A 144,179-nucleotide genomic window follows, 5' to 3' on the forward strand; every position below is an offset into this window, starting at 1 on the left:
CAATTTGCCAAGAGGTGTTAAAAATGTGTTCTTGCAAATCACACGTGAAATTGCAAGTAAATTGGTGTGCATAATGCCAAAAACAAGCCAGTTTTATGGCCTCTTTCAATTTTTTCATTTCACTTTTATCACTATTGTGAGTTTTTCCTCATCTCAGTCCTAACTGGCCAACCCCTTATTCTTCAACTGTGACCCCTGGTTCTGGACTCCCCCAACATCGGGAACATTTTTCCTGCATCTAGCCTGTCCAGTCCTTTAAGAATTTTATATGCTTCTTTAAGATCCCCTCTCATACTTCTAAATTCCAGTGACTACAAGCCCAGTCGACCCATTCTTTCATCATATGTCAGTCCTGCCATCCCGGGAATTAACCTGGTGAACCTATGCTGCACTCCCTCAATAGCAATAATGTCCTTCAAATTACGAGACCAAAATCAGATTTCAAAATTTCTGAAAAAGATCAAAATTGCAGCTCCACGTAATAATACAGGGAATAATTTACTTTATTTACAAATGAATTGCAATGTTCTTCAGAGATCGTAATTATAAATATTAGTTTTAACATAATAACGTCTAACTATATTTTTGTCCCATACGGACTTGAATTTAAAACTTTTTAATAAATAAATATGAGTTAAAACTACTGTATTTAATAGCATTTTATACGTCCATTCATGAAACAGTCTAAATGTACCACTAATTGACGTTTAAGTTTTTAACATTTTATGCAAATCTTTGGAACCACCTTCTCTATTAAACACTTCATAATATGGTGTCAATAGCTTCTTTATAATAAATTCCAACGTAAAGCTCAAGAAATGCCAAATAATTATTTGCACTTTAAGAGGAAAGTATTTTTCAAGAGTTGGGACCTGTGGCCAGGGAGATCCAGTATCTTAAAATGTTATTTGTTCAGCGTTATAAAATGGTAAACTTGGGTTAAACTTCGTCCAGTATTTAAATTTGTTGCTCCGCAATTAAAGACTGCTATCATCCAAGGCAACAGTTCAATGTGTGATCATCCTTACGTACATGAAGAATGCTTAAACTATTTACATCATGCTTGAAACAAGTGGTGAAGTCCATAGGAAGGACTTTCAAAATATGTCTGCATAAACATGTTATAAAAATATTGTATTGAAATATAGTTCATAATGATTTCTGTTATATTATTGAATGATATTCACATGGCAAATAAATACTCACCCCCTTAATCCAAGTTTTGAAACAGCCATGTTCCTGAATCCCATGCAGAAGATAAAGCAATCACTCATGCTTTTGGGCAATAACGTAGCTTCCCACAAAACCTTTCTCTGTAATGCTACAGTCACAAACTAAAGTAGCACCAGTGTTTATAATACTGGAGTATTGCATTACAAGGTGGAGCAAATTGTTGTTTCCAGAACCTTAAAGCATCAATTATTAATTCCGATATGCAGGAGCTAAACAAGGGGGCTTGACAATTACACCCCAAAGTAGCATCCTCTCGCAAAGCCACATATTTAATAATTTTATTTTACAGTTTACAACTGCCAATTGTATAGTTTGGTGCCTTCCTGAGCACATTCTAAAATTGAATATGTAATACTTATAAACGTGTTGTCATTTATTTAAGATACCCGTTTAAATAATAGATAGGCAGACTGAGCTCTGTGTCCTGCCACATTTATTAAAGATCAATTATTTATTACAGACCATCTATTGGATCATTGTTAATTGTAAAAGAAAAAGCCACAGAATTTCACAATGCAGAAGCCTTCTCTGAAAACTATCAGATTACATGGTGAAATGTATCTGACAAACCTCACTGTAATTTGATGAAAGGAAATAAATACAGTGCATATTAAAGATCAACATGTCCAGTGTGTTCCACATTTTTATTGCAATGATTGCAGTCTCGGTGTAAACGGCAGGCAAAATGTGTAATAAATGATTGAAAATGTATAATTTAGAAATGTTTATAAATAAAGACATTCGTCATTAAAAGATTATAAAGATGTTTGTCAAAACATGCATCAGAATCCATGCCCACCCCAAACTGGGTTAGAACTGCACATTTTATTTTTGCTTATTACAGCCTTAAAGCCAGAAGACAAGTACAATTCATCAACCTGCACTAAGCTGCCGGAGCTAATACAGCAGTGATTAAACTATGTACGTATTCAGTCCCAAAATATATACATTCAATTAATTTTGCATCCTAACTTTTCAAAATCAGATCACTCCAATTCATGAAATCTAAATGGATACATGTGTTTTTCTTTGCTGTTTTTTCAGATTATATTTGTAGGTAAAAATGCAAAGATTTTGAATAAAACATCAAAACATTGATCATCCACTGATGCATTATCAGTGCAGGCTGGGTTTTGATTCATGTCGAGGAAGCTAAGTGTTTGAAGGTGAGTCTATTCAATCGTTAACAGAACTTAATGGACCAATTTACACTATTGTAATATACAACTGTCAAATCAAGTTTATTGTCATATGCAGAAGGTGCGGGTAACAAGGAAAATCTTGTTTGAACAACATCACAGAAACATGGACTCGGACAACACAGAAACATATTATACATAAATTACACAAGTTCTAGTTTAGTTTATTGTCACATGTACGGAGGTTGTGTGCCATCCAGTCAGCGGAGAGACAATACATGATTACAATCGAGGCATTTGCAGTGTATAGATACATGATAAGGGAATAACATTTAATGCAAGGTAAAGCCAGCAAAGTCCAATCAAGGATTGTCCGAGGGTCACCAATAAGATCGATAGTAGTTCAGCACTGCTCTCTGATTGTGGTAGGATGATTCAGTTGCCTGATAACAGCTGGGAAGAAGTAGTCCCTGAATCTGGTGGTGTGCATTTTCACACTTCTATGCCTTTTGCCTGATGGGAGTGGGAGAAGAATTCTACAGGACAATGTAAAGAAAAAGATTGTGCAAAACAAAACATCATGCAAAAATGTGCAATTAGAAAAAGTCCGTAGCTGCTGAAGAGGTGGTCTGCAGTGTTCTGTTCTTAAGGCAGGATTATGCCTCTGCAGGTTGGTTCAAGAACCTGATAGTTGGAGAATAACTGTTCCTGAGAAGATGGCATGGTGGGTATATTTAATGTTAGATATCACTGCCTTGATGCAGCTCCTTATGTTGATGCTTTTGATGGTGGGGAGGACTGAATCCACCACTCTCTGCATCCTGTGTTGGAAAGAACTGCAGATGCTTGTTGAAATCGAAGGTAGACACAAATTGCAGGACTCAGAAGTAGGGTCTCGACCCGAAACATCACCCATTCCTTCTCTCCAGAGATGCTGCCTGTCCCGCTGAGTTACTCCAGCATTTTGTGTCCACTCACTCCATCTTCTTGCATTCCTGTGCATTTGGAATTGACATACCAGGCCACAATGCAACCAGGTAGGATGCTTTCTACAGGGTATCTATAGCAGTTTATTGGAGTATTCGGTGACATACCGAATCTCTAAACTTCTATGAAATTAGAGGCACTGGAGTGCCTTCTTGATCTCACCTATGTGTTGGGCCCATAGACAGATCATCTGAAATGTGACACTTTCTCAGACCCACAGAGGGGAAGTAGCTAGAGAGGGTCTCATAAAACTGTGCCTGATGATACTTCTGGAGTCTGAAGAAGGATCTCGACCTGAAACATCATTTATCCATGTTCTCCAGAGATACTGCTTGACCTGCTGAGTTACTCCAACACTTTGTGAACCCTTATTTTGAGATGGAAACTCCTATGTTTTGACACAGGTTATAAGGGAAACAATACATCTGTGAATGCCATGAAGAAAAATCTCCTATGTTAAAACTGTCCTGAAAACTGCTTTCAACCAAAATTTGTCAGTACTCCTAACTTTTAGATTGTGGTTTTCCTCTTTCAAAAAAAAGAATCTGTTCTATAAAACAGATTATTTTCTAAACGATCTGACAAGGACATCTGAGATGTTAATGTTGTTTCTATTTCCCATGATTCTGTCTGACCTACTTAATGTTTCAGCATTTTCTGGTCAGCAACTCTAGCCAAACTATTTAATCTCTCCTCATCGGCCAATCCTCCAACCCAAGAATCAATGAAGTGAACTTGCATTGCATTCCTTCTTTCACAAATATTCCTTTCTTTAGGTGGGGAGACTGTGCCTGCATAAAATAGTAGTGCAGCCTCATCAGGGGCCTATATTTGGTCCTGTCCTCCTACTTAAATCCTCTTACAGTAAAATGCAAAAGTCCTAAAAGGTAAAAGTCTTTCTAATTGTTTGCTTTTAGAAGACAGGACAAAGACATCCAGGTCCCTTTAAACACCAACATTTCAATCTGTATTAAAAAACATTTTCCAACCACGGTGGATAATTTGACATTTTTTTACATTGTATTGTGCCTCCCATATCCTTGTCTGTTCATTTATCCTGTCTCTATCCTTTTGAAGCCACTCTCATATCATATCATATCATATATATACAGCCGGAAACAGGCCTTTTCGGCCCTCCAAGTCCGTGCCGCCCAGCGATCCCCGTATATTAACACTATCCTACACCCACTAGGGACAATTTTTACATTTACCCAGCCAATTAACCTACATACTTCTCCATCCTTCTCACAACTGTCGCCGTACAGATACAAGGAACTACAGATATTGGTTTACAAAAAAAGGACATAGAGTACCGGAGTAACTCAACGGGTCAGGCAGCAAGCAGGCAGCATGCTTCCTGACCCACTTAGTTACCCCAGCGCACCATAGCCAAACATATTTGGGTGAACAGATTTTGATTTATTAACCTGATCAACCAAATTAGATGAATAGATTGTGTCATCTGGCAATGCAATATTCACTGTATCCCAATCTGAAAATGACCTGTTTATTCACTGTTCACTCATTGCTTTCTGTCCATTAATCAATCCACACCAGTGTATCAGCCTCAATCCTGCCTGTTCTAATGTTTGTGGCATCTTATCAAAGTCCAAATAAACCACTTTCACTGGTTGTCCCTTTTCTATTCCACAATTTGTAACCTCTAAAAATTGGAAGAGGCTTGGCCAAACTTGTTTTTCCATTCATAAATCCATGTTGATTCTGGCCAATCCTATTATTATTTTAAAGGTGCTCTGTCACCACTTCCTTTATAGATTGAGGTTTTCTCCCTTCTACTGACTGCACTCCCCTTTTCCTTTCTCTTTGCCTTCCTAAACAGTGGGGTGATACACCAATGAGCCAAAACATTATGACTTGGTGAGCCAAAACATTATGACCACCTGCCTAATAGGCTGTTGGTCCTCTGTGTGCAGCCCCATATGCAGCCAGGTGCGATGCACTGTGTATTGTGACACATTCCTCCCGTGACCACCATTAACATTTTCTGTGACTTGTGCCACAGTAGACCTGTCAGTTCGAACCAGACGGGATAGCCTTTGTTGCCCCCGCGCATCGATGAGCCTTGGGTGCCCAACACCTTGTCGCCGATTTGTGGTTTGTCCCTCCTCGGACCACTGTCGGTAGGTACTCACCACTGCTGACCGGGAGCACCCCACAAGCCTTGCTGTTTCGGAGATGCTCTGAACTAGTCGTCAGGCCAGAACAATTTGGCCCTTGTCAAAGTCGCTCAGGTCTTTGCTCAGGTCTTTGCTCAGGTCTTTGCTCAGGTCTTTGCTCAGGTCTTTGCTCAGGTCTTTGCTCAGGTCTTTGCTCAGGTCTTTGCTCAGGTCTTTGCTCAGGTCTTTGCTCAGGTCTTTGCTCCTGCCCATTTCTCCTGCATCCAACACATCAACTTCAAGAACTGACTGTTCACTTGCTGCCTAATATATCCCACCCCTTGACAGGTGCCATTGTAACAAGATAATCAATGTTATTCACTTCACCTGTCAATGGTCATAATGTTTTGGTTCATCGGTGTATAATCTCTATTTCCAAATCTGTGGAAACCATTCTAGAATCTATAGGGGATATATCAATTTGAAATGCCACTTTCTCCATAGCCAACTCTTCCAAAACCTTGGGATGCATGTTATTAAGTCATGGGTAACAGCCAAAAAATCCACATGTACACATCATCATAATATGGACATGAATATCACTCCATCATCACAGGAACAAATACCAGGAATTCCTTGTGTAAAACCACGGAGAGCACAGTCACCACATACTCAACGGGTAGTGAACAAGGCATGAGGGATATGGGCCATACGCCTTTCCAGGCGTGCGAAATCCTGATGAATACAAGAGAAAAATAGAGTGTAAGAAAATATCTGCAGATGCTGGTACAAATCGAAGGTATTTATTTCACAAAATGCTGGAGTAACTCAGCAGGTCAGGCAGCATCTCAGGAGAGAAGGAATGGGTGACGTTGCGGGTCGAGACCCTTCGTCAGCATTTTGTAAAATAAATACCCTAGAGAAAAATAGAGATGTGTATTCCAGTCGATAATGCATGCACAGTGAAGGCAAGCATAAATAAATGATGATTCCAAGTGTCTAAAATTGCAAGTATAAAGATAATTAATTTCCAAAGAGAGAGGGTTGCTAAGAGCACAATATAATCATGCGGATTGAAGAAATAAAACGGAGAGATTTAATGGTGAGGGAACAATGTCACTAACAATCCATAATTTGTACAAACCAATACTTAATCCATCAAATATATTGTCAGTGTTTACACGTTAAACGACTGGCCTAAGATAGACATAAAAAGCTGGAGAACTCAACGGGACTCTGCTCTGGAGAAAAGCATGGGTGACGTTTCTCGCCGAGACCCTTTTTCAGACTTTAATAAACCAACATCTGCAGTTCCTTCCCACATAAACGACTGGCCTATATATTGCAGCCTCTGCCTGCAATTTCTGATGATTGTTTGAAACTCGAATTAAGGATTGAGTAGATAGTCCCTTACATCATGTATCAGTTTACCACTTGCAAGCAGGTTTGAATGCTTTATTTGGGGCGGGAGGGGGCAGCAATATCTCGCGTGTGAGATTAAAAGCGGCATGTCAGTTTTGGAAATCTGGTTAACTGCAACCTGTAGAACAATTGGCAATGTGGGACTAAACTCAATGACCAGTGAGTAGTATTAATTATGCAACTGGTGGCTTTATGCAGACAAAGGATGTTACTTTTGAATGAAATAACCTTTATAGTGAATGGCAAGTAACAGTTGTCTCAACCGGTGCAAAATAAAACATTTCAATTTGCTGCAGCCGGTTGGCGGAATGTTTTGAAGCAACACCGAGGCCCGTCCACAATTTTATCTCGCAGCAAATTAGAAAATAAATGCTTCCTCGAGTGAAGCGAAATAAAACAAGATACCACTTGGCAGGACCGGCGGACGTTGCGGGTACTGTGTTGCGATGATGGTTGTTTGTGGGGGAAGAGTGCGAGGGCCGGAACGGCGCGTCGGGGGTGCAGGGGCGGGAGGAGCGGTGTTTGTGTTGTGCCTTCCCCCACGGCCCAGGTCGGGGGGAGCCAACATGGAGGCGCTGAGCAAGGGGCGCGACATCAGCCTGTCGGCTCTGCAGCAAAACGACCCTTTCATTTCCAGCATCGTCGACGTGACCAGCCAGGTCGCGCTCTACACCTTCAACCCCAAGTCGAGCGAGTGGGTGAGTTGTTGTTGTTGTTGTTGTTGTTGCCGCCGGGGAGGGGGTGAGCTTTCACTCCGCCTGTCCTCAACTTGTGCGCCGGGTTATAGCAGGGGCTTGTAAAGGCAACACTAACTCGTCCATGGGCTGATCACTGGGTGCCTGGGTCACAAGAGCCTCCGCACTACACCTCATCCAACCGCATCAAGCTCTGAACAAGGGTCTCAACCCATTCCTTCTCCAGAGATGCTGCCTGACCCGCTGAGTTACTCCAGCACTTTGTGTCTATCTTCGGTGCAAATCCGCTTCTACAGTTCCTTCCTATGTGATTCCCTGTGTGTTTATGTAGCTTCCTTTTTGATGATGGAACATTAAGTCAAAGTTGACAAAAGTTCAACATCCTGATTCTTCTGTTGTAAGGAGGCAAATTAAACTTAACCACTAGTGGCATCGTAGTGTCACCGGAGTTCAGCCTATTTGGAATGAACAATGGAAGATAATTAATCTTTTAAATGGGCATATCAATGGATATTTTTAAGGCTGAGATAGATTCTTGATTAGTTTGGATGTCAGGGGCTATGGGGAGAAGGCAGGAGAATGGGGAGAGATAGATCAGCCATGAATGGTGGAATAGACTTGAAGGGCCAAATGGCCTAATTCTGCTCTTATCACTTATGACCTTACCTTGTTTCTAAATTGAAAAACAGAACCTTTATACTAAATATGTCGACTTGATTTAATGTTTCATCTGCATTGATCTGAGCAAATTTACATTAGTTTAAGTTTCTAACCTCCAGTACTTTTGACAGACATGGCTTTAATTAAGCTTTCTAAATGCTTCTTGGGTAATTTTGGTCTAGACTGTGATGGCTTTTTTAACATTTAAAAATATAGTATGAAAATTTAACATAGCTAGCATTATGTGGCACATTGTTTTGCCCTTATGTTTTATTTAACTTCACCTTAATAGTTGGAATTACTAAGGTAATGAGGAACTGTTTCTGTTCATATCCACTTCCCAATTCAAGCGAATGACAAGATACTGGCTTTCTGTCTCATGCATTTTGAGTTCTGTCTGAAACCACCTTGCACTTCTACTGTGAAACTTAACAGAAACACAAACAACGCTTCATCTTTCACTTCACCTGCAACTGGGCTCAATATTTAAATATATAAATTAAAAATAAATTTAGATCATATCTGTGATTCCATTTTTTTTCTGGCATTCTTTTGGTAAAGATCTTGCATATCTGTTGGATTCATCATTTTCCGTTGCATTCCTTGTCATTCTCAGAACCATTCGCTTGAACCGTGCATTAGGATTAGGTTTATCCTTCTGCAGTTTCTTTCCTTTCGTTTGTCCCAGCATGGACCTTTTTATTCTTCCCTTCCCTCTTTCTCTACTTTTGTACTTCCTTAAACCTCATTCTTTGTTTCCCTTTTCAAATGAAAGTATATCAGGTTGACGACTCATTAATTCCTCTGACACAGATACAGTCTGGCCTTATGAAGAATTCTTCATAGTATATACAGTTTTTAGTTGGGCTGGATTTATAAAAAAACTATCAAATTCCAAATCTAATCTTTTCATGTGCATCCTAATTTTTCTCATCATTCCTGTCAGTCAGATGTTTGAGGTCACTAATTACTGCTAGGCTTCATTCAATATCTTCTAGTCGAAGTGAGATACTTCATCTTTTTGAGGGAGTGGACTATTTTTCGCTAACTGGCACAATGTGGGAAGATGGAAATATAAATGACGGGGATCCAAAAATAATGCCTGCCTAGCACTCTTTCACTTGAATTATTACCAGTATGATGATTAGCTTGTTGGTGATAATACAGATTTTGTCAGTAACACAAAAGGTGGTATTTTATTACATAGTTTAATTTGATTTTTTTTCTACACAGGAGAAGACAGACATCGAGGGTACTTTGTTTGTGTACACCAGGTATGCTTCAAAATATGTAAACTAAATTTTTGGATTTAATTAAAAATAGAAAATGCTGAAAACATTTAGCAGGTCAGTCAGCAAGAGAGGGAGTTAATATTTCAGATGGATTATCATTTGGAAAAGTTAGCAATTAAATGATTTTACAATAGTGGGGAAGGGGTGGAGAGAACTAAGGGGAAGTTTGTGATGGGGTGGAGATCAAACGAGAGAGAAGAACGCGGGATGAAGTAGTGGTGCCGGCTGCAGAAGGTTGGGAAAAGCGGGTGAATTGCAAATTACATGTTTGGAGGAGGTGCATGCAAAAGTACAATTTCATGCGGAATACGAGGAGAAATATGCAATGCTGTAAATGTAAAATATAAGGCTGGTATGGCTGGTTATTGAGTCCTGAAGGTTATCAAGTTTGTGCCAAGTCAAATCGTGTTCTTTGAGCTTTGATGGAATGGTATGTGGTGCCACAGGTGGCTTGGAGACTTAAGTGAAGTGTACTTGAAAACGCAGAATGCCCCACGAGGTCTAAATCAAAGTGCCCCACATGGACTAAATCAAAGTGTTTTGCAATAGAGTCCCCATGTACAATTTCCCTAATGGGATGATCACATTGTCAGCACCAAATGCAGGGTACAAAATTAAGATTTCAAGATAGCTTTATTTGTCATCCAATATTGGACGAAATTCAGTCACCCACAGTCCAACAATAAAAGCATTAAATAGGCATTAAAATTACACAACCCTAAAAACATACCAAAAAAAAGAAACATCCATCAAAGAAACATCCATCACAGTGAGTCTCCTCCAGTCCTCTCCTCACTGTGATGGAAGGCCACAATGTCTTTCCCTTCTCCTGCTGTCCTCTCCCACGGTCAGGTTGTTGTGGTTGCAGGCCGCGCCGGACGGTCCACAGCGGGCCGAGCCTAAGGCGAGTCGCAGCCGCTCCCGCAGTCTCCGAAGACGGCCGGCTCCGCCGATGATAAGTCCGATCCGGGGCGGGCGAACACGCTGCTGCTGCTGCTATTGCTACACGTCGGGGCGGTTGTGGCTCCCGACATTGAAGCCCCCGCCCAGCAGAGAAAAATCCCGCGGCATATTTTAGGCCGTGCCGGACGGTGAAATGTCCGCGACCCAAGCCCCGCGACCCGGGGCGGGCGAATACGCTGCCGCTGCCGGAGCTTCCGAGGACGGCCGGCTCCGGTGATGGTAAGTCCGATCCGCGGGCTCTGCGAACCGGAGCCCTGGAGGCCGCCAGCTCCAGGAGTTGGGCCGATGGTAGGCCGCAGCAGGAACGGAGACAACACCCAGAAAACAAAGGTCGGGTCTCCGTTCGGAAAGGACACATATTTACAATTTTACAATTCCCCCCCTCCCCCCCACATACACACATAGTACACAAACACAAAAACACCACATCACAACTACAATTAAGACAAAAAAACAACAAAAACACAAAGACAAATGGACCGCAGGTAAGCTGCAGCTGCTAGGGCAGCGCCGCCATTTTAGTAAAAGTACAAGTATATTGTTATATTATAATTCTTTTAGATTCTATAGCAGAATGAATATAAACAAACCATGTACAGTATACTAAATGGTAGAACACAGTGCAGGATTAACTCTGCAGGTCAGGAAGCATCTGTGGAGGACATGGATAGGGGATGTTTTGGGTCAGGACCCTTCCTATCTCACAGTAAATGTTTAGAAGGAGGGTGAAGTTTAAAAAAAAGAAAATGCAAATGCTAGAAATTTGAAATTAAACAAAATGGCAGAAATGTTCAGCAGGTTGAGCAGTAACTGAAAAGAGAAACTGATGAGGGGTCTTTAACCTGAACCGTTCTCTCTCCACAGATGCTCTCTGATTGAATATTTCAATTTTTCTTTAAAAGAAAGATTTTGAGAATTCATGCGCAAATGTTTGAAAATGGCAGATGAAGCTAATGAAGCAGATGCAATCTTGGCCTCGGCATGAGGTTCAAAATTCAGGAACTTGTGCTTTAATAGACAATAGACAATAGGTGCAGGAGGAGGCCATTCGGCCCTTCGAGCCAGCACCGCCATTCAATGTGATCATGGCTGATCATTCTCAATCAGTACCCCGTTCCTGCCTTCTCCCCATACCCCCTGACTCCGCTAACCTTAAGAGCTCTATCTAGCTCTCTCTTGAATGCATTCAGAGAATTGGCCTCCACTGCCTTCCGACGCAGAGAATTCCACAGATTCACAACTCTCTGACTGCAAAATGTTTTTCCTCATCTCAGTTCTAAATGGCCTACCCCTTACTCTTAAACTGTGGCCCCTTGTTCTGGACTCCCCCAACATTGGGAACATGTTTCCTGCCTCCAACGTGTCCAACCCCTTAATAATCTTATACGTTTTGATAAAATCTCCTCTCATCCTTCTAAATTCCAGTGTATACAAGCCTAGACGCTCCAGTCTTTCAACATATGACAGTCCTGCCATTCCGGGAATTAACCTAGTAAACCTACGCTGCACGCCCTCAATAGCAAGAATATTCTTCCTCAAATTTGGAGACCAAAACTGCACACAGTACTCCAGGTGCGGACTCACTAGGGCCCTGTACAACTGCAGAAGGACCTCTTTGCTCCTATACTCAACTCCTCTTGTTATGAAGGCCAACATTCCATTGGCTTTCTTCACTGCCTGTTGTACCTGCATGCTTCCTTTCAGTGACTGATGCACTAGGGACTCCCAGATCTCGTTTTACGTCCCCTTTTCCTAACTTGACACCATTCAGATAATACTCTGCCTTCCTATTCTTACCACCAAAGTGGATAACCTCACACTTATCCACATTAAACTGCATCTGCCATGCATCCGCCCACTCACACAACCTGTCCAAGTCACCCTGCAACCTCATAGCATCTTCCTCACAGTTCACACTACCACCCAGCTTTGTATCATCTGTAAATTTGCTAATTTAGCTGAAGTATTATTTCCAGGAGTGTGAGCCATTACCTAGGAATATGAAGCCTTTGGAAAGTTCACAGACAAAATGCTGGCTAATTTGAAATGTACTACCTGAGAGGACAAGGATCATTGAGTGAGGAACATCAAATGGTAATCCGATGCCACTGGATAAACATACAAAATAGGTGCAGGAGTAGGCCATTCAGCCCTTTGAGCAATATGATCACAGCTGATCATCCAAAATCAGCATCCCGTACCTGCTTTTTCCCCATATCCCTTGATTCCGTTAGCCCTAAGAGCTAAATCTAACTCGAAAACACACAGTGAATTGGCTTCCACTGCCTTCTATGGCAGAGAATTCCACAGATTCACAACTCTGGGTGAAAACGTTTTTCCTCATCTCGGTCCTAAATGGCCTACCCCTTGTTCTTAAATGGTGACTCCTGGTCTGGACTCCCCCAACACCGGGAACATTTTTCCTGCATCTAGTCTGTCCAATCCTTTAAGAATTGTATATGTTTCTATAAGATCCTCTCTCATCCTTCTAAATTCCAGTGAATACAAGGCCAGTCGATCCATTCTTTCATCATATGTCAGTCCCGCCATCCAGGGAATTAACCTGGTGAACCTACGCTGCACTCCCTCAATAGCAAGAATGTTCTTCCTCAAATTAGGAGATCAAAACTCCACACAATACTCCAGGGTCTCACCAGGGTCCAGTACAACTGCAGTAGGACCTCCTTATTCCTAAACTCAACTCCTCTCGCAATGAAGGCCAACATGCCATTAGCTTTCTTCACGGCCTGCTGTACCTGCATGCTTACTTTCAGTGACTGATGTACAAGGACACCCAGGTCTCGTTACACATCCCCTTTTCCTAATTGATAATAATCTGCCGCCTTGTTCTTGCCACCAAAGTGGATAACCTCACATTTATCCGCATTATTCTGCATCTGCCCCCTCACCCAACCTATCCAGTCACCCTGCAGTCTTATAGCATCCTTCTCACGGCTCACACTGCCACCCAGCTTTGTGTCATCTGCAAACTTAGAGATGTTACATTTAATTTCCCCCATCATTAATAAATGGTTAATATATATTGTAAATAACTGTGGTCCCAACACTGAGCCTTGCGGCACCCCACTAGTCTGCCATTCTGAAAAAGACCCGTTAATTCCTACTCTTTGCTTCCTGTCTGCCAACCAGTTCTCTATTCATGTCAATACCCTACCCCCAATACCATGTGCTATATTTTTGCACGTTAATCTCTTGTGTGGGACCTGTCAAAGGCTTTCTGAAAGTCCAGATACACATCTACTGGCTCTCCCTTATCCATTCTACTTGTTACATCCTCAAAAAATTCCCAAAGATTAGTCAAGCATGATTTCCCCTTCATAAATCCATGCTGACTTTGACTGATCCTGCCACTGCTTTCCAAATGCGTTGTTGTTACATCTTCAATAATCGACTCAAGCATCTTCCCCACTACAGATGTAAGGATAACTGGTCTATAATTCCCAATTTTCTCTCTTCCTCCTTTCTTAAAAAGTGGGGTTCTGCTTAATAAGCAGAAACATTGTTGAGTTTGTGTGGAGGATGGGAGTGAGAACAATGGTTCTGCACTGGGAAGTGGTGGGTGTTTTATATTCTTGCTATTCTTCGGTTCTAATTCATTGAGAAAGTCATTTATAGAGACACATCCCAACCTACCTCAGAACTGTAGCAAAGGTAATGAAAGACATTGATGAAAATGTGCCTGGCAATCTATCTCAGTGCTACATTTAAAATAAGATTCAGGTTATCTCACATTTGCATTTTAATACCATGGTTAATTTTTAATGTTACTGCATGGCTTTGATCTGTGCTCCATGTTCAGCGAGTTAAGGAGATTGAAAAGAGAAACTTATAATCTGAATAGAATTTCGAGCAATCCTGAGGAAATCCTGTGTTGAAGATGCTAATTTTTGTGCAATGCAATTGGAGCAGGATAATTCTCTTGATTTCGGCAAAAACCACGTGGGGATTTTTAGATGGCCCATGAGCCGGTTGCTCATCCTGACAGGCAATCCTTTTTAGGGTACCACTGATTATAATCCATTCAGATTAAAAGGTGAAAAAGCAATAACACCAAAGGGTTACCTTCTCAACTATTTATATGTTGAAAATATTTACCATATGAAAGTTGTTGTTGATGGACATCGAGGAGATGAAAGATAACGACCACAAAGTGTCTTCCCTTTCTAACAGCAATCGGTGAACAAAATTAATAGTCGTTGACTTTGGCCTCTGTTACAAAATAGATTTTATAGCTTACCTGTTCCAATCAATTTTGAACAGTTATAAATAAATAATCTTCTCAGCAAATTAAATTAAAAATGAAATATCTTTTTGCCATGTAGGGCATGCACTTTAAATCTGCCTTTGATTGACACTTCATGGTACGAGGCAAATGGCGCAATAGTCTCATGGACGCTGAATCGTACAGCACTTTTGAGACCTTGAGCTCGGATCACTGAGTGGTAACAATGCGAGTGATGCTTAGCCTGAGCCTGCCTAAATCTACAGGGCCCAAGGGAAAAGTGGACTGGAAGTTGTTTTCTCGACTAGATCTACAGGCCCAATACACAGTAGAGGTGGTGAACTGCTTCCAGATGCTGGAGGAGGAGAAACGAGAAGAAGAGGAGGAGGAAGAGGAGAGGGAAGGAGCTGAGGCGAGGGAAAATGTTACGGCTCGCTACAAACTATTCATAGAGGCCAACTCTGAACCAATGAAGAGTCTACCCAACGTGAAGCGTGTGAAGAGAAGTCGCAACACTGAGCACCCGGAAGTTGTTGCAGCACAGAAAGTAGTTGTTGAATGCCAAGAGGCCAACACTAGAGCAGGAATGAGCAGCTCATGGAGGACCTGAAGGCAGCCAAATCCCAACTCTGTGAGGTGCACGGCACACTGAAGGAGGAGGAGGTTGCGGGAATGATAGAGGCCGTAGAGGCTGCCAACTTTGGCTAGCGGTATAGCGAAGCATGGAGGGTTGTAGCAGGAGGAAGGCCAATTCAGGTCAAGTCAAAGGGAACTCTCCAGAGGACCGAATCAACACGTTGTTCAACCACTTCAAGAACCTACTTGGATCACCTACCACTGTCACTGAGGAAGATGAGGGGATTGAGACTGTCCTCATGGATGTACAGATTCACCATGGCCCCTTTACCTTGGAGGAGCTGTAAAAAGTGAAGACCTCGCTGAAGCAAGGGGAAGAGTCCAGGCCCTGATAACATCCCTCCAGAGTTGTTGAAAAACTGAGCTCGACAACATCATGCTCAAGTTCTGCAACACAGCACTAATGACGAATGACAAGCCAACACAATGGTCACAATCCAACATCATCCCCGTCCCCAAATCTGGGAGCCTGAACAAGACTGACAACCGTCGTGGCATCAGCCTGACATGTGTTTTGGCCAAGGTCTACAACCGCTTGATTCTCAACCGGATTAGGGCTGCCGTCGATACGAAGCTACGTTACAATCAGAACGGCTTCAGAGAGAAGAGGAACAAGGTCACACAGATCCTGGCCCTCCGAAGAATCATTGAGGAAGTGAAGAATAACAACCTGCCGGCTGTCCTAATCTTCATTGACTTCAAGAAGGCGTTTGACTCGATTCATCAACGCAAATTGATGCGGATTTTGAAGGCTTATGGTATCCCTCCTCGTCTCCTGAGAGCCATTGAGGATATGCACTTGGGCACCACCCACGGCCAAGGTTGTTACCCCGGATGGCCAGAGCAAAGTGTTTGAAATCCTCATGGGAGTCTTACAGGGAGACACGCTGGCACCCTTTCTCTTTGTCATTGTCCTTGATTATGCAATAAGGCAGGGGCTCAAGAACCACAAGGACCTCGGCTTCACAATCACCCCAAAGCATTTGAGTAGAATCGGGTCAGTCAACTTGTCAGACCTCGACTTCGCTGATGACATCGTCCTGCTGTCAGACCAAATTGGGGAGGCACAGGAGCTGCTCGGCAGGGTCGAGACGGAGTGCGAGAAAGTTGGCCTCCACCTCAATGCCAAGAAGACAAAATGTCAGTTGGAGGGACCACACCAACTCTATGGGGAGATTCCACCTCTGACCGAGAAGATCAGGTGGAGAAGGATGAGGCTCGCTGGTCATTGCCACCGCCACCCAGAAACTCCAGCAAACAAGGTTGTGCTGTGGGAACCCACCCATGGAAGATGGAACTCGGGACACCAAACAAGACCACGCTGAAGACGTTGATGGAAAACGCATATGTAGAGACAAAAAGGAGCTTGCCAGCTGTATAGATATGTGTGGTACGTTCGTCACAGCGCGTCGGAAACCAGCACTACTACGTCGCTTATGTTTTCAATGATTTTAAATTAAATGAAAAATTAATTGATTGACACTGCTGACACTGAAAATAGTGACCTTAATAAAAAATAATTATCATTTAAAAATACCAACTTCATAACTACTGCATGAACTTTCCCTCTCATGGTGCGCCACTGCCATTTCACACCACAACTTAGCTTAAAAGGAGGTGCAGGAGGAGGCCATTCGGCTCTTCGAGCCAGCACCGCCATTCAATGTGATCATGGCTGTTCATTCACAATTACTGCCTTCTGAGGAAGAGAATTCCACAGATTTACAACTCTGAAAGTTTTTCCTCATCTCCGTTCTAAGGCAAAGTAAGGCAAAATGACACCGTTTTCTAGCAAGTCGATGGAAAGCATTACCATGTGAGAACGGTCTGTGAGAAATTGATGCTGCTGAATTTTGGCATATTTGTTAGGTGAAATAAGTTGATTAATGAGAAAAAAAATTGTGATCTGCAGTTCTCTACTGTAAAGAAATATTCATTACTGTGTAGCCGTCCCAGTGCTGCGTACCTGCCCCGTCGGCAGAGCCTTCGGTTGCGCTCAGTGTCCATGAGTGCGTCCCTCGGCTTGCCCTGGTTCATTGTGTGCACTGTTGATTTGATTCAATGTTGACTTAGATTGTAAAAATATAGTAATATTGTAACTTCATATACAGCACCATCAGTCTTGAGTGATCAAGGCTGTATAAATACGGTGTTCATCTACAGAAAATTGGCTATGTTGTCAGGGCCATATATATACAGCCGGAAACAGGCCTTTTCGGCCCACCAAGTCCGTGCCGCCCAGCAATCCCCGTACATTAACACTATCCTACACCCTCTAGGGACAATTTTTACATTTACCCAGCCAATTAACCTACATACCTGTACGTCTTTTGGCCAATATAAACTAAAAAGGTTATTTCTGGTGCACATGTGTGTATTGGGACTTTTTCAAAATATTTCAACCGTGATGCAGTGAAGAGTTTGATCTGCCCTAGGTTTTTGTCACCTATACTTAGTTCATCACAGTTGAAGTGCTCTGAAATGGCCAGCAGAGACAGAGTAAGTGTGTGCGCTGAACGTGGGCAAGGTTTGATTAACAGATGGATGCACTTATTTTGCAAATTGGCCCAATTATTCGATGTAAGATGCACATTGAAGGAAAGCTGAGATAGAAAACTATTTTTCAGGTATTTGATTGATGACCTTATCACATCAATTACATTGGCAGTGAGGTTTCACTGAAGCATTGGCGATTTCTAGATGGTTCACATTTATCACGGGCAGTGTTAAAGTAAAATGAGATCTTTTGAGACAAGCCAATTTATATTGCACACAAAAGTATACATGCCTTACAGGCTGATTCATGAAATGTATTTTCATTTGGGAAGTTGGTAGAAAACCTATTTTATATTAGAACTTATAACAAGAACAGCCCTTTGGACCACAATTCTGTACCGAGCATGATACCAAAATCAATTCTTACCTGCCTGCACATAATCTATACACCTCCATCCCCTGCATATTCATATGCCTATCCCAAAGTATCTTAAATGCCACTGTCATATCTGCCTCAACCACCACCCCTGGCAGCACATTCCAAGCACCCACCACCCTGTGTGTAAAAATTAAAATAAACTAGCCCAGTACATCTCATTTACAATTTGCCCCTCTCACCTTCAAGTTATGCCCTCTAGTATTTGATTTTTTTCCATCTGGGGAACGTGACTGTCTACCCTATCTATAACCAATCAATACCCTACATTAAGGAATTATTAATGGAGAAGGAAAGTGTATTTAGTGGTGTTAAGTATTATATTTTCATAGTGTTCTTGTATCGTGAGTTTAAACAATATGCAAATTAATTGTTGCACAGGTCTGCTTCACCTTACCATGGTTTTACAATCATGAATCGATTAAACATGAAAAACCTAGTTGAACCCATCAACAAAGATCTGGAGTTTCAACTCCAAGACCCATTTCTTCTTTATAGAAATTCAAACCGTGAGTATGCATCTTTGGCTTGCACTGTTAAGCTACAATAATGCAGTTTGATATTATTCAACTGGTTCATTGATTAATTGCAAAGTTAATGAAGATATAGAGTTGGGGGTACGTGACTGCCTCTGTTTGCTGGGTTTTTGTTTCAAACTCCTATTGGTACATTTATAATGGAACAGCGTAGTAAACAATATGACAATTGGCCGGTTTTATACTTGGTTGCAAGAATTTATATGTCGATAGTGAATTAATTTCATATTAGTTGATAGGTATTAATGTTCCACACCAGTTTTTTCCAAAAAAGCATCCCTGAAGTTGACTCATTGAGCCATATTACAGCATCTCCCTGTCTGCACGCCCCCTTCATATCCTTCATTCTGTATTACCATTTCCAGTATCTATTTGCAATCAGCAGGGTACAGTTTGAGGGAAATTGTTGGAGATCTTCAAACATTTAAAAGAAGATGATGAATTAGAGAACCAAGAGTGTTTAATTGTCATATGTATCAACAACGAAACAATGAAACCCTTACTTGCCGCTGCTTAACCAGCCGATAAACATAATAACTTCTATCACCTCCCCTGCCAGTGCGTGTGTGTGTGTGTGTAAAATTTGCCTTGCATGTCTCTGTTAAATTTTCTCCCTCTATTTTAAAGCCATGCCATCTAGTATTTGACCTTTACACCATGAGAAAATGTATGAATACTACACATAAACTACGTATATTGCACATCATTCTATAATAATAATAATAATAATCCATTTATTTTATATAGCGCCTTATCACATGCTCAAAGCGCTTTACAAAAACAATTAACATAGAAACAAACAGACAAACTATCCTGACGGAAAAGCGGCGAATACTCAACGCCAGCGTCCTCTCACGTCAGGGTCCGGCAGTAGACATTAAAAAGCACAAGACACACAGATATAATTTTTACACAAAACAGCCATCACAGTGATTGCTCTAGGCACACCCTCACTGTGATGGAAGGCAAAGTCTTATCTCCTCCCAACTTTTTGAAGCCCCCACCGTGCGATGGAAAGTCCCAGGGCCGAGCCGAGCAGGCCGATGAAAGTCCTGAGCCCCCACCGGGCGATGGAAAGTCCCAGGGCCGAGCCGAGCCGAGCAGGCCGATGAAGGTCCTGAGCCCCCACCGGGCGATGGAAAGTGCTGCGGCCGAGCCACGCAGGGCGATGAAAGTCCTGAGCCCCCACCGGGCGATGGAAAGTGCTGCGGCCGAGCCACGCAGGGCGATGAAGGGCCTGCGGGCGGGTTGATCGTACCTCGCGCTTCGGGGCGGTCGAAGCTGCTACGGCTGGAGCTCCCAAAAGCCGGTCGCCAGCCAGGGACCTGCGAACTCCCGATGTTGCGGTCTGCAGAGCCCACGGCCGAAGCCTCCGAGATGGTAAGTCCAGGCCCTGCGACCGGAGTCTTTGAGGTCGATCCCAGCTGGAGGCCGCCGACTCCACGATGTTAGGCCGTAGCGCGAACGGAGATACGACACGGTAAAGGTCGCATCTCCGTTGAGGAGGAGATTTGAAAAAAAGGTTTCCCCCAACCCCCCCACCACCCCCCTACATACACAGAATTAAAAATAAAACAAAACGTACATTTATCAACGACAATGACAGAAAAAAAACAAAAAAAACAGAGAGACTGCCGGTGAGCCGCAGCTGCAGAACACAGCCATGCCCCCAATGTATACCTATATACTTCTATCAGGTCAGAGTCTGCATAACATTGCTCCTAAAGGTCCTGACACTCCCCATGTCCTTCATTGGGTCGTTCAGCTTTGGAGGAGATCATGTGAAAAATCTATTTGAGCCAGCTCTACAAAAGCTCCATTTAATTAATCCTGCTCCCTGTTCTTTCCCCATTGTCCTGCAAACGTCTCTTTTATCGTACATGTCCAGTTCCCTTTTGAAACTTAGTGCTGCATTCATTCTTTTCATTCTTGTATTGCTGGTCTAATAAGTGGTTGCTTTCCCTTCGGGGTTTTAAAACTAATTATCTTAAATGTATGTCATTTGATTACTGATTAACCTGAGATTGACTTGGTGGAAAACAAATCTTTTTCCCTACTCTGTTGAACACTTGTGTAATGTTAAACATCTTTGTTAAATTACTCCGTAATCTTCTTACTGTAAGATGAATATTTCCAGTTTCACTCTTTCCATAGATCTTAAGTCTCTCATCCTCAATAATATTTTGATAAACCATCTTGACAAAGTCTCCAAGTAATGTGCCTGCAAAATTGTGTACAGTTTTCACCTCTCTCTGTAATTATGGTTTCCAGCAGAGGAGACATTTCTCTAGCATTGGACTCAGCAGTCTTTCCAAATTCCAACATGTAATGTTGTTGTTGTTCGTCCTTCGGGTTTGAAGATGACCATGACTTCACTTTTAGTTGGAGGGTTGGTGACTGTTGGTCCGGAAGTGACTGGTGAGGCCAATCTGGGTCCGGAAGGCACGCCCACACGTAGGACACAAGTGGATGGCTGCTGCAGTGGAAGCGGAGGTAGCCCGGGCCTTGCGCGCGGTGCGTTTCCTCTGGGCCTCTGCAGTGCATCTGTTCTCTGCTGCACGGGCTCCTGTGGTGAGCTTGCTACGCCAGGTTGGACGGTCCAGAGCAAGAGACTCCCAAGTGCTGAGGTTGATGTCCAAGTCTTTGACGGTCACTTTGAGGCAGTCCTTAGACCGTTTCTTCTGTCCTCCTACTGAGCGCTTGCCCTGACACAGTTCTCCATAAAGAAGCTGTTTTGGCAGTCGACTCTCGGGCATTCTGACGACATGGCCTGCCCATCTGGCTTGAGCTTTCCGTAGGAGGGTGTGGACGCTGGGGATTCCAGCCCGTTCCATGACCTCTGTGTCGGGAATTTTGTCCTGCCACCTGATGTGAAGGAGTCTGCGTAGGCAGCTCAAGTGAAAGTGGCATGAGCTGTTTGGCATGTCTGCTGCAGACAGTCCAGGTCTCGCTGGCATAGAGAAGAGTGGTGAGTACCACTGCACGGTAGACCTTCAGCTTGGTGGTAAGGCTGAGTCCTCTCCGCTCCCAAACATTCTCACAGAGTCGCCCAAAGGCAGCGCAGGCCTTGGCAATCCTGTTGTTGACCTCAGCGTCAATGTTCACCACTTGCGAGAGTGTACTACCCAGATAGGTAAAGCTGTCGATTGCCTGTAAATTCTGTCCCTTCACCGTGATGTGTGGTTCCTGGTAGGGCTTTCCAGGCGCGGGCTGGTACATAACTTCAGACATTTTGGTGCTAATGGAGAGACCAAAGTTGTCACAGGCCTGTGAGAAGCAGTCCATTTCATGCTGCATCTTCTGCTCTGTGCTGGCGTTGAGGGCCCAGTCATCAGCAAACAAAACATCTCTGATGATGGTCTCCTTCACCTTTGTAACAGCTTGCAGGCGCCTGAGGTTGAACAGCCTGCTGTCAGTCCTGTACCTGATGTGTATTCCATCCTGGCAGTCACGGAAGGCATCAGTCAGCAAGGTAGAGAAGACCATGCTGAAGAGTGTAGGGGCAAGAACACAACTTTGCTTCACACCGTTTGTCACTGGAAAGGCTTCCGACTCATCTCCATCATCTAGCACTTTCACCATCATGCCGTCATGGAACTGGCGGACAATCGTGATGAACTTGCTGGGACAGCCAAACTTCTGCATTATCTTCCACAAGCCATCTCTGCTGACAGTGTCGAAGGCCTTTGTCAGATCGACAAAGGTCACGAGCAGGTCGCTGAGCTGCTCTTGGCATTTTTCCTGGAGTTGGCGTGCAACAAATATCGTGTCGATAGTTCCACGTCCAGCACGGAAACCACACTGGCTTTCTGGAAGGAGACCCTGCTCAAGGTGTTGAATGAGACGGTTGAGCACGATGTGAGCCAAGATCTTCCCAGCTATTGACAGGAGGGAGATGCCTCGATGATTGTCGCAAGACTGGCGGTTGCCTTTCCTCTTGTAGATGTGGACTATGCTGGCATCTTTCAGCTGTTGTGGGACCTTCCCTTCATTCCACATGGACTGGAAGAGTTCAGTCAGCTTCTGCATCATGACAGGGCCTCCCGCTTTGTACACTTCAGCAGGAATTGCATCTGATCCTGGTGCAATGCCACAGGAAAGTTGCTTGATGGCCTTTGTGACTTCTTTTGTTGGGAGGTTGTCAAGGTCCTGGTTGATCTCCATCTGAGGTAGGCGAGTGATGGCCTCGTCGTTGATATTAGCAGGATGATAGAGGACCTGGTTGAAATGTTCAGCCCATCTCTCCAGAATCTGCTTCTTCTCTGTCACCAACTGGGTCCCGTCTGCACTGAGGAGGGGAGAGGAGCCAGAGGACTGGGGTCCATACACAGCCTTCAATGCATCGTAGAAACGCTTGGTGTCGTGACTGTCTGCGTAGCCCTGGATTTCATCAGCCTTCTTGCTATACCATGCGTCCTGCATCTCACGGAGTTTCTTCTGTACTTTTTGTCTTGCGCTGGCAAAGGCATCTTTCTTCGCTTGTGACGTGAGGTCGTTCTGGTGTGCTCTGAACAGTTGGTGTTTCTCTGATAGCAGTGCCTGTATCTCTTCATCTTTCTCGTCGAACCAGTCCTGGTTTCTGCGGGATGCTGGCCTGAGGTGTTCGAGGGCGATGGAGTAGACTGCATCTCTGAAGGCCACCCACTGTTTGTCAGTGCTGTCCTGGTCATCATGGGGTGTGTCCACTAGCTTCCCATCAAGGTCTCTGGAGATTTCTTCTGCAATTTTGCTGCTCTTCAGCTTGGAGACGTTGAGTCTCTTTGCAGTCTTCTGACCTTGGGGTCTTCTCATGGACACGATGAGGCGATGATCAGTCCAGCAGTCGGCACCACACATGGCCTTTGTCACTCTCACGTCCTGCCTGGTGATGACATAATCAATCAGATGCCATTGCCTGGAGCGTGGGTGCATTCAAGATGTATTTTTGCGGGTGGGGAGGCGGAAGAGTGTGTTGGTGGTGACTAGGTCATGTGAGGCACACATCTTCAGGAGTAGAACGCCATTGCTGTTGCACTTGCCGGTGCCGTGTCTTCCAATGATCCCTTCCCAAGTCTGGTGATCTGTCCCCACTCTGGCGTTGAAGTCCCCGAGGACTTCACTGTGGGACTGCTGCAATGAGGGCGTCAAGTTCTTCATAGAACTTATCTTTGATATCATCCGGGTTGGACATTGTTGGAGCATATGTGCTGATCAATGTTGCACTCTTCTTGTTTCCAACTGGGAGTTGAAGTGTCATCAGGCGATCATTGATGCCCTCTGGAAGCTTGGCAAGTTTTCGGGCGAGGTGGGATCTGATGGCGAATCCAACGCCTGCCTCTCGCCGTTCAGCGCTGCTGCGACCACTCCAAAAGAAGGTGTACCCACCACCAAGTTCTGAGAGCTGACCCTTGTCTACAAGGCGAGTTTCACTGAGTGCTGCTATGTCCATGTTGTAGCGAGCTAGTTCTTTGGCGACCAGTGCAGTTCTTCTTTCTGGTCTATCTGCCTTGATGTTATCCAGCAGGGTTCGCACATTCCACGTGCCGAGGTTGAGCGACCGCTGATTGGGATCGCCGCCAGCCTTGCGCGGCATGCTGGCCAAGGTGAAGTGAAGCAGGCTATGTTTGAGGTAACTTTTCTAGCCCCTTCCTCCGTGGAGGTGACCAGAGTGAATCCTAAAGAGGGCTGCTCGGACACCCGAGGGGCTGCCGAACTGCACTGCTGCTTCGGTCCAGTAGAGAGTGACTCTATGCCCTGGGCCGCCTGTGTGCAGGTTGGTGACTACAGCTTCCAGTGTATCCACACCTGCTGCTTCGCCATTCTCCCATCGCTACAGGACTTGAGGTTGCACGGTCTGGAGTTGAAGTCATGACTTGCGCTTGACTTGGATTTACGTGAGGGGGAGTTGCACAGATCGTCGACCTCACTCTCTCGTCCCGGCCTATTGGGTTCCAGCAGCAAGACATAGTCGGGACGGCTGGGGACAGGTCAGGATGCAGTGGATGGTCAGAAGTGCCCTACGTATCTCACTCTGCCCTGTTTGCGCTCCACGACGCTTTGCTGGGATCGTCTTTCTGCCCGTTGAAACTTCTGGTGGTTTCCTCCGTGCAATCCGCCGAACCCAAGCTTCACATGCTAGGTAGACAAGCCGCTGGAACCAACGACTTGCCGACTGTACTTGTGGCATGCACACAAGACAGTGGAGACATCGTGGGGGCGGGGTCGTCCAACTCCCGTACAAGTCCCATTAGGACTTGCCCACATGTAATAACATGTAATGTAATAAATTAGGAGTTACACTTTTTAATTAAGAAAATAATTAGCAGTAATTCCCTATTGGTCCAAACAACACACAGAATCATGACGGGAATCATTAGGCTGAATGCACAGTCATTTTCCTAGGGTTGGGGAATCGAGAACCAGAGAGGAGCATTGGTTTGAAGTAGCAGGGGAAAGATTTAATGGGAAATTGAGGGGCAGCTTTTACACAGACGGTGGTGGGTATATGGAATGAGCTGTCAGTAGTTGTTGAGGCAGGTGAAATAAAAGCATTTAAAGGACATTTGAACAGGTACATGGATAGGAAAGTTTTAAAGGGATATGGGCTAAATGTGGGAAAATGGTGCTACATTAGGTAGGGTATCGTGGTCAGCAAGGATGAGTTGGGCCAAAGGGCCTGTGTACATGCTGTATGACTATGACCTGTCAGAGGAAGGCAAATTCAATGCTAGCATTTATATCAAGACTGGAATACAAAAACAGAGCTGTAATGCTGAGGATCTATAAGGTGCTGGTCAGGCCGCATTTGAAGTTCTGTGAGCAAATTTGAGCACGATATCTGAGGAAGGATGTGCTGGCTCTGGAGTGGGTCCAGAGGAGGTTTACAAGAATGATTCCAGGAATGAGTGGGTTAACCTATGACGAGTGTTTGACAGCACTGAGCCTGTACTCGCTGGAGTTTAGAAGGTTGAGGGGGACCTCATTGAAACTTACAGAAAAATGAAAGGCATAGATAGAGTGGATGTGGAAAGGATGTTTCCACTGGTGGGAGAGTCCAGGACCAGAGGTCATAGCCTCAGAATTCAAGGGCGCTCTTTCCGAAAGGAGGTGAGGAGGAACGTCTTTAGTCAGAGGGTAGTTAATCTATGGAACTCATTGCCACAGAGGGTTGTGGAGGCCGTCGGTGGACATTTTTAAGGCAGAGATAGACAAATTCTTGATTAGAACAGGTGTCAAGGGTTATGGGGAGAAGGTAGGAAAATGGGGTTAGGAGGCAGAGATCAGCCATGATTGGACTCGATGGACAAAATGGCCTAATTCTAGTCCTATAACTTGTGGACTTGTGAGTTGGAGCTTTTATCTTTGTGCCTGGTCAGAAGGTGGATTGCATGTTTGATTCAAATTCCCATGTGAAATCTCAGTCTGGTTGTTCAAATGGAAGTATGTGAACATAGGAATGCATTTTTTAATCCATTCAGAGTTGATGATTGAAGGGACTGTCATTTCACGATTAGGAACTCTCCTGAAAATTTTCTGTCAATCAGGAATGATTTTTATATATTATTTTGTTCTGTTATTGGTGCCATTTGGTTTATTTCTGTAGCAATATTAATGAAGGACTGAATTATTTTATCTTGAGTGGGTTGTTTTCTTGATTAGTACAGGTGTCAGAAGGCATGGGGAGAAGGCAGGAGAATGGGGTTAGGAGGGAGAGATAGATCAGCTATGATTGAATGGCAGAGTAGACTTGATGGGCCGAATGGCCTCATTCTACTCTTATTCCTTATGACCTTAGTTAGGGGGGAGAGATTGGATAAGTTAGAATTGTTTACCTGGATGAAGGTGGCCGAGCTGTGATCTTATGGAGGTTTATAAAATAATGAAGGGCAAAGATGGGGTAGTTAGTCACAGAGTAGAAAGGCATAAAACTGGAGGACATGTACTTCAGGTGAATGGGGACAATTTAAAGGAGGATCTCGGGGGCATGTTGCACACAGGTGGCAGTAGTGAGCTGCCAGAAGAGGAGGCAGAGTCATAATTATAAACATTTAAAGAAATTGGACAGGTACATGGCGCTGTGGCGCAGCGGTAGAGTTGCTGCCTTACAGCGCCAGAGACCCGGGTTCAATCCCGACTACAGGTGCTGTCTGACCGGAGTTTGTGCGTTCTCCCTGTGACCTGCATAGGTTTTCTCCAATATCTTCGGTTTTCTCCCACACAAAAACCTACAGGTATAGGTTAATTGGCTTGGTAGAAATGTAAATTCTTCCTAATTTGTGTAGGATAGTGTTAATTTCCTGAGGGCTGTGGTGTCAGTGGAGCAATCTGCCCCCTAGTGGAGGGAGGTAGATCCGAGGAGAGCAAAGGAATTCCCCCACTGACCTCAGCATCTCTCCAAACCTAAACAAAGGCTGCAGGAATATTGACTTCATCGGTACTTATTCTCTCAGATTGGCAGGTTTTTTGGTAACACCGAAGAGATTAGATCTTAATGGATACTGTAGGTTTGGCGTGTCTTGTAGTTATAAAAGGTGCTGCATCTACACACAATGAAGGCAACTTGATTTAGAGACTCAATGGTATGATTAAAAATCGACAGCATTGAGGAGACTTGGCCTGTATTGTCTGTGTCAAAGAGCTGTGCAGCCTAATCCATTCTTCCAACATTGGGCCTGTTGCACAAGGTATGGCTCTTTCAGTGTGTTTCAGGCCTCCACCACATCTGGGAGAAGGGTTCTTGCCTCTCTCAAATCCTTCTGTCAATTACTTTAAATGTATGTGCTTCCTGCTAGGGTAAACAGAAAGGGCACTTTGTTATTTTACAGACCAATTAAGTATTACTTTTGCTTTCTTGGATCCAAAGAAAATCAATCTGGGTTATCTAATCTTTCCTAATGGTGCCATTTTTTTTAGTTCTGCCACATGTTGATGAAGTTTCTCTGTTCCCTCTCCAGTGCAAATATCTTTTTCATGTAATATGGTGACAGGGTGTACTTGGACTGTAAGCTGATTGGTATTCTTAAACCATTCTAAAATAAGAAACCGCCTCTAGTATTTTAAACCACCAAAAAAAGGAAGACATCCTGCTTTAACCTTCTAATCAACCTGTACCACTACTTTTAAAGATCTGTGGTTGTCCCTCTGTCACTCCACACCTCTCTCCTTGCATTAATAGCATTTTGTCACACCAACCCAAATGTGCTACTTCACACTTCCTTGTTCAACACCAAGTGAAACTTCCATTGGTCATTTCTCTGCTCAAGTTACCAGACTATCCATATCTTTTTCCAATGTAAAACTTTCTTTCTTGGCTAATATTTACGTGGTCATCATCATCATCATCATCATCTATATACTAAAACTCTCATTTGTTTTTTAGGACCAACTTACTCAAGAAGTTTCATTGAAATCGGTTATATTTTTAAAGTTATTCACATTTTAACGTTTAAATCTATTTCCGAGGGGGGGGGGAGGAGGGAGGATAACGGGGGTTGAGGGGGATGGAGTGGGGGGGAGGGGGAGGGGGGCGGAAGAGGTGAGGAGGGGAGGGGAGGGGGGAGAGGGGAGAGGGTGCTGTACCAATGCAGGAGAGGTTTGGGCCCAATGGGTCCACTTGTTCTAGTACTCGCTACATTTGGGTCTAATCAATTAATATAAATTACAGAGACCTGCAGAACCCCAATTGTAACAAAAATACCAAAACCACTGGCCTTCACTTCCTCACAATATTGGATTGAATTTGCCTTCTTCAAGAGTCAAGAGTGTTTTAATGCCGTATGTCCCAGATAGAACAATGAAATTCTTACTTGCAGCAGTGCAACAGAATATGTAAACATAGTACACTGTAAACGATATCATAAATGAGAAAAATAAAGTTTAGTGTGTGTGTGTATTTCTACACACGTGCACACACACACGAACTAATTAAAATAAAATAAAACTCTAAGTGCAATAATAACAATAATAGTCGATGTAATTCAAAGCTTATTTGAGGTTGTGGTGTTTAACAGTCTAATAGCTGTAGGGAAGAAGCTGTTCCTGAACTTGTACGTTACAGTTTTCAGGCTTCTGAACCTTCTTCCCGATGGCAGGGGTGAAATGAGTGTGTGGCCAGGGTAATGTGGGTCTCTGATGATGCTGGCTGCCTTTTTGAGGCAGTGACTCCAGTAAATCCCTTCGATGGTGGGGAGGTCAGAACCGTGATGAACTGGGCAGTGTTCACAACTTTTTGCATTCTTTTTCGCTCCTGGGCATTGAAGCTGCCGAACGGGACCGTGATGCAACCAGTCAATGTCCTCCCTACTGTACACCTGTAGAAGTTCAAGAGAATCCACTCTGGCATACTGAATCCCCGTAATCTTCTCAGGATGTAGAGGCGTTGATGTGATTTTTTTATAATTGCATCAGTGTGCTGGGTCCAGGAAAAATCTTCAGAAATATGCACACCCAAGAATGTGAAGCTTTTGACTCTCCACCATCGTCCTGTCGATATAAACAGGATTGTGGGTCCTCATCCTTCCTCTTCCAAAGTCCACAATGGTTTTACTGACATTGAGTGCCAGATTCTTGTGCTGGCACCATTTGGTCAGTCGATCGATCTCACTTCTATACTCTAACTCATCACCATCTGTAATTCGTCCAACAACGGTGGTGGTGTTGTTGGCGAACTTGAGGATGGAGTTGGCACTGTGTCCGGCTACACAGTCATGAGTATAGAGTGAGTAGAGCAGGGGGCTGAGCACGCAGCCTTGAGGTGCTCCCGTAGTGAGTTAATGAGGAAGAAGTATTTCTGCCAATTTGAACAGACTATGGTCTGTGGATGAGGATGTGGAGGATGCAATTGCAGAGAGTTGCGCAGAGACTCAATTCCCCGAGCTTGGTAACCAGCTTTTGTTTAATAAAACAAATTATTCAATTATTAAAAATAATATTTACAATACAATAAAACAAAACAGAACCCACCACCATAATACAAGACAAACAAATATACTAAATAAACTATTATACAACTACGTTACGTTCCTTGTCAAGGATGCATTCAACCCACCGCGGTGCCCAGCGGTCCCGGAAATCCCCCAGGGTGCCTGTGGACAGCGCGTAGTCTCTCCCGAACACCACCCGGGCAAGAATGTAACCCTGGAGAAGGGACAGGCATCTGGCTCGAGCAGAGCCCTCTTCCGCCTGGCACCGTGACTCGCGGATGGCCAGCTTGGCCAGGCCCTGGTTGGTAACCAGCTTGGAGGGGATGATGGTATTGAACGCCGTGCTGTAGTCTATAAACACCAGCCTGACGTATGTGTTTTTATTGTCTAACTGGTCCAGTGGTGAGCCAGTGAGATCGCATCCTCTGTTGACCTGTTGTGGCGGTAGGCAAACTGTAATGGGTTGAGGTTCTTACTGAGGTAGGCGTTGATATGCGCAGAACCAACCCCTCAAAGCACTTCATCACCATGGAAGTTAGTGCCACTGGTCGATAGTCGTTGAGGCACGTCACCTTACTCTTCTTGGGCACCGGGATTATTGATGCCCTCTCCAAGCTAGTGGGATCCTCAGTAATGAGAGGTTGGAAATGTCCGCAAAAACTCCAGCCAGTTGGACTGCACAGGTTTTGAGAACTCAACCCAGTATACCATCAGGTCCAGACGCTTTCCAAGGGTTCACCCCCCCTGAAGGATGTTCTGACATTGGCCTCTAACTGACTGTAATACCATCGGGGTGTATGGGGGCTCGGGAAGGGACATCAGTGTTCTCCCTATCAAAGCGTGCATCAGGGAGTGATGCTTCGCTGTCGCTTGAGCTGCCCCAATTTCATCTTGTTGGAGGTGATGGCATTCAAGTCCTGCCACAATTGCCAAACATCCACCTCATCCTCCAGCTTAGAGCAGAAGTCCCTTTTGATCTTTTTGATGGCCTTGTCAAGGTCGCATCTTTCCTGCGAGCTTCGTAGTTTTAGAGCAGTTAGCCATGTGGGATCTTGTCAAAAGCTTTGTTAAAATACATCAACACAGCCCTCAATTGCCCCCTCCCCCACTCAAATTCCAAACCACAGTGAAGTTTCTAGTTCACTTGTTGTATCAGAAGTAAAGGAATCGTGACAGGAGAGAATTTCAAGTTGCACTACGCAAATAGCCAAAGGGGTTCCAAGAGTGTCCTAGTCGTTTTCCTTCTCTAATATTCAATGATTTCCTAATTGTAAAGGACAACAAGTATAAAGTTAATGAATTTATTTTCTGACTGAAGTCATCATATTTATTGAAGGCTGTCTGTTTCTTTTCCACTTCACAAAATGTGCAACAGAGTCTCCAACATGCGATGTTGGAGACTGCGAACTTAGAGAATGGGGTTGAGAGGGAATGATAGATCAGCCATGATTGAATGGCAGAGTTGACCAGATGGGCCGAATGGCCTAATTCTGCTCCTAGAGTTTATGAACTAATGAAAAGTCTTAGATCCTCAATCTTAAATTCTGTAACTTAAGATTTCTTTATAGTTTATAGTTCATTATTTAATTTTGGCCACACAGCATTAATCTTGGTTGAATTGATGACTGAGATATGCATGTCTGATCTGATATAAACATATAAAATTCTTAAGGGGTTGGAGAGGCTAGATGCGGGAAGATTGTTCCCGATGTTGGGGGAGTCCAGAACCAGGGGTCACAGCTTAAGTATAAGGGGGAAGTCTTTTAGGACCGAGATGAGAAAACATTTCTTCACACAGAGAGTGGTGAGTCTGTGGAATTCTCTGCCACAGAAGGTAGTTGAGGCCAGTTCATTGGCTATATTTAAGAGGGAGTTAGATGTGGCCCTTTTTGCTAAAGGGATCAGGGGGTATGGAGAGAAGGCAGGTACAGGCTACTGAGCTGGATGATCAGCCATGATCATAATGAATGGAGGTGCAGGCTCGAAGGGCCGAATGGCCTACTCCTGCACCTATTTTCTATGTTTCTGTTTCTATAAGGATGCACAGTGTAATTAGTTTAGAGATGCAGCACGGAAACGCCTTTCGGCCCACCGAGTCCACATCGACCAGCCCTCCCCGCACATTAACACCATCCTACACACACTAGGGACAATGTTTACATTTACCAAGTCAATTTACCTACAAACCTGTACTTCTTTGGAGTGTGGGAGGAAACTGAAGATCTTGGAGAAAACCCACGCTGCCACGGGGAGAATGTACAAACTGCGTATAGACAGAACCTGTAGTCGGGATCGAGGCCGGGTCTCTGGCGCTGTAAGGCAGCAACTCTACCGCTGTGTTACCGTGCCGGCCTGATTAAATGTGATTAAATGTTCACACCTGCCGCTGATTATGGATACATGTGGCAACTGAAAACATTGGATGTTGTAATGTATGGAACTATTCATAAAATAGCTTTAGTTTTTGACATGATTCCTCTTAATAATTGGCTGCAATGTAGCAAAATAGAAACTGACATTCTTGGTCTTAATTCAAGGTTTATAATCTCAGAATATAGAACAAAGAAACGTACAGCACAGGATAGGCCCTTTGGCACAAAATGACCATGTTGAACATAATGCTAAAATAAACTCATCTTCCTTGTCTACACATGATCGACACATATGCTTATCTGAAAGCTTTTAAAACACTCTAGCATATCTGCTTCTACCACCACTCCAGGCACCCACCATCCTCTGTGTAAAAAATACTGCCCTGCAATTAAACTTTCCTTTAAATGTTGCCACTCTCACCTTAATGCTATGCCATCGAGAGTTTGACATTTCCACACTTATTCTTTTTTGATTTGACCCTTGTTAGCAAAGGCAACTATTTCTTAGTGCATTTGTGAACGGCTATATGGTCAGTGTTTAGATATTACTACACAGAGAACTACATTTGTACCAATCATTAACTTTGTTTAGTGCAGAGATATGTTTATCAGTAAGTTTGAAAGGCAACTTGAAAACAGCACGGTACATTTCCTTTTTCAGTTGAAGGAGGTTCTGATTAGATATTGTCCATTCTGTCAGGCTACTAAACCATTTAAGTGCAAATAAAAATATAACAAGCCAACTTTTCCCAATGTATTAACAGCTCACACATTCCAAAACAATCATTTTTGGGAAGAACCTGAAACAATGAATTATTTTAAATATTAAGAAATGTTCTTGCTTTCTTTTATAGCTGGGTGGCTTTAAGTTCACTGGCAAGGTTTGTTAAACTGCAGCATCACATTCTAAAGAAGGGCATAAAACAATAATAACAATGGTTTTCACAATGTAATGTAAGCGATTTAAATATTATTTTTGATCAAAGCTCTTTATCTCATTGCAAATAAAATTCTACATGTCAATTCGTGAATCAAACAAGAATTTCCCAAATCTAATTCCAGTAAACATATATTTATAACATCAAACTCTTCAGAAAGTGTCTAAATGACTAGGTGCATTATCTCATCACTTGAGCGTATAGTTTACCCCCATGTACTTTAGTCTTGTTGGTAAAAGCTTACTAAATATAATTTTCCAAACTGAAATGAAGAATCACTTACCTGTAAAGTCTGGAGCTAAATGGCATTCAGTTACAATATTCCCTTTGAATTTGGGACATGCTTCTTGCTGCCAGTTCCATTTAGTAAAAAGAGACTTTGAAACCTCTTCCATAGTCACATTAGTTAATGAACATTATACCCCAAAGGTTCTGAGCTGAAGAGAAAAACAGAAGGGTGAGTTAAGGCCATGGTTCAGTCAGGTTACTGAAGAATTGTGGAACTCTGTGTTCACAAGCGTACTGATAACACATGCAAATATCCCATAGCATTCAGTAAGTGACAGGTACTTGGGTCCTGAAAATAGCATTTGCTTTAACCATCAGCAAAGTTTGAAGTGTTTTGCGTTGTTTGTTCCTCCATCCAAGAGCATTTTGCAAACAGTATTTGTTGCATTTGTTTTAATGCTGGAGTTGGGTTGTTGAGGTTTAGGTTGGAGTGCTGTAGTGTCAGAGTTAATGAATGCCTGAATTTGAGAAACATTGTGGCAGCTGAGCTTATCAGTGACAACAGATATGTGAGGCATTTGCAGCTTTTAATGGCACCGTTTACCCGACATTGCTAGAGGGTCATCTTTGGGAAGGAATTTGTGGTTGTTGGAAATTAGACAAATCATGCAATATCATTTAATTTAATATGATGCTGAGTGCAGTGCAATGGGCCATCTTGCAGTTTATTAGATAAACTTGCAAATGACTATCTTAGATGCTGCCTGATCTGCTGAGTCCCTCTAGCGCATTGTGTTTTGCTCAAGATTCCAACATCTGCAGTCTCTTGTCTCCAAATGACTCTCTTAGTTTAACTGATTGTGACTAACTTTGGATGCATTTTAGAATAGTTTTAAATAATGATTTCTTGGTGACCTGGTCTCATAATCTTAAAATTTTAGATAAAAGTGAATTATGTTAGACAATAGTGCAACATTGATTTAATTGATTCTAATGTCTATTTATATATAAAACAGTCTTAAACTGGAAAATGAACAGAATAATTACAAATAATAAAAAGGAGCTGCAGATGCTGGTTTGTACCAAAGATAGACACAAATCTGAAGAAAGGTCTCGACCTGGAACGTCACCTGTCCATGTTCTCCAGAAATGCTGCATGACCCGCTGAGTTACTCCAGCATTTTGCGTCTATCTTTAGGATATTGCAATGTTCATTCTCAGACTAATCTGTAATTCTGTTGAGACCTGCTGGATTGAAACCAGTTAGATTGCAGAAATTTAGTTAGCATATATTGTTTTATTTCAAATATCGTTGCATTAGTTTTAAAATGTATAGAACAGACATTACTGAATCAGATCAGATTTACAAAGGTGCAGCAGCTTTGTGGTTACCATTACTCAGACTCACTTTAGCTATTTAAACATGCCCAGTTACCACAGTGGGGTTTGGATTCCTCTATTTGAATAAATTAACTTTGTTCTTGATATGTATTTGTGGTGGTGGTTCTGAACGTTTGCAAATAAACATTAATGAGATCGAGCAACTGTATCTCCAAATGCACATTCAGGCAGTAATATCACCGAAGATAGACACAAAAAGCTGGAGTAACTCAGCGGGACAGGCAGCATCTCTGGAAGAAAGAATGGGTGATGTCTAAACCCGAACCGTCACCCATTCCTTCTCTTCACAGATGCTGCCTGTCCCGCTGAGTTACTCTAGCTTTTTGCGTCTATCTTCGGTTTAAACCATCGTCTGCAGTTCCTTTTCACACGGAAATATCTCATCATTGTTTCCCAACATCCATGGTTGGAGCAGTGTTTATTCAATAATTCTCAATCAAATAATATTCTGTGCTCTCAAATAAAGAGCTCTATTGCCTCCGCCATTTACAGTGAGAAATTGACGAAAGCTGAGAGTCATGTTGATAAGCTCTTTGTCTATTTTCCTTGTATTCTCTTCCCCAATATGATCTCAGCTCCATTGTTTAACTCAACCAGTTCAGTGGTGTGGAAGAAAGATGTGTCATATTGAATAAGGTTTTCATTGCAGTCTTTAGAAGGTGTTGCAAAATGCTCCCAGGTTGACATAGAACAATACAGTAGTATAAGAAAATAACTGCCCGAGCCGACCGTCCCCTCCCCGGCCATCCGCTGACCGAGCCGACCGTCACTCACCCGGACTCCAGATCCCCGCGGGCCTCCCCCAGCGACCGTGCTGACCCGCGCCGCTCCACCGCCCAGCAGCAGGTCACAGCCGTCGCTGTACCCGGCCCCCGGGACCAACAACAGGTTGCAGCTCCACCTGGCTCACACACACCGCGCTGGGCCCACAGCCCCCACCAGGCAGAGCCCTTCAGCACTGCTGGGTCCTACTGCCCACCCCCTACTACAGGTAACTGCAGCAGGGGTTCCACTGGGTCTCCCCCTTCCCCCTCCAGCCAGGCGACCCCCAGTACTCCCCACATCGGTCCTCATGCCCCCCTCTGCCCAGCTAACCCACCACCCCCCCACCATACATCCCCTCCACCTGCCCCCCTGCCTCCATCCGACCCCAACCCCCACCATTGCCGGGTGTTCACCATCCCCCCTGACCTCCCCCTTTCAGACACCGAACGGTCTGTCCTCAGCAGAGGCCTTACCTTTGTTCCCCTCCGCCCCCACATCAACGAGTTCCGCGTCCGCCATGACGTGGAGCTCTTCTTCCGCCGCCTCCGCCTCCGAGCCTTTTACCATGGTAAGGAGTCCCGACCCCGCACTGATGACCCCTTCTCCCGTCTCCAACGGACCCCCTCCACTTTTACCCCCCAGTATGGCCTACTACCCCCACTAGAACTTTTTATTTCAAACTGCCGGCGTGACATCGGCCGCCTCAAATTTTCCACCCCCCTGACTAACTCTAACCTCTCCCCTCCTGAACGTGCAGCCCTCAACTCACTCCGCAACAACCCGGACTTAATAATTAAACCCGCTGACAAGGGAGGGGCTGTGGTAGTCTGGCGTGCTGACCTCTACCGCACCGAGGCCAGACGACAACTATCAGACACCTCTTCCTACCTATCCCTGGACCATGACCCCACCGATGAACACCAGACCTTCATCAGCAGCACCATCACCGACCTCACCAACTCCGGCGAACTACCCCTCAGTGCCTCCAATCTCATAGTTCCCCAGCCCCGCACGGCCCGATTCTACCTCCTACCCAAAATCCACAAACACAATTGTCCCGGCAGACCCATTGTCTCTGCCTGCTCATGCCCCACCGAACTTATCTCTACCTACCTCGACTCCATCCTATCCCCCCTGGTCAAATCCCTCCCCACCTACGTCCAAGACACCTCACACGCTCTCCATCTCCTGGATAACTTCCGGTTCCCAGGCCCCCACTCCCTCATTTTCACCATGGATGTCCAGTCACTCTACACTTCCATCCCCCACAAGGATGGTCTCGAAGCCCTCCGTTTCTTCCTCGACCGTAGAACCAGCCAATCCCCATCGACCAACACTCTCCTCCGCCTAGCAGAGCTGGTTCTTACCCTCAACAACTTCTCCTTTGACTCCTCCCACTTCCTCCAAACCAGAGGCGTAGCTATGGGCACTCGCATGGGCCCTAGCTACGCCTGCCTCTTTGTCGGGTACGTCGAACAATCCCTGTTCCAGACGTACACTGGCCCCATCCCCGAACTCTACCTCCGCTACATCGACGACTGCATTGGTGCTACCTCTTGCACCCATGCAGAACTCACTGACTTTATACACTTCACCTCCAATTTCCATCCTGCCCTTAAATATACCTGGACTATCTCTGACATCTCCCTCCCGTTTCTGGACCTCACCATCTCCATCACAGGAGAAAAATTAGTGACGGACATTTATTACAAGCCCACCGACTCGCACAGCTATCTGGACTACACTTCTTCCCACCCGGTCCCCTGCAAAAAGTCTATCCCCTACTCCCAATTCCTCCGTCTACGCCGCATCTGTGCCCGGGATGAGGTGTTTCAGACTAGGGCTTCCGAGATGTCCTCGTTTTTCAGAAAACGGGGCTTCCCCTCCTCCATTATAGATGAGGCTCTCACTAGGGTCTCTTCTACATCCCGCAGCTCCGCTCTTGCTCCCCATCCCCCCACTCGCAACAAGGACAGGATCCCCCTCGTTCTCACCTTCCACCCCACCAGCCAGCGGATCCAACATATCATCCACCAACATTTCCGTCACCTACAACAGGACCCCACCACTGGCCATATCTTCCCATCCCCTCCCCTCTCTGCATTCCGCAGAGACCGTTCCCTCCGCAACTCCCTGGTCCACTCGTCCCTTCCTACCCAAACCACCCTAACCCCGGGCACTTTCCCTTGCAACCGCACGAGATGCAACACCTGTCCCTTTACCTCCCCCCTCAACTCCATCAAAGGACCCAAACATTCTTTCCAGGTGAGACAGAGGTTCACCTGCACCTCCTCCAACCTCATCTATTGCATCCGCTGCTCTAGATGTCAACTCATCTATATCGGCGAAACCAAGCGCAGGCTCGGCGATCGCTTCGCTGAACACCTGCGCTCGGTCCGCATTAACGCCACTGATCTCCCGGTGGCCCAGCACTTCAACTCCCCCTCCCATTCCCAGTCTGACCTCTCTGTCATGGGCCTCCTCCAGTGCCATAGTGAGGCCCGCCGGAAATTGGAGGAGCAGCACCTCATATTTCGCCTGGGCAGTTTGCGGCCCGGTGGTATGAACGTCGACTTCTCCAACTTCAGATAGCTCCTCTGTCCCTCCCTTCCCCTCCTCCTTCCCAGATCTCCCTCTATCTTCCTGTCTCCACCTATATCCTTCCTTTGTCCCACCCCCGACATCAGTCTGAAGAAGGGTCTCGACCCGAAACGTCACCCATTCCTTCTCTCCCGAGATGCTGCCTGACCTGCTGAGTTACTCCAGCATTTTGTGAATAAATAGAACAATACAGCACAGGAATGGCTTCTTTGGCCCACAATGTTTGTGCCAAACGCGATGCCAAACTAAAGTGATCTCATCTGCCTGCAAGCAACCCATATCCCTCCATTCACTGCAAATCCATGTCAAGTCAAGTCAAGTCAAATTTATTTGTCACATACACATACACGATGTGCAGTGAAATGAAAGTGACAATGCCTGCGGGTTGTGCACAAAAAAGAATTACAGTTACAGCATATAAATAAAGTTAATAAGTTACTATTAGTGTCGACAAAAATTTAGTCTCTGGGGTTATAAAAGTTGACAGTCCTTATGGCCTGTGGGAAGAAGCTCCGTCTCATCCTCTCCGTTTTCGCAGCGTGACAGCGGAGGCGTTTGCCTGATCGTAGCATCTGGAACAGTCCGTTACTGGGGTGGCAGGGGTCCCTCATGATCTTGCTTGCTCTGGATCTGCACCTCCTGATGTATAGGTCCTGCAGGGGGATGAGTGTAGTTCCCATGGTGCGTTCTTCCGGATTTAAAACTGCTCACCCTATCCACAGTAGACCCATTTATCTCCAGTGGCGTGTACGTCCTTGGATGTTTAGCCCTTCTGAAGTCCACAATCAGCTCCTTTGTTTTAGTGACATTCAAGAGGAGGCTATTGTCCTGACACCAGAGTGCCAGATCAGCCACCTCCTCCCAGTAGGCCTTCTCATCGTTGTTGGAGATCCGGCCCACCACCACAGTGTCATGAGCAAACTTGATGATGGAGTTTGAGCTGAACCTGGCCCCACAGTCATGTGTGTACAGGGAGTACAGTAGGGGGCTAAGGATGCAGCCCTGGGGGATCCTATGTTCAGGGTGAGGGAGCTAGATGTGTGTTCCCCCATCCTGACCACTTGGGGCCTGGCGGTGAGAAAGTCCAGGACCCAGGCACACAGAGGGGTGCTAAGCCCCAGTTCCAGCAGCTTCTCAACCAGTCTGCTGGGGACTATTGTGTTGAATGCTGAACTAAAGTCAATGAACAGCATCCTCACATAGCCCCCCTGGCTGTCCAGATGAGAGAGAGCGGTGTGTAGAACCTGGGAGACCGCATCATCCGTGGACCTGTTCGGACGGTATGCGAACTGTAGTGGGTCCATGTTGCGAGGAAGGAGGGCGCAGATGTGCTTCTTGACTAGCCTCTCAAAGCATTTCATGACAACCGAGGTGAGGGCCACCGGTCGGTAGTCATTTAAACACGCTGGAGAGGCATTCTTTGGCACCGGTACAATGATGGATCTTTTGAAGCATGCAGGGACCACGGACTTTGCCAAGGAGAGGTTGAATATTGTGGTGAGCACTGGAGCAAGCTGAGTAGCACAAGACTTTAGTACTCGCCCAGATATACCATCTGGGCCTCCAGCTTTCCTCGTGTTCACACGTGTCAGAGCCCACCTCACCTCATGCTCGGACACCGAGAATGTGTGCACATCCCCGGGGGTGGATCCCCCTCCAGCCTCGCTAGCCAGCGCCCCTTCGGTGCTGTTTTTAGACGGCGAGCTGGTGGTGTTACCCGTCTCAAACCGTGCCTAAGAAAATCTTTTTAAACACCATTATCTCCATGACTTGGATGAAGGGATTAAAAATTACTTGAATGAAGGGATTAAAAGTACCATTAGCAAATTTGCAGATGATACAAAGCTGGGTGGTAGTGTGAGCTGTGAGGAAGATGCTATGAGGTTGCAGGGTGACTTGGACAGGTTGTGTGAGTGGGCGGATGCATGGCAGATACAGTTTAATGTGGATAAGTGTGAGGTTATCCACTTTGGTGGTAAGAATAGGAAGGCAGATTATTATCTGAATGGTGTCAAGTTAGGAAAAGGGGACGTACAACGAGATTTGGGTGTTCTAGTGCATCAGGCACTGAAAGGAAGCATGTAGGTACAGCAGGCAGTGAAGAAAGCCAATGGAATGTTGGCCTTCATAACAAGAGGAGTTGAGTATAGGAACAAAGAGGTCCATCTACAGTTGTATAGGGTCCTAGTGAGACCACACCTGGAGTACTGTGTGCAGTTTTGGTCTCCAAATTTGAGGAAGAATATTCTTGCTATTGAGGGCGTGCAGCGTAGGTTTACTAGGTTAATTCTCGGAATGGCGGGACTGTCATATGTTGAAAGACTGGAGCGGCTAGGCTTGTATACACTGAAATTTAGACGGGTGAGAGGGGATCTTATCGAAACATATAAGATTATTAAGGGGTTGGACACGTTAGAGGCAGAAAACATGTTCCCAATGTTGGGGGAGTTCAGAACCAGGGGCCACAGTTTAAGAATAAGGGGTTGGCCATTTAGAACGGAGATGAGGAAAACCTTTTTCAGTCAGAGAGTTGTAAATCTGTGGAATTCACTGCCTCAGAAGGCAGTGGAGGCCAATTCTCTGAATGCATTCAAGAGAGAGCTAGATAGAGCTCTTATGGATAGCGGAGTCAGGGGGTATGGGGAGAAGGCAGGAACGGGGTACTGATTGAGAATGATCAGCCATGATCACATTGAATGGTGGTGCTGGCACGAAGGGCCGAATGGCCTACTCCTGTAGTCTATTGTCTATTATCGTATCTGCCTCCACCACCACCTGTGGCAATGCTTTCCAAGCCCCTGTGTTAAATAACCTATAACGTACAATTTCACTAGGTACAAGCATAAATGTTGCTCCTGCGAACAACTGCTTTCCTAAACTACTTGAAATCATCACCTATTTTGATGACTTGCTAATTGACATCATTTTGTGTGGCATAAGATGTTATATAGAGAGATTTAAAGCAAATTAGTTGAGACTATTTTGTGATATTGTCCAGGTTATTAAGGTGGTTATCGGGATTTAATTAAAGTGCATTCTCAAATGAAACGTGGATTATCTGCATAGAGAGACATTCCAGGCTAGATAAAGTCAAAGTATTTTTATATTTTATTGTGCTATTTTGAGAAAGTTTTCAAATATACATCGATAATGCCATTGAAAACTATATTGCAATTCCAAATGCATGTGTTCTTCTCCGCGCTGCATTTATAACTGTTGATAACCCATAGAGATTGACGTCTGGACACAACGTGAACCATCTGATATGGTCCCTGACCTCTTGAGTTGCAAATTTCGCAAGTTTCTAAATTAAATTGGTTCACGTGTTGCCCTGCTCTCCATTTTTAATTAGCTTTTGTTGTGTGGTCTTCCAAATGTAGCTTATTTAATCACTCTGTTGGTTTTTGAAGTTAGGGTTTTTATGCAGCAGAAATTTGGCAGTTGATTTTATTTTATTTTTAAACTTTTCTTTGATTTTGATATCATCCAGAAATTTTAACTTTTTCTACTGCAGATGCTGCCTGAATTGAGTATTAAAGATATTCCAGTTTTGGATAGATGAGTCAATGTTCATAAGTTACAAACGTAAATGGCAGTTTGAAATTTGGTGTTTATTCCCTTTCATGCACAACGATTCTTCACTTTGAATCTAATTTCCTTTCTCCATGCAGCCATGTGCATGTGGCTTAATGCTTTGTCCTTGCAGCTGCTGAATTGCATTGAACTTGAGAGCAACTCAAGAAATCCAAATCCTTTTACTGGAATATCTATCCATAATTGGCGACTCTTGCCTACCGACTCAGAGTAGCTAGTATCAATGCATTCGGTACTTAAACAGGGATAGTAGTTATGTATGGCAATAATCTTACAGATCTGTATGCAAAAAACGGATTACTGTACCTTGGTACACCTGATAATAAAATAACCATTAAACCATAATTGATAGATTGCAACAGACACCTTATGTTTTGTGTGTACATATTGGTAAATCACTCTGCTTTCCACAGTGTTTTATGTCTAAGTAAAATAATGTTTCAAGAACTATATGATATTGCCATCAATGTTATCAAATGAGAAATTTATCATAACTGATTTTTGTTCTTGTTTTCTTTGTTAGTGTCAATTTACAGCATCTGGTTTTATGACAAGAATGACTGTCAACGAATTGCACAACTCATGTCAAAGTAAGCACTGACATTTGCTTTCTGTTAAATCTACCAAATTTTGCAATTACAAGTTGTTTGTTTTAAATTTCATTCCAATATTGGGTAAAGTTTTTTTGGGCATTATCCATATTTGACAAACTTCAATCATTCAAAAGTACAAATTAAAAATAGAAAATTAGTGTTTAAGTCTATTAAATGATACCCCCTTACCCTGTTCTTCCCACCTTCAGTTTGGAATCTCATGTCCTTGACTATTTAAATGTTCTTATAACCTTAAAGAAAAATTATGTCTTCAAACTCTACTTCATTGACAAATGGAATGTAAAGGAAGATCAAGTCCATAAGAAAGACAAGTCAATCCATCAGAGGTTTAGGTTAATTCTGCAGTTATTTAATCTTTATAAACTAAGTAACAATGCTCCACCTGGTCATTTAAATTCCAGGTGCCGAATGATGCAAAATGGATCTTTTGCATTCATGAAACCCTGGAATTTAGTCACTGGATCCCTTTCAATAGGAAGAAATGGAGTGCATTGTAAGACAAGATCACTGTATGATTACCAGTGTATCAGTGAATTGCATGGAAAACACTGAAGAAATACTAATAGAACATTTTCTTTCCTTTGGGGATATCAATATTCATTTGCTGATTGGACATGAGCTTTAATGTATTCTTGGATTCAGCTGCAGCTTTGATGGAAGGAGCTATTTCGAGGACATGGTGGTCATGTTGGTACAGCTGCTGTTCATGCAGCTGTTGTCATGTTCAGCTCGGGAGGTCAGCAGGCCAAGAGGGAAGAATATCTTTGTCATTTCATTCATGTAGATGTGAAACTGCCTCCGTTTGTGTGAGCATTATTCCAAGAGCATTTGGTGCACTCTCAGAACCTGAAATTCAGCTATAAGGAGCCACCCACACTTGTTCACTTGCAGTATTCTGAAATAAAAGAATTTGGATAGAGAATTTAGTGGAATAGCTGTAAAAATAAGGTTTGCCAAATATCTATGTGCTTTGGCCTATTGTAATATCTGTAACTTCAGATGCAAATACTTATGCTTCTTAAGCACATTGGTGAATGTTCATGACAATGTTCCTATCTCTGGAGTTATGGTGATGAAAGCTTGTTCTGTCCTTGATGGGAAGCAAACAGTTGTGGACTGTCAGGCATTCCTACAGCCATGTGTCTCACCAAAATGTAATCGCACAGTTTTGAAGCAACTAATGCAGAGTTTTAGCTGACTCTGAAAACACTGCATTCTGCAGCTGGTTTTATTTGGAATAAAAACAAGCAAAAATCTCCAGTTATAAAGATTCCTCCGGGACACAATTTTAAGTCTGGATTTGCAATTGTGTACAGAGATCTGTAGTGAGTGTCAGCAGAATGTTGATGTATTTTTCCTATGCTGCCTGCAAAAGTATTAGAGCACTTCACAAGTGGCGGAGAAAAGAAATGGAGCAGTAGTGAAAGAGTAACGTCGAGGAGAAATTATTAAAAGAAGTAAAAGATGGTAAGGTGAAGTTGCTATTTACAGAGGAAGTATGTTTCGGACAAAAGTAATAGCAAGTTTAGCCTCCAGTGCTGAAATAGAGGCAATGATGGAGGGGTTAGTTCAAGGGTCTTTTTCCCTGGGATGGAAATATCAAATACCAAAGGCCATTGGTTGAAGGTAAGAGGGAAAGTTTGAAGGAGATTTGCGTGGCAAGTTTATTTGCCTGGAATGTGCCTCCAGTGGAGCTGATAGAAGCAGATAAGATGGTTTTAGAGGCTTTTGGATACATGAACAGGCACAGAACAAAGGGATTCAGGTCATGTGCAGCCAGGTGGAGTTACTTTAATTTGGCATCGTGATCAGTCTAGGCATGGAGGTCCAAAGAACCTTTTAATTTGCTATACAATTCTGTGTTCTAGAGAACGTTTTGAGTAATTTAGTCATAAATCTCCAGGTGAATACTACTCGAACAGGGTGGAGCAAGGACCCAGAGGGGTTTGAAACTGAGGATCTTTGTAGTTGGAACTTGGAGCCCTTGCAGTTGGTAAAGTGGAAAGAAACCTGAGAGGTATCTCTTGGTCCGAGTGATTTCGAACTCACCAGTTTATGAAGAATTAATGATGAAGTGGGAGAATTTTGGTAAACATTTTAATGATGCACATTTAATGCAGAAGTCACTGACTATATTTTTGTAGGATTAGTTGTAGGCTTGTAAAGGGAAAGCAAGTCCTTGATTTCCTATTCTTCCCAAATGAAGAGCAAATGGTTAATAACGATCATTGTGGGAATAACTCCTCCAATTTTCCAACTTGCTCCACCTCCCTTGTAAAGTTGTGATCCTGGTCCATGCTGTGATGTGAACGAAATGTAGATCAGAGATAATTCAGAACTCAGCAAGGTCATGGGATTTGTTCCTGGATTTTGGTAATTAATCGGCCTAATCCCTGTGCTGCTACTTCCTCAGGGTGGTGCAAATGGAGGCCCAGAGAGTCCAACAAGAATCTCCAGGAAGAACAACTCCAAGTAAAACCAACGGTTATGATGAAGAAAGTCCCATTGATATCCTAGACATGCTCAGCAAAGCCAAGGAAGAGTATGAACAAGTAAGAGCTGTTAGAAACATTGAAGAATAAATACTGAACTATTGTCTGAAATGGTAGTTTAATTTCTTTACCATTATTGCATTGTATTTAACATTTGATTGTCGCAGATATACACTGGTCACTTGATACCATTCTGCATTTCTGGAAATTTCTGGAATGAACTTTTATAAATGTTTTGATCTTGCAACACATGAAGGTTAGAATGAAATTGTACTAATCTGTCGATAGAAAACATTTGCAGAGTTTCTCTGTATCCTGTTGATGTCCAACTGTTCAGTGTTAACAGCAAACGGCTAACTCTTTGCGCTAATCTAAGAACGATTAGATTAATTGTGATAATTCACTAGGGATTAAACACTAATCTTGTAATCCTGGCTACTTTATGTAGATTACGTTTGAAAAAAGTCTTTCCCTGACTCAAACCAAATACAAATACTTTTTAAATACTTTTGTATTTTGTAAATCCAAATCAAATGGATTTCAAAAATGCTTTCTTGATAAATGTTATCTGATTTCTAATCTGTTTTGTCACTAGAGGGCAATAAGAGGTAGAACACTGCACACAAATCCCCTCATACTCAACCCTCACACCACGTCTGATTATTATGTTATTCAATAGACAATAGACAATAGGTGCAGGAGTAGGCCATTCAGCCCTTCGAGCCAGCACCGCCATTCATTTTATTTTATATATACAGCGCGGAAACAGGCCTTTTCGGCCCACCAAGTCCGCGCCGCCCAGCGATCCCCGCACACTAACACTATTAACACTATCCTACACACACTAGGGACAATTTTTACATTTACCCAGTCAATTAACCTACATACCTGTACGTCTTTGGAGTGTGGGAGGAAACCGAAGATTTCGGAGAAAACCCACGCAGGTCACGGGGAGAACGTACAAACTCCTTACAGTACAGCACCCAATGCGATCATGGCTGATCACTCTCAATCAGTACCCCGTTCCTGCCTTCTCCCCACACCCCCTCACTCCGCTATCCTTAAGAGCTCTATCCAGCTCTCTCTTGAAAGCATCCAACAAACTGGCCTCCACTGCCTTCTGAGGCAGAGAATTCCACACCTTCACAACTCTCTGACTGAAAAAGTTCTTCCTCATCTCCGTTCTAAATGGCCTACCCCTTATTCTTAAACTGTGGCCCCTTGTTCTGGACTCCCCCAACATTGGGAACATGTTTCCTGCCTCTAATGTGTCCAATCCCCTAATTATCTTATATGTTTCAATAAGATCCTATTGAAATCCTATTCCAAATTTATTAGATTGTTTTTGGCAAAAGATAACAGCTTTTGAAATTATTATGTAAGATTTCCTTGTGACATATCATGCAATTTTTAAATGTGTAGGAAGGAACTGCAGATGCTGGTTTTAAATGCTGGAGTAACTCAGCAGGACAGGCAGCATCTCTGGAGAGAAGGAATGGGTGATGTTTCGGGTCGAGACCCTTCTTCAGTCTGAAATGCTGCCTTTCCCGCTGAGTTACTCCAGCTTTTTGTATCAATGCAATTTTTTAAATCGCATGGGAATTTTTCATTTCAAATCCAATTCTGTAAATATGATTTAGTGTTTAATTCAATTGGTCAAAAATCATGTGAATTTACTTTATAAAGAAATTATCAATTAGAATTTTCAGAAAGAGCAGTACAGCATCTCTTTTTTTAAAAACAAAAGCAATTTTAACCCAAAGATGTGGTGTGCCATTTGGCAAACAAGGATGAATGAATAATTTTAATCTGGAGGAAGTGAAGCAATATACACCTTCACGTTGAAAAGCTTGTTGCTCCTGATTAGATACGAGAACATAACAACCTGATATTCAAGAACAAGAATCTTAAAATAACGTGCAGAAAACGTGGCTCTATCATTTAAACGGTAACATTCAACTGTGGAACATTTCACAATTTGATAAAATGATCTTTGAAGAAACATGGAATGTTGACAAGCTTGCTATTTTAAGTAATTTTACCTAATCTAGTTTAAATGACCCTGACACTAATCTTATTAGTTAATAATTAGCAAGAAAGGAATCCGCAAATGTATTTTAAAACACTCAGTGTCAAACAAATCTCCGGAGCTGAAAATTATGTTTCACTCTTCACTGGCTTCTAATGATGTACCTTATTAGTGTACAGATAAAATACCAGTTCTAGTGCATCTATTTTATAGAAATGAGTGATCTGAGATTTGGAATATACTTTATTATTTTAACTTGATGGAAGCTATGAGTTTCAGAGACTTCAAGGTACACATTGCTTTAGTTCGCAAATAATGTACAGAGGTGGAGGACCTTTGAATGTTACAAGAATGAGATGTTTTTAAATGTATGTAGGAAACGTAGGAATTTCTAGTCAAAATTGTGATTTTTTTTTAAAGAACTATTTCCATCAAAGGACATGCCACCCTTGCCACCCCACCATGCCAGATTACAGAGGTGTGTCAATACTTGCTCTGAAGAATTGAATGTCCCTGCTTTGGCATTCTTGGACCAGTGGAATAGAGTGGAATATTTTAACTGCACTGAGATGTAAAATACAGAATATTATCTTATTTGGTTTAAGTCATTACTAAATTTAAGATAAACTAGCCTCTGTATTCCTAACACAAATTGAAAGAGAAAGAGTCTTGGTACCCATCTGCAGCTGGCTGTCTGCTCTGAAACTTCATAGAAGGATTGAAAATTCAGCATTTGTCTAAAGTTCTCATTTCATACATTTTAGAATTATTTGCAATTTATATTTTTTTTGATAGGACTGTTAATTTTTCCTGTGATATTTTATATCATGAAATTGAATTTTGATAAATAAATATAAAGTTTGCTTCTTTTCTTTTCAGACATGTCAATTTGGTGATTCGAGTATTTTGTCAAGTTCTCCGAGCATACACAGCTCTGTAGGCCTGGCAATGAAAGCACCAACCGATGAATGTACCTCCTCTTCAGCACACCACCATAAGGTAGTTGGACTAGATCTCAATTATAACTCCTCGCATGCAGATGACACTATTTCAATGGGACAATATGGTTCACCAGAGTAATCTCAAACAATGTTTAACAGAACCACATAAAGCGATATCGAGCAAGTCAAGGAGACATCTTGAAGGGGGGGCTGGGGGGGTTCTTGTGATGATGTACAGTCAGGGTGTTTTAGAATGGTAAATCCAGAAAAAAACACTTGCAGTTTAAATCTGGGTGATCAAAAGTGTGTAGTTTGTAGGTTATAGAACTGGGAAAAAAAAGTTAGTGTGATAGATCAGGGGTTTGAAAGCAGAATAAGAACATTCGAATCAAGGTGTGTCTTGTATATCTGGTATCTCTTGTAGGCACAGTGGTGATGTTTGCACTTGATGTTAAGGAGGATCCAAGAACATTGTGCAAAGTGCAAGTGAGGCACAAGACATTTGATGGCATGTAGACATTGGATGGATTGAAGGGTTGGAATCTTGGGTGATAGTCAGATAATCTCCTTCAACCTCTGATGTGGAATCTGGATGGGAGCTGTTGGGGACAGAGTTATAGCTGTGCCCAGAGGCACACCGGACTGTTGATTCTTCTGGACTCTAAAATGCTGCTGTGTGGGGAACTACAGGAGTGGATTGCTTTTTGGATGCACGGGTATTGTGCATCTAAAAATCCTGAATCCTGATTGTGTACAGAAACTATACATGAGCAATAAAATTGCACCCCGAGGCCTTTCTCACTGGTGGTTCAGGTGCAGACTGGCCCTTTAACTAAAACTGGAGCCAGTTTTCGCCCTCTGGTTATTTGTGATGAAATATTTGATCAAGCAATCCACAACTGACACCACTGCCCCTAATGTGACAGATACTCAAAGGGCCGTAGAAAATATCCCAAAGAACACTGAATGTGCACAGTGGTGTCAAAGTGATTCTTCTGCTTTAAACCCAAAATCGATCATATCGTACGTAATGTTGTACACTTGACTGACTAGCCTAGTGGTGTTTCATCTTTGCTATTTAATGAAATAACCTGCTCCACCAGTGTAAGCAGACATTTTAACTGTGCCTTTCTTATCTTGCAGAATAATCTTTCAGGTGCCAAACACTTGACTGTAGAGGAATTATTTGGAGCCCCTGTCGCAAAAGAACAATCGATAAACCCTAATCATGATGTGGTGTTGACATCTCAGCAAGATGCTAAGTTGGGAAGCCAGAACTTGATGCAGCCCTTCACGTACGAACAATCAACAGATAAACACCTCGGGAGCCCCGAGAGTCTAAATAACAAAAGTAGTTTTACTCGATTGAAATGCCAGGAGGCTTCCTCGGAAGTGCTGGTGACACCAGCAGCTCTCCAGAAAACTGAGAAAACCAAGCGCATGTACAACGTTTGTAGCAGTCCCCGTATTCTTACTTCCCTAAATTTTGAACCTACTGCAAATCAGACCGAATCCACCATCAGTACAAATGGTCATAGTCAGAGATTGCAACAGGAAGTCAAAACTATTTCGCCACTTATGTGCCCACCTTCCTCAGATGTAGCGTGTACTCATCAGAATCCATCCTCAACAGGGAACCCACCTTCACAAAGAGCCACTGGTGATAGAACCACTTCAGATATTCGATCCCAAGGTCATGAACTGCTTCAGAAACTCAAACTGGCACATCCACATGACCAGCCGCACCAGACTCTCGGCAAACCCTCCTTAGCTGCAAATTTTTCTCCACTGCTTGTAACACCAGAGTGCTTTAAAGAACCAAATGTAAAAACTACAGAGGTCTCGTTGCAGGTACGAATTGTTGAATTATATTATTTAAACTACAACATGCAGCTTTGCTACACCAATGGTCATAGTCTGGTTCAATATTAAAATGACAGGATTGTGAGATGGAGTTGAAAGAATTAGAGCAACAGTGTGGATCGGGTTTTTGGGAACCATGGACGATGGTTTTGAACAGTGAACAGACTCTACTAAGGGCCAGTGTGGTTTCTCATGATGCTTTGATGCTGTAGAAACACTAAATTTGAGAAACGTGAAGGGTAGTGCAAGAGGAACGTTTGAAAAACACGAAGGGCAATGCATGAGGAACGTTTTCTGTCCTGGCTTTACAAGTACATAGAGGATGATAGCCAGACAACCTGATAATGAATAGGGTCAGATAGTAATAACCGCCCTTGTTCATTGGCAATTTGGGTCAGAATCGTGCACATAGTAGGGGCTGTGTTGCACAATCTGCTGAGAAGAATGTTCGGTCAAGTGGAAAACGTAAGATTGTGTTGTGTCACTGGCAGGTATATTCCAGAATACATCAGGAATGGGCAGAATGTGTCACAGGAAGCTGTTACTTACAGACAAGCCACACAGTTTACACACGAGGCATGAACTGTGGATAAAGTATCACTTGCTCGGGAGTGGACCCACTAATTATACTGCAACAAAATGTTTCACTGTTCATTTTGTATTTTGATCAGCATATTAGTGTTCCATGCTTGAATTTAACATTTTAGCGATAAACTAAATTCAAGCTTACAATGCATGATTAGAAAAATCAGATTCCACAATATAGGGTCATAGTGTAGTACTGCTTGGAAATAGGCCCTTCGGCCCAACTTGCCCACGCAGACCAACATGCCCCATCTATACTAGTCCCACCTGCCTGCGGATGATGGTATAAATCACATAAATGCTTTTCCACGTGTATCTAGCTGCCAGATCTGTGTGTTCCTTTCCAGGTTGTTCTCACGCCAACCACCTCTGCAATGGGCCCGTCTATGCTTCTGTCTCCCAGTATGTTCAAGCAGTCAGCAGGAGCAATGTCAGAAGCTGAGGGCAAGTATGCTTCTGCTTCACCTTTAACGTTAGCAACAGAGGCCCGATCTTCACCCTTGCCCACTGTTCTCAGCAAGACTCAGCTTCAGGAAACACTAACTCATCTAATAAAGGTAATTTTATTTGCAAATGAACAGTTTTATCTTGACCAGTAATGCAGCTCGTACTCATATGTGAAATGCCTTGTCCCTCTGCTTCACCTGCTGTGACGTCTAACATTACACGTCTTCAGAGCCGATCAACAGCCACCCAAAGACAGCCTGTGTGATCTTTCTCCATACTTCTTTCACCTGTCAACATCGTCTGTGGATAATCTTCTGCATTGTTTCCTAACATTGTGGGCGTGTGTGTGTGGGCGTGCGTGTGGGCGTGCGTGTGTGCGTGCGTGCGTGTGTGTGTGTGGGGGGTGTGTGTGTGGGGGGGTAGGGGTGTGTGTGCGTGTGTGTGTGTGGGCGTGTTTGTGTGTGTGGGCGTGTGTGTGCGTGTGGGTGTGGGCGTGTGTGTGTGTGGGCGTGTGTGTGTGGGGGGTGTGTGTGTGTGGGGGGATAGGGGTGTGTGTGGGCGTGTGTGTGTGGGCGTGTGTGTATGTGTGTGGGCGTGTGTGTGGGTGTGTGTGTGTGTGTGGGGGGGGGTGTGACATTTCTCATTCTCTCCCCCAGAGCGTACAAGGGAATGGGTGTTTCCCGTGTTTGACTGATGAAGAAATGCTGTCAAGCTTGTGAAGTTCCTTGTCAAAATCCACAGTAGCATGTTGCAAGCCGCAACTGTGGAGGCCAAGTCAGTGGATATTTTTAAGGCAGAGATAGATTCTTGATTATTACGGGTGTCAGAGGTTATGGGGAGAGGGCAGGAGAATGGGGTTAGGATGGAGAGATAGATCAGCCAAGATTGAATGGCGGAGTACACTTTATGGGCCGAATGGCCTAATTCTGCTCCTATCACTTATGACATAAAATGAATTCCACCTATGTATTTCTAGGCCAGTGTTTCCATTCAATATTAACCATGATTCTTAAAGAAAAGAGCTTTTCTGTTAAAAGAGATTTTCCCCGGTGCATGGGATAATAACTGAAAGAACAGAACTTGCAGAAATCAGCATAAATTGACATAATTACGTATGTTTTTGTAATTATGAATTGCCTTTCTGCTGACAGGTCAGCCGCAACCAAAGTTTTTCATTGATCCTGGGTACACGTGACAATAAACTAAACTAATCAATGCAACTAGAGAGCCATTGCCTCGATGTTTTCAATGCGCAGGGCACCTGAGGCCTTGTCTCCCAGCAAAACCAGGCAAATCGCCAGTTCACATAATGAAAATGAGAGGATATTACTTTACAGCATTGTTCCTTTAGCCAAGATCCAGTTGTAGTTTTGTCTGTTTTGCCATTCGCCATTTCGCCCAGAGTACTCAAGGAGGTGGCCCTAGAAATCGTGGTGATCATTTTCCAATGTTCTATAGACTCTGGATCAGTTACTGTGGATTGGAGGGTAGCTAATGTAACTCCACTTTTTAAGAAAGGAGGGAGAGAGAAAATGGGGAATTATAGATCAGTCAGGCTTGCATCGGTAGCGGGGAAGATGCTGGAGTCAATTATTAAAGATGTAATAAAAGCACATTTGGAAAGCAGTGACAGGATCGATCAAAGTCACCATGGATTTATGATGGGATAATCATGCTTGACTAATCTTTTGGAATTTTTTGAGGATGTAACAAGTAGGATGGTTAAGGGAGAGGCAGTGGATGTGGTGGATCTGGACTTAGTTGGCAAAATTAGTGCACATGGTTTTGGGGGTAGGGTATTGACATGGATGGAGAACTGGTTGGCAGACAGGATGCATAGGGTAGGAATTAACGGGTCTTTTTGAGAATGGCGGGCAGTGACTAGTGGGGTGCTGCAAGGCTCGGTGCTGGGACCCCAATTATTTACAATATATATATTAATGGTTTAGACAAGGGAATTAAATGTGACATCTCCAAGTTTGCGGGTGACACAAAGCTGGGTGGCAGTGTAAGCTGCGAGGAGGATGCTATGAGGCTGCAGGGTGACTTGGATAGGTTGAGTGAATGGGCAGATGCATGGCAGATGCAGTATAATGTGAGGTTATTCAAGTCAAGTCAAGTTAAGTTTATTTGTCACATACACATACACGATGTGCAGTGAAATGAAAGTGGCAATGCCTGCGGATTGTGCAACAACAAAAAAAGAATTACAGTTACAGCATATAAATTATAGTTAATACAGAAAAGACAAAATTTAGTCCCTGGAGTTATAAAAGTTAACAGTCCTGGTGGCCTGTGGGAAGAAACTCCATCTCATCCTCTCTGTTTTCACAGCGTGACAGCGGAGGCGTTTGCCTGACCGTAGCATTTGGAACAGTCCGTTACTGGGGTGGCAGGGGTCCCTCATAATCTTGCTTGCTCTGGATCTGCACCTCCTGATGTATAGGTCCTGCAGGGGGGCGAGTGTAGTTCCCATGGTGCGTTCTGCCGAACGCACTACTCTCTGCAGGGCCTTCCTGTCCTGGGCAGAGCTGTTCCCAAACCAGACTGTAATGTTGCTGGACAGGATGCTCTCTACAGCCCCAGAGTAGAAGCAATGAAGGATCCTCAGAGACACTCTGAATTTCCTCAGCTGTCTAAGGTGGTAAAGGCGCTGCTTTGCCTTACCCACCAGTGAGGCAATGTGTGATGTCCATGTCAGATCCTCTTTGATGTGGACTCCCAGGTATTTAAAACTGCTCACCCTATCCACAGTAGACCCATTTATTTCCAGTGGCGTGTACATCCTTGGATGTTGAGCCCTTCTAAAGTCCACAATCAGCTCCTTAGTTTTAGTGACATTCAAGAAGAGGCTATTGTCCTGACACCAGAGTGCCAGACCAGCCACCTCCTCCCGGTAGGCCTTCTCATCGTTGTCGGAGATCCGGCCCACCACCACAGTGTCATGAGCAAACTTGATGATGGAGTTTGAGCTGAACCTGCCCACACAGTCATGTGTGTACAGGGAGTACAGTAGGGGGCTAAGGACGCAACCCTGGGGGGATCCTATGTTCAGGGTGAGGGGGCTAGATGTGTGTTCTCCCATCCTGACCACTTGGGGCCTGGCCGTGAGAAAGTTCAGGACCCAGGCACACAGAGGGGTGCGAAGCCCCAGTTCCAGCAGTTTCTCAGCCAGTCTGGTGGGGACTATTGTGTTGAAAGCTAAACTAAAGTCAATGAACAGTATCCTCACATAGCCCCCCTGGCTGTCCAGATGAGAGAGAGCGGTGTGTAGAACCTGGGAGACCGCATCATCCGTGGACCTGCTCGGACGGTATGCGAACTGTAGTGGGTCCATGTTGCGAGGAAGGAGGGCACAGATGTGCTTCTTGATTAGTCTCTCGAAGCATTTCATGACAACCAAGGTGAGGGCCACCGGTCGGTAGTCGTTCAAACAAGCTGGAGATGCATCTTTTGAAGCATGCAGGGACCACGGACTTTGCCAAGGAGAGGCTAAATATTGTGGTGAGCACTGGAGCAAGCTGAGTAGCACAAGACTTTAGTACTCGCCCAGATATACCATCTGGGCCTCCAGCTTTCCTCGTGTTCACACGTGTCAGAGCCCTCCTCACGTCATGCTCGGACAGCGAGAATGTGTGCATATCCCCAGCGGTGGATCCCCCTCCAGCCTCGCTAGCCAGCGCCTTGTCGGTGTTGTGTTTAGACGGCGAGCTAGGGGTGTTACCTGTCTCGAACCGTGCGTAGAAGGAGTTCAGGTCATCAGCTAAGGAGGTGCCGGCACTTCCGATTGAGGGGGGGCTGCACCGGTAGTTAGTTATAGTCCGTAGCCCCTGCCAAAGGCGCCTGGTGTCCTGCTGCTCCATCTACGTCTCCATCCTGTCCCTGTACCTCCTTTTTGCGACCTTCACCGCCCTTCGCAGTCGGTAGGACTCTACCTTGTTCACTTTGGTGGCAAGAACAGGAAGGTTCATTCCCAGGATGGCGGGACTGACATATGTTGAAAGAATGGGTCGACTGGGCTTGTATTTACTGGAATTTAGAAGTATGAGAGGGGATCTTATAGAAACATATACAATTCTTAAAGGATTGGACAGGCTGGATGCAGGAAAAATGTTCTCGATGTTGGGGGAGTCCAGAACCAGGGGTCACAGTTTAAGAATAAGGGGTAGGCCTTTTAGGACTGAGATGAGGAAAAACCTTTTCACCCAGAGAGTTGTGAATCTGTGGAATTTTCTGCCAGAATAGACAGTGGAGGCCAATTCACTGGATATTTTCAAGAGAGAGTTAGATTTAGCTCTTAGGGCTAAAGGAATCAAGGGATATGGGGAAAAAGCAGGAACAGAGTACTGATTTTAGATGATCAGCCATGATCATATTGAATAGCAGTGCTGACTCGAAGGGCCGAATGGCCTACTCCTGCACCTATTTTTCTATGTTTCTAATGACTTCTAAAAACGGTTCCTTATTCATAATTTGGTGATCAATCCATCAACGCCCAGACATTTGCTTTTTCAGTTATGTCATTATCAATCTCCTTATTTTCTTAGCATTCTCAGAACTTCACGGATCACTAATCAACCTTAGATGTGCCAGCTACAAATGTTTGTTCAAAGATTGTCCATTCTTCTGTTCAGGGATGGTTGCTTTTAACCCTTTGACCACCACAATGAGTTGTGTGCAAATTAATTTTTAGGAAAAGAATACAGTTTCCCTCTCCACTCTTACGACGGTAATCCTTCCAAAGATATCCAGGTACATTCCAGATAATTGGCACAAAATTTTAACTTCCTTGTAATTCCAGCAACATTAGTTATTGTGTGGTGGAAAATCCCCATGTTCCCCACGATCGTTTACCCTGCTGTGGGTGGATTTATATTTGAGTAATGATCGGATTCATTATGTGTAGGAAAAAGACCAGTCTGAAGAAGGGTCTCGACCCGAAACGTCACCCATTCCTTCTCTCCTGAGATGCTGCCTATCCCGCTGAGTTACTCCAGCATTTTGTCTCTACCATCGGATTCATTATGTTGTGGATACCTTTCTCCACACCATTCACACCACTTTCCAGAAGCTTTTTCTTTAAATGCCAGTATATACTCTGACATCTTTTATAAATTAAAATTAGGTCTTCAGATCCAGGAGAAAAAACAATCCAGAATTCCTCCCACTGCTTTGCATTTGCCCCAAAATATCTTTACAAACCTAGAGAGCAGTCCTGAACTACTATCTACCTTATTGGAGACCCTCGGACTATCTTTGATCGGACTTTATTGGCTTTAACTTGCACTAAAAGTTATTTCCTTATAATGCATCTGTACAATGTGGACGGCTCGATTGTTATCATGTATTGTCTTTCCGCTGACTGGTTAGCACGAAACAAAAGCTTTTCACTGTACCTCAGTACACAAAACAATAAACTAAACTGAACTGAACTGGAATATAGAACAGAACATCACCGATGTTCAGATGCTGCCTGACCTGCTGAGTTACTCCAGCATTTTGTGAATAATCGATTTGTACCAGCATCTGCAGTTATTTTCTTATATCACCGAACAGGCCCTTTGGCCCACAATGTCTATGCCGAACACGATGCCAAGACCAACTCTTATGAACCTGCATATAATCCATATCCCTCCATTCTCTGCATATCCATGTGCCTATCCAAAAGTCTTTCAAATACCGCTATCGTATCTACTTCTACCACCACCGCCCATGGCAATATGTTCCAGGCACTCACTACTCTCCTTGTAAAAGAAAGACAAAGTACAAAAAACTTCCCCCACACATCTTCAAACTTTGCTTCTCTCATCTTATGTATGCTCTCTAGTATTTGATGCTTCTATCCTGGGACTACTTATAAAAATTACAGGATCAGTAATCGGGCACTTCCCATAGAAACACAGAAAATAGGTGTAGGAGGAGGCCGTTCGGCCCTTCGAGCCAGCACCGCCATTCATTGTGATCATGGCTGATCATTCACAATCAGTAATCCGTGCCTGCCTTCTCCCCATATCCCTTGATTCCGCTAGCCCCTAGTGTATCTAACACTCTTTTAAATTCAACCAGTAAATTGGCCTCCACTGCCTCTGTAATGTTTCATTCATTATTTTGTACAAGATCACACCGCAAGAAGGCTCCGCAAGATCAAAATTGTTGACTTCAGGGCACCCAATGAAGCTGAAAGATTGCCATGATCTTCAAAGGAAAATTGGGGCAATCCATGAAGTTCAAGTAAAACTAAAGTAAAGGATAAATGTTTTCAATCTTACAATTACACAGCTCAGCAAAGTAATGGCATGAAATACAGTTAAATTCATAGGCTTTGAACTTTTGTTTTATCTCTTGCAGAATGACTCTGAGTTCCTAAACACGATCCACGAAGCCTATCTACAGATGCTCCTGAAGAATGTGGTCAACATTAAGTAATGAAGAGAGACACAGGAGTGAACATGAGAGTAAATAATTAAAGGGTTGCTGCAATGAGCAACTTGACGCTGTAAGCATTCAACACTTCACAATATTCGTTGTCGGTCTGTACATTTATGTATTGTAATCATCAGGCTGTTTACCTCTACAATAATTTGTATTTCTAATTTAAACATTGCAAGCACTTATGTGAATGTTTGCCAAAATCCTACATCCTACTCAATGCCTTATGGCATGCCTTATCACCAATAGACAGGTTTTACTTGTTTTGTCTCTTTTAGGTTTCGATAAGAAACATTTCTAGAATTACTTGATTTTACATAAGTCTTGTTTGTTCCTGTTTGAAAATGTGTCAGTGGCTTTGTCACCTTTTAATGCATAAAGTAAGCATTCTTTTTCTCTTTTAAAAGTACAACAGACAGTGTTTTAAAAGCAATAATATGTCATTGCTTAGATGCAGAGGAAGGTGTTTTAATCAGTTATTTTAAACATTTTCCATTTAATGTGAAATACTATACAATTTTGTATAGAAGAGAGAGACTTGTATAAATAAAGGTAAATGAAAAGGTGAGTAGGTAGGATACTGAGGCCAATAAAAACATAGAAAATAGGTGCAGGAGTAGGCCATTCGGCCCTTCGAGCCAGCACCACCATTCAATATGATCATGGCTGATCATCCTAAATCAGTACTCCGTTCCTGCTAGTGGATAGCAACTAAATTTCTCTCCAAACATTTGAGTGTCATCAGTTCAACACTGTCTCTGAATGCTTATTTTGCATTGTGGATCCAGTTATAAATGTAAACAGCAGCAATGACAAAAGCAGAATTCAAAGTTACACCATGTTCTAAAATAAATTAAACCTGCACATTTTTGCATGTTAATATCAGTTTCAGGTGCTTATTCTTGGGATCAAACTTATACCTAGTTATAACAACACCTCCTTACTTTATGGATAAACTGTCTTTATTGCAGATGTTTGGATACATTAAAATTGAAAATACGTTTTCTTAATTTGATAAATTTGTAGCATTATTTGGTTTGTAATAGTCAAATTGGATCCTAATTTCCCTGACAAACTAAGTATTTTGGTCATTAATTGGTATCAGGTTGCAAAATATTCAAATTAATCAAAGTTACAAATCAAAATATGTGCACGAGAGATTTTCAACGTAAGAGAGGTGATGTATACTAATTTCTTCTGCAATAGAATATTCAATTGGTGATTGTCTATCCACGGTCTTGCGTAAAGACAGTAATACTGTTAAATTCAGTGATGAAGTGAAACAAAGATTCAGCTTGAACAATGTCTCGCTGCGTGTATCTCAGTTGCTCAATAAAATTAAAAACCTTTTGTTATCACATCGATGTCAGCTTTATTTAGTTAAACAAAACCCAAAGATTGGATCTTGGATTTTATGATTATCTTATCTTTACATGAAGCTTAGTGTCAATAGATATGATAACATTAATTAGATAATTGATAAGATTTTACTACATGACTTCTTTTGATAGACAAGAAATCTAAAGTTAGCATTCTAATTTTAGTTTTCCTATTTATTGATCTTATCCTTGCCCAAGTTTTCTTTTTCCCATCACAGTTTAGTATTCCATATTGAGAGACCTAACCTGTCCCTGTCAGTGCTAGACTGTAACCAGCGGCATTGAAGGAGCCACATTATATGTGTGCATAGAACAGGAACAGGCCCTTTGGGCCACAATGGTTGTGCTGATCATGATGCCAGGTTAAACTAATCTCCACTGCATGCACGTGATCCATATCCCTCCATTCCCCTGCATATCCATATGCCTGTGTAAAAGCTTCTCTGAATGCTGCTATCATGTCTTCCTCCACCACCACCATCCCTGACAGCACATTCCAGGCACCAGGAAGAGCCATCCATTCCAGGACATGCCTGTACTTGGTGCTGCTCCTCTTCATGCTGCTACATTAGAACCATTTTCAGTGTTCTATGGCACCAAGTGTCAATGGCCATTCCTGCTCCTTGCTCTTCTCACAATTCTGGTTTCCAATCCATACGTGAAATGTACGCCAAATTAGTGGATTTTCACATTTTGTTTTTTTTTCAAAGATGCGGTGGATTAATGAAGTATTTGGAACAAATTCAGCTTTTTGTATTTCGAGTATATTTTTATAATAAATGTAAGGTGAATTTGACACAAAAACAGCATTGGTTCATGATTCTTAAATAACCAATATGTTCGATTATTTTGTCATGATCCTATGAATTCTAACTTGTCAAACTTCCTGGTTGAGGTTACTTTAATTGACTTAATGTTTTGATCATATCCTGCTTTAGTAAAGTGACTATTTAAAAAAAAAAGCTATTCCATTGGGAATTTGCACTGATTGCAGTAATTGCAGTCAAATTGGAATCAAACATCATTTTTTGATCATTTAATATATAAGACCACGCGTATTTAAGAGCAGAATTAGGCCATTTGGCCTGTTGAGTACTCCGCCTCTCAATCTTGGCTGATCTATTTTTCCTCATCAACACCATTCTCCTGCCATCTCCCCATAACCTTTGACATCCTTACTAATCAAGAACTTATCAGTCTCCGTTTTAAAAATACCCAATGTCATGGACTCTACTACCATCTGTGGCAATGGATTGCATAGATTCACCAACCTCTGGCTAAAGGAATTCCTCCTTTCCATTCTAAAGGTACATCCTTACACTCCAAGGCTGTGCCCTTTAGACTCTCCCACTACTGGAAACATCCTCTCCATATCCACTCTATCTAGGCCTTTCCTTTATCCGTAGGATATGGGTCACAGTGATGTGGAAGATCACTGGCAATGTTGGGATTCCTCCTGTGATTGCAGCTGAACTGAGGAGACCATTACAATGGCCACGTGTGGGTCAGCCTGCTGGCACATTTCCATCCTTGAAAAATATCACCAAACCAGCTGAGTTTTTGATAATCTGGTTGCCATTAATGTTATCATATTTTAACTTCCATATTATTTTATTAGTTGAATTTAAAATCCCCAGTTATAATGACTCTGATCACAGATCCAGAACTCTAGCTGTATTAAACCATTGGCTACCATATGTCATTTTAAACTTTGTTTTACATTTTTGTCCTGGGTCTTTAATGTTGAAGTTTTGTATTTTGCTGTTAACTAACATGAGTCATGATCATTACTACATTTGATATTGCAACTATTTGAACAGAAGCAGCAACCAGAAGTAATGGATAACAATTAACTAAGTATTTTCTGTAATGGAGTCCAAGTAGTTTATTACATGCATATCACTTGCACATACACTCAATTAAGAGCTTCTGCAAACCGTTATACACATATCAAATGTCAATAACCAATTGGAGGGCTTTTCTGATCATTATCTGTGGGATTCTTTGCCTCAGAGGGCTGTGGAGGCCGAGCCAGTGGATATTTTTAAGGCAGAGATAGATAGATTCTTGATTAGTATGGGTGTCAGAGATTATGGGGAGAAGGCAGGAGAATGGGGTTAGGAGTGAGAGATAGATCAGCCATGATTGAATGGTGAAGTAGACTTGATGGGCCGAAAGCCCTAATTCTACTTCTATTCCTTGACCTTATTATGCCCAAGCATATCTTGTGATTTTCCAGGTTCTCTTAAAGTAAATTCAAAAAGTAAGCAGTGACTAGAAGTGTTGTACCATTGTCATGTTTAGTATTTATTGACTTAAGTTAATTGCAGCAAATAATATGAATGACTTGCTTCAACTTTGCCCATCTCCTATGGCTCCAGACTGGTGCACCAGTAATCCGCCTTCACTACTTGAAAACAAGGTGGTGGAAAGTGCTACCAGGTAAGCTGGTATTTTTTTACATTAGAGCATTGTCCTGGTTTGGTGCTGGTCACCTTTTAATGATTAAAAAGGACTATCTTGTTTCATGTGTTTAACAATACATGAAAAGACTTTCCCAATTCATCAGTAATGCAAACTGTGAAAATATGATTTTCCGCCTGGTTGGCCAAGAAACAGCTGATATTTTGTGCCAGTTCAAATTAGCTTATTGTCACGTGTACCAATGTGCAGTGAAAAGCTTTTGTTGCATGCTAACCAGTGGAAAGACAATACATGATTACAATTGATACATTTTCATATCCATTTAAAAATACAATAAATCTGAAATCTCATTGCTCAGAATAATTGCCTAATGCTTCTTATTAATGTGTGGAATGCAACTTTAAATTAGATGATGGGAAAGTTAAATGAGTCTGAGAGGTTGCTTCAGATGAAAGAAGATGATGGAGTCTATACAATACAATACAATACAATACATCTTTATTGTCATTGTACAGGGGTACAACGAGATTGGGAATGCGCCTCATACGATGCAATAATTTAATTAGCTAGTCAGTATTAATTTAAACAACCCAACGAAACAAATTGTAACAGTTTTAAAACAGAATAAAGTGCAAGTAGATCTGTGCCGGATCACTGTGCGTTGTGACCATCCGGCTCAAAAGGACCAGTTCATAGCAGCTATGGCCATAGAAACATAGAAACATAGAAAATAGGTGCAGGAGTAGGCCATTCGGCCCTTCGAGCCTGCACCGCCATTCAATATGATCATGGCTGATCATTCAGCTCAGTAGCCTGTACCTGCCTTCTCTCCATACCCCCTGATCCCTTTAGCAAAAAGGGCCACATCTAACTCCCTCTTAAATATAGCCAATGAACTGGCCTCAACTACCTTCTGTGGCAGAGAATTCCACAGACTCACCACTCTCTGTGTGAAGAAATGTTTTCTCATCTCGGTCCTAAAAGACTTCCCCCTTATCCTTAAGCTGTGACCCCTGGTTCTGGACTCCCCCAACATCGGGAACAATCTTCCCGCATCTAGCCTCTCCAACCCCTTAAGAATTTTATATGTTTCTATAAGATCCCCCCTCAGTCTTCTAAATTCCAGCGAGTACAAGCCTAGTCTATCCAGTCTTTCTTCATATGAAAGTCCCGCCATCCCAGGGATCAATCTAGTGAACCTTCTCTGTACTCCCTCTAAGGCAAGAACGTCTTTCCTCAGATTAGGAGCCCAAAACTGCACACAATACTCCAGGTGCGGTCTCACCAAGGCCCTGTACAACTGCAGTAGAACCTCCCTGCTCCTAAACTCAAATCCTCTTGCTATGAATGCCAACATACCATTCGCTTTCTTCACTGCCTGCTGCACCTGCACGCTTGCTTTCAATGACTGGTGCACCATGACACCCAGGTCACGTTGCATCTCCCCTTCTCCTAATCGTTCACCATTCAGATAATACTCTGCTTTCCTGTTCTTGCCGCCAAAGTGGATAACCTCACATTATATTGCATCTGCCATGCATTTGCCCACTCGCCTAATCTATCCAAGTCACTCTGCAGCCTCCTAGCATCCTCCTCGCAGCTAACACTGCCACCCAGCTTCGTGTCATCCGCAAACTTAGAGATGTTGCATTCAATTCCCTCGTCCAAATCATTAATATACACTGTAAATAACTGGGGTCCCAGCACTGAGCCTTGCGGTACCCCACTAGTCACTGCCTGCCATTCCGAAAAGGACCCGTTTATTCCTACTCTTTGCTTCCTGTCCGCCAACCAATTTTCTATCCACCTCAACACTGAACCCTCAATACCGTGTGCTTTAAGTTTGTACACCAATCTCCTATGTGGGACCTTGTCGAAGGCCTTCTGAAAGTCCAGATATAACACATCGACTGGTTCTCCCTTATCCACTCTACTAGTTACATCCTCGAAAAATTCTATAAGATTCGTCAGACATGATTTGCCTTTTGTAAATCCATGCTGACTTTGTCCGATGATTTCACCACTTTCCAAATGTGATGCTATCACATCTTTAATAACTGACTAGCATTTTCCCCACTACCGATGTTGGGCTAACTGGTCTATAATTCCCCGTTTTCTCTCTCCCTCCCTTTTTAAAAAGTGGGGTTACATTAGCTACCCTCCAGTCCTCAGGAACTACTCCAGAATCTAAGGAGTTTTGAAAAATTATCACTAATGCATCCACTATTTCTGAGGCTACTTCCTTAAGCACTCTGGGATGCAGCCTATCTGGCCCTGGGGATTTATCTGCCTTTAATCCATTTAATTTACCTAACACCACTTCCCGACTAACCTGGATTTCCCTCAGTTCCTCCATCTCATTAGACCCCCGGTCCCCCGCTATTTCCGGCAGACGGTTTATGTCTTCCTTAGTGAAGACAGAACCAAAGTATTTGTTCAATTGGTCTGCCATCTCCTTGTTCCCTATAATCAATTCACCTGTTTCCGACTGCAAGGGACCTACATTTGTCTTAACTAATCTTTTTCTCTTCACATATCTATAAAAGCTTTTGCAGTCAGTTTTTATGTTCCTTGCCAGTTTTCCCTCATAATCTATTTTCCCTTTCCTAATTAAGCCCTTTGTCCTCCTCTGCTGGACTCTGAATTTCTCCCAGTCCTCTGGTATGCTACTTTTTCTGGCTAATCTGTATGCTTCGTCTTTTGTTTTAATACTATCCTTGATTTCCCTTGTTAGCCACGGATGCACTACCTTTCCTGGTTTGTTCTTTTGCCAAACTGGGATGAACACTTGTTGTAGTTCATCCATGCGACCTTTAAATGCCTTCCATTGCATGTCCACCGTCAACCCTTTCAGCATCAATTGCCAGTCTATCTTGGACAATTCACGCCTCATACCCTCAAAGTTACCTTTCTTTAAGTTCAGAACACTTGTTTCTGTATCGACTTTGTCACTCTCCATCCTAATGAAGAACTCCACTATATTATGATCACTCTTGCCCAAGGGGCCTCGCACAACAAGACTGCTAACTAACCCTTCCTCATTACTCAATACCCAGTCTAGAATGGCCTGCTCTCTCGTTGGTTCCTCGACATGTTGGTTTAGAAAACCATCTCGCAAACATTCCAAGAAATCCTCTTCCTCAGCACCCCTGCCAGTTTGGTTCACCCAATCTATATGTAGATTGAAGTCACCCATTATAACTGCTGCACCTTTGGTGCATGCATTTCTAATTTCCTGCTTGATGCCATCCCCAACCTCACTACTGCTGTTAGGTGGCCTGTACACAACTCCCACTAGCGTTTTCTGCCCCTTAGTGTTTCGCAGCTCTACCCATATCGATTCCACATCCTCCGAGCTAATGTCCTTCCTTTCCATTGCGTTAATCTCCTGTCTAACCAGCAACGCTACCCCACCTCCTTTTCCTTTCTGTATATCCCGCCTGAATATAGAATATCCCTGGATGTTGAGCTCCCAGCCTTGGTCACCCTGGAGCCACGTCTCCGTAATCCCAACTACATCATAATCATTAACAACAATCTCCACATTTAATTCATCCACCTTATTCCGAATACTGCTTGCATTGAGACACAAAGCCTTCAGGCTTGTTTTTATAACACTCTTGCCCCTTATATAATTATGTTGCAAAGTGGTCCTTTTTGATTTTTGCCCTGGATTTGTCTGCCTGCCACTTTTACTTTTCACCTTGCCACCTATTGTTTCTACCCTCACTTTATACCCCTCTGTCTCTCTGCTCTTGTTCCCATCCCCCTGCCATATTAGTTTAAATCCTCCCCGACAGCACTAGCAAACACTCCCCCAAGGACATTGGTTCCATTCCAGCTCAGGTGCAGACCGTCCTGTTTGTACTGGTCCCACCTCCCCCAGAACTGGTTCCAATGTCCTAGAAATTTGAATCCCTCCCCCTTGCACCATTTTTCAAGCCACGTATTCATCTGTAATATCCTCCTATTTCTACTCTGACTAGCACGTGGCACTGATAGCAATCCAGAGATTATTACCTTTGAGGTCCTACTTTTAAGTTTATCTCCTAGCTCCCTAAATTCACCTTGTAGGACCTCATCCCATTTTGTACCTATATCATTGGTGCCAATGTGCACCACGACAACTGGCTGTTCACCCTCCCCCTTCAGAATGTTCTGAATGCCCTGGGGATGAAGCTGTTCCTGAGTCTGGAGGTGCGGGCGTAGAAGGCCTTGTATCGTCTGCCCGATGGAAGGAGTTCGAACAGACTGTTGCAGGGGTGTGAAGAGTCTTTGTGGATGCTGGTGACTTTTCTGAGGCATCGTGTGTTGTAGATGCCCTTCAAGGCTGGTAGCTGTGTTCCGATGGTCCTCTGAGCTCTGGACTACCCGCTGAAGAGCTTTCCTCTCTGCCTCCGTGCAGCTGAGGTACCACACAGGGATGCTCTCTATGGTGCAGCGGTAGAATGGTAGAATTCGGAAAGGAAGCAAGGAACCAATGAAGGAAGTATTGTGTGTTGGAAGGAAATGCAGATGCTGGTTTAAACCGAAGACAGGCACAAAATGCTGTTGGAACTCAGCGAGGCAGGCAGCATCTCTGGAGAGAAGGAATGAATGATGTTTTGGGTGTAGACCGATTGTGTGTTGATGGGAACAGTGGGGGGGAAGAGGTCCAGTGGGAGGAGAGTGAGTGGCAGAGGGGTGATGAGGGGGTCTGGGGCCTTGAAATGAAGGGTTTGTGAGAGGACCTGGGTAGATCAGAAGAGAGAAAGGGACAGAGATGGAGCACATTACCTGAAATTAAAGAACTTAATGTAATGTGGATTGTAATCATATGTAGCCTTTCCGCTGACTGGATAGCACGCTACAAAAAGCTGTTCGCTGTACCTGGGTACACATGACAATAATAAACGAAACTAAATAAACTGATGCTCATGCTGCCAGAATATGAGATGCTGTTCCCAGCCCATCTCCGTTATTTGGTTCCTTCCTATCACATTCCATCATCTGCAGCCCTCTGTTGCCTCCACCTATCGCTGTGCTCATAGTTTAAAGTGGGCCTGTTTTTTCACTGCTTTCTGTAAACAGGGACAGGGGCATTTGGAAAATGTTGAGCGTTCCAAAAACATCCCATATGCTTCAGGGAGTGCGGATCAGACAAACACTGACACCGGGGATAATGATGAGGAAATATTGGGATTGGTTAATAAAGTCATGTGATAGGAGTAGAATTAGGCCATTCAGCCCATCAAGTCTACTACGCCATTCAATCATGGCTGATCTATCTCTCCCTCCTAACCCCATTCTCCTGCCTTTTCCCAGTAACCCCTGACACAGGCGGCGGTTACTCTGAACCGGGGAGAATTGGATATTTAAAAATCTCTTTAGGTTTATCATTGTCATGTCTGCTGAGGTACAGTGAATGGCTACGACTACCCCAGGGTGGGGGGGGGGGGGGGGGTCGCGCCAGCGTCACTTGCCAGGGGCGCTGGTGAGTAGGAGTGCCAACTATAGCACTCCCAAATACGGGACAAGGTGACGTCACCACCCAGCCAGCGGCCATGTGCTCCCGCTCCACCAATGGCGGCCGCCCGGGCCGGGAGGCGGGTTGCTATGCAACCTCTGTTAGGCGGCGCCCGGGTCTCCGGACCTAGACTGTCCTGACCTACACTGTCCGGAAGGTAGGCACAGATTTTAACCAGCATCTGCAGTTATTTTCCTGCTGTACTGTCTGTAGCTACAGTATTGGGGCCTACAGCGACCCCCCCCCCCCCCCCCCCCCCCCCCAGGCCTAATACGGGACAAGGGTGGTCCTGTACGGGTCGCCAATTTAGCCCAAAATACGGGATGTCCCGGCTAATACGGGACAGTTGGCAACCCTACTGGTGCGCAAAGATACTAGAGGAACAAGATAGACCACTCGACCCTAAAATCCGTAGTATGTCATGGCGCCATTTTAGTAGGCAGGAACTTGCAGAAACATTTAAAAAGAAAAATAATAAAAATCTGTGAATTGATAGATGAGATATATTCTGCATTTTAATGGTATCTTAATGGTATCATGACACATACTGTTCCCCCAAAATACTGATCACACTGCGAGAGGCAGAGCGAACGGCGGGTTTGCCTGCTAAAATGGCGGACGTTACGCTCCTTTGCGGACTACACTTATAGGCGATATAGGCGATTTCAACGGAGTGGTCCATCTTGTTCCTCTAGTATCTTTGCTGGTGCGTCACGTGGTGGACTCTGGTGTGTCACGTGTGGTCGTTGGTACGTCACAGGGGCGGGGCGCCCTCGTCACGTGCCGGGGCGGGGGCGCGCACAGTCCGGCTGCCCACGGAGTGAGTGGACGTTGAACGGCAGCCATGGCGTGTTACCACAGACCCGATGCCGCCACCCTGCAGGCCCTGAGGGACATGGCGAACACGCTGCGGATACACTCCATCCGCGCCACCACCGAGGCCGGCTCTGGGTACGTGCGGACCCTTCCCAGCCCCGGGCTGTCAGACGCGGGAGGCTCCGGGACCGGGCCGCAACCCCGGCTGTTAGCGCCCCGGGGAGCCCGCCCGCCCGCCCGGTCACTGTGTCCGCTCCCGGTCCCGGGGGTGTGAGACACCAGTGCCCGGGGCGGTGATCAGGGAGAGCCCGCCCGCCCGGACGCTGCGTGTGTCCGCTCCCAGGGGAGGAGTGCAGTGGAGGGTCCCGGTCCCGGGGGTCGGTGATCAGGGGGAGCCCGGTCACCGTGTCCGCTCCCAGGGGAGGAGTGCAGGGGAAGGTCCCGGTCCCGGGGGTCGGTGATCAGGGGGAGCCCGGTCACCGTGTCCGCTCCCAGGGGAGGAGTGCAGTGGAGGGTCCCGGGGGTCGGTGATCAGGGGGAGCCCGGTCACAGTGTCCGCTCCCAGTGGAGGAGTGCAGGGGAAGGTCCCGGTCCCGGGGGTCGGTGATCAGGGGGAGCCCGGTCACCGTGTCCGCTCCCAGGGGAGGAGTGCAGTGGAGGGTCCCGGGGGTCGGTGATCAGGGGGAGCCCGGTCACCGTGTCCGCTCCCAGGGGAGGAGTGCAGTGGAGGGTCCCGGGGGTCGGTGATCAGGGGGAGCACGGTCACCGTGTCCGCTCCCAGGGGAGGAGTGCAGTGGAGGGTCCCGGGGGTCGGTGATCAGGGGGAGCACGGTCACTGTCCGCTCCCAGTGGAGGAGTGCAGGGGAAGGTCCCGGTCCCGGGGGTCGGTGATCAGGACCGCCGCCGCTGATCTTCAGCCAATGCGGCGAATCTGACAAAACCCCGGTGCGATGCGTTAACGTGTGAGCGGCAAACGGTGCTGATGGTCCGGCGGAGATCAGTGGGAGAGGATGGGAACACAAGTATGATCCAAGGTTCACTTAACAGGACACAAAGTGCTAGAGTAACTTAGCGCTGAGATACTCCAGCACTTTGTTTCTGGAAACCAGCATCTGTGGTTCCTTGTGTCTGTCTCCATGATCGATGGTGTAATTCCTGGCGAGTTCACCAGTACTTGTCCAACTTCTTAGTACATTCTTCAACCATCTTCAAGAAATGCACGCTAAAACCAACATTTCCTGTTATCGGAGAGATCAGCATTGGACAAAGGATCTCCATTTTGAATGAATGTTTTGCAATTAGTTGTTTGAGCAATCGAGCTGCCTTTCAGTCAAACAACAACATCATCTGTCCTTGTGGCTAAGTGAATAATTAAGTAATCTCTGAGCTCTGCAGATAAGGTTGGTCTGATCCTTAAATCCTTGCGGCTGAGAACTCGGATTTGATTGAGGTTTTTTTCAGGAAGTAGTGAAAGTAATTGAGAGGAAGGGAGTGGTTGTTGCTTAGATAGACTTTAACATTTGACAAAGTGTCTGAGAGCAGGTTGGGACACATGGAATCCACGGTGAGTTGGCAAACTGGATTCAAAATTGGCTTGGTAGAAAGCTGAGGGTAGTGGCGGAGGGGCCTCTGCCTGGAGGTCTGACCACCAGCAGTTGCAGCTGGTGCTCTGTATCCACTACTGTGTCACTAGACACAATGCCATCTTCACATTCACCAACGATACCACCATTGTTGGATGAATAATGGGTAGACAATAGGTGCAGGAGTAGGCCATTCAGCCCTTCGAGCCAGCACCGCCATTCAATGCGATCATGGCTGATCACTCTCAATCAGTACCCCGTTCCTGCCTTTTCCCCATACCCCCTCACTCCGCTATCCTTAAGAGCTCTATCCAGCTCTCTCTTGAAAGCATCCAACGAACTGGCCTCCACTGCCTTCTGAGGCAGAGAATTCCACACCTTCACCACTCTCTGACTGAAAAAGTTCTTCCTCATCTCCGTTCTAAATGGCCTACCCCTTATTCTTAAACTGTGGCCCCTTGTTCTGGACTCCCCAACATTGGGAACATGTTTCCTGCCTCTAATGTGTCCAATCCCCTAATTATCTTATATGTTTCAATAAGATCCCCCCTCATCCTTCTAAATTCCAGTGTATACAAGCCTAATTGCTCCAGCCTTTCAACATACGACAGTCCCGCCATTCCGGGAATTAACCTAGTGAACCTACGCTGCACGCCCTCAATAACAACGAGACAGGAGTGAGATTGATAATCCAGTTGAATTGCACCAGAACAACAAAATTGCTCTCAACTTTACCAAGATCATGGAGCTGATTGTTGACATACCAAGGGACTGTGCATCAAAGGGAGACAATAGTTTCAAGTTCCCATGAGTGTACATTTCTCGTGATTTGTTTTTATCCCAGCATATTTAAGGAGTTACATAGAAAGCTTGTGTCTACTTTCCCGGACGTTTGAGAAGTCAAATACGCTTTCAAACTTATACAGATGTACGGTGGAGAACACACTGACTAGTTACATCACAGTCAGGTTAAGGTAATCAATACATTCAAGAACAAAGGCTGCAAGAAGTGATGGTTACAAAATGCAGGCCTGTTTCACATGGAAAAAAATGGATTGCATAAATGTAGATTTTCTTTAGTTGTGTGGGTAGGAATGAAGCCCTTGATGTGTTTGGATAGGTATTCGGTCGGGCTTTGGAATTTGATTTGCAGCTCAAAGGGCAGGTTACAGTAAATTAAAAAGGTTTGAAATACAACTATGTATAAATGGAGTATCAGTGAAAGTGGCAGTTTTCCTATTACCCATGGGATTTTGTTGACAAATATTCAAGTTTTAAACTGATTTTGAAAAGAAACTTGTTTTAAAATTTCTATTTTTGTTGCTCTCCCTTTACCATTCATAAATGCCCCATTTCTACATGAACTCTCATTCCATGGGTGCTGACAGACCAGGATCACTACGAGTCAACCAACTGATTGAGGCATCGTATATGTGAACTCTTGCCCAGCCTTTCTAGCAATGATTCTGAGATAGTGACAAGAAGCAGAAATCCTGGGTGTATTGCTATATAAGTTACAGTTCAATTTCACTTTTCACTTCAATTTTATCGCCCTAGTTTGAACAGAGCTATTGCCTGAGCTATTTTCATATTCTTGTACTTTTACATTTTTATAATTTGTGTCATTGGAGGACGTATGGTTTCATTTTAGTTTGCTGCATCCTTCAATACTGAGAAGTGTCTGAAACTTGATTCAAAGTGTGATGTATATAGTGCCAGGAAGTTGATAGAATAAAATGGATTAAAAGTAAATGGAAGTATATGCTGTGATTATCTAATTTCCAAAAGGAACAGGTATTCCTGAATGGTATACGTTCTTAAAAATGTTCCAGTATTGTTTTGCTCTCTCTTGTTTGTGTTCATCTCTTACCCAGGCAACTAATCTGCAAATACAAGCTACCTTCAGATTCTCTTAGCTGGGAGCACCATATTTTGATTATTCAATCTCCAAGGCTTCCAACCTCTCTCAGATATTCCCCAAGTTCTCCTTGCAGGATGTTGGATTTCTGAACCATTAACTCCACATTTCATGCCTGCCCTGTGGAGCATTGATAGCAATTCTAAATTTAATAACAATGCCTCTTTTTTATATGTTGAATCAATATCGACCCGAATTTCTCTCTAAAAACCCTAAAGAAGATTGCATGGGAAATGGGATTAGTTTTCTGCTTTAATATCTCATGTGGTGTTTTGCTTTATTCTTATTGCCTGTGTATTGTTGCAGGTTTAGTTTACCAAGACACAGGATTTGATGGCAACTGGTTAAGTATTGGCATGAAAGGTTTGCTCAAGATTGGAGCATGTGAAGCATTAATATTTAACACGTGACGTGCCTTATGTAACCCAGTTCCATTTGGGATTTCATGTGGTGGAACTGAGCCAGTGAGCTCTAACCTGCATGGAGATTATTTACTAAAAGCAACAGAAATGTGCAACGCTATTAATCTGGTGAAACAATGTACGTTTCTCTTACTAAAAGCAAAGAATTGTTCTTATTATTTAACTTTTAACTTTTTTTTCATTAGTTGAAGACAATATGGTTTGCCAACATTTCCTTTTAACATACCAGCAAGTAAAACCCAGATAATAAATATTTAGCTATTGATGGGCAATATATTTTTAATGATTTGCATTCAATCTGGTGATTGAGGCAATATCCAATCAGTGGCTGCATTCTGTGCCAGATATGAATACAAATTATTGCATTGTCCATTGACAGTTTCTCATTTGATTGGTAGTATTAAGACATTTTTTCCCTATTGCAGGGAAAGCGACTCTTTAAATGAACATTATGTGTGTAATAACCTATTCTTTGGTGTGGCAACTCCTAAAATAAGGAATTGAATGGGGTATGACGGTAGCGCAGCGGTAGAGTTGCTGCTTTACAGCGAATGCAGCGCCGGAGACTCAGGTTCGATCCTGACTACGGGTGCTGCACTGTAAGGAGTTTGTACGTTCTCCCCGTGACCTGCGTGGGTTTTCTCCGAGATCTTCGGTTTCCTCCCACACTCCAAAGACGTACAGGTATGTAGGTTGATTGGCTGGGTAAATGTGAAAATTGTCCCTAGTGGGTGTAGGATAGTGTTAATGTGCGGGGATCACTGGGTGGCACGGACTTGGAGGGCCGAAAAAGGCCTGTTTCCGGCTGTATATATATGATGATGAAAGATATATGCCAAACATGCTTTGAAACAAAGGCCTGCTATTTAGAAAGGGGTTTGCTTTCATTTCATAATTAGTTAATGAAACAAAGATTAGCTAATTTTTAATCTATATACTCCCAAATTATTTATTGTCGCTAAAATCACACACGTATAACAGTTTTATTAATTTAGCTTTGAAATACTACTTCATTTCAATAATGCAATTCATAAAGCAGAGGACACACTTTGGTTGAAATGACTGCAGCTTTGTATGGGGAAACAAATTGAGATTATCACATCTAAGGTAATTGCCTATTCTGAAAGGAAATGTGGCATGTTGGACAGGCTGTGTCAGTACCAGACCCTGAACTGTGTAGAGTTACCTTGTTGTTTGATTTACAGACATCCTACATCATGCTGCAGTGCCGCAGAGATCATGTCTGTCCTATTCTTCCACGTCATGAAATTAAAAGTACAAGAACCCCGGAATCCCAACAATGATCGCTTTGTACTCTCAAAGGTAAACATTGATGCTGTCAGCGTGATGTTCCTGATATTCCTTCACTTAATGTCTTCCTGGACTCAGCCAGCTCTCTTTGGATCCCTTGTACTTATCCTTATGGACCGGCCTGCCACGTAGAACCTTGTCAAAGCCTTATTAATGTCTCCCTGGCCTTCATGGACCTTTTTTGTTACTTCTTCAAAATAGTCAAATTATTGGGGCAGGATTTGCACTCTCGAGCCATGCTGACTATACCCAATTGGTCCCTGCCTTTCCAAATGTACATAAATCCTTAGGCTTTTCACCCATGAATTCCCCACACTAAAACTCGTCAGCATGTAGTCACCAGACTACCTACTACTTAGCCGATTACCAAAATAATTGGTGGTGGCCAGGCCCTTTACGTTTGGAGCTGAGGCTGATATAGACTACAAGTGAGGCAAGCTTTCATGAAATTTGGGCTGCTTTATTTTGTATACTTTGTGATAATCAGTGCTGTTGCTTTAATGTAAATAAGTTTAACTTTGTAATGGGATTATTCTTAATTTTAATTTCAGGGTCACGCAGCTCCGATACTGTATGCGGTCTGGGCAGAGCTTGGGTTCCTGGATCTGGATCAGTTATTGACACTGAGGAAAATGGATTCCCTTCTTGAAGGGCACCCTGTTCCAGTGAGTATCAACAAAATGTCATCTTCACATACTTTGGAATATTTCAGCTCCCTAGGCTCTGAACCAGCTGTCTTTGTTAAGGCCTGATCATACCCATGGTGGCTGCTTTACGGAAATATATTGTACAAAGAAAAGTAAAAAATGCTGCAAATCACTTTGGAGCAATATAAACATTTACGTCCGCTCCCTGTGTCTTTGAGTCGTTGCTTTACTTGTAAATGTTCCCAAGTCGTACTTTGTGTCTTTTCAGAAACTGGAGTTTGTTGATGTTGCTACTGGATCTTTAGGACAAGGTCTGGGGGCCGCCGCCGGAATGGCTTACACCGGGAAGCATTTCGATAAAGCCAGGTGATCATTTTTATATCAAACTCTACAAAAACCCATTTATTTTCTGTTTTTATTTCATATTCAAAAATTTAAATTTTCAAATCATCAGCCAGGCATCGATTTTTACTCTTTATCAAAATCTGTTGCACACATCTGATCTTTTCGTTTTCAAAATGAGCGAAAGGATGGCATTCAGTCTCTTGCTTGTTCAGCTACTCTACCAGGTCATGGCTGATCTGTTCCTCAACTTTGAACTGGTAAATGATCGGTACTTGGCTTCAAATTTCCATTTAATCCAGAACATGGGTTTTTTTGCAAATAGAGTTTCAAATTTCCACTAAGCTTTGAGGGGGAATGTTCTTTCTGATTTTACACCTATGTAGCCATGCTCCAATGTTAAATTCATGATATCTACAGTTTCCCATTCAAAAAGAAAATATTTCAGCTCTAACCTTGTCAGAAGCGTTTCTTTTTAAATCCCATGTTCAAACATGAACCTTAGAATATCAACGATATTCATGCAACCTGCTCATAATTAAATCTTTAAACCGCGCTTTCATCGTGTATTTTATATCTGTACTACACCCCTCAAGATTAATGCATCCTTTGAAGATTGATATCTGAAACAGCTTGCAAAAGGCTCCAACGAACGTATCGTGCAATTGAACAATGTTATTGTCTCAACCCTATTGAAATTGCAACCAAAATTATACTACCCTTTCTGATTACTTTGTGTCTTTTCATTTGCTTTGTTGATCCACCATTTTTTGTTGCTCTACTAAGAAAATAATTTTATCATTTATTATTCTGAGAACCAAAGTGATCTAACCTTTTCTCCAACTTGAATTCTTGTTTTGTCATATAGATTGGCCCCTTTGTGAAGTTCCATCCTAAAATACTGAAAACTCTGCAGCATAAAAGTTTCTACAGATCTACCCTCTGCCTACTCCCCTTCCTCCTCCCTCTCATTTCTGGCTTTGAATCTTTAGGCTTTTAAACTCTGAAACGCCTGTCTTTTTACCACTTCCTGCTAGAATGTTCTTTAAAACTGACCACTTTGACCAAGCTCTGACCTAATATCTACTTTGTATTTTTTTGTTCTCAATATGTTAAAGTTCCAAAGTAAATGCCACTTGCTCTTATCCTCTATGGCCACACTGTCATCTGCAAATTCTATTTAAGCCTTTATTCGCTACTAATCTCTGGTGTAGACGTTGAATATCCACAGCCATTTCTCCATATCAAAACAGATTATTCAGACATAGCCTAAATTCACAAATGTTCTCTTTGTCAGTTTGTGTTACCAAATCAGATTGATAACTGCTGAACTATTGTTTTAATGCTGGAAATTGTTCAGTCATGTGTGATAGGTGGGAACTGTAATCAGTGACAACCTGTGTAAACAGAGGAGTGTGGCGACATGCCAAGTCTGATCCATTCCTTAAACTGCTTGGTCACAGTGATTTTGTTATTTTCATGTGTAATGAAGATCTGCTGTGCACTGATAGAGAACAGAAAATGGTGGAAGCATTCAGCAGGACAGATCTACACAGAGAAACAGTTAACATGTGTCAGGGGTCCTTTGTCAGCACTGAGCAAGATTAAAATTACCTTTTTTAATCTCTTTCCTAGTTCTGACAAAGGTTCTCCAGCATGAAGCATTAACTCTTCTCTTGCCTGAAACATTAACCCTTCTCTTGCCTACATGTTTCCTTCATTTTCTGTTTTAATTTCAGACTTCCAGCATCTGCTCTGCTTTACTCTTCATATACTTTCCATTTTGTACTAGATCATCGGTCTTCTTAAAATGTATCAATTCAAGATAGGTACCCATCTTTAAAAGCTTCTCTAAAGTATGAGGCAGCATTTCCGATCATAAATCAGTTTTTTATACAGGTGTTTACATGCAGACATTTCATTTCTGTAAACGCCACCACTGATTCTGTACAAGCATTCTCAATGTGTGTTAATAATTAGGATCTGTAATTTGTTTCAGAGTAATTCTTTTACTTAGACATATGGTTACATGACATTTTTGTGACACACTTGATTAAGTATCAAACTTGAATATTTTAATGAAACTTTGAAACTCAATTTTAAATATTGTATTGTGGCTAAACTACTGGACATCTCAGTGACAATGTGAGAAATTGCATAAAGGATGGCATCAATCCTGATTGGTCTTGTCATTAGGGCTGTCTCTGTCACCGTTGTTAAGCTGCCCTGGTTAAATTAAACCAATGAGATTTGAGGGCAATCCTCCACCATCCAACACAAACAAAGGAAATGTTTTCATCTGGGAGAAATCACAGCAATTTCACAATATTGATGCAGAGAAAATGTTTTGGAGCAAGTTAATCTTGAAGAAAGGGTACAGAAAGCTGTTTTTTTTATTCTGATTATTTACTAACCAGTGTTTTTCGAATGCTACGGTCAGAGCTGAGTAATGTAGGTGCTTTGTACTTTATGGGTGTTTCTTGTCCTCTGCTTCCAGTTACCATGTATACTGTTTACTGGGAGATGGGGAATCATCGGAAGGCTCAGTCTGGGAGGCCATGGCTTTTGCTTCTCACTACAAGCTTGACAACTTGATGGCGGTTTTAGACGTGAACCGCTTGGGTCAAAGTGAAGCTGCTCCTCTGCAACATAAAATTGACATCTATCAGAAACGTTGTGAATCTTTTGGGTAAGTTTTTAATTTTGACCTTCAGCTGTGGCACTAAAAGTGTTGGCTGATGGATTAGAGGGCAGATGTAACTATCTTTTGTCTTTTAAATATTGATACTTCAATAGGATGGCCAATAAATACATCCCTTAAATTCAAGAGGAAAACCTTGAGCTTAGTTCTTCATTAGGCTGGGGAGGTGCTGCTGTACATTGAAAGTGCATTTTTGTTCAAGAGGTCCCTTCCAATTGTCCATAAACATGAAAGATTAAATATGACAAAAAAAAGATGTGACAAAAAGCATGGGAGCACTGTCAATGTTCATATATGAGATGGATGCATCACTGGCTGGTAAGATAGTACTCCTTATAATTAATCAGTCACATGTTAGGCCAGAGCTTGCAGCTTATTGCTGTAATTGGGATCGTATTCGGGCATTCAGTTAACTCCCACTGTGGAATTGCCTCCTGGTGACATTAACAGGGACCACAGGACAATCATTGTGGCTGTGTTGTACTGTTCTGCTCTCGCTGACAAATGGAAAGGGATGGTGCTTTAATGCTTTTCAGTATTTATACATGTTTATGTAATGTAATTAAAATATATTTAATTTAACAACATTTTAAACATTATTTACTTCAATAATTTTAAATGCTTGTGTCGGTCATTTGAAAAATCATGAACAGCTTTTATAGCCGGAAATGAGGGGGGTGTGGTTTCTCAGGTCTTGAATGCCTGGGGGGTCCATCTGATCTCTGGGACTGCAGAAAAGGGAGGGGACAGAGACTAGTGTCTCACACCGACCGGGTCACTGACTTCCAGCCCAATGCTCTAGTCTGGCAAATAACTTCCTCGCATCGTAATATGTACAAATATTGTGAATGCTTTTGAAACTTTGTCTAGGATTAGCTACTTGGATTGGTATTTGTGTTGGTTATTATGATATAATGGTGAATCTGAGCCTTTCTGTTCAGCTGGCACACTGAAGTTGTGGATGGACACAGTGTTGATGAACTCTGCAAAGCTTTTTGGCAAGCCACCCAGATCAAAGGCAAACCAACCATTATCATTGCTAAGACCTTAAAAGGAAAAGGCATCGAAGGTACCTGAAATACTTACTTTCTGTGATTCTACTTTACCTTTGTCTTGGAAAGTGATCTATATTTGACAGATCAAAACTATTATGCTACTGGGTAAAGATAGCACTAACAGTAACACTCCATGTACTCCTCACGCTGCCTCGGCAAAGCCAGCAGCTTAATCGAGGATCAATCTCACCCCGGTCACTCCGTCTTCCCTCTCCCATCGGGCAACAGGCACAGAAGTGTGAAAATGCACACCTCCAGATTCAGGGACAGTTTCTTCCCAGTCGTTATTGGGCAACTGAACCAACGAGAGAGTGGCCATGACTTACCAACTACCTCATTGGAGACCTTCTCACTATCTTTAATCGGACTTCACAGGACTTTATCTTGCACTAAATGTTATTCCCTTTATCCTGTATTTGTACACTGGTCGGCTCGATTGTAATCATGCATTGTCTTTCCACTACTGGATAGCACGCAAAAAAAGAAAATTCACTGCACTCACCAGAAATCCAGCACTGTGGGCCATAAATGTAAATCACTAATAATTACAGCGGCTTGACCCATTAGAGTGATTAAGGTGAATAGCATAAATACTTTCAATGGGAAGCTAGATAATGCTTTATGATCAACAGATTCACTCGTACAATTAGATAAAAGAATAGGAGAGTGATCATAAACAGCCTTGATTGGAAGTTGCAGGCTTCACCTTGCACCAAACGTTATTCCCTCATGTATCTGCACACTGCAAATGGCTCGATTGCAATCATCTTCTGTCTTTCTGCTGACTGGTTAGAAGGCAACAAAAAGAATTCCACTGTACCTCGGTACATGTGACAATAAACTAAACTGAAACTGAGCAGCGGAGATAAATTGGACCAAATGAGTTTGCTGCAAATTTGATGTTATGCATATCCACGATTAGCTGATTATTGGTGATGTTCTTCGAAGCAGCCTGAATTGATCTTGAAATGTGAAGGTTATGTGGCATTATGATCGGGCCCCGTCCACCAGCAATGTGGGATGGTACTGCAGCAATGGCTGATTCGCTGAAAGATGAGGTTGCAGACTTGTGCCTCAAGTGCCTGAAATTGAGTTTAGTAATTGGGACAAAAGAGCCTGCAAATCACAAAGGAAAATAAATAAACAACACAAAATCATTGAGGATTCTTTAAATAATTTACTGATTTTTCTCCTAGCTCTTTCAATGAATTTGTCAATACAATTGTGTGTAAACAAATGTCCATTTTGTGTAAATTCTAAATTGTTCTGAAATGCCCATAAATTGCATGACTCATGACAAGATAATTACAGTACAGCACAATACATTTTGGTGAAATGTTTCCTTATTTCAACTGGACTCTGCCTTCAAATGAAAGAAGCACAAAATAAATAAAGTTCAGAGTAAGAAATCTTCAGCCAGTTTCCTTACTAGTCACGTTATTCCTAAAATTCACCTGTCCTTGATTGATAGAACGTATTTAATGCATGCTCTCTGTAACCATGATTGCACTGTGTAAATCTGTGCTACTGTGAGCTTTTGGGGGGTGGGGGGGTGGTTGACATGACTCAATGGAGTCAGATTATTATCTCAATGGAGTTAGGTTAGGAAAGGGGGAGGTGCAGCCAGACCTGGGTGTCCTTGTACACCAGTCACTGAAAGTTGGCGTGCAGGTACAGCAGGCAGTGAAGAAAGCTAAAGGAATGTTGGCCTTCATAACAAGAGGATTTCAGTATAGGAGTAAAGAGGTTCTTCTGCCGTTGTATAGGGCCCTGGTAAGACCACATCTGGAATATTGTGTACAGTTTTGATCTAATTTGAGGAAGGACATCCTTGTAATTGAGGCAGTGCAGTGTAGGTTCACGAGATTGATCCCTGGGATGGCGGGACTAACATATTAGGAAAGATTGAAAAGACTAGGCTTGTATTCACCTGAGTTTAGAAGGATGAGAGGGGATCTTATAGAAACATATAAAATTATAAAAGGACTGGACAAGCTAGATGCAGGAAAAATGTTCCCAATGTTGGGCGAGTCCAGAACCAGGGGCCACAGTCTTAGAATAAAGGGGAGGCCATTTAAAACGGAGGTGAGAAAAAACTTTTTCATCCAGAGAGTTGTGAATTTGTGGAATTCTCTGCCACAGAGGGCAGTGGAAGCCAAATTACTGGATGGATTTAAGAGAGAGTTAGATAGAGCTCTAGGGGCTAGTGGAATCAAGGGATATGGGGAGAAGGCAGGCACGGGGTATTGATTGGGGACGATCAGCCATGATCACAATGAATGGTAATGCTAGCTCGAATGGCCTCCTCCTGCACCTATTTTCTATGTTTCTGCCTACTGTATCTTGGCAGAGATTGAACTCTGTGTATGTAGTGTGTCACCTTCAAAGTTTAACATCTTTTCAGGTGTTGAGGATAAAGAAAATTGGCATGGTAAAGCCGTTCCAAAGGATCAAGTGGAAGCAATTATTAATACAATCAAAGCTGGAATCACAAACAAGAAGAAGCTTGCCCCAGGTCAGCCAGAGGAGGATGCGCCAGCTGTCTGTATCGAAAATATTAAACTATCCGCACCACCCGCATACAAACACATGGAGAAGGTAAACAATCGCACTGATCAATACTACTCTCCTTGGGCAGGCTCTCTGGGTAACATGGTCTGGTATTTAAAAGTGTTTGAAGATGCAGGCTGGGGTTTTCAGGCTCCTTTCTGAATCCATAAGTGGATGGGAGGGGAAGATGTGTCTGTGGCAGAAACTGAGAAAGATGGTCTGTTGAATGAGGAGGCTGGTTTGAACTGTCCACTGAAAAAGAGAAAAATGTGCTCCAAGCTGCAGTATTCAGGCGTATTCACCATCATAGAAACATAGGAAATAGGTGCAGAAGGAGGCCATTCGGCCCTTCGAGCCACCACTGCCATTCATTGTGATCATGGCTGATCATCTACAATCAGTACCCTGTTCCTGCCTTCTCCCTACATCCCTTGATTCCACTAGCCCCTAGAGCTCTATGATAATCTCTGCAGGACAAGCAGAACTTTGCTTTCATGTCTGCAAGCTAGCCACCGCGAAGCACAAGTATTTTCTTCAATCTCAGCGCAAATGAACGACAAATATCTTTTAGGTACTGTCTTATTCATTATTGAAAGAGCAGCCTAATGGCAGCATGAACTATAAACAGATTGATTAATTCATCATAGATTGATGGGGTGTTAATTATTTTAATTGAGTGTTTGCTTGGCTATTGTTTTTCCAGGTAGCCACGAGGAAGGCATATGGAACTGCACTGACAAAGCTGGGTCATGCCAACAAACACGTCATCGCTCTCGATGGTGATACCAAGAACTCCACTTTCTCCGAGTTGTTCAAGAAAGCACATCCCAAGCGTTTTGTTGAATGTTTCATTGCAGAACAGAACATGGTAACTTGGAGTACTTACTTTGTCATAAGGTCATCAGGAATAGGAGTGGAATTAGGCCATTCGGCTCATCAAGTCTACTCCGCCTTTCAATCATGGCTGATCTATCTCTCCTTCCTAACCCCGTTCTCCTGCCTTCTCCCCATAACCTCTGACACCTGTACTAGTCATGAAAGAAAAGCAGAAATTAGAATACTGGACGGCACAGTGGCACAACAGTAGAGTTGCTGCCTTACAGCGCTTACAGCTGTCTGTACGGAATTTGTACGTTCTCCCTGTGTCCTGCGTGGGTTTTCTCCGAGATCTTCGGTTTCCCCCACACTCCAAAGACGTTCAGGTTTGTAGGTTAACTTGGTGTCATTTTTTTAAATTGAAGGGTAGTGTTAATGTGCGGAGATTGCTGGTGGGTGCGGATCCGGTGGGCCAAAGGGCCTGTTTCCGCACTGTATCTCTAAATCTAAAACTAAAACCTAAATAAATTGTGTATGATGATGAGATTGAGACTGATGAGGTGCTGGGATAGTTTGATAATTCCATCATTGTTACAATAGAAGCCAAGCCTGTGTTCCTGGGCTGCACCACTGCTACTTTGTTATTGCACGAGCATTCACACTGGTAGCAGCATGGAATTATTATGTTTGTTTGTAGTAAGAATGTTCTGACAAGATTAAAAGACATCCTTTATGATCTTTGATTAAACTAATTCAGAAATACCATTTTTGGGGTCGGGTGTCTGATTTTTCGCAATCTGTAGATGATAAAGCAAATGAAAACAGAGCTTTTGTACAGCAGGCATTTGGCTGAGGAGTTAATGTTGGCCCTATGTATTTGATCACAGGTGAGTGTCGCTGTGGGCTGTTGTGCACGGGACCGGACAGTTGTGTTTGCCAGCACGTTTGCAACTTTCTTCTGCCGAGCATTTGATCAGATTCGTATGGCAGCCATTTCTGAGAGTAATATTAATCTCGTAGGATCCCACTGTGGTGTCTCAATTGGTGAGTTTAATCTAAATATTTCTAAACTAATTTCTAATTCACGTGGAACACCCCTTTGCTGTTCCCTGCGGTGTTCCTCAAGTCCTGGGTATGAGTTTGCAGCAGTCCAACGCCTGTGTAAGTGGCCGTACTTTACCTGTGAGTGCACGGAACATCGCTCCTTGTCTTGGAATCCAAACCTTTCCTCAAAAGTCAGTGGGTTGTTTCTAATGCTGCTGATTCTTTTCAGGTGAGGATGGGCCTTCACAGATGGGCCTGGAAGATCTGGCTCTGTTCCGTGCCATTCCCACCTCAACAATCTTCTATCCAAGCGACGCTGTCTCAACTGAACGTGCAGTGGAACTGGCTGCTAACACCAAGGTAGAGGCTGCAAACTTTAATTCACCGCCTTTAAGGCCGCACGGTTCCAAACCATCTTTAAGACAATTTGTCTGTTTTTATGGTCCCTTCTTCCCACAGTCCCCACTCTGTCCCCCTAACCTGGTCTCTGGAGAGCTGACGACAATACACCACGCAATGTCACTTTGAATAACTGCAGAGGTTGGAATTCTGAAAGTGAGTTTTAGCTCATTTATCTCCATTAATCACCACTTTCCACTGTTTTCCCATGTAGGAGATGTAACCTCCAGGGACACCATTGGCCCTTTCAAGTGAAATAGCAATCAGTTGCCTTTGTTCCAATCTCTTCTCACACTGAACCGCTTCACCTCCACCCTTTCTCCGGGTGAAAGGTGGAGCTTTGGGGACTTGCACGCTCCCAGCATGTGCGATATGTGTCTTTCTCCGGGTGAAAAGTGGAGCTTTGGGGACTTGCACGCTCCCAGCTTGTGCGATATGTGCGACAGTCCAGTTTCAGTCTTACTCGGGCTTGTCTGGTCAATTAGTGACTGCTTCCTGCAGTTTGTTGCATTTGCTTCACTATTGCATCTGCGTTCTGTAAGGGGTTTCTGCGCCGAGCTTTCGCCCGACCTAAGGTCCCCGTGCCTTGCTCTGATCCCTTGACCAGGCCGTGCACACTGGTTCCCCGTGAGTGGTTCGACCCACTCACCCCTTACGGTAGGTGCAGGAGGTCTTTATAGTGCAGAAAAAATTCAACCAGACCAGATTTCAAAACCAGGGTTTAAATGAAAAGGCTTTTATTCAGCATTTGGGACTATTGTCCATGAATACTTATACAGTTCTATAATACCTGTCTATGAAACACATACCGAATCACACGAATACTTATAACTACGAATTATTAAACACACACAGTTCCACAGGACAGATACCCGAATGCCTTTCTCGCTGATTTCTTGAAACACACAGTTCCACAAAACATATACACGAATACCCTTTTACTTATGAATTCTTAGACACACTTCTGCAAGACACATACACGACTGTAAGATGGGGAACGTACGACGCATCGCAACCTTGACCAACACATATTTTAATACACACCCAACGTTTATTCAAACCACCCTCCCCTCTACACTAAACTATGTCCAGGATATGCAGAATTTGGAGTGCATGCTCACCATGGGGCTATTACTGGGGTTACTGGCTGTTCGTTTTGCAGTATTTCTTCTCGAGTTGCGTGCCTGTTCCTCTCTCTTGCATCCGTTCTTCTTTCCGACTTTCTTCTTGACTTCAGTTGACTTCGAACCCGGTTTTCTCTGCGCTTCTTGCCTCTGTCCGTCTTAACTTTTTCACCCAAAAGTAGTGGCCAGTTATACTGTTTCTGACCCGTCCTATCTCCCGCCAGATCTTGGAATCTCTTTGTTCAAAAAGATATGTATGAGGTTTTCTTCTGATCTGCGCTTATGTTCGGGGATACCGGGGATGGCCAGACGGTGTTAATTGGGATTTCGTTGTGAGGTGATGGGTGTTAACTGGATTCCCATCACCTACCAGGTAGTTTTCTATGGGCTATTGTGCCCCCTCACTGAGATGAACTGTTTAGGTCGGCTTGGGGCATTGTGAGTATGCTGATGTCAGCGCCCCAGTGTCTGGACTCCGACCTGGTTTCGTAGGTTTCTGCATGGCCAATACCCATCCTTTGTTCTGGCCGTGGCTTTGCAGAAACCTAGAGACTGGGTTGTAAGGTTTTTTACCTTTTGTGGCTGGTCACGAGGTCCTGCAGCCATTTTAGGACCCACAGATTGTGACATCCTTTGGTAAACTGACTGCAGCCTTTCTCCGCTACCAGCCCCAGTCTCCCGTTTAAAATGTCCAAACTGCAGCTCTTTGGTTTTGTGTTGATTTCAGAATGAGGGAAAACTTCTCAAATCTTACAGTTCCATCTCCTGGCTCTTCTGTTGCCTTTCTGTTGCCTTTCTTGAATCACTGCCTCTCTGTCCCTAGATGGCTTACTGACACACATTCATTAAATGTCCATAACAGTTTCAACTATACTTCCTCTACCCTGTCTTCCGAACAAATTCCCTTCTCCCAGGTTTGTACAGTGGCAACATGCCCAGTGTTGCTGCCTTCGATGTCAAGTTCAACCGTTTCAAGGAACTCTCTTTCTCTGTTTGTCCCAGAACTCCAGAAGCTTATCCATCAGCTTCAATAACTGGGTTTTCCTATCTCTACTGTCACAGCTAATTTGCTGACCAGTTTCTGTAGCTCTGACCTATGGTGTACAGCGTTTACATGTCTGTTTGCTTCCCATGCTATCTATTAACCAGGTGGCTTCATCAGCGGCTCATCACCAAGGCAATATAAATCCCATCCAATCAAAGATAATCCCTTTGTCCTATCCATTTCCCCTTCACCCTCTGTGTGACGTAAAAAATCCTCAGTTTGGAGGACGAGTCTTCAACTTGAAATGTTAACTTTAATTCTTTTTCTGCGGACGCTGGCTGACGGACTGAGTAATCCCAGCATCTTCTGCTTTTGTGACAAAGTTTTCAGCAGTGGCAAGGCTTTGTGTAAAGCCATTCCACAGCTCATTGGCTAAAGATGTTGACTCCGTTCCTCTCTCTGCAGATGCTGCCCAGATGTTGAGTACTTCTCACATTTTCAGTTTTTATGTCAAATCTCCAAGATCAACACTTAATTTTCCACAATCACTGTGTTTGGGAGGGAATAGCAACTGTTTTTGTTCTGATCTCAGTAATCCACTGAGTGGCTAAATATGATGTGTTGCCACTTTACAAATTTGCAGCAAAATTAACTGAAAGGAATTTGCAGTTCCAGTATAAATTTATTTGTAAAGAAATTTGGTTTATCTTGGGCTTGAACAGTTGTGACAGGTTTATTTTGGACCAAATACTACTTTGATTTACAAAGAAAGCACTTGATCTTGTTTATTGGAAAATAAGAACAGAGTTGGGTGCAAGTTGTCCCAAAATGCTTCGTGGGAAAGTAACGACCTTGAAATGTAATTATGATCTTGCATCAATCTGCTGAGGTGTCCGCTGAGATTGTCCTCGGTCTCGGGGTGGAGCTAAATGTAACCTTGCATCAGATGCAACAGTTCAGTTGTTTTTCTCACTTGATGTACGGTACTGGGTTTTTGAAACGGTTAATAAAGTTTCACTTCTGAACTGAAATCACGGTTTCACCCCGTAGGGTATCTGCTTCATTCGAACCAGTCGACCAGAGACTACAGTAATCTACAAAAATCTTGAAGTTTTTGAGGTTGGAAAAGCTAAGGTAAGCAGTGTAGCGAAAATCATTATTAAATATTTATGTATTAGCTTCTCATTTACCCTAATGTTTAAATGGAACACATCACTCCAGCTGTAAGCAAGCAGACTTTATTAGAAGAATCCTTTTTCAACAAGATTGTAATTTTTTGGAAGTTTATCTTATTTGGTTGTCAGTATGAAAACATTTGTGGCCTTTCGTGATCCATTGTATGTTGCGTTTTGTTTCTTGTCTGTTAAAGTTTGGTGTTGCACTGTGCAAATCATGTTTTCCATCGTCCCATTAATTTGAAGAATTCAAGGGGTTAAATGTGTAGGAAAGAACTGCAGACACTGGTTTAAATCAAAGGTAGACACAAAATGCTGGAGTAACTCAGTGGGACAGGCAGCATTTCTGGAGAGTCTGAAGAAGGGTCAAGACCCAAAACGTCATCCATTCCTTCTCTCCAGAGATGCTGCCTGTCCTGCTGAGTTACTCCCAACATTTTGTGTCGACCTTCGGCTTAAGTTAAATGTTGTACTTGTACTGATAATCACATATCATGTACGCTCATCTGCTTTAATTTAAATAGTTAAGAATAGATCCCAAAGCTCCAATCTAAAGCAAATTGGGCCAGCACTTGTAGTGTGGAATTTTCCACAGTACCAGTTGAAAACAGAAATCAATCTGAGCTCATTAGTGGAAAGAAAGATGGCATGCAAGTGAAGGCAGTGATTAATGGTTCAATGGTCCTTTATTGTCATGTGTACCGAGGTGCAATGAAATTTGATTTACCGTAATCATACAAAAAAAAGCAACAAGATACATAACTACATAAAGATTAAACATAGACTTAAACAGCCACCACAGCGGCGTGTGGGAATCCCCAGGGCACACAGCATAAGTGGAGACCCATGGGTGGCAGGGGAAAGCAGGAGGATGAGGTAGAAAGGGAAAAATAGATCAGCCATGATTAAACGGCAGAGTAGACTTGATGGGGCGAATGGCCTAATTCTGTTCTTATAACGTATGAATTTATGAAGTTTAATAGGTTACGTACACACAATTACTCCACAGAGCTTCAGAAACTATTTGGAAAGTCTCAATAAATAAATTATCTCAGCTAATTGATTAAAACATTCAGAAATACTTTGGTCAATACAGGATAGTGGGATTCAAGGTTTATCTTCTGAAAATAGCAGCACAGTCTAACCTAGAGGCTAATCTGATCTCCCTTGTTTACACTGGAGGCTACAGATGGAGAATTTAGAGTATTATTCTCGAAGATAAAATGACTAATTAAAAGCCGGTTGTGACAGTTGACAAAGAAGGTTGTTAATTGGGCAGGTTCTGCGGAAGAACGATAAGGATGTGCTAACGGTTGTTGCTGCGGGCGTGACGATGCGTGAGGCATTGGCTGCAGCTGCTCAACTGGCCGAAGAGGGTAACTATAAACTAGCTTCTATAAACTGCTACACATGCACGTCTCCTCCTCTCCAGCAGATACTTTCTTCAATATACCTTTTCTGTCCAAATAATTGCATATCATATCATATATATACAGCCGGAAACAGGCCTTTTCGGCCCTCCAAGTCCGTGCCGCCCCAGTAATCCCCGTACATTAACACTATCCTACACCCACTAGGGACAATTTTTTTTTACATTTACCCAGCTAATTAACCTACATACCTGTACGTCTTTGGAGTTCTGACACATTTTATAAAATATAACACATCCTACATTGTGATTTAATCACACTCAAAGTTACACCCTCCTTCACCCTAATCAATTAACGTGAGTGGAATTAAAAGGATATTGAATAAATAGGTGTGTTGGGAATATTATAGAACTGCAAAACCTCTGACAGTGCCCTGTTTCCTTTTGTATGAGGTTCAGGTTTCACCAAGCATCTGCAGAAAATCCACAGACTTGTTAAAAACAAGTTTTGTGACCCTATCTGAAGTGAGACCCACTAAAGCAAGGATTGGATTTCTGAGTGAATGTGCGCATCAGCAAATTTCTGTTCATCACATCACTGACTAGCAATTTAAAAGCTTGAATGTGGTTATACTGGAAATTATTCCATTTATTTATTTTCCATTTGTTAATTGTAGCAAAGATGTGGACCCAAGTATGAACAGAAAATATATATTTTTAGTTAACTTGCACTCTCACTGAAATTGATGCAAACAGGAAACATGCATTGCCAATCAATAAAGTGCAGACGCTGGTAGTCTGAAATAAAAGAAAAGTTTGAGACACTGGTCATTTCAGGCAGAAAGACAAGACATTGCAGGCTGATGACCTTCATCAGAACATGTGTTATTTGGTTGAAATGAAGGCATAATTTGTAAACAGATATAAATGTAAATTTATGATTGTTATGCCACTGTGAAAGTTTGTACTTTATGCAAACAGCTACTACTATTGAGAAGAAATAGCCAAAGTCAGGATGGTAATAAAGTTCAGTGACTAATGATGTGGTATCATGCTAATCCAAGACAGTTCAGGATATGCCAAAGGAGGTGAGCTGGAGGAAGCACAGGGCTGAGGAAGAGAGGGTGGTTTGGAAGGGAGAGGATGGTAATGCAAGAAAAGGTACAATTTTGGCAGGATAACATTTTCTGACAAGGATATCAAAGAATTGGAGGACCAGTGGAACTGGGGCAGGCTGTAAATCATCTCATATTCCACGTAGTCACATTTTTCGCACTTGCATTGAAATAATTGTTTTTAATTGTTTGAAACTGTTCAGATATTTGTATTATGTGTAATATAATTAATTTGCCTTAAAACGCATCTGATGTTCCAGGTATATACATTCGAGTGATTGATCCATTTACTATCAAGCCGATTGATGATAAAACGATCACTTATTGTACTAAATGCACCAAACTGAAGAAGATTATCACTGTGGAAGACCACTATTATGAAGGTAAGATTTTAAAATCCATTTGAACAAGCGAAGGTATGTGCGGATGAAACTCTGGCTTCAGCTATTTGTATAATTTATGGAATGAGTCAAATGTTTGCATGTTCATAGTTAACTTGAGAGGGGTGAGTTGAGAGTTAGACTTTATTCTCTCTAATTATTGGCACTATCACTGATACAGTTGCAACCTAATGTCACAGAACAGAATCCAGCTTCTTGTAAGCAGAAGTGTGCAGCTGAGGTTGGTAGGGTTGCTTCTGCCCATCTATGATGGACACGACATCTTACATATATGATGGCCTTCTGTATGAATCATGAGGGAAAACTCAGCACTCCTAGATGGTGAAATTCTTTTAAAATATTATTTCAACCCAATTTCAAACATCTCTTAATACGTGAAAATTATTATTTTATTTCCAATTTCAACTTTGTTTCTAGGCTGACAATTGTTTTTTAGCTCAGAGATACAGCGCGGAATCAGGCCCTTCAGATCACTGCGCTGACCAACAATCATCCCATACACTCACTAGGGACAATTTGAAATGTTACCAAGCCACTTAACCTATAAACTTGTTCATCTTTGGTGTGTGGGAGCTCCCGGAGAAAACCCACGCAGGTCACAGGGAAAATGTACAAACTCAGTACAGACCACCCGAGGTCAGGATCAAACTTGGGTCTCTGGCGCTGTGAGGCAGCAGCTCATTGTGCTGCGGTGGAAAGATTTGGAATGAGCCCAATTTCTGGCTGTTCGCATGCCCCGATCCTTCTGTGTTTTTACTATCATTGTGCAATTGGTCTTTGTTTGAATATGTTTGATTAAATTTAACAACGGCTGAATGTGACTGAATCCTATAATACATCCATTCTTTGGACCATCGGCATCACAGTGTGTTCTCTTTGGTTCCAGGAGGTCTTGGTGAAGCGGTGACAGCTGCAGTTGCTCTGGATCCTGTGGTAAAAGTGCACCGCATGGCAGTCTCTGGGGTGGCATTCAGTGCTACGTCAGCTGAGCTGCTGGAGAGGTTTGAGATTGATGCAAAAGCAATAGTGAAAACTGTGAAAGAGCTCAGTGAAAACCAGTACTAGTCCCCAGGTCGTGGGCTAGCGGTTGATCGGTTTCTGCCATTTGTTTGTAATAGCAAGCTGCTTAATGTGTTTCTTGGATTTGCGTAATTAGTAAACTTGAAAATGAACTAAGGAAGTTAACCTGGGAAATATGGAAGTAGTCTCTTTAGTGATACGTGTTGACCGTGATGGTTTCACGGCCATTGGGAATATGTTCTGTTCTGGTGCTACTCTAATGTTCACAAACATATCAATGTAGTGGTTCTGCTTTGGTGCTGCACTAAGTATTTGCAAAACATGTTAACTCAATGGTGTGCGGTTGGGTCTGGTCCCTGATTTGGTTTAAAGCAGCCCTTGTGGAAAGCCATCCTATGCCAATTTGTCCTGGAGGTCCGTGGCCAGAATATGTTCAGCTCTCAGCAACGATCACACCCACCCCAAGCTGCTGTTTCAGACTAAACCACAACCTCAGCAGACTGTTTCAGCTGCCCTTTCTCACTGTCACAGACTTACTACTTCCCTCTCTCTAACCGTGCCCACCTAGCTTTCCCTCAGATGTGGTCTTTGGCATTTCAGACCCTTTCATCCTGTGTTCTCCTACACTTGCCTCGCCTGATCTCATCCAACATAACTAATAAAAAGTCCTTTATTTTTTGGAAATCGTGCAAGATAAATAACTTGTTGCAAGTCTGAAACGTTCCTGCCTCCAACCCTTTCTCCCCATTGACAATAATGACATTTTTCTGCAATGCAAGGTTTATTAGGAACGCAACTGTTGTGTTCAAGCAGAACCACCTTGTATGTCTATCTCTTCTCGCCACAATGTTCAAATGGTGACCACACAAAGTTGCAGGCAAATTTTCAGAGTTCGATAAACTACTCTAGTAGTAAATAATAACCAAAATAACGTTGAAAATTAGGCTGCTGTTGGTGACAATAGATTTGTTTAATGCCAGTCAGGTTCACATAAAGCTGCTTATGTTTTTTGTGGGGATCTTTTTTTTTTAATGTTGGAAAGATTTTAATTAAAAACAGTTCTTTTGAGTGTTACTTCAATAATTTTTTGAATATACAATCATTTTCAATGTAAGTGCATAGTTTAGAAATGCATGTTTTCTTTGGGAAATACTATGGCACAGCAAGATAATAAAATTTGTACAAACATAAAATGTTCTGGAGTATTCTTGTGGCTGTACATCAATGAATTTAGCTTCCACTTGTTGCTGTAAATGGAGCCGTTCCATCAGCTGAGGGATACTGTGGGCAGGTTCGGTGGATGGAAGCTGGCTGCAGTACAACCACAACATGATTTAGAAAATATGCACAATTAGAATAAAGATTGAGTTTCAGTCACGATGAAGTTCCACCATTGTGATCAGTTTATTTTGTTTTGTGCCATAACTCCTGGCCAAAATAGTTATTAGACACGTTTAAGATACATTAGTATAGTGAGCTGAACATTTCCCTCAACTTCAAAGGAGTAAGATGGACACCAAAAGCTGGAGTAACTCAGACACCATCTGGAGAAATGGAATAGGTGACGTTTTGGGTTGACACCCTTCTTAAGCAGTGAAGTTAGTGTTAGTTTTGTACCTTGACGGTGTAGTCTCTAATCTGGGCACGTGTTTCAACCTTCCACGTGGGTGAACTATCTCCCAACAGAGAAAATAATCCTGTGAAGAACTGGGCCTCTTACAATCTATTTCTTCCCAATTCCACAAGTCAGGTGATTGCACTGGGATTTGTGCTGCTCAATTGTAAGATTGATTGCTGTTTGTCGTGGTACTGTTCCCTAGGATGGGCATCAGTGGGGAAATGGGTTCCCTCATCTGACAAATGTGCAACAGTGGATTTTAACTGGGGGGCATCACAGATAAACTCCACAGTGGCCCTTTATTGTACAATTCCACTGATTCGCCTGATTCTTAGAGACTTTAAGAATCATGACTGTTGGGAATACCTGGTCTCTGGCTGGTTAAAGTGAAGTTGGTGGATCTGGAGTGCTATTGAAAGCCTTGGTTGTGCCCAGAAGCCGTGCCGAAGTGCACCACTTAACACACAAGCCCTTTGAAATAACTAGGAAAAGCTGGAGGGCAAATTTGCAACAGTCCATGAGAGCACAAGACATTAACAAAATGAGGAACTGCACATACTGGTTTACAAAAAAAGACACAAAGTGCTGGAATCATTCAATAGATCAGGCAACATTTCTGGAGAACATGGATAGTGTAGTGGCCTGGCGGCGGCCAGAGAATAGGCTGAACGCCAGGCAGGTTTAGCAAAAGGTCTTTATTTGGCTGTGAGCTCCTACTCACAGTGAAGTCCACCTAGGGATAAACCACACCTCTCAATGAGCTGACCTCTAACCCCTTAAGCCTGTCGTCAAGTGACGAGGGGGCTGACCCAAGGAGTGGCCTGATCCCCAGGGACCGCCACAGGACCCCCCCCCCCCCAAGAACCGGAGGTACAAAGCGGACAGGAGGACGCACGAGGCGACCAGCCCGGGCGCGCACCACGCCCGGCGCAGGGATCGGCGACGGACCGACAGGACCCTTCTACAGACATTTCAAGAAATGGTCAGGAAACACAAGAAACTGCAGATGCTGGATTCTTGAGCGAAACACAAAGTGCTGGAGGAACTCGGGGTCAGTTGTTGCTCTTGCTGCCAGGGAGGTTTAAATACATTTTCCAAGGGCGAGTGCAATCGAGTACGTGGTACAGTCAAATACTGAAGAGAAACTAAGTCACACCAGTGGGCACAATGAATGTGGGCATGATAAAGTATATGAGAATAATGCGAGACTAAACCTTGTGTAACGGGTGGTGCCATACATGCCAGCCTTGCCAACAGCCTGTCTCAGACATTTCTTTTGTTGTTTTTAGTCTGTTTTTACTTGTATGTTTTAGAGTATTTTTAGTTTTTGTGTTATGGGGGGGTGGGGGAAACTTTTTATCTCGTTCCTCAACGGAGATGCGACATTTTCCATATCGTATCTCCGTCCGCACTGCAGCCTTAACATCATGGAGCTGGTGGTCCCTTTGTTAGAGATCGACTTTGGGAGCTCCAACCGCAGGAGCTTCGATCGCCCCGACTGCAGATGTTTCGATTGCCCCAACTGCAGGGGGAAAGATGGTACAAGTTATTTGCCTTCCATCACAGTGGGGAATGTGAGGTTCCAAAAAACAAGATGGACGTGCTGCCTGCACTGGTGAGGACTCGGAGGGAGGGAGTGCCGTGAGTGCAGTGATCTCAATGTTCCATGAGGACATCCCGGAGTCCGGTGTAAGTGTGGACGGCTTTCTGACTTCAGGAGGACAGGGACTGCAGAGAGAGTGACAGCGGTTGGTACAACTGGTCACATCACGGTGAGGGAGCGTGTGTGTGGCTCGGACATTGAACTGGTGGCTGTGGGTCTCCGCTTATGATGTGTGCCCTGGGGATTCTCACGCCACTATGGTGGCTGTTTTAAGTCTATGTTTAATCTTTATGTAGTTACTAGACCAAGTGGACCCGTTGGGCCCACAACTCATTGGGCTGCCATTGTGACGTGGGAAAATGGCGCTTTTTTTCTTTAAAATAAATGGCTTTTAAAAAACCCCATCTCAATGAAAATCGCGATTTTTCTTTAAAATGTTTTTTTCCTGCATTAGTCTAACCCCCTCCCTCACTCCATCCCCTCAACCCCCTTTCTTCCCCACCCACTCCCCCCTTCCCCCTCCCAGCCCCCAGTCACCCACTCCATCCCCCCTTATCTCCCTCCCTCCATTCTTAGGGGCTCTCTGGCGGCTCCACCATTCCCGCCCGTCGGGTTTCCATGGTAACATGGAACATGGAGGTATTACTGCGCATGGGCAGCTGGCTGATGGGCACAGCAAGTGGAAAAGGGATTTATTAAAGTTTAAAATATGAATATCAAAATATAACAATTTGAACGTTAATGGGATTTCTTGATGCAGGAATTTTCAACATCAGCATCATTTCCCCTTTTCACAACCGGAAGGAGTTGTCGAAAATCGCCACAACAAATGGTAAGAATGCCGCCAAAAGGCTCATCGTTCTTTTTGCATAGACCTTGAAGAGTTCTGTCCACTGCTTCAAAGCTCTCCCTCCTAATCATCGGGCACTCATCCCAAACAATCAGTCTCACACTCCTGATCAAATGAACCATGTTGGAGTTCTTCCCAATGTTGCACATTGTATTATCGGTCACTTCGATGGATCTTGAATCGAGAATGTGCAGTTCTTCCACCAGGCATCAATGTAGCTGCTATACCAGAGGATGCAAAAGCAACATCAACTTGACCTCGAACTTTGGAGAGGATCAAATTGGTGAGAATTGTTTTGCCCATTCCTGCTGGTGTATCAATGAAAACCACTGAAGGAACATTCCTTTCCAAGCAGCTGCACACATGGTCATACACTGCTCTTTGCTCAGCATTCAGCAGAGGCTCCTCATCAACAAATCACTGTTGTTCAGGGCTATTGTGCTGCAATTCACGCAACAATTGTGGATTGTCACCATCCAGGTTCATCCTTCCATGTCTTGGTAGTGGCATATGAAAGTATCCCAGAAGGGTTCGGAGGTCTGCATGACCTCGGTGGTCTTCCTCCCACTCGGCATGATATTAAAAAGGGATAGGTATTGATCAGATGAGGGGAGGGGGGATGGAGTGTGTGAGTGGGGTTCTTTAAAACAACCTTAACTCAATTTCAGTTAATTTAGGGGAGCTTTTCAGGGGGGGTTATCTTTTAACAGCTCAGCAGCAAATAAAATCTTTATACAAAAACTCTTGTTTGTTTGTTCCGGAACTACAGCCGGCGGTGCACCACAGCACGACAATTTTAGGTCCACCTTACCGTCGGGGCAGACCAATTGAATAACTGCGGTTCTGTCTTCACTAAGGAAGACATACATAATCTGCCGGAAATAGCAGGGGACCGGGGGTCTAATGAGATGGAGGAACTGAGTGAAATCCAGGTTAGTCGGGAAGTGGTGTTAGGTAAATTGAATGGATTAAAGGACGATAAATCCCCAGGGCCAGATAGGCTGCATCCCAGAGTGCTTAAGGAGGTAGCCCCAGAAATAGTGGATGCATTAGTGATAATTTTCAAAACTCTTTAGATTCTGGAGTAGTTCCTGAGGATTGGAGGGTAGCTAATGTAACCCCACTTTTCAAAAAGGGAGGGAGAGAGAAAACGGGGAATTACAGACCAGTTAGTCTAACATCGGTAGTGGGGAAAATGCTAGAGTCAGTTATTAAAGATGGGATAGCAGCACATTTGGAAAGTGGTGAAATCATTGGACAAAGTCAGCATGGATTTATGAAAGGTAAATCATGTCTGACGAATCTTATAGAATTTTTCGAGGATGTAACTAGTAGAGTGGATAAGGGGGAACCAGTGGATGTGTTATATCTGGACTTCCAGAAAGCTTTCGACAAGGTCCCACATAAGAGATTATAACAGGTATAACAGAGCTTTATTTGTCGTTCGGTACCGAAGTACCGAACGAAACTACATAGCAGTCATAGAAAAAAAAAGAACACAAGACACAGCCCCAACACAAACGTCCATCACAGTGACTCCAAACACCCCCTCACTGTGATGGAGGCAACAAAACTTCCACTCTCTTCCCCACGCCCACTGACAGACAGCTTGTCCCCGACCGACCCGCACAGTCCCCCCACCGGGCGCTGAAACGTCTCGCGGCCGAACCGGGCGATGAAAGGCCCGCGACCAAGCCTTGCGCAGCTAAGTCCCGTGGTCGAGCCGCACCGGGCGATGTCAAGTCCGCAGCCGAGCCGCACCAGCGATGAAAAGCCCCGCAGCCGAGCTGCACCGGGCGATGTTAAGTCCCGCAGCCGAGCCGCACCAGCGGTGAAAAGTCCCGCAGCCGAGCTACACCGGGCGATGTTAAGCCCCGCAGCCGAGCTGCACCGGGCACTGTTAAGTCCAGCGGCCAAGCCGCACCGGGATGTAAAGTCCAGCGGCCAAGCCGCACCGGGATGTAAAGTCCAGCGGTAAGCAAACTTAAAGCACACAGTATTGTGGGTTCAGTATTGATGTGGATAGAGAACTGGCTGGCAGACAGGAAGCAAAGAGTAGGAATAAACGGGTCCTTTTCAGAATGGCAGGCAGTGACTAGTGGGGTACCGCAAGGCTCAGTGCTGGGACCCCAGCTATTTACAATATATATTAATGATTTGGACGAGGGAATTGAATGCAACATCTCCAAGTTTGCAGATGACACGAAGCTGGGGGGCAGTGTTAGCTGTGAGGAGGATGCTAGGAGGCTGCTACGTGACTTGGATAGGTTAGGTGAGTGGGCAAATGCATGGCAGATGCAGTATAATGTGGATAAATGTGAGGTTATCTACTTTGGTGGCAAGAACAGGAAAGCAGACTTTGTTGGGATTGGGATGGTTTTTATATATTTTTTTTGGTTGTGTATGTGTGGGAGAGGGTGGTGGTGTGGGTGGGTGGGTGTGGGGGGAACTTTTCTCTTCCTCACGGCGCGGGGTGCGGCTCGGCTGCGGGGCCTAACATCGCCCGCTGCGGCTCGGCCGCTGGACTTTACATCACCCGGTGCGGCTTGGCCGCTGGACTTTACATCCCGGTGCGGCTTGGCCGCTGGACTTTACATCCCGGTGCGGCTTGGCCGCTGGACTTTACAGTGCCCGGTGCAGCTCGGCTGCGGGGCTTAACATCGCCCGGTGCAGCTCGGCTGCGGGGCTTAACATCGCCCGGTGCAGCTCGGCTGCGGGGCTTAACATCGCCCGGTGCAGCTCGGCTGCGGGACTTTTCACCGCTGGTGCGGCTCGGCTGCGGGACTTAACATCGCCCGGTGCGGCTCGGCCGCGGGGCTTAACATCGCCCGGTGCAGCTCGGCTGCGGGGCTTTTCATCGCTGGTGCGGCTCGGCTGCGGACTTGACATCGCCCGGTGCGGCTCGACCACGGGACTTAGCTGCGCAAGGCTTGGTCGCGGGCCTTTCATCGCCCGGTTCGGCCGCGGGACGTTTCAGCGCCCGGTGCGGGGACTGTGCGGGTCGGTCGGGGACGAGCTGTCTGTCCGTGGGCGTGGGGAAGAGAGTGGAAGTTTTGTTGCCTCCATCACAGTGAGGGGGTGTTTGGAGTCACTGTGATGGACGTTTGTGTTGGGGTCATGTGTCTTGTGTTCTTTTTTTTTCTATGACTGCTATGTAGTTTCGTTCGGTACTTCGGTACCGAACGACAAATAAAGCTCTGTTATACCTGTTATCTGAATTGTGACCGATTAGGAAAAGGGGAGATGCCACGAGACCTGGGTGTCGTGGTACACCAGTCATTGAAAGTAGGCATGCAGGTGCAGCAGGCAGTGAAGAAAGCAAATGGTATGTTGGCATTCATAGCGAGGGGATTTGAGTATAGGAGCAGGGAGGTTCTGCTGCAGTTGTACAGGACATTGGTGAGACCGCACAATAGACAATAGGTGCAGGAGGAGGCCATTCGGCCCTTCGAGCCAGCACCGCCATTCAATGTGATCATGGCTGATCATTCTCAATCAGTACCCCGTTCCTGCCTTCTCCCCATACCCCCTGACTCCGCTATCCTTAAGAGCTCTATCCAGCTCTCTCTTGAATGCATTCAGAGAATTCCACAGATTCACAACTCTCTGACTGAAAACGTTTTTCCTCATCTCAGTTCTAAATGGAGTATTGCGTACAGTGTTGGTCTCCTAATCTGAGGAAAGACATTCTTGCCATAGAAGGAGTACAGAGAAGGTTCACCAGATTGATTCCTGGGATGGCAGGACTTTAATATGAAGAAAGACTGGATAGACTCGGCTTGTACTCGCTGGAATTTAGAAGATTGAAGAGGGATCTTATAGAAACTTACAAAATTCTTAAGGGATTGGACAGGCTAGATGCAGGAAGATTGTTCCCGATGTTGGGGAAATCCAGAACAAGGGGTCACAGTTGAAGGAAAAGGGGAAGTCTTTTAGGACCGAGATGAGAACGTTTTTTTTCACACACAGAGTGGTGAATCTGTGGAATTCTCTGCCACAGAAGGTAGTTGAGGCCAGTTCATTGGCTATATTTAAGAGGGAGTTAGATGTGGCCCTTGTGGCTAAAGGGATCAGGGGGTATGGAGAGAAGGCAGGTACGGGATACTGAGTTGGATGATCAGCCATGATCATATTGAATGGCGGTGCAGGTTCGAAGGGCCGAATGGCCTACTCCTGCACCTATTTTCTATGTTTCTATGAGAGGGGGAGAGGGGAAGGGAGGAGAGAGGGGGAGGGGGGAAGGGATGGGGGAGGGGGAGGGGTGAGGAGGGGGCCGGGCGCTGCGCGAATGCAGGAGGGGTTTGGGCCCAGCTGGTCCGCCTGGTCTAATTAGTCTGACCTTTAACTGCTCGGCGGTGGCTGCGGGACTGAGCGGTGAAGGAGACGCCCAGGATTTAGAGCGACGGTGATGGCGGAGCTCGGGCTCAGCGAGGCGGCTGCGATGGAGACGCCCGGGGTTTAGAGCGGCAGCGGTGGCCATGATGGAGACGCCCGGGGTTTCGGGCGGCGGCAGCAGTGATGGCGGGGTGGGGACCCCGGGGCGGAGCGGCAACGTTCCCCCCACTTGGGCCGCGGAACCAAACGGGCGTCTGGCGGGAAGTGGGATGACGAACATGACGACCGTCCCCCCCCACACAACTGCGCACGCGCAGTCACCCGGCAGCCATCTTACCTAAGTGTAGGTGCTGGTCTGGAGGCCATGTTAGATGAGGACCAGCCCCAACTGCACATGCGCTGGTTTTTTAAACCTTTAAAATGTGATTAACTTAAAAAATATAATACCAATTTCAATTAACCATCAAACCATTAAACCTGTTTTACCATTAAAGTGACGACGGTGAATAAGGTGGGCCTAAAAATGTTGCGCTATCTGCTCAGTTTTGGCTGAAGTTGTCACAAATAAACAAACAAACGAGAGTTTTAGTATATAGATGTATCATGGTGCTTTTTTCTATACTGTATTGAAAATCAAATTTCACTGTACACATGACAATAAAGAACCATTGAACCATTATTTATTCAAATGCAAAGTGGTCAGTGTGCAGAGTGTTGACCAGCACATGGGAATATGATGTTGTAATCAGAGTGAGGAAAGGATAGCCGTTCCAGGATGAAACCTTCAGGCATGACGTGAAAGAGGGAATGGCATTGAAATATGGATTAAGGAATCCATTATGGTGGTATGAGAGGATATCCTTCAAGGTTTTTCAAACAAAGCTATGTGTAGAATTTTTTTTAAAAATAGGGGCAATTATCACCCTATGGCGAGTCTGAAGGCTTGTACTTTGTTAAAGAAGTTTATTGCGGTAGCAATATTCAATTACAAAGGATAACAACCGAGATCGCAGACGACCATTAACTCAAACTATTCACATTGAAGTTCTCTTCCCACTGAATGGTTTTGGGTGCCAAAACCACCACGTGACCTCGCTGACCAATCCGAGGGTTCGACTCTCAGGACCAATCCCTATGGTCGCTACAACTCCATGGTTTCTCAATGAATTAAGTAGATCAATTAGTGACAGAACAGCTTGCCAGTTTATACTATTTGCACTGTGAATGTAAAGTAGGGTCCCAAGTCTCAAAATAAAGGGGAAGTGAATCGAGGAAAATGTCTTCATTCAGGAGTAGTGACTATGGAATCTTCTACTGAGAAGGCCCTGGATCTCCGTCGTTGACTGGTTTCAGGATATTAAAGGAACCACGAGATAGGGGGAAGGGCAGTGAAACTGTTGACAGGTTCTGATCCTGTTTGGCAGACGAGGCTCGTCGGGTATAAATTGTACATATTTTGCAGCTGAAATCAAATATTATTTTATTAAACTAAACTGCTGCAATTTTTTCAATGGTGAATTATTACTGTTTGTAAAAACTTAATTTTTTACCAACCTTTCAAAATCGTGGTACTCAAAACCAATATAATATAGGGTTAAAGAAATGGTAAAAACAAATCAATAATCAAACTATTATGGGAAGGGCGGTGGCACAGCCGCTGTCTTACAGCACCAGAGACCCGGGTTCCATCTTGACATCGGGTGCTGTTGTCGTGGTTACCGGTGTTCAAAATGAAGCAGATGACACGGAGAATTCTTCAAGAAGTTAAAAGCCTTTATTTGCAAACAACGGCTGGAACAATCAGGATGTCAACCATCTGACTGCCCACTTAGTACACCGGGCAGCCTATTTTTATAGGGTTATTCTAAACCTTATCTCCTTTGTATTACCTCATACCCACACTCCCTTTCTCCCACACTCCCTTTCTCCCACACTCCCTTTCTCCCACACTCCCTTTCTTCAGTCCTTCATTGCTTTGTAGTACCTGTTTGTCCCGCCACCATTAAATCCCATTTAGTAATATATCCTTATCTCAATGCTCACATCCCTTCATATTTCGCCTCCCTTATTTCCTGCTAGTTCATCCCTCACATCCATCCATCCCCCCAAGGCCTATGTTTTTCCTTATCTCTTCTCTTGCCACCATTAAATCCTACTCATTGATGAATGTCCGCATCCCTTCGGATTCTGCTACCCTTATCATCAAGGCTAAAGCAAAGGTACAAGCTGCAAAGGAGTGTTATACAAAGGAGTGTTATGTTACAGAGATGTGTCAAGGGTACGGAATGTCTAGAGCGCCTTAATTAGTTACGGAGGCGCCTAATGCCTAAGCAGTTGCAAACCTTAAACAACAATGTATAAAATAATGCCGTAACAATGTCTAATGTATAAAATACTAGCAAATAATATCATGCATAAAATAATATTCTCCCATATTCCCCCCTTTGAGACCTACACGGTCTCACAGAAAAAGAAAACCAAAAAACGCACATGCTGTTAACTCAAATCATAAATCCATTCTCACCCATTAGCCCCCCAACTTAGGATTTTATAAAGAACGTGCAGTTTGTCAGTGTTCTTCTTCCAACATGCTAACATCCTGGGTCACTCGGCCAAAAACCTACCCCCATATGTCTAGGGTAGGAAAAAAGACCCATCTTCCCTTCCAACTACGTTCTTAGTAATCTTCCAGAGTAACTTGCTCATCAGTATAGTATTTTATCGGAGAGATCTGTTTCTCAAATTTGCCCGTATTCTGGAGCAACGGCAGCTGATTCGCAGTAGCTTTCACTAGAAGAGATTTAATACATGGAAAAACACAACACAGCACAATAGCAATTATAAGCAGGGTGATTCCGATAGTCACCCCGATTTTAACCAACCACGACCCCCATCCGCCTAGAATATTTTCTAGCCAGCCGTAACCTGCATTCTGTTTAACCTCTGAAGAGTCTAATCTTGATCAATGCGTATAATTGTGAGGGTCTGGTATAGCCAGTATTTGTTCCTTGGCTTTGGCCCATACGATACATTGTGATCGTTGCATAGTGTGTGCCTTATACTGTGCCCACTTATACCAATCATTAGTGGTTGCTGTGCGCCATGCGACTAAGTTATGTGAGTCATCGCCATCCCTATCCTCAACGTTCCTTCGAACTCGCCTCTGTTCCCCTAACTCTAACAGGGTAGTATTAGGACCAGTCTGGTTCCACCCAGTCCAAAGCTGTGAAATCGAGGGCTCCCAGATCTGATTCGGGAGAAGCACTATTGTCCCCCACCCCGTCGCCCCTGTCCACATTGTCGCGAGGAGGACCGACGCCCACAACCTCATCTTCAACAACCTCAGAGTCACTAATGTCCCCCAAGACTTCCTTTATGATCTGGTCAATGCCTGATCCTTCCCCTGCGTTTTCGTTCTCATGCTCGCTTACCTCTTCTCCTGTATTTTCGTTCTCTTTCCCGTTTACCTCGAGGTCATTCACAGGTTATGCCTGTGGGACAGTCCTTGTACAATGATTGAGATGGTACCACGTGGACCGGCCCTCTACCTGAACAGCAGTCGGTGAGGCCTTGGTTACTGTGAACGGTCCTTCCCTTCTTGGCTCATTCCACCTTCGTCGAAAGGCTCGCACATAGACCTGATCTCCGGGTTTAATAGGTCCTTCTCCCTGGTCCGCCTCTGGCTCCTTTTGCTTTTTCTGTGTGTAAATAGACTTGTGTATCATAGTTAACTGTTGCATGTATTGTTTAAGTTCTACCTCTAATTGCTCCAAACTTGGTCCCTTGTAAGGACCTCTCCATTTGGGCATCGGCATGGGTCTGCCAGTGAGCATCTCATGTGGTGTTAAATGAGTTATTCGATTAGTTTGCATGTGACAGCTCATTAATGCCAATGGCAGGGCATCAATCCAATTTAACTTTGTAGATGCGCAAATCTTATTCAATTTAGCCTTCAATGTTCCATTAACTCTTTCTACCATGCCCTGAGATTGAGGGTGGTATACACACCCAAATCTTTGTTTCACTCTCAGGGCTTGCAGCACCAACTTAACTGTTTTTAAAATAAAAGCCGCTCCATTGTCGGAACTGATTTCGGTTGGTATGCCGAATCGTGGGATGACCTCATTTAGTCAGAAACTTGACTACAGTTCCTGCACCTAAATCCTTAGATGGTACTGCCTCCACCCATCTGCTAAATCTATCAATTACTACCAGCATATACCTTTTCCCTCTTACTTTTTTTTCAACATGTCCACATAGTCAATAACCAGGTGTCTAAATGGTCCTTCGGGCACAGGTATATGTCCTATAGGTGTTGCTATTCCCTTTCTAACATTGTTTTGAGTACATATCTCACATTGTGACAAAATGTAATCTACTGAAGCCTGTAGATAGGGTGACCAAAATCCATCTCTCTTTATATTCCTTAAAACATTCCTTAAAACATCTTTAACACCTCCCCCCTTGCACAGTGGTCTAGCCCATGCGCTTCTGAGATGAGAATGGTCAGCAGAGGTGTAGGTGCTACCAGTAAACCTTCGTCCGTAGTCCACAGGCCCTCTACATTCTGTTTGGCTCCCCTCTGTCTCCACATTGTTTGTTCAGCTAAAGTAGCCCTACCTTACATCGCAACTATATCCTCCTGTGTGGGTTGCAGGTTCAAATTTACCTGAGGGGCAATAATGGCTGATTGGCATCCAGATGCTTTTCTGGCTGCTTCGTCTGCGGCATGATTGCCCTTTGTGATCATGTCATTTCCCTTTTTATGTGCCTGGCATTTAACGATAGCTAGTGCCTTAGGTTTAGTCAGTGCCTTTATTAGGTCCAAATTTGCTGAAAATGCTGTATGGGGTCCCTATTGCTTTTCTTGAAGCCACGCTGCTTCCATACTGCCCCAAACAGGTGACAGACCCCATGTGCATATGTTGAATCTGTGTAAATGTCAGCTTTCTCACCCTCCATCATTTCACACGCTGTTGTTAAAGCCTTAATCTCTGCTAACTGGGCTGAGCAAGGTTGTGGGCAAGCTTCTAATCTGATTGTTTGAAAACCTGATTGGTCCTGCTGCACTACTGCAAATCCTGCATGATTGCCATCATAATCCCTATAGCATGAACCATCCACAAACAAAACTTTCTTGTCCTCATCATTCAGTGGTTCTGATTGTAAGTCCGTCCTTAATTTAGAAAAAACATCGTTTCCCCAACACAATCATGGGGTTCCCCCTCATAGTCAAGCGGAACATAATCAGCTATGTTACTTGTGGTGCATCTTTGTATTGTAATGTCTGGGAATGTCAACAGCATTTGAAATGCTATTATTCTGGCTGGTGTTAATACAAACTTCCCCTTCTCCAACAGCTCTACTACTTTATGGTGTGTATATATAGTTACAGGATAGCCCATGGTTATAGATGAGGCTTTGTTGTACGCATAGTGCAACGCAGCCAGTCCCAGATAGCAGGGTGGGTAACCCTGCGCCACCTCATCTAATTTTGTACTGTAGTATGCCACAGGCTGCTTAGCTTTACCTATGCCTGTTTCCTGCATCAGTACTGCTGCAGCGTGGCCCTCCTGCCTGTTTGAAACGTACAAGTGAAAGATTCTCTCATAATTTGGCAGGGTCAGGGCTGGGGCTGACTGTAACTCTTGCTTAATGGTGTTAAAAGCTGTCTCCGCCTCCTCATTCCATTGTAAAACATTTCTCAAATTTGTGTGTCCCGCTTCCTTCAGTATTTTTCTCAATGGCATCACAATTTCAGCATATTCTCCAATCCAGTCTGAGCTATATCCAGACATTCCCAAAAATGTCATCATTTGCTTTACTGTCTGAGGCTTGGGAGCTTTAATTATTGCCTCAATTTGATCTGGTGCTATAGCTTTTACTCCCTTGGAGATCAACCGTCCTACATATTCCACCTGTTGCTTACAAAACTGCAACTTCTTCCTGGACACTTTATGGCCTCCGTGCGCCAGCCTTTCTAAAAGAGTCAGGGTGTCTTGCTCACATTGCTCCTCACTTTCAGAGCAGACCAACAAATCATCCACATACTGTATTAACGTACTATGTAGGGATACACCTTCCAAATCTGCCTTCAGTACCTGATTGAAAACATGAGGCGAGTGTTTAAATCCCTGCGGCATCCTAGTATAAGTATATTGAATGCCCCCGTAAGTAAACGCAAACAAAAACTAACGGCACGCTAAAGAATGCTGAGCAGAGATCAATCACTGAAAAGTACGCTGCCTGCCTCCGGTGCCTCCGGTGCATCCCCAACATATTCTATCAACTACCTGTCTGCCTACTGGCCTTCCTCTTCCCCTTCCTTGTGCTCCCCCTTGAGGGCCCCAGTCCTGTCGGGGCTGATTCCCTGATCTGATTTGCCCCTGATAGGACATTTGAGGAGAAGCTCCCCCAAAGACATTTATTATTGGCATGGGATTCTCTGGCCTCTGCCTGGCTCTGTCATAGGACTCACTCTGCATCAGTGTATCGTTCACTTCTGCTGTTTCAGCCAGGTCTGCTGTTACTGCCAGCATTTTCTTTCCTTTTTCATGCTCTTTCTTTTTTTAGTTCTTCTAGTTGCATTTGCATCAACTTTCTCTGCACCTCTTCTTGTTGGTTCACCATTTTTTTGCCTCTCCTTACGACATTTGTCGACTGCATGAACCAGGTGGTCCCTGAACTGGGAGTGGGATATGGTTGACAATTCCACCACCTCCTCCAGTCTGGACTTAACTCGAGGAGACATTGCGTCCACTATAGCGGTCCGAAACAAAGCGGTCATCAACTCGTTACCGTCTATGTTTTGTTCGGTTTCAAGTCTCCACTTTTCAGTTGATCCTCCAGATAAGCCGCTGGGTTCTCCGTGTCCCCCAGCGGGTCTCCTTTCAATGTCTTTAGGTGCACTTTGAGTGGGTAACAGTCTCTGAGGGCCTGCCATACCCTCTGCCTGACTCGATCAAATGGCGTGCCATCAATCATCGGGTTATTTGCTGCGTTTTTTATCCCAGCCATTTCAAATAGTTCTGCTAATTTCGTGGTTCCTATTACCTTCACCAGTAGTGCCTTCAAATCTCCCATAGCCAATAATCATCCTGTAGTCTCCTCCTCAAAGGCCCTAATCCATTTTCCTGCCCCGTTATATATGTTGGGCAAGGTGTTTTTCAGCCCCTCTAGGTCTCGGGTCACCCAAGGAATATACTGGGTTTGTCCTGCCTTTTTCACAAGTAATGGCATCATTCCACCCTTCAGCTCCTGTCTCTCGTTTGCCATCTCTTGTTGTAGTTCTACCTGTATGCTTTCCCACCTCATTCCTTCCTGGGCATACCCCTGGCTTCCTTTCTTTTTCTTTCCATATATTTTTCCATCTCCCTTATCTCTATCTCTAAGCGCTTTATGGATGCCTCTATTTCCCTTCTACACTCCCTTGTTCTTTCCCCATCACTTTCTAATTCTGCTTAATTCTCACAGTTTTGCCCTCGCTGATGCCTGTTGATTACTTGCCTGTGTTTCTGCATTGCAGCCTCCCTCATACTCCTCATTTGCTGCCTGACGGATCTCACGAATCTTTCTGTCCCTGAGATCCCTGAGGACCTGCAACCTTTTAATGTCGCCTTCTAGTTCCTGTTCTTCTTGCCTTATCCTTTCCTTTGCTCGCTGCCCCCTTCTCTGTCTATATTCCTTTATGTCTTGCCCATTCTTCCAAACTTCGACTTCTCCCTCTATCTCCACTATCCCTTCCACCAAAGGGCACTGTTTTATTCCGTCCTGTCCGGAATAAGGAGGGGGATACCCAGGGTCCCTTAGGCTGGGGTACAGAGTTGATTTTTTCCCCTGAAGCTCCTGACTTTCATGCTGTTTTTCGGGTTTTTCACTCTTGTTTGGGGTGGTATTCTTTTCCTGGTATGCTTTCCTCAGCCTTTCTCCTTCTATTCTAAACAATTTAAGTACGTCTTGTAGCGACCATAGAGAAGGGTCCAGGTCGTCGAACCCTCGGATTGGCCAGCGAGGTCACGTGGGAACGCGACCATGGGGATTGGTCCAGGAAACGACATCGCTGATTGGCCAGCGATGTCAGGTGCGCGTTTGGCGCCCGATTTAGGCAGTTCGGCGAAGTCTTCAAGGAAGACAGTAAGTTTATATTGGTTGTCCTGTAACTTGTTGTTTTGACTCTGTATTCGTGTATTGCGGCTGCAATAAACTTCGTCTACAACTAGCAAGTTTCGGACTCGCCATATTGGTGACCCCGACGTGATCTGGACGATCACCAACTGAGCAGGAACCCGACGCCTCGTTGACGATGACCGAGCAGGGCACACCGGAGTCAAGCGCGGCAGGCGTTCATCTTCCGTTATTTTGGACGTACGCACCGCAAGCTTGGTTTATCCACGCCGAGGCTCAATTCCACATAAAGAAGGTGTCGGACGATTCCACGAAGTACTTCTACCTCGTCAGCGCTCTATCGCCGGACACAACCAAGCGCATGATGCGGTTTATCATAAATTCACCTGCGGAAGACAAATTTGAAACCATGAAGAAGGCATTACTGCGAACCTTCGGGTTAAATAAGCATGGTGGTGCGGCAAAACTTCTGCACCTACCGGAGCTTGGAGACCAACTGCCTTCCGTCCGCATGGCCGAAATGATGGTGCTAGCCGGTGAGCATACGGATTGCCCGATGTTTGAACAGGCATTCCGCGAGAAACTTCCCGAGGATGTCCGACTGCTGCTTACGGATTGTTCTTTTAGCTGTCCGTCATTTCAGGTATTTCCTCGAGGGCCGCCCATTTGTGGCATTTACGGACCACAAGCCATTAACATTTGCTTTTTTGAAATTGTCTGACCCATGGTCGGCCCGCCAGCAGCGGCACCTGACTGCTATCTCAGAATTTACCACAGATGTCCGTCATATCGCGGGTAAGCTGAATGCCGTTGCTGACGCCCTGTCTAGACCTGCTTTTCCCCCTATTTCGGCGGTGGACTGCGAAGTGGATCCCCAGGAGCTCGCGGAGGCACAGCTCCTGGCGGATACCGTTTCGACGTACCAGTCCACCACTTCGGGATTGAAGTTGGCCCAGGTAGCTTGTGGGTCGGAGGGCACGAAAGTCTGGTGCGATGTTTCTCTTCCTCGCCCCAGGCCGGTAGTACCGCCCTCCCTTCAGCGCCGGGTTTTCGATGCCATTCATGGGCTGGCGCACCCGTCCATCCGCTCCACCTCTGCCTTGGTGGCAGCGAGGTTTGTCTGGCATGGCCTGCGGAAACAGGTAGCGGGGTGGGCACGTTCCTGCGTGCCCTGTCAGACCGCTAAGGTCCAGCGCCACGTCCAGCCCCCCGTACAGGATTTCGAAGTCCCGGCTTTTCGTTTTTTCCACATCCACGTGGATTTGGTCGGGCCTTTGCCTTCCTCCCGGGGCTACACCCACCTCCTCACGGTGGTGGATCGGTTCACCCGGTGGCCGGAGGCTTTCCCATTGTTTGATATCTCGTCAGCGTCTTGTGCTAGGACTTTGGCCCTTCATTGGGTAGCTCGTTTCGGGGTCCCGGCAGTTATTACAACTGACAGAGGACCACAGTTCACTTCGTCCCTCTGGGCCGCGCTGGCGGAACTGTACGGGTCCAAATTACAACCCACAACTGCATATCACCCCCAGGCAAATGGACTCGTAGAAAGGTTCCACCGCCAACTTAAGGCGTCCCTTTGTGCAAGGCTTGAAGGCCCAGACTGGGTAGACCAACTCACTTGGGTTCTGTTGGGCATCCGGACGGCTCCTAAGCCAGATCTCGGTGCGTCGTCCGCAGAGCTGGTATATGGCTCGACCCTTCGAGTACCTGGAGATCTGTTTCCGGACACTTCAGCCCTGCTCCCTACAGTCCCATCAGCGTTAGCAGCTCTCCGGGAACGGGTGGGCTCCCTGGCTCCAGTGCCGACTTCACGTCATGGGTGTCCCATGGTACATGAACCGTCTTCCCTGAAGGACTGTGAGTTTGTTTTTTTTGCGTAAAGATGCCCATCGCGCCCCGTTGCAGAGGGTCTATCAAGGGCCGTTTCGGGTTTTACGTAAGGGAACGGCTACTTTCACCTTAGACATGGGCGGCAAGAGTGAACTCGTCTCGGTGTCCCGGCTCAAACCTGCCCATTTGGACCCGGATCAACCAGTCCTGGTCGGTCAAACCCCTAGAAGAGGCCGACCTCCGTTAGTTCCGCCCAGTCCACAAACCCCCATTCCGACAGTTCCTCCGGGACCCCCAGTTTCGGCAGTTCCCCTAGGACCCCCCGTTTCGGCAGTTCCTCCAGGACCCCCGTTCCGGTAGTTCCTCCAGAACCTCTCGTTCCGGCTGTTCCACCAAGTCCGGAACCTCCGGCTCCTGTGGTTCAGGCTGTCCCTCTCCGTACTCGTTATGGTCGCGAAATCCGGCTCCCTGCTAGGTTCCGCACCTCGGGTTCTGGGGGGGGGTCATGTAGCGACCATAGAGAATGGTCCAGGTCGTCGAACCCTCGGATTGGCCAGCGAGGTCACGTGGGAACGCGACCATGGGGATTGGTCCAGGAAACGACATCGCTGATTGGCCAGCGATGTCAGGTGCGCGTTTGGCGCCCGATTTAGGCAGTTTGGCGAAGTCTTCAAGGAAGACAGTAAGTTTATATTGGTTGTCCTGTAACTTGTTGTTTTGACTCTGTATTCGTGTATTGCGGCTGCAATAAACTTCGTCTACAACTAGCAAGTTTCGGACTCGCCATAGTCTAGTTCTTTTTCCTTTTTCGTTAATCGGGTTTCTGATTTATCCTTAGGCTTATACAATAGACAATAGGTGCAGGAGTAGGCCATTCAGCCCTTCGAGCCAGCACCGCCATTCAATGCGATTATGGCTGATCACTCTCAATTAGTACCCCGTTCCTGCCTTCTCCCCATACCCCCTCACTCCGCTATCCTTAAGAGCTCTATCCAGCTCTCGCTTGAAAGCATCCAACGAACTGGCCTCCACTGCCTTCTGAGGCAGAGAATTCCACACCTTCACCACTTTCTGACTTATAGTTCTTAATTAACACTTCCATTTCATCACACATATTTATATCAAAATTCATATCAAAATTTATATCATATTTATATCATTCCGTGGGCCATTTTGTAACCAATTTTTTCGTCCTTTTTTCCCATTTCTCAGAGTGTTTTTTAATATCCTCTTTGGATATGGGGAATTTCTTACTTAGTAGTTCAACTGCAGTTATTTTATTCATTGTACTCGTCTTATGTTATGTTAGTGCACTTGGTCAGTCAGTTTAAATGCAGTCCTTGTTTTCATTCCGTTCTGTCTCTATAGTCACTATGGTACCTATTACGCTATTTCTATTTTCTACAGTTCTACTATATTCCTTTAATATTTTGCAATTTTAATTTTTTTTTTATGTTATCCAATTATTCCAATTTATTTTTTTTAAATTTTTTTTTAATCCTGCCCGTACAGACCCCCAGCTAACCAGAGATCCCTAGCCAACTAGAGCGGTATCCACAGGACGCTTTATCCTGCCCTTACAGACCCCTAGCCAACCAGAGATCCCTAGCTAACTAGAGCGGTATCCACAGGACGCTTTATCCTGCCCGTACAGACCCCTAGCCAACTAGAGATCCCTAGCCAACCAGAGATCCCTAGCTAACTAGAGCGGTATCCACAGGTCGCCTCGTCTATTCAGTCCCCTATCCTCTTAGGGCGGTATCCACGAGGTCTTCGTGACGTCACAAACTCTTACTCAACTAAATCTACTTTCTTAACTTATCTATTTTCTACTTACCCCACTGCGCAGCCTTCTTGAGCAATCCTCCGGGTCTCTTTTTAGAATAGTTTAGACAGATTCTTTGGATCGGAGAGGCCCTTGGACCGCCTGGGCGCTCCTGTGCCACCAGTGGTCCCCCGTTTTCAACAGGCCATTAGTCCAAATAAAGCGGAAAACCGCCTAACTTTTTGCGGGTGGCCACCCTTTACCTGTTGAACCGGGGAGCCCCTGACGGGCTTGGAAGCGCCTTTAGCTTGTCGTCCGTTATCGAACGGGCCTCTTTCCGATCCTGCCGACTACGCCAATTTTGTCGTGGTTACCGGTGTTCAAAATGAAGCAGATGACACGGAGAATTCTTCAAGAAGTTAAAAGCCTTTATTTGCAAACAATGGCTGGAACAATCAGGATGTCAACCATCTGACTGCCCACTTAGGAGAGTATGACTGCCAGGGCAGTTTTTTGTTCTGGGTGTCAGATGTGGGGAATCTGGGAGTCTGATAGTCTTCCAGACATCCACATCTGTGCCAGGTGTGACGAGATGGGGCTCCTAAGGGACCGTATTAGGAACCTGGAGCGGCAGATTGATGACCTCCGTCTGATCAGGGAGAGTGAGGAGGTTATAGATAGGAGTTACAGGGAGGTGGTCACTCCTAGACCACGGGAGGTAGACAAGTGGGTCACTGTTAGGGGGGGCAAGGAACAGAGGCAGGGACTAGGGAGTACCCCGGTGGCTGTACCCCTTGGAAATAAGTACTCCTGTTTAAGTACTGTTGGGGGGGACAGCCTACCTGGGGGCAACGACGGTGCCCGGGCCTCTGGCAAGGAGTCCGGCCCTGTTGCTCAGAAGGGTAGGGAAAGGAAGAGGAGAGCAGTAGTAATAGGGGACTCTATAGTGAGGGGGTCAGATAGGCGTTTCTGTGGACGCAGTCGGGAGACCCGGATGGTGGTTTGCCTCCCTGGTGCCGGTGTCCGGGATGTGTCTGAGCGTGTCCAGGATATCCTGAAAGGGGAGGGAGAGGAGCCAGAGGTCGTGGTACATATAGGTACCAACAATATAGGTAGGATAAGGGAAGAGGTCCTGAAAGGAGAATTCAGGGGGCTAGGAAGAGAGTTAAGAAAAAGGACTTCCAAAGTAATAATCTCAGGCTTACTGCCTGTGCCACGCGATAGTGAGAATAGGAATGGAGTGAGGTGGAGGATAAATACGTGGCTGAGGAACTGGTGCAGGGAGCAGGGTTTCAAGTTTCTGGATCATTGGGACCTCTTCTGGGGGAAGTATGACCTGTACAAAAAGGACGGGTTGCATCTGAACCCGAGGGGAACCAATATCCTGGCGGGGAGATTTGCTAAAATAACTGCGGAGACTTTAAACTAGTACGGTTGGGGGGAGGGACTCAAACACAGATAGCTAATAGGCAGTGTGTGAGGCAGGAGGCAGAAAAGGGAAACACTCAGACCCAATATGTAGGAGAGAAAGAAGGGAAAAGAAATAAACTGAGAATAAGAAATGATGGGTCCCTTAAATGTGTATATTTTAATGCTAGGAGCATTGTAAGAAAGGTGGATGAGCTTAGAGCCTGGATTGACATCTGGAAGTATGATGTTGTGGCGATCAGTGAAACATGGTTGCAGGAGGGTTGCGATTGGCAATTAAATATTCCAGGATTTCATTGTTTCAGATGTGATAGAATCGGAGGGGCAAGAGGTGGGGGTGTTGCATTGCTTGTCAGGGAGGATATCACAGCAGTGCTTTGGCAGGACAGACTAGAAGGCTCGATTAAGGAGGCTGTTTGGGTGGAACTCAGAAATGAGAAAGGTTTAGCAACACTTATAGGGGTGTATTATAGACCGCCAAATAGGGAACGAGAATTGGAAGAACAAATATGTAAGGAGATAGCAGATATTAGTAGTAAGCACAGAGTGGTGATTGTGGGTGATTTCAATTTTCCGTATATAGACTGGGAATCACATTCTGTTAAAGGGCTGGATGGTTTGGAGTTTGTAAAATGTGTGCAGGATAGTTTTTTGCAGCAATACGTAGAGGTGCCTACCAGAGAAGGGGCAGTGTTGGACCTCCTGTTAGGAAATGAGATGGGTCAGGTGACGGAGGTATGTGTTGAGGAGCACTTTGGGTCTAGTGATCATAATGCCATTAGTTTCAATATCATTATGGAGAAGGTCAAATCTGGACCAAGGGTTGAGATTTTGGATTGGAGAAAGGCTAATTTTGAGGAGATGAGAAAGGATTTAAAAGGAGTGAAATGGAAATTGTTGTTTTATGAAAAGGATATAATAGAGAAATGGAGGATATTTAAAGGTGAAATTTTGAGAGTACAGAGTCTTTATGTCCCTGTTCGGTGGAAAGGAAAGAATAATAATTTGAAAGAGCCATGGTTTTCCAGGGAAATTGGACACTTGGTTCGGAAAAAGAGGGAGATATACAATAAATATAAGCGGCAGGGAGTAAATGAGGTTCTTGAGGAATATAAAGAATGTAAAAGGAATCTTAAAAAGGAAATTAGAAAAGCGAAAAAAAGATATGAGGCTGCTTTGGCAAGTAATGTAAAAGTAAACCCCAAGGGGTTCTACAGATATGTCAATAGCAAAAGGATAGTGAGGGATAAAATTGGTCCATTAGAGAGTCAGAGTGGACAGCTATGTGCTGAGCCGGAAGAAATGGGGGAGATATTAAACAATTTCTTTTCTTCGGTATTTACCGAGGAGAAGGATATTGAATTATGTGAGGTAAGCGAAACAAGTAGAGTAGTGATGGAAATTAGGAGGATTAAAGAAGAGGAGGTACGGACACTTTTGAAGAATATAAAAGTGGATAAGTCTCCAGGTCCTGATAGGATATTCCCTAGGACATTGAGGGAAGTTAGTGCAGAAATAGCAGGGGCTATGACGGAAATATTTCAAACGTCATTAGAAACAGGGATGGTGCCGGAAGATTGGCGCATTGCGCATGTTGTGCCTTTGTTTAAAAAAGGTTCTAAAAGTAAACCTAGCAATTATAGACCTATTAGTTTGACGTCTGTGGTGGGAAAATTAATGGAAAAGATACTTAGGGACAATATATATAATTATTTGGATAATCAAGGCCTGATTAGAAACAGTCAACATGGATTTGTGCCTGGAAGGTCATGTTTGACTAATCTTCTTGAATTTTTTGAAGAGGTTACCAGGGAAATTGATAAGGGCAAGGCTGTGGATGTTGTCTATATGGACTTCAGTAAGGCATTTCACAAGGTTCCACATGGAAGGTTGATTAAGAAGGTTAAATCGTTGGGTATTAATAGTGAGGTTGCAAGATGGATTCAACAATGGCTGAATGGGAGATACCAGAGGGTAACGGTTGACAATTGTATGTCAGGTTGGAGGCCAGTGTCTAGTGGAGTGCCCCAAGGATCTGTGTTGGGTCCACTGTTGTTTGTCATTTACATTAATGATCTGGATGATGGTGTGGCAAATTGGATTAGTAAATATGCAGATGATACTAAGATAGGTGGAGTAGTTGATAGTGAGGTAGATTTTCAAAGTCTACAGAGAGACTTGGGCCTTTTGGAAGGGTGGGCTGAAAGATGGCAGATGGAGTTTAATGCTGATAAGTGTGAGGTGCTGCATTTTGGTAGGACAAATCAAAATAGGACGTACAGGGTAAATGGTAGGGAATTGAGGAATGCAGTGGAACAGAGGGATCTGGGAATAACTGTGCATTGTTCCCTGAAGGTGGAATCTCATGTGGATAGGGTGGTGAAGAAGGCGTTTGGTATGCTTGCCTTTATAAATCAGAGCATCGAGTATAGAAGTTGGGATGTAATGTTGAAATTGTACAGGGCATTGGTGAGGCCAAATCTGGAGTATAGTGTGCAGTTCTGGTCGCCAAATTATAGGAAGGATGTCGACAAAATGGAGAGGGTACAGAGGAGATTTACTAGAATGTTGCCTGGGTTTCAGCACTTAGGCTACAGAGAGAGGTTGAACAGGTTGGGTCTTTATTCTTTGGAGCGTAGAAGGTTGAGGGGGGACTTGATAGAGGTTTTTAAAATTTTGAGAGGGACGGACAGAGTTGACGTGGGTAGGCTTTTCCCTTTGAGAGTGGGGAAGATTCCAACAAGGGGACATAGCTTCAGAATTGAGGGACAAAGGTTTAGGGGTAACATGAGGGGGAACTTCTTTACTCAGAGGGTTGTGGCTGTATGGAATGGGCTTCCGGTGGAAGTGGTGGAGGCTGGCTCGATTTTATTATTTAAGAGTAAATTGGATAGGTATATGGATAGGAGGGGATTGGAGGGTTATGGTCTGAGTGCAGGTAGATGAGACTAGGTCAGGGAGAATGGTCGGCGTGGACTGGTAGGGCCGGACAGGCCTGTTTCCATGCTGTAGTTGTTATATGTTATATGTTATATATATGTTATATGTTAGTACACCGGGCAGCCTATTTTTATAGGGTTATTCTAAACCTTATCTCCTTTGTATTACCTCATACCCACACTTCCTTTCTCCCACACTCCCTTTCTCCCACACTCCCTTTCTCCCACACTCCCTTTCTTCAGTCCTTCATTGCTTTGTAGTACCTGTTTGTCCCGCCACCATTAAATCCCATTTAGTAATATATCCTTATCTCAATGCTCACATCCCTTCATATTTCGCCTCCCTTATTTCCTGCTAGTTCATCCCTCACATCCATCCATCCCCCCAAGGCCTATGTTTTTCCTTATCTCTTCTCTTGCCACCATTAAATCCTACTCATTGATGAATGTCCGCATCCCTTCGGATTCTGCTACCCTTATCATCAAGGCTAAAGCAAAGGTACAAGCTGCAAAGGAGTGTTATACAAAGGAGTGTTATGTTACAGAGATGTGTCAAGGGTACGGAATGTCTAGAGCGCCTTAATTAGTTACAGAGGCGCCTAATGCCTAAGCAGTTACAAACCTTAAACAACAATGTATAAAATAATGCCGTAACAATGTCTAATGTATAAAATACTAGCAAATAATATCATGCATAAAATAATATTCTCCCATACTGTCTGTATAGAGTTTGCACGTTCTCCCTGTGACCTCGTGGAGACCAGACCATCCCAAAGACATGCGGGTTTGTGGGATAATTTTCCTCTGCAAATTTCCCTTCGTATGCTGGGAGTAGTTAAGTGGGATAACATACAACTAGTGTGAGCGGGGGATCAATAGTCGGTGTGCACTAGGTGGGCCGAAGGGAATATTTCCACTCTGTATCTCTAAACTAAACGGAGCTATTGTAAAGCAAATTAAATTTATGGTCTCCATTTCCTGGGCAATTCTGTTTTCAAACACAGGGTGGCAGTAGTGATTTAGCAAAGTTAAATTAACTCCTCGTAATAAAATGGAACTGCAGATTTATTCCAAAGATAGACATAAAATGCTGGAGTAACTCAGTGGGTCAGGCAGCATTCCTGGAGAACATTAATTACTAATGTCAGAATTAACTAAGTTTATAGAGTGTAGGACAAAAGGAGGAGTTCAGAGTAAGTTCCCTGAACTGCTGTTGTCATAGCATGGGGTTCATTCAGGCTCAAGAGGATGAATGCTCCCCCACCCTCCGCCTGTTTCAACGTTCTGACAGGGGATTTGTTTTAAATCTTTTGTTCTTAATATGTCTAATGGGGTGAAAAAGGGTGCCGACACAAAATGTCACCCAACCATGTTCTCCAGAGATGCTACCTGATCCCTGAGTTACTCCAGCATTTTGTTAGTTTTTTTGTAAACCAACATCTGCAGTTCCTTGTTTCTTTAGTCTTTACATATCCTTCATTCTTATTCTTTTACTCTGTATAAAATTATCAACTTATTAAGCATCAATGTGAGAAAATTTGACTTTATACTGCTTCCCACAATCCCAAAGCTCTTTACGACCAATTAACAACTGTTGAAGGATGATCACTGCTGTAATTGGGGACCTTATTAGTGACAATGTTGTGCTAATGGGCAGCTAAAAGTGGATAAATCCTGATTAAGTGCCCTGCCATCAGTCACCTTGATGCCAGTGGAAGTGTCAGATCTCCTGCCTCTGGACCTTCAGCACAGCACTGCCTGATCACTCTACTGGAACACAGCTGCATCTGTACTCAACTTGCTAAAGGGACCTTTATCCCACAACCTTAGAGGCACCTACGTCTTACTTAGAAATAATAGGAGACCGAGGATCTAGTGGGAGGGAGGAACTGATTGGAATCCACATTAGTCAATAGACAATAGGTGCAGGAGTAGGCCATTTGGCCCTTCAAGCCAGCACCGCCATTCAATGTGAGCATGGCTGATCATTCACAATCAGTACCCTGTTCCGGCCTTCTCCCCATACCCCCTGTCTCCGCTATCTTTAAGAGCTCTATCTAGCTCTCTCTTGAAAGCATCCAGAGAATTGGCCTCAACTGCATCTGAGGTCAGGAAATAGTCAGGAAATGGTGTTCGATATCTCCCTACCGTTTCTGGATCTCACCATCTCCATCACAGGAAACAGACTAGTGACTGAAATCTCCTACAAACCCACTGACCCTCATAGCTATCTTGACTACACTTCTTCCCACCCTGTTTCCTGCAAAAACTCTATCCCCTACTCCCAATTCCTCCGTCTACGCCACATCTGTGCCCAGGATGAGGTGTTCCATACCAGGGCATCGGAGATGTCCTCATTCTTTAGGAAACAGGGGTTCCCCTCTTCCATTATAGATGAGGCTTTCACTAGGGTCTCCTCAATATCCCGCAGCTCCGCTCTTGCTCCCCCTCCCCTATCCGTAACAAGGATAGCGTCCCCCTTGTCCTCACCTTCCACCCCATCAGCCGTCGCATACAACAAATTATCCTCCAACATTTCCGCCACCTCCAACGGGATCCCACCACTGGCCACATCTTCCCATCTCCACCCCTTTCTGCGTTCCACAGAGACCGTTCCCTCCATAACTCCCTGGTCCACTCGTCCCTTCCCACCCAAACCGCCCCCTCCCCAGGTACTTTCCCCTGCAACCACAGGAGATGCAACACCTGTCCCTTTACCTCCCCCCTCAACTCCATCCAAGGACCCAAACAATCTTTCCATGTGAGGCAGAGGTTCACCTGCACGTCCTCCAACCTCATCTATTGTATCCGCTGTTCCAGATGTCAACTTCTCTACATTGGTGAGACCAAACGCAGGCTCGGCGATTGTTTCGCTCAACACCTTCACTCAGTCCGTGCAGGAAACATGTTCCCAATGTTGGGGGAGTCCAGAACCAGGGGCCACAGTTTAAGAATAAGGGGTTGGCCATTTAGGACTGAGATGAGGAAAAACTTTTTCACCCAGAGAGTTGTGAATCTGTGGAATTCTCTGCCACAGAAGGCAGTGGAGGCCAATTCACTGGATGTTTTCAAAAGAGAGTTAGATTTCGCTCTTTAGGCTAACGGAATCAAGGGATATGGGGGAAAAGGAGGAACAGGGTACTGATTTTAGATGACCAGCCATGATCATATTGAATGGTGGTGCTGGCTCAAAGGGTCGAATGGCCTACTCCTGCACCTATTTTCTATGTTTCTATTATCATTAACTAGACCAGTCAACAGACCAGTTAAGAGTAACAGTTAAAAAAAACAGTAAATGATGACAATTATCCTTATCGTTATTTTTATTTGTAATGAATGTCTCTTGCTATCCACTTTGCTGCTGTAACACGGCAAATTTCCCCGGTGTGGGACAAATAAAGAAATATATTATATTATATTATTAAATCTCCAATCAAGTAAGTGCTCTTTGGGGGTGTGAATTTCATCATTGAAGTTAACAATCTGTTCCAACCCTATAAGCAAAGATAATTCAGATGAATGTGACATGGTATATTTTGGTAGGACGTAAACAGTCAATGGTGCTGCCCTGGGCAGTGTTGTGGAACAGAAAGACCAAGGGATGCAGGTACATAGTTCCATGAAGGTGGCAACACAGACAAGGCCTTGTAAAAAGGTGATGAACTAGTTAACCCTGTCTCCACCTATATCCTTCCTTTGTCCCGCCCCCCTGACATCAGTCTGAAGAAGGATCTCGACCCGAAACGTCACCCATTCCTTCTCTCCCGAGATGCTGCCTGACCTGCTGAGTTACTCCAGCATTTTGTGAATAAATCGATTTGTACCAGCATCTGCAGTTATTTTCTTATATATAGTTAAACCGGATATTTGACATCCACAAAGTCCCACCGCTATCTCCTTTTGGCCATTATCAGATTTAAATATTTGAAAATCGTGAGAGCATCAATTAAAACAATCGTAAACAAGAGCTGAATATAAGAACAGACAGCCTTCTTCCACCTCAAAAACATCGCCCGTCTCCATCCATCCCTCTCCGCAGCTGCAGAAACCCTCATCCACGCCTTCATCACCTCCCGTCTGGACTACTGCAACAGCCTCCTCTATGGTTCACCCTCAAAAATCATCAATAAACTCCAATACATCCAGAACTCCGCTGCCCATCTACTCACCCACTCCCCGATCCGTGACCATATCACCCCCGTCCTTTACAAGCTCCACTGGCTCCCCATCCCCCAGAGAATCCAGTACAAAATCCTCCTCATGACCTACAAAGCCCTCCATAACCTGGCCCCATCCTACCTGACTGACCTCCTCCACAGACACACTCCAACCCGTACCCTCCGCTCTGCTGCTGCTAACCTCCTGTCCCCCCCCCATCCGGACCAAACTCAGATCCTGGGGGGACAGGGCTTTCTCCATCGCTGCTCCCACACTCTGGAACTCACTACCCCAAACCGTCAGATTCCTCCTCACTCACCACATTCAAAACATCACTGAAGTCTCACCTGTTCAGCACTGCCTTCAATCACTGACCGTCACCTCACCTTCTTTTTCCTTTTCTGTTCGTTTACTTATTTATCTATTTCTTTTCTTTTCTATGTTTTAGTAAACCCTGTAAAGCGTCTTTGAGTGTTTAGAAAAGCGCTATATAAATGTAATGCATTATTATTATTATTATTATAAAATGGACAGAGGCATATCTGAAGGGAAAGCACTTTTAAGAAATTGATTGAATTTATGTTGATTTAACGTGCTTACATCATGTAGGCATGATTAAAAGAGATGCAGCAGAAAATACCAGAGGGCATAGGTTTAGGAGGAGGGGCAAAGTTTAGAGGAATGTGCAGGGCACGATTTTTGCACTGAGGGTGGTGGGTGCCTGGAACGCACTGCCAGGGGTGGTGGCGGAGGTAGATATGATAGTGGCATTTAAGAGACTTTTATTCAGGCACATGGATAAGCAGAGAAAGGAGAGAAATGGATCATGTACAGGCAGAAGTGATTCCATTAAATTGCCATCATGTTCAGCACAGACATTGTGGACTGAAGGGTCTGTTCCTGTGTTGCATTGTTCTATGTTAAAAGGTGGAACTACAGAAATACTAGTGGGGAGAGGTGGCTGAATGCATCAATGCCCAGGGTGGAATCCAATGAATAAGGGAACATGCACAACCATGGAGGAAGAGGATTGCACAAATAAATGTGGGGCAAAAAGACAATGAAGGAAAAATTATTCTGTGAAAATGAAATGACTTTGATTTAATCAAAATTAGGAATAGATGGCCATTTAACTTAGTGTTACAGCGAGGGTGTAGATAATTGCAAAATTGCAAGAATGGAACTTCATCCTTAGCATCTGAGACGTCCGTTCAAAAACCTATTAACAGCAGGGAAGAAGCTGTTTCTGAGTCTGGTGGTGCGCGTTTTCATGTTTTTGTATCTTCTGCCCAAAGGGAGAAGAGGGAATGACCGAAGTGTGAGTGGTCCTTGATTATGTTGGTTGCTATCCCGAGACAGCATGGAGTGTCGATGGAGTTGATGGTGGGGAGTCTGGTTCATGTGATAGACTGGGCTACATCCGCAACTCCCTTCAATTCCTTCTGGTCTTGGCAGGGCAGTTGCCAAGCCAAACCAAGTTGTGATACGTCAGATAGGAGGCTTACTATGGTGCATCTGTAGAAATTGGTCAGCAACATGCCAGATTTCCTTGGTCTTCTGAGGAAGTAGAGGCATTGGTGTGCATCTTGCCCTGCTGTTTGTAGCCTTAATCGGTGATCGCCTCCCTTTCCCATCTTCATCCCTCCTTCTTCCTGTTGTCTTTCTGTTGTTCCTTCTGCGGCACCACTTTGGGGAAGAGGCATGTCAGATGTCCAGGGAGTGAGGCCATTAAGGTTTATAAAGAGTGCAGGAAGGAACTGCAAATGCTGGTTTAAATCAAAGCTGGACACAAAATGCTGGACTGAAGAAGGGTCTCAACCTGAAACGTCACCCATTCCTTCTCTCCAGAGATGATCCCTGTCGCGCTGAGTTACTCCAGCATTTTGTGTCAATCAAGGTTTATAAAGAACTCTGAGCTGATATCTGTAACCTGCATTGTCTACCCTCGGCAAGTGGATCCTCTGGGCACTCTCAGCTGCTCTCTGCACAAGGAGTAGAATTACCCTTTCCTTAGATGGAGCTGCCACTCCGTCATCTCACGCAGCAGTGAGCAGGGATCTGAGGGCTGTGACATTTACGGGCAGCTGGAGCGTGGAATTGTCTGCCAGCTAAGTTCAATGTGACCTTTACATTCAGATTGAGAGCAGTCCTGCTGCAGCTGTGTATGGGAGCTCTTCCTACAGAGGGCAACAAATCCTTCTCGGCACTGATTAGGAGGTCTTACTTTACAAACATAGAAGCATAGAAAATAGGTGCAGGAGTAGGCCATTCGGCCCTTCGAGCCTGCACCGCCATTCAATATGATCATGGCTGATCATCCAACTCAGTATCCCGTACCTGCCTTCTCTCCATACCCACTGATCCCTTTAGCCACAAGGGCCACATCTAACTCCCTCTTAAAAATAGCCAATGAACTGGCCTCAACTACCTTCTGTGGCAGAGAATTCCACAGATTCACCGCTCTCTGTGTGAAAAAAAAACAAACTTTCTCATCCCGGTCCTAAAAGACTTCCCCTTTATCCTTAAACTGTGACCCCTTGTTCTGGACTTCCCCAACATCGGCAACAATCTTCCTGCATCTAGCCTGTCCAACCCCTTAAGAATTTCGTAAGTTTCTATTGGTTCGAGGCAGGGGAAGGTGGGATCACACTCAGAGGATGAGATCCTCCTGATCTATTCTGATGGAAAGATGTCGTTAAGCTTCAAAGAGCACAGGGAAGATAAATGAGAATGTTGCCAGGACTCAAGGGCCTGAGCTATAGGGAGAGGTTGGGCAAGCTAGGACTTGATTCTTTGGAGTGCAAGAGGATGAGGAGTGATCCTGTAAAGGTGTATAAAATCATGAGGGATAGGGTAAAGGCAGTCTATTACCCAAAGTAAAGAAATCAATAACTAGGAGACATAGGTTAAAGCAAGAGGGGAAAGATTTAATATGAACCTGAGGAGCAAACATTACACACAGAGTAGGTATATGGAATGAGCTGCCAGAGGAGGTAATTGAGGCAGGTGCTATAAAACACATTTAGACAGGTACATGTGTGAGAGAGGTTTAGGGGGATATGGCCCAAATATGGCCATGTGGGACTAGTGTAGAAACGCATTTAGACAGGTATATGTGTGAGAGAGGTTTAGGGGGATATGGGCCAAATATGGCCATTTAGGACTAGTGTAGATGAGGCATTTTGGTCGGCATGGACAAGTTGGGCCAAAGGGGGAGGGGCAGCTTCTGTGCTGTAGGACTCTCTGCCCTTCTGTTTATCCCGCACCCTCTGGGTGCCTCATCCAGGGAGCCGGTGCCTTTGGCCACTGTCCTCCTGCCCAAGGATGTGTCTGAGGCAGTGAGACCATGGATCAGGCTCCTACCTTCAGATGTGTCTGAGGCAGTGAGACCATGGATCAGGCTCCTACCTTCAGTTTACAATCGCAATCCATCACTTCAACAGAAGTTAACCAGTACAGACATAGGATGTCCCTCTGTTCATATGCATTGTCCAGACTGGCTGATAAACAACTTGTTTCACCAATGTTGTCAATTAGTTGTTGTACACATGCATGTCTGTACATTGTGTACATGTGTGTGTATGTTGTGCATATACATGTGCACCTGAACGTATGTGAGATAAACATCGAATCAAAAGTAAAAATTTCTGCACTGAGGTCCTAATAAATTTTGTGCTCTAAATCAAGCACATCACACTTACAACATGTACACCGTGTGTTTGAACTCAATTCACAATTATTCCGTTTTTTGGCCCAATTATTAATTGTAATGACTTTTAAATTTGGTTGTCATTGTTTCATGTAAATGTTAACAATGCTCATAAAGTCAGCTCTGATAAAATAATTTCCTTCTGATATTCCTATGGGAGCAATTAAACTGGATCCTTGTTTAAGAGCAGATGGCTGATTGTAAGGTACAGAGGAGTGATAATGAGCCCAGAGCTGGGCCACTGTGGTTGCCCCCCAGTCCTAAGCACACTTCGACGCCACGGCACCTTATCTCCACATGCCCATCTGCGGTACCCTTATTCAAAATATGACATACTACATCTAATGAACGACTCACGTGAAAACTTATGGAAGAGATCTGTATGGGCCTGTGGTTGCCATGCAACATGCAGGGAGTATAACTAAACAACATGTGAACAGCTGGCCCATGTAAATCAAACTACAAACAACGAGTTTAGCTCATCGCCTTTATAGTTTGCTATTCAGTACTTCCCAGCAACAAGAAAACCTCCTCTTTTTTGAGATTAATAAACAAAAATATTGCAAAGCATATGCTTGAACTGGAACTAAAACTAAACTAAACCAAAGCTTCCTGTTTGTACCATTTGGTTACCAATAATTACAGTAAAACAGCCTGTTATTGAAGATGTGCAATAATTGAACATGGGGGCTGCAAACTATTCTGAAAAGAACATACAAGGAAAAGGAGAAAAAGGGGAATTTCAAATGCACCGAAGTAGTAAGAACAAATCAAAGGCATATGAACAAAATATATATTAAAATATACAGTGGACCTGCATAAAATTAAAAATAAGTTTAATATAGCAGGCACAAACGGACAGGTGGAGTCTAAGTGTTCCACATGCCTGGGACAGAACCGTGTGCAATACCCTCCATTCAGCTCACTGCCAGAACAAAGAAATGCTAGGCAGCAAAATAACCATACACTTTGGCCAAGAAAATCAGTATTGCTTACCTTTAGAAAATACTATCGGTTGTAAAACTGCTTATTAGTATTGTGGGTTAAACATTTTTATGGATAGGGATTATTGACACTTGTTCTGAGTTAACTGCTCATAGAACAGTACGGCACTGGAACCCTGAAATGGGGGGGACTATGTATAAACACAGCTGTAATTTCTACATGGTGAAACCAAAATGTATAAAAATTACCTTTATTAAATTCTGACAATGTGCACTTTAACCACATGTGCTTTTTTTATAACAAATCTCAAATTGTGGAGTACAGAGGCAAATAAATAAATGATGGGTCTTTGTCCCAAACACTGGCCTTTGATTTACCTACTCTGGGCAAGAGACGACTCTGTGCATCTACCCGATCTATTCCTCTCATGATTACATGCACAAATGTTATGTTGTGTGCATCCTTTAAATCTCATCTGTACTATTTTTCTCGAGTTCAACATTGTCACTAACTTGTGTAAGAAGGAACTGCAGATGCTGGTTTAAACCGAGGATATAGACAAAAAGCTGGAGTAACTCAGAGGGACAGGCAGCATCTCTGGAGAGAAGGAATGGGTGGCGTTTCGGGTCGAGACCCTTCTTTACTCTGAAGAAGGGTCACCCATTCAAGTCAAGTCAAGTTTATTTGTCACATACACATACACGATGTGCAGTGAAATGAAAGTGGCAATGCCTGCGGATTGTGCACAAAAAAGAATTACAGTTACAGCATATAAATAAAGTTAATAAGTTACTATAGTGTAGACAAAAATATAGTCTCTGGAGTTATAAAAGTTGACAGTCCTGACGGCCTGTGGGAAGAAACTCCGTCTTATTCTCTCCGTTTTCACAGCGTGACAGCGGAGGCGTTTGCCTGATCGTAGCATGTGGAACAGTCCATTACTGGGGTGGCAGGGGTCCCTCATAATCTTGCTTGCTCTGGATCTGCACCTCCTGATGTATAGGTCCTGCAGGGGGACGAGTGTAGTTCCCATGGTGCGTTCTGCCGAACGCACTACTCTCTGCAGGGCCATCCTGTCCTGGGCAGAGCTGTTCCCAAACCAGATTGTAATGTTGCCGGACAGGATGCTCTCTACAGCCCCAGAGTAGAAGCAATGAAACATAGAAACATAGAAAATAGGTGCAGGAGTAGGCCATTCGGCCCTTCGAGCCAGCACTGCCATTCAATATGATCATGGCTGATCATCCAGCTCAGTAACCTGTACCTGCCTTCTCTCCATACCCCCTGATCCCTTTAGCCACAAGGGCCACATCTAACTCCCTCTTAAATATAGCCAATGAACTGGCCTCAACTACCTTCTGTGGCAGAGAATTCCACAGACTCACCACTCTCTGTGTGAAGAAATGTTTTCTCATCTCGGTCCTAAAAGACTTCCCCCTTATCCTTAAGCTGTGACCCCTGGTTCTGGACTTCCCCAACATCGGGAACAATCTTCCCGCATCTAGCCTCTCCAACCCCTTAAGAATTTTATGTTTCAATAAGATCCCCCCTCAGTCTTCTAAATTCCAGCAAGTATAAGCCTAGTCTATCCAGTCTTTCTTCATATGAAAGTCCTGCCATCCCAGGGATCAATCTGGTGAACCTTCTCTGTACTCCCTCTAAGGCTAGAATGTCTTTCCTCAGATTAGGAGACCAAAACTGTACACAATACTCCAGGTGCGGTCTCACCAAGGCCCTGTACAACTGCAGCAGAACCTCCCTGCTCCTATACTCAAATCCTCTTGCTATGAATGCCAACATACCATTCGCTTTCTTCACTGCCTGCTGCACCTGCACGCTTGCTTTCAATGACTGGTGCACCATGACACCCAGGTCACGTTGCACCTCCCCTTTTCCTAATTGGCCACCATTCAGGTAATACTCTGCTCTCCTGTTCTTGCCGCCAAAGTGGATAACCTCACATTTATCCACATTATATTGCATCTGCCATGCATTTGCCCACTCTCCTAATCTATCCAAGTCACTGCAGCCTCCTAGCATCCTCCTCGCAGCTAAGACTGCCACCCAGCTTCGTGTTATCCGCAAACTTAGAGATATTGCATTCAATTCCCTCGTCCAAATCCTCAGAGACACTCTGAATTTCCTCAGCTGTCTAAGGTGGTAAAGGCGCTGCCTTGCCTTACCCACCAGTGCGGCAATGTGCGTTGCCCATGTCAGATCCTCTGTGATGCGGACTCCCAAGTATTTAAAACTGCTCACCCTATCCACTGTAGACCCATTTATCTCCAGTGGCGTGTACGTCCTTGGATGTTTAGCCCTTCTAAAGTCCACAATCAGCTCCTTCGTTTTAGTGACATTCAAGAGGAGGCTATTGTCCTGACACCAGAGTGCCAGATCAGCCACCTCCTCCCGGTAGGCCTTCTCATCGTTGTTGGAGATCCGGCCCACCACCACAGTGTCATCAGCAAACTTGATGATCCTTCTCTCCAGAGATGCTGCCTGTCCCACTGAGATATTCCAGCTTTTTGTGTCTATTGTCAGTAACTTCACTGAAAAACTCTAAAAGAATTGCAAAATCCTGAAGCTACAGTTCAGATCCAACACTGGTGATTCTGCTGTATTACACCACTCTGATTCACATTCAGATGCCTACATTAGTAACAACTTTGACTTCGGAAAGTCACCCTCAAGGGTTAACATCACAATATAAACGGCGCTTTCAGCTGCTGGCTGGTGTTGGCAAGGAATGAGGTACAGTAGTGGGAGGGTGTGGGTGAGCCCTCTCAGCAGGGCATGTGATGTTTCTGAAGCACTGTGTGTGTGTAGGAGGCAGCCCTCTCTGGCTGCCTCCTGCACCCGTGGCAGAGGTTGCCAGAGGCCAACTGTAAGGGCACCACTAGCCTCTACGGACAAAAAATAGTCTCCAACAATTGGCTGCAGACACTTTTTCTGAGTTGAGATTGTCAGTCCTTGCAAGTGCATTCATTAAATCTCAGCTGCACAGGATCTGCTGGCAATTATGGAAAGGTAATTTGGCCACAGCACAGTACAATACAGGAAGTATTTCACCTATAATTAACAATGGCTGATATTCAAGTCACATGCAGCAAATCAGTCACCACACTATCCCAGCGAACAGACTTTTACCTAACTTACAATGTCATCCACATTTGTGCCAAAACAAAAATTGACCAAATGCCCAGTGAAACTCTAAGATAAGTATTTATAATAGTGTTTATATAAGTGTTTATAATAGTGATTTCACATTCCAAATTGAGAGTTATAAATTTATCAAACAACTCGAATTTTAATGTTTACTATAAAGTATATGGGCAAAAAAAAATGTATGTTTCGATATTCAATAGACAATAGACAATAGGTGCAGGAGTAGGCCATTCGGCCCTTCGAGCCAGCACCTCCATTCAATGTGATCATGGCTGATCAGCACGGAGACTGGTTCTTCGACCCAGTGAGTCCATGCCGGCCATCGATTACTTGTTCACACTAGTTCTATGTTATCCCACTCTATCATCGGTTCCCCACAGGGACTATTTACAGAGGGCAATTAACTTGCAAACTCGCATGTCTTTGGCATGTGGGATAAAATTGGAGCACCGAGAGGAAATGCACGCAGTCACAGCAAATTCCACACAGACAGAACTCAAAGTCACGATCGAACTCGGGTCTCTGGCGCTGTGAGGCAGCAGCAACACCACTGTGCCGCCCAATGTCATAGATATATTTTCTAACAAATGCAACTCGTACACAGGGGAGGATAGTCTATGTTTTATTTCAACAGCTGGTTTAAAACCTCTGCAATGTTTTTGAGCTAAAATAGCCCTGAGTTCAGTCTCAGACCTAGCAATCACAAAAACCTGGCTTCAGGTCAACTGGTGAGGTAAATTCAATGAGTCTTTAATCTGACATTGAAAGCTTCTACTACACATTGCTCTTCAAAATCCTTCTCATTCATTAAATTATTTTAGAAAAGGAATCCTTTTGCGCTGCTCCAAACGAAGATTTATGTGAGTTCAGGCCTACACCTAGAACAAAACTTGATGAAACATCAACAGCATATGGTGTAGAGTTGGATGGGAATGGTTTATAAAATGTTTAATCTTGACTCAGGTACCTGGTGAATGGGCAAGGAGCTTCCAGTTGCTGACCATCTAGAATCCTCCCTCAGATGTTCAAGTAGGACTTTGTGCTGTTCAGGTACCTTGTCTCCAGATGAAGGGTCTCGGCCCAAAACATCACCTATTCCCTTTCTCCAGAGATGCCGTCTGACCCGCTGAGTTCCTCCAGCATTTGGTGTCTATCTTTGGTGTAAAGCAGCATTTTCAGATCCTTCATTCATATCTTGTTTCTGGAGCAGAGTCATCAGAGCTGGATGCCCTCCTGCATTCTGAGGATTATCTCTTCTCCTGGAGGGATTTGCTGGAGGTGAGTTGCAACATGGCAGCAAGACAGAGTGAGACAAGTGTAGTTGATGGCACAGCTTGTTTGGCATGGGTCTTCACGCTTTTCCCTTCTCAGTACATTTTTTTTGTAAATTTTCCAAGTTTAGGTATCATCAACTTGAAACATTAACTGCAACCTCCTGTGCTTCCACTGAAACATTAAGCCTTTCTCCACCTGCCGAACATTTCCAGCATTTCTGTTCTGACTTCAGATTTAGTATTTTGTTTTTAGCTCATGGTTTACTTATTTTATGTATAATTATGTTTTTACACGTGAATTGGGAGCTGGGGTAATCTCTGCCACCATCCCACTCCCCTCCAACCCCAACCACCCCTCCCCCACTCTGCCCCTCCCCAACTCCACTGTCAAACCTGCTCCTTCACTTCATAATGTCAGGTCTAACCTAATTCTAATCTTGCCTCTGCATTTTTGCCGACCCAGGTTAACCTTTCACCTGTTTATCATTGAACTATCAAAAACAGTAAAGGTTTATTCAAAGCATTAAACCTTTAACCTGTGCACATGGTTATTCTGTGCATGGACATACAAGGATGGCATGTTGCAGACACAGAGTTAGAGTGTTCATGATGTGTGATACAGTCCTGAGCCACCGTTCCAGCACTCGTTCAAGGTGAACAGAGACTTTCTTTATCCAGTCTCAGTATAACAATGAAGCTGTCAGTACAGAAATAACCAGTACTTTCTCATGCTGGAGTCTCATGTCCTTGCCGATAATAGATTGTACAGTCAACTGAGGAAGCTTCCAGTGTGGGCTTTTCAGAATCATTGTGGAGCTGTGTACTTGCATCAATGTAGAGGCACAAGTGAACAAGGAGAGACGTTTACCGGGAAAGAGTGCAGGGAAGATTTGCGGGAAAGTTGCCAAGACTTTAGATTTAGAGATACAGCGTGGAAACAGGCCTTTCGGCCCACCGAGTCCGCGCCGCCCAGCGATCCCCACACATTAACACTATCCTACACACACTAGGGACAATTTTTACATTTACCCAGTCAATTAACCTACATACCCAATAGTCAATAGTCGTTTATTTGTCACATACACATAAATGTGCAGTGAAATGAAACATTACCCGCAGTTCAACAATAAGACCAATAAGAATAATCAATAAAAATGCAATAACACATACAATCATAAACTAACACCAAACAAAAAGAAACATCCATCACAGTGAGTCTCCTCCAGTCACCTCACTGTGATGGAAGGCCAGAATGTCTTTTTCCCTTCCCCTGCCGTCTTCTCCCGCGGTCAGGCTGTTGGAGTTGCCCCGTCGGGGCGGTCGGGGCTCCCGACATTGAAGCCACGCCGGGCAGAGAAAATCCCGCAGCCTGTTCCAGGCCGCGCCAGACGGTGAAAGGTCCGCGGCGGGCCGACCCAAGCCCCGCGATTCGGGGCGGGCGAAGACGCTGTCCCTGCCGCTGCCGGTGCTCCCGATGTCGGCCCCCACCCAGGGGACTGCGGGCTTCCAACGTCCATGCGGCCCGCGCCGGAGCCTCCGGAGACGAGTCACAGCCGCTCCCGCAGCATCCGAAGGCAGCCAGCGCCGCAGGTGGTGAGTCCGGGCTGCGGGCTCTGCAAACCAGAGCCCAGGTGGTCCCAGGTGGAGGCCGCCAGCTCCAGGTGCATGGCAGGTGGTAGGCCGCAGCGGGAACGGAGACACGACACAGAAAACAAAGGTCGCGTCTCCGTTCGGGAGAGACAATGTTACAGTTCCCGTTCCCCCCTCCCCCCCCGTTTCCTGAAGAATGAGGAGATCTCTGACGCCCTAGCGTGAAACACCTCATCCCAGGCGCAGATGCGGAGGAATTGGGAGTAGGGGATAGACTTTTTGCAGGAGACCGGGTGGGAAGAAGTGTAGTCCAGATAGCTGTGTGAGTCAGTGGGTTTATAGTAGATGTCAGTCACTAGTCTGTCTCCTGTGATGGAGATGGTGAGATCCAGAAATGGGAGGGAGATGTCGGAGATAGTCCAGGTATATTTAAGGGCAGGATGGAAATTGGAAGTGAAGTATATGAACCTCAGTTTCAGAGATAGTGTGGAAACAGGCCCTTTGGCCCACCAAGTCCGCGCCGACCAGCGATCTCCGCACATTCACACTATCCTACATACACTAGGGACAATTTTTACATATATACCAAGCCAATTAACCTACAAACCTGTACGTCTTTGGAGTGTGGGAGGAAACCGAAGATCTCGGAGAAAACCCACATTGCCACGGGAAGAAGGTACAAACTCCATACAGACGGCACCCGTAGTCAGGATCGAACCCTGGTCTCCGGCGCTGCAAACGCTGTAAGGCAGCAACTCTACTGCCGCGCCACCGTGCCGCCCTATAACAACATTTAAAATACTTTGGACAGGTATATATGTATATATATTCCTTTATTTGTACATGGTACATGGATAGGGCAGATTTATATGGCTATGGGCCAACTGCGGGCGAATAAGACTAGCTTAGATGGGGCATCCTGGTCAGCATGGACGAGTTGGGCTGAAGGACTATGACAAGAGACTGCAGAAACTGGAATATGGAGCAGCGAACAATCTGCTGGAGGGATTCAGTGGGTCAGACAGGAGGTGAGTCTCAATCTCTAGCAAGCAGAGCACTGCTGGAAAAGCTGGTGCAGCCCAGAGACAGCCTCAAGGCAGGGAATGACAAACAACACCTACAATTACACTGCAGAGCTGATCCACCCAAAGCCTGACAGCCCTATGAACAACAGAAAACTAAAAGTACAGCTCGGATGTCCCACCCGCACCGTGGGCTGTGGACCTGTCTCATGCACTGACTCCATCCATTTATTATCACAATTGTTTGCCCCAACATGAAAATACTGTAAAGGAAGAAGAAATAAATGGTTCAATTGTTCTTTATAGACTATCATCATTTTATTTCCTTTTTGTTGATTTTGTTCAAAGTTCCTTAACGTGATGTTTCCTATTAGTGCTGGTATAAGGTGTACGATTCCTTAATCTTGTTTGGCACACCAGTTCTCCAGTGAAGAAGGATTGCATTTTTGGAACTGAGGCCCAGCTTGTTCTCTCAATGTTAATAACAACCTCCCATATGATTATTTTGAAGGGAGTTGCCCTGGCTAGGGACTACAATTAACAGCACTAAAAAATAGATGATCTCATCACCACCACATTGTGGGAACTTGCAGTGACCAAATAGTTATTGTTTCTGACCTTAACAATAACTGCACTTCAAAAGTATTCAAACAAAGTACAATGGAAGTGCTGAGTAAAAACATAAAATGTGGATCTTATACATCAGAACAAAACGTTATGATGCAAGGAGAAACAGAGTAATAGGGTTTTCATTTCCTTCTAATGATGTAGGTCAACAGGGTGAAATATTAACTCTATTTTCCCCCTCTATTTACTCCACCTGAGCTGTGGGTGTTTCCTGCATGTTGTTTTTACATGCAGATATGTACAGATTATGAAAGATTTGATTCTTCATTATTGAAGAATGTTCTTTAGGCACATTCTTTATTGGAGAAGCATTGAGTTGAATTGTTTATTGCCGTTTATTGTCATTTGCAGGAGAACTGTGAGGTACATGTACAATGAAAATCTTGCTTGCAGCAGCATCACAGGTACATAAACTCAGATATCACTCAAAAACTTAAATCATTCATAAATTGTGCATAGATTGTACATCAAAGTCAGTGAAAAGGACTGTGAAAAAAAATCAAGACATTTGTGCAAAACCCAATTAGAAAACAAGTTCATGATAGTGCAAGTTGTGATCTGTTGCAGAAGTAGATTGGGTTGTGAGGTTCAATTCAAGAACTTGATGATTGTAAGAAAGTAGCTGTTCCTGAACCTGGCTGTGTGGGGTAGCAGTGTCAGGAGGGCTACATTACTCTGATCTATGAAATACTCAAGTACTCTTTGTATTACTTAATGTGGATAAATGTGAGGTTATCTACTTTGGTGGTAAGATCAGGAAGGCAGATTATTATCTGAATGGTGTCAAGTTAGGAAAAAGGGAAGTACAAAGAGATCTGGGTGTCCTTGTTCATCAGTCACTGAAAGTAAGTATGCAGGTACAGCAGGCAGTGAAGAAAGCTAATGGCATGTTGGCCTTCGTGACAAGAGGAGTTGAGTATAGAAGCAAAGAGGTCCTTCTGCAATTGTACAGGACCCTAGTGAGACCACACCTGGTGTACTGTGTGCAGTTTTGGTCTCCAAATTTGAGGAAGGATATTCTTGATATTGAGGGAGTGCAGCGTAGGTTCACTAGGTTAATTCCCGGAATGGCGGTACTGTCGTATGTTATCGTATATATACAGCCGGAAACAGGCCTTTTCGGCCCACCAAGTCCGTGCCGCCCAGTGATCCCCGCACATTAACACTATCCTACACCCACTAGGGACAATTTTTACATTTACCCAGCCAATTAACCTACATACCTGTACGTCTTTGGAGTGTGGGAGGAAACCGAAGATCTCGGAGAAAACCCACGCAGGTCACGGGGAGAACGTACAAACTCCTTACAGTGCAGCACCCGTAGTCAGGATCGAACCTGAGTCTCCGGCGCTGCATTCGCTGTAAAGCAGCAACTCTACCGCTGCGCTACCGTGCCGACTGGAGCGACTGGGCTTGTATACACTGGAATTTAGAAGGATGAGAGGAGATCTTATTGAAACATATATGATTATTAAGGGATTGGACACGCTAGAGGCAGGAAACATGTTCCCAATGTTGGGAGAGTCCAGAACCAGGGGCCACAGTTTAAGAATAAGGTGTAGGCCATTTAAAATGGAGATGAGGACAACATTTTTTCACTAAGAGAGTTGTAAATCTGTGGAATTCTCTGCCTCAGAAGTAAGTATGCAGGTACAGCAGGCAGTGAAGAAAGCTAATGGCATGTTGGCCTTCGTGACAAGAGGAAGGCCAATTCTCTGAATACTTTCAAGAGAGAGTTAGATAGAGCTCTTAATGATAGCAGAGTCAGGGGTATGGGGAGAGGGAGAGGGTTAGGGTTAGGCAGGAACGGGGTACTGATTGTGGATGATCAGCCATGATCAGATTGAATGGTGGTGCTGGCTCAAAGGGCCGAATGGCCTACTCCTGCACCTATTGTCTATTGTCTAAAATATGAACTGGGGCAAAACCCAGACCAAATGTCGAATATGAGAAACAATCCAGAATGATGAATCTAAAAATACAAACTTAAGTAATTGAGATCTCAACAGCCAATCACATCCATCACTTTTACAGGCAGAAGCCCTGTAATTAGTGAGTCTCGCAATTGAATCTGCCTGCATCTCTGTTGTGCATTCATGTGATGAATGGAGGCACCTGTCATTTATTTCTGATCCATGGTTTAATGAGGCTCTGATTTCATGTGACAACTCACTGCAATAAAAGCATTTACAGTGCTAGAGAATCACAAGGGGAATAAAAGAGTATCTACCTGCCCAGTTCCCACTCCTGATATACAGCAGTGGGCCTGTCAAATACATGACATAATATGCTTCTGCACATAATTTGGTTGTTGACTCCAGCAATTGACCCATTGGTGCAGCAGTCCAACATTTCACCTACATCAGGAGACTGGAGAATTGTTTTGTGGAGCTTGTGCACTCTGCAACAACTATCTCAAGTTTCCAGTTGCATATAATTTTAACCCTCCTTCGCACTCCCACACCGACCTGTCTGTCCTCGGCCTTCTCCATTTCCAGACAGTACATTGGAAGAACAACATCTCATATTCCACTTGGGTAGTTTACAACCCATATTAGCATTGAATTCTCAAATTTCAGATTATCCACACCGCTGTGCTCTCCTCCCACACACACACCTATTTACCTCTCCCATCCTCCTCACCCCATCTGGTTCCATCTGCCCATCTTCCCTTCCCATCCGATTGGAACAATCATCTACCAGCCTCCCTCCCACCCCAACCCAACCCATGTACTGCTACATACCACCACCAAGGTTGCTGAATATTGAAGCCATGGTTCTAAGAGAGAGTTGATTTACAAAACACTGGTTAGACCACATTGGGAGTATTGTGTGCGTTTCTGTTCACCACCATATAGTTGTGCTGGAAAGAGTGCAGCAGATTCACTGAGATGTTGCTTGGATTGGTGGAATTTTGTTATGGGGAAAGCGCAGATCGTCTGGGATTGTTTACTGTGGAGTGAAGGAAGCTGAGGGGTAACGCGATTTCATGTAACGATGCATAGAAAATTAAAGAAGGCAGAGGGTGGACAGTCAGAAGATTTCTTCCTATAGAAGGCAGAGAAAAATGCAGACCTAATGTGGTCAAATGGGATCAGTGTAGATGGGCAAAAAAGGAGGGTGTGAAGGGACCATACCTCTGTGACCAAGGATTATGGTATTCTATATGCTATCGCATAATGTGGCAAGTCTCTGCAATCCGAGAATCACTTCTCTTCTTTGAATAGAGGCACATTTCTGATGAGCCCACTATTGTGGGCAGTAGGCCTGTTCTTGTGCTACACTGTTTTTATTATTGTTGTCAAAGGGGAGAGAACGTGTTCTGACATTAAAGTTTTCCATCACAGTTTATATTGCAGGTCATCTGCAGGTTACGTTAACATAGACATTTCAACATATGAAAAGCTAAGCTTAACTCAATTTCCTTTCAATATTACCTGCCATTCCTGTTGGTAATTTAATTGTTTCCCCATTTGGCTTATTTTCCATAAACCCATGAACATTTTTAATAAATCTCATATTTTTCAGCACAACCAAAAACCAAATTATCCATACCATCATGGGGATTGATGTTGGCAATCTGTACAATATTTTGTTTTCCAAGCAATCTGTATCTATTTATTTGGGAGCCTCATATTGCCAATTGTACATATCATCTATTGTAGGATGAACAAATACTATTTAAGAAAAATATAACTCATTTAGATTCTGCTATTTGTGTGAAAATGCCAACACCATAACATCACTAAATTAGTGATGTAGGATTGAATATGCTATTTCACATTGGTACTAATAGAACTAAAACAAAAAACACAGTGAATATAGTCTGTCCAAGTGCTTTTTAAACTCTGTGACCATTCATGTCTCTATCACCTTCTCTGGCAGCTTGTTCCATGTACCCACCATCCTCAATGTGAAAATCTTGCCCCTCAGATCTCCTTTAAATATTTCTACTCTCACCGTTGACCCTTATCCTCTGGTTTTAGACTCAGATAACCTCAGATAGACTGTGACTATCCCCGCCCATCATCATTTTATAAACTTCTATAAGATCACCCCTGAACCTCCTGTGCTCCAGTGAGAACAATCCCAACCTACCCAATCTCTGTAACAAAAGCACTCCATTCCTGTCAGTATCCTGGTGAATCTCTTCTGCACTTTTCTAGTTCTCCCACGTGCTTTCTGTAGTGTGGTGACCTGAACTGCACACAATATTCTAAGTGCGGCTATCCAATCTCGTACAGTTGCAATCTCTCACACTGATGTCCCAACTCTTATACTCTACACCTCTGCTGATGAAGGCAAGCATGCTAAACACATTCTTCCCAATCCTATCCACTGAGCTATGAAAGTGCACCCTTGTGTTCCTTTGTATATCATTGCTTCTCTGTCTTTTAGTGTTTATTTCTGGCCAGTATTAGATGACCTCAAACTTGTCTGGATTTAATCCTATCTCCAACCATTCTCCTTCCCAGCTGATCTATATCCCTCCGTAACCTTTGGCAACCATCCTGTCCATCTACAACTCCACTAATCTTCCTGTCATCAACAAACTTACAAAGCAGATCATAAACCTTCTCATCTAAGCCATTTATATATATGACAAACAACAAATGTCCCAGCATTGATCCCCAGTGCACACCTGGTTATAGGGTTCCAGTCAGAAAAACAACCATCCACCGCTACCTTCTGCCTCTTATCACCAAGCCAATTTGGATCTGGTTTGCCATAGTTTTATTACAGAAAACCACAATACCCCTCCAGGCAACCATCCATCCATCAATATGTTTAACATAGTGTCCCAACTTTGTTACTGATAGAGCTCTGCAAGATTGTCAGAAAAAATATAATTTTCACTCTCATTATGATGCTATTGCGATAATAACATTATCCATTCAGATGTGGATGTACTCAGAATTTAAGTCTTTGGCAAATAAAAGGCCTCATTGAAAAGCTGTGGCTTCAGTTTAATGAAATCATGTATGATTATGTCATCTGTGCGATTTGATATTAAATTCAAACAATGTTTTCTTTCAAATGCAAGAATAGTCATAAATGTCCAATGCATTATGTTAATTTTGAATTTTCACATAGGAAGGCTAAAGGCCATCTCCCACTCACGATTTCCTGCATTCAGCTGTGTGGAGAGTGAGTAGGAAAGAACTGTAGATGCTGGTTTAAATCAAAGGCAGACACAAAATGCTGGAGTAACTCAGCGGGAAAGCAGCATCTCTGGAGAGAACGAATGGGTGACATTTCGGGTCGAGACCCTTCTTCAGACTGAAGAAGGGTCTCGACCTGAAACGTCACCCATTCCGTCTCTCCAGAGATGTTGCCTGTCCCGCTGAGTTACTCCAACATTTTGTGTGTAGAGTGATACGAGGGATTGGAGTTGTCTAAATTGCACCTCTCCAGAAGAGGGGCCATTAAACTAGGACACATATTTGTCATTAGAAAATGCAACAATGTTTTTTTTCACCCATTACAGATAAACGCTATTGAATCAAATTATAAGAACTCCTGTTAATTTAAAATATTTATTTTAGTGAATTCAATTTTTTTCCCAGAACGTTGCTTAGATTTCTGATGGAAAGTTCAGTAGGCATAAAGTAGGAATCCTTGCGCATATTTAGTCTTGTGTGAATTGTGTGTGCACTTTTATAATGTATCTGAATTCCAGACTTCTTGTGGAAGGATGGTCCCTCTAATTCTGTCCTTCTCTTTGATCTTGAACTCTCCAACCAGATCAGAAAATTAATTTTAATGCATTGTCAGCCATTACTTCTAGCAAGCTCCAATAGACAATAGGTGCAGGAGTAGGCCATTCGGCCCTTCGAGTCAGCACCACCATTCAATGTGATCATGGCTGATCATTCACAATCAATACCCCGTTCCTGCCTTCTCCCCATACCCCCTGACTCCGCTATTTGTAAGAGCTCGATCTAGTTCTCTCTTGAAAGCATCCAGAGAATTGGCCTCCACTGCCTTCCGAGGCAGAGAATTCCACAGAGTTACAACTCTCTGACTGAAAAAGTTTTTCCTCATCTCCGTTCTAAATGGCTTACCCCTTATTCTTAAACTGTGGCCCCTGGTTCTTGATTCCCCCAACATTGGGAACATGTTTCCTGCCTCTAATGTGTCCAATCCCTTAATAATCTTATATTTTTCAATAAGATCCCCTCTCATCCTTCTAAATTCCAGTGTATACAAGCCTAGTCGCTCCAGTCCTTCAACATACGACAGTCCCGCCATTCCGGGAATTAACCTAGTGAACCTACGCTGCACACCCTCAATAGCAAGAATACTACTCTTTGTTTCCTGTCTGCCAACCAATTTTCTATCCATGTCAGCACCCTACCCCCAATACCATGTGCTCTAATTTTGCCCACTAATCTCCTATGTGGGACCTTATCAAAGGCTTTCTGAAAGTCCAAGTACACTACATCCACTGGGTCTCCCTTGTCCATTTTCCAAGTTACATCCTCAAAAAATTCCAGAACATTAGTCAAGCATGATTTCCCCTTTGTAAATCCATGCTGACTCAGAACGATCCTTTTAGTACTATCCAAATGATCCGCAATTTCTTATTTTATAATTGACTCCAGCATCTTCCACACCACTGATGTCGGACTAACCGGTCTATAATTTCCCGTTTTTTCTCTCCCTCCTTTCTTAAAAAGTGGGATAACATTAGCTACCCTCCAATCCACAGGAAGTCATGTGGAATGACTTCCACTGTCAGATGCAACATGAAATATTTTCCTTTTAAGCAGAGCAAATCTGGCATTACTGAGATTGAACTATTCACAACATTTCATCGGAACTGTTCTGATGAAAGGTCATTAATTAGATTTCTGCCTTTGCACTCATACAGCATAGTAACAGGGTCTCGGGCACAACTTGCCTATGCTAAGCAAGATGGCCCATCTACACTAGTCCCACCTGCATGCTTTGGCCTATAAAGTCCATCCTGAACTCAGCAATAAAGTCTAAGGAATAAAGTCCTAGCTTTCCCAACTCTCCATATACCTCAGGCCTTCAAGTCATGGCAACATTCTTGTAAATCTTCTCTGCAATCTTTCCAGTTTAACAACATCCTTCCTATACCAGGGTAACCAAAACTGAACACAATACTTCTAATGCGGCCTCACCAATGTCTTGTAAAGTTGATGAAGGCCAATGTACGGAAAACCTTCATGACCACCCTATGATGCCACTTTCAGGGAACTATGTTCCTGCACTCCTTGATCCCTCTGCTCTACCACACTCCCTGGGGCCCTGCCATTCACTTTGAAGGTCATGCCCTAGTTTGACTTCCCAAAATGCAACACCTCGCACTTATCTGCTTTAAACTCCATCAACCTCAGCCCACTTGGTCAGCTCACCAAGATGCTGCTGTAATTTATGACAGCCATCTTCACTATCGATAATACCACCCACTTTTTGTCATTTGCAAACTTATTAATCATGCCATGCATTCTCATCCAAATCATTGATTTAAACCACAAACAACAAGTGTTGGGTGATATACTGAGCATTTCCTGTTTTGATATAAAACGACGGACAGCCCAAGTGTAAAAAGGTGGAGGAAATGTCCAAATCAGAAGCTGATAAACTTGAATTTTTAGACATATTTAAACGTGTTTAATTGCGTGACTTTTGCTTGTGAATTAGTAGATAAAAATTTGCAATGCAGTTAATTGCTCCACAAGGGTGGGGTAGGGGAAAGGAGTGGTTCAGCTGACAAGACAATTTTACTTAGGGAAGAAAATTAGTCATGGGTACTGCATCACAAGACTCCGACACACGAGTTAGACAATAACATGTCCAGGATGGACAGCTAGGACTTTATTGCTGAGTTCAGGATGGATTGAAAAGCTTAATTATCATTTAAGTATCTTCTCAGGAAGCTGTTACAATGAGCATCCCTGGCCTGAACTTTGAAAACATACAGAGAGTGTACTATATTCTGACAAGTTAACAAATTTATCTTAAAACAATTCATTTTATTAAAAGACTACATAATTTCACATGTTTACAGATTTTATTTGAGTTTTTATATGTAGATCTGGGAAATGCTATCTCACAGAACATACAAACTTGAAATAGTACATTTCTTGTTGCTGAAGTATTTGTAATTCATTTTTTGATATTACTTTGCATTGGATTTCTCAATATTTTATTTAGATTCCGGGACAGTTTCTTCCCAACTGTTGCATCGGAAGGAACTTCAGATGCTGGTTTAAACCGAAGATAGACACAAAAAGCTGGAGTAACTCAGCGGGACAGGCAGCATCTCTGGAGAGAAGGAATGGGTGACGTTTCGGGTCGAGACCCTTCTTCAGACTGAAGAAGGGTCTCGACCCGAAACGTCACCCATTCCAAGATATACTGCATAATTCAGTTAATTTATTGAATTGTCACGTGTCCCAAGGTACAGTGAAAAGCTTTTTTGTTGCATGCTTCAGACTACCATCTACCTCATTCGAGACCCTGGGACTATCTTTCATTGAACTTTACTGGACTTGATCTTGCACTAAACATTTTCCCTTTTATGTGCACTGTGGACAGCTTGATTGTCATCATATATAGTCTTTCCACTGACTAGATAGCATGCAACAAAAAAGCCTTTCACTGTACCTTGGTTCACGTGACAATTCAATAAATTAACTAATTTATGTAGTATTATATCTTGTGAAAGTTAGATATCCTTTGGCCCTGTTTCGTAAAAATGAGAGTCAGGGAAAGTAACAGCAAAATACGTTGGAATGTTTCCAGAAATCACTAGTATTCGGTAACACAGAAACATAGACGTTTTTCTCACAGAAACAGAATATTAAATGAAAGTTAATTGAGATGTTTCAGATTATGGAAGTTTTGAATGGGTAGGAATTTAAAGAGTTAGTTGTTTGATGAGTACTTCACAAAAGGGGGTAACATATGGATTATTGAAATGTGAGTATAGGACATGGATATGAGATAAACTAGAAAGTACACGTACAATTCACACAAGTTGAAATGCAGAGAGTAGTTAAAAGGTGAAACTCACTACCACAAAAGAGTAGCTGAGAATAGGATACATGGAAAGTAGGTTGCTCTGTGAGACAGCATAGATTTGAGGAACAAACCGTCTCCTATCTCAATTAGACACTTTGTGCCTGCTTTGTTCTTCAACATGGCCTCTCTCCATTTTCCCACTCTTTCTTTCCATAATCCTTGACATATTTCTGACTAGAAATCTATCTGTTGCTTTCTTAAATATATGAAGTGACTTGGCCTTCAGTTTTCTCTGGTGGAGAATTGGGCAGGTTCATCATCAGTTTGAAGAAACATTCCCTGATCTCAGCTTTCCTGTTTAGTACATTGATGTCTTTATCCACAGCATGTTACTTTTTTTAAATAATTCAAATAAATTAGTCAAACAAGATTTCACTTTCAAAGAACCACATTAAAATTGACAGCCTCTATTGTAACAGCTTCCAACATTTTTCCTATCAACTGGTCTGCCATTTCCTGCTCCTTATTTGAATAAAGGAATTACACTTGCTATTTTCCAATCTAATGGAACCTTGCCTGGACCCAGGAAATCCCATAGGCTCATACAGCTCAGAAACAAGCTTTTCATCCCACCATGTCCATGCCGACCAAGATGCCCCATCAAAGCTAGTCCCATTTCCACGGTTTGGTCCGCATCCCTCTGAACCTTTTCTATTCATGTTCCTGTCGAAATTTATTTTAAATGTTACTGTACAGTTCGTTCCATATACTCACCACCCTCTTTGTGAAAAAGCTGGCCCTCTGGTTCTTATCAAATCTTTCTCCTCTCATCTCTCTAGTTCTTGATTCCCCAATCTTGGGATAAAGGGCTCTGCATTCACCCTATTTATACCCTAAATGGCTTTCTGACCAGCCATTAAGACTCTAGGATGGTCCATCAGGACCTGGGGACTTCACAGACTGCAATAGCTTGCTCAATATGACCTTTTGCTTCTTATTTCTGGCATGGGGCGTGGCTGTGTTCTGCAGCTGCGGCTCACCGGCAGTCTCTCCGTTTTTTTGTTGTTTTTTTGTCATTGTCGTTGATAAATGTACGTTTTGTTTTATTTTTAATTCTGTGTATGTAGGGGGGTGGTGGGGGGGTTGGGGGAAACCTTTTTTCAAATCTCCTCCTCAACGGAGATGCGACCTTTACCGTGTCGTATCTCCGTTCGTGCTACGGCCTAACATCGTGGAGTCGGCGGCCTCCAGCTGGGATCGACCTCAAAGACTCCGGTCGCAGGGCCAGGACTTACCACCTCGGAGGATTCGGCCGTGGGCCCTGCAGACCGCAACATCGGGAGTTCGCAGGTCCCTGGCTGGCGACCGGCTTTTGGGAGCTCCAGCCGTAGCAGCTTCGACCGCCCCGAAGCGCGAGGTACGATCAACCCGCCCGCAGGCCCTTCATCGCCCTGCGTGGCTCGGCCGCAGCACTTTCCATCGCCCGGTGGGGGCTCAGGACTTTCATCGGCCTGCTCGGCTCGGCCCTGGGACTTTCCATCGCCCGGTGGGGGCTTCAAAAAGTTGGGAGCCTCGATCGCCTCGTGGCACCACGGGAGAAGAATGAGGAGGAGATAAGACTTTGCCTTCCATCACAGTGAGGGTATGCCTAGAGCAATCACTGTGATGGCTGTTTTGTGTAAAAAATTATATCTGTGTGTCTTGTGCTTTTTAATGTCTACTGCCGGACGCTGGCGTTGTGTATTCGCCGCTTTTCCGTCAGGGTAGTTTGTCTGTTTGTTTCTATGTTAATTGTTTTTGTAAAGCGCTTTGAGCATGTGATAAGGCGCTATATAAAATAAATGGATTATTATTATTATTATTATGTTATATTTATCTTTTAAACAGAAGACTGATGACAAATACCTGGTTAATAATGCACCATCTCCTTGTTTTCGATTTTTAACACCCCAGACTTGCTTTCTGCGAGATCGAAACTCACTTTGTTATTTTTTTAATTAAACATCTGTCAAACTTCTTACACTGTTTTTATATTTCTTGTTATCTTTATTTTGTTTTTTTATTACTAATTGTTTAATCATTCTTTGCTATTTTTCAAATCAGCCTAATCTGAATTGCCACCCATTTTTGCACAGTCACCAACTTTTTTCTTGATGTTCGATACGGTCTTTACCTTTTTTAGTCAACCACTGGAATCTCCCCTTGAAATTTTTCTTTCTCATTGGAATAAATCTACTATGTGTGTACTGTAAAAAAAATCCCCTTAAATATCTGCCAATACATTGACCGAATGACACTTTAACCTAATTGTCTTGTTTGCTTTCATTAACTCTCGTATTGTGTCCTCAAATTGATTGAAGTTAATTTCCAAACATTGGATTGAAAATGTAATTTTATTTGAATGTACTTTCACAGAATGTTGAATTACTGTAAATTGATAAGACATTTTAAGCAAAAATTGGAGAGTTTGAAAAGACTATGGCAACAGGGTGATACAAAACTTCTTGTTGAAAGCACCAAAATAGTGGAGTTGACTAGATTTAATTTTGTTTAGAGGTTCCATGAAAATGTAATATTGAATAAAATACTATGTGATGAGTCTTGATCAGAGTTCAATTTAATGTGGAGAGAAGGAAGAATGTGCAAGGCAATGCAAAAGCGTAAATTCAAGGCATGTAGATTATATCACAAAAATAATAGATAAACATAGACTGGTTGTGTAGACATGTACCTACATGTTTTTGCGTCAGGGAATCCTGTTTTAATGTAAAACAGCTTGTGTTGATAGGAATGCTTCAAATATCAGTTGATGATCAGGTACTAAATACAGGAGATGGGACAAGATGTTGGTTACGTAGTATTTGGAGTAAGCATATAGTTCTGATCGCCCTACTATAAGAAGAATGTCATTAAGCTGGAAAGAGTGCATGTTACCGGGTCTGGAGGGTTTGAATTATAAAGGAGCGGCTGGGAGCCTTATCCTGAGCATTGAAAGCTGAAGGTGATCTATAGGGGATAATAAAATCATGAAGGGCATAGATAATTTGAATAGCCATGGTTTTATCCCAGGGTAGGGGAGTCTAAAATTAAAGGACATACAGTGCCCTCCATAATGTTTGGGACAAAGACCCATCATTTATTTATTTGCCTCTGTACTCCACAATTTGAGATTTGTTATAGAAAAAAGACCACATGTGGTTAATGTGCACATTGTCAGGTTTTAATAAAGACCATTTTTATACATTTTGGTTTCACCATGTTGAAATTACAGCAGTGTTTATACATAGTCACTCAATTTCAGGGCACCATAATGTTTGGGTCACAGCAATGTCATGTAAATGAAAGTAGTCATGTTTAGTATTTTGTTGCATATCTTAGCATGCAATGACTGCTTGAAGTCTGCGATTCATGGACATCACACTGGGTGTCTTCTCTGGTGATGCTCTGCCAGGCCTCTATTACAGCCATCTTTAGCTTATACTTGTTTTGAGGGCTAGTCTTCAGTTTTATCTTCAGCATATAAAAGGCATGCTCAATTGGGGTCAGATCGGGTGATTGACTTGGCCATTCAAGAATTGACCATTTTGTGCTTTGAAAAACTCCTTTGTTGCTTTAGCAGTATGTTTGGGATTATTGCCATGTTGTAGAATGAACTGCCGGCCAATGAGTTTTGAGTTATTTGTTTGAACTTGAGCAGACAGGATGTGTCTGTACACTTCAGAATTCATTATGCTACTACCATCAGCAGTTGTTTCATCAATGAAGATAAGTGAGCCAGTTCCTTCAGCAGCCATACATGCCCAGGCCATAACACCCCCACCACCGTGTTTCACAGATGAGGTGGTATGCTTTGGATCTTGGGCAGTTCCTTCTTTCCTCCATACTTTGCTCTTGCCATCACTCTGATATAAGTTAATCTTCTTCTCATCTGTCCACAACACCTTTTTCCAGAACTGTGGTTGTTCTTTTAAGTACTTCTTGGCAAACTGCGACCTGGCCATCTTATTTTTGCGGCTAACTAGTGGTTTGCATCTTGCAGTGTAGCCTCTGTATTTCTGTTCATTAAGTCTTCTGCGGACAGTGGTCATTGACAAATCCACACCTGACTCCTGAAGAGTGTTTCTGATCTGTTGGACAAGTGTTTGGGGATTTTTCATCATCATCATATCATATATATACAGCCGGAAACAGGTCTTTTCGGCCCACCAAGTCCGTGCCGCCCAGCGATCCCCGTACACTAACACTGTCCTACACCCACTAGGGACAATTTTTACATTTACCCAGCCAATTAACCTACATACCTGTACGCCTTTGGAGTGTGGGAGGAAACCGAAGATCTCGGAGAAAACCCACGGTCACGGGGAGAACGTACAAACTCCTTACAGTGCAGCACCCGTAGTCAGGATCGAACCTGAGTCTCCGGCGCTGCATTCGCTGTAAAGCAGCAACTCTACCGCTGCGCTACCGTGCCGCCCATTTTTCTTTATTATAGAGACAATTCTTTTGTCATCAGCTGTGGAGGTCTTCCTTGGCCTGCCAGTCCCTTTGTGATTAGTAAGCTCACCAGTATAAGAAAATAACTGCAGATGCTGGTACAAATCGAAGGTATTTATTCACAAAATGCTGGAGGAACTCAGCAGGTCAGGCAGCATCTCAGGAGAGAAGGAATGGGTGACGTTTCGGGTTGAGACCCTTCTTCAGACTGATAGACAATAGGTGCAGGAGGAGGCCATTCGGCCCTTCGAGCCAGCACCGCCATTCAATGTGATCATGGCTGATCATTCTCAATCAGTACCCCGTTCCTGCCTTCTCCCCATACCCCCTGACTCCGCTATCCTTAAGAGCTCTATCCAGCTCTCTCTTGAATGCATTCAGAGAATTGGCCTCCACTGCCTTCTGAGGCATAGAATTCCACAGATTCACAACTGTCTGACTGAAAAAGTTTTTCCTCATCTCAGTTCTAAATGGCCTACCTCTTATTCTTAAACTGTGGCCCCTTGTTCTGGACTCCCCCAACATTGGGATCATGTTTCCTGCCTCTAA

At 44.0% G+C, this 144,179-nt stretch overlaps 2 protein-coding genes across 2 annotated transcripts; both read left to right on the forward strand.

Moving 5' to 3' along the window:
* The first annotated feature begins 7,432 nt into the window (after positions 1 to 7,432).
* On the forward strand, positions 7,433 to 58,377 carry dcp1a (decapping mRNA 1A). Its single transcript, XM_078413914.1, has 9 exons — positions 7,433 to 7,596; positions 9,487 to 9,527; positions 18,701 to 18,828; positions 42,179 to 42,245; positions 44,683 to 44,821; positions 47,670 to 47,789; positions 48,875 to 49,582; positions 50,527 to 50,736; positions 56,975 to 58,377. The coding sequence occupies exons 1-9, from the start codon at positions 7,465 to 7,467 to the stop codon at positions 57,050 to 57,052; spliced, it is 1,623 nt and encodes a 540-aa protein (XP_078270040.1). The 5' UTR covers positions 7,433 to 7,464; the 3' UTR covers positions 57,053 to 58,377.
* An 8,731-nt stretch (positions 58,378 to 67,108) lies between these two features.
* On the forward strand, positions 67,109 to 90,354 carry LOC144601976 (transketolase-like). Its single transcript, XM_078414651.1, has 14 exons — positions 67,109 to 67,315; positions 72,309 to 72,426; positions 72,966 to 73,079; positions 73,330 to 73,427; positions 75,901 to 76,092; positions 77,046 to 77,173; positions 79,564 to 79,757; positions 80,413 to 80,577; positions 81,413 to 81,569; positions 81,799 to 81,929; positions 85,128 to 85,211; positions 86,532 to 86,628; positions 87,997 to 88,119; positions 89,024 to 90,354. Exons 1-14 carry the CDS (start codon positions 67,209 to 67,211, stop codon positions 89,200 to 89,202), a joined length of 1,887 nt encoding a protein of 628 aa, XP_078270777.1. The 5' UTR covers positions 67,109 to 67,208; the 3' UTR covers positions 89,203 to 90,354.
* The last annotated feature ends 53,825 nt before the right edge of the window (positions 90,355 to 144,179 follow it).

The sequence above is a fragment of the Rhinoraja longicauda genome, chromosome 17 (genome assembly GCF_053455715.1).
Source record: "Rhinoraja longicauda isolate Sanriku21f chromosome 17, sRhiLon1.1, whole genome shotgun sequence".
Lineage (NCBI taxonomy): Eukaryota > Metazoa > Chordata > Chondrichthyes > Rajiformes > Arhynchobatidae > Rhinoraja > Rhinoraja longicauda.

What these genes read in the sequence shown, in the direction of transcription:
- dcp1a (XM_078413914.1), top strand. Translation starts at nt 7,465, where the DNA reads ATGGAGGCGCTGAGCAAGGGGCGCGACATCAGCCTGTCGGCTCTGCAG. An exon ending in ACTTTGTTTGTGTACACCAG is followed by an intron (nt 9,528 to 18,700) that starts GTATGCTTCAAA and finishes ATTGTTGCACAG; the next exon opens with GTCTGCTTCACCTTACCATG. An exon ending in TCTTTATAGAAATTCAAACC is followed by an intron (nt 18,829 to 42,178) that starts GTGAGTATGCAT and finishes TTTCTTTGTTAG; the next exon opens with TGTCAATTTACAGCATCTGG.
- LOC144601976 (XM_078414651.1), top strand. Translation starts at nt 67,209, where the DNA reads ATGGCGTGTTACCACAGACCCGATGCCGCCACCCTGCAGGCCCTGAGG. An exon ending in ATCGCTTTGTACTCTCAAAG is followed by an intron (nt 72,427 to 72,965) that starts GTAAACATTGAT and finishes TTTTAATTTCAG; the next exon opens with GGTCACGCAGCTCCGATACT. An exon ending in AAAAGGAAAAGGCATCGAAG is followed by an intron (nt 77,174 to 79,563) that starts GTACCTGAAATA and finishes ACATCTTTTCAG; the next exon opens with GTGTTGAGGATAAAGAAAAT.